The sequence below is a fragment of the Malaya genurostris genome, chromosome 3 (assembly GCF_030247185.1).
Source record: "Malaya genurostris strain Urasoe2022 chromosome 3, Malgen_1.1, whole genome shotgun sequence".
NCBI classification, from domain to species: domain Eukaryota; kingdom Metazoa; phylum Arthropoda; class Insecta; order Diptera; family Culicidae; genus Malaya; species Malaya genurostris.
This window is the reverse complement of record NC_080572.1, coordinates 72381615-72525793: the sequence shown is the minus strand read 5'-3', so window position 1 is coordinate 72525793 and position 144179 is coordinate 72381615. Positions and strand designations below refer to the sequence as shown.

Here is a 144179-nt window from a genome sequence, read left to right as displayed (position 1 = left end):
ACCATACGGAGAGTCTCTATCGAGACGTATAATGTTAAAATCATTAAAATTTAAAGCTATGTTTGAAGTAAGCCATGTTTCGCATAAAGCAAATACATCACATTTTTGACTATGCAATAAAATTTTAAATGAATCAAGTTTTGGCATGATGCTTCGACAATTCCACTGCAGGACAGTGATTGTATCATTTGCGGCGGGTGATAAATTATCCATCAAAAGATACAAAACCTGAGACAATTGGCCATTGAGCTGATAACTGCTTCAAAAAATTTCTAGCTATTGGAAGGAATGCCATTATGAGGGTCTTTAAGGGTTCAGATATATTGAATGCTGAGAAAATCCATTCAACAATTTCCGAAAACTTCAGTAATCCTGTTGGTGGCTGTGAAATGGAGCCCACAGGATTATTACCTTTTTCTGTGCTAGATCCTGGATTGGTTTGTGAATTTGACAAACCAGGAGGCACAGTCTTTGGTTTTGACTTTTTTTGTTTAACACGGGGATCTTTTTTTGAAGATGAAACTTTAGGTGTCTTTTTTGGTAATTTGGAAGAAGACTTCTTTCTCTTAACTGACCCTTGGGTAGTGATAAACGAATTACCTTCACTATTTTCGTCAGAGTCAGAGTCCTCTGTTTCCTCTAGATTTGAAAACCCGTTTTCGGTTTCCAAAGGGGGGACATCAATGACCGTTTTAAGCATTTCTGCATATGTGCGCTTAGACCGTGCTTTTAAAGAAAGCTTAATTTTGTCTTTGTGCACTTTAAATGCAGTGCATACTGAAATATCCTCATGAGGACTTTCCCCACAATAAATACATTTTTCAATTTCCTTGTTGCAATCATTATCTTTATGAGGTCCTTCACACTTAATACATTTTGGTTTATTGCTACAGTAAGTAGCTGTGTGTCCGAATTTTTTGCAGTTCGTACAATTCATTACATTTGGAACAAAAAGCCGAACAGGGAGGCGAATTTTATCGACATAGACATGGGACGGCAACGCAGACCCGGCAAATGTCACTCGAAACGAGTCTGATGGGCGATAAACTTTTTTTTCCTCTTCATGAACTACTGAGTACAGTTGTTTGCACTCCAGTATTTTCACACCCTCAAGCATAGAGTTCTTGAAACGACCAACACCATGCTTGAGTAAATCATCTACCGAAAGACTCGCTTCGGTAACAACACCGTCAATTTCGACATCTTTGGAGGGTATGTAAACTTTATACTCTTTAATGAAATGTTCCGAAGAGACAATATCATTCGCGTGTTTCAAATTATTTACCACAACACGAATTTTATCGTTATTTACTCTTATGATCTCTTTGATTGAAGAGTATCGTGATGTCAAACCTTTAGAAATTTGGTAAATGTTTAATGGCTTTGATATACGTCTAAAAAAGACTATCCAAGGCCCAGAAGAGCTCTCCTGATATTTTTTCGTTCGTGGGGGTATAGGATTCATGCTAGGATTTACGTCCATGGATTCATCCATCACATTAAAATTTTTAATCAAACTTTAAAATAAAAAATGAAACCAACACTACACAGTACTCAATCAAAAGGAAAAGAAAAAACTTCTACCTTGAAATTGTTGTCTATCTCCGTTGCACTGCCGTGTAGATCCTCGTTGCTCTAGATGTTCTTGTTGGATGCTGATTGTTGGATGTGATGCTACTGCTACCTGACATCCAGCACCACTCGATTTCCGATTTACTTTTGTCTTCGCCAGCTGCAACCAGCGCAGGTCACCGGTGTATACCTGCGTTTTGTATGGCAGTGGAAAGACCGAATTGTCTTGTCTCCTTCTTCCTTGTGCTCCGCACCGATATGCTTCTGCACCGAAGTGCCTTCGCACCGGTGTGCTTTTGCACTCTCCTGCTTCTGTGTGCCTTTGCACTCTTCTTCTTCAATGTGCCTTTGCACTCTCCTGCTCAGCACTTGTGGCTGTATATTGTGGCCTGGGTAGAGCTTGGGGAACGCCCTTTGTTGTTTCCTTCACCAGCTTGGCCCAGCACTAGGGCTCTCTTATGCAGCACGATTTTACGTTTTAACGGCTGCTGCCAACAGGTCTCTACCTGTAGTTCAACCGTTGTCGTATTTAACGCGTGTGAACTAACCAGCGTTATTAAACTGTACGCTTCTATACACAACCTTCTCGGTTGAACGGCTATTACTGAATGATTTTTTTTTTTTTTTTTTTTTTTTTTATTTTAACGTATTGTCCTATTAAAGTTAAAACTAATTAATAGATAGTTTTATTAAACTTTGCGAGCTTTGTTTGTTGCTTCGAAAGTTATTTTCAGTACCACTCGTTCAACTAGTATTTGTTCAGTACAAATTGAACACGAAACTACTCGTATAAACTAAATACACAATCATTAGTATTAATTATTCTTGTTTTTGGGAGCTCTTATAGTCTTAGAAAAGTTTATTCAATATTGTATAACTTTGAAATAATTAGATGCTTATCCTTCCGCATAATTTTGTTATTATTTAGTTATTGCGTGACATGAAAATTTAATGAAGTTACAATTGCTACTTGAATAATTCTTTTTTCTCAACACAAGGCTTAGAAAAAAACAGGAAAAGTTTCAAAAGCGCCAAGCTTTTGGTCTGCGTGGTTTATAAATGATCCCTATGGGGCTAGTTTGCCATTATCCTAATGTTCTATTAACTATTTCCACGAGTACAAATGATTTCTGAATCGGGTTTAAGCAGTGCTTATTTATACACAAATTCGAAATAAAAAAATGTAACAAATGAATGGTATTTTTAGTCATCATAAGCAGCATAACTCTTCCTACGAAACTATTCTACTAAAAGTTTTTTTTTTAAACAATCACCGGTTGGCTCACATCGATGATCTGTATTTCTCTTTCTTTTCTTTCTTATGTTTGTACTTTCAGATTTTGAACGAAAAGGTACGTTCTAGTCAGGGTCTCAGAGCATCATTTTGGTACATTTACTCTGAAACGCTGATCGATGACCGATGCATATGTGGGTTGTATTCTCTTTTCTCGCACGAGGAGCCTTCGTACTCTCCTCAGCAGAGCATTGCTTCGAGTGAAGTGCAAATGCTTATTTACTATTGATTTTTGTGTTGATCTTTTTTTTGTTTCAAACATAAAACATAGTTTGTCTGTTAAAATGGTCGATATTCGCGGTACCCAACGAACTAGTATAATTACGTTCTCCCTTTTATTGTATTCGTTTTTTCAAGCGACTCATTCTGAAATAACATGACGATTCCTTTCGAGCATGCCACCATGTCTGCCTATCAGCAAAATCATAGCTCACAAGTAAAACAAACTGCACAAATCGTCGACTGACAGCGTGGCCGCATCAAACCCAAGCTGTTTGGAGAACAAACCATCGTTTCAGATCAACCAGGATCAGGACACGAACGAATCCCGTTCGAAGGCGAATAATTTTCTTTTTTTTTTCTTTTCTTTTCCTTTTCCTAAACAATTTTTGAAATCACGATTCGTAAAGTGTGTTAACAACTCACCGAACTTGAAGTGTCCTCGGAAGAATCAGTACTGCAACTAGCAGATTATAGAAACCCACGAACGAAAACTGATTTGATAGAATTACTTGGTGTCAACTTCTTTCTTTTGTGTTTTTCATATTTTCAGCCAACTGTGAATCTTGTCAGTACCACTCTTATTCTAACGCGCGTGAAGAACAGAGAATTCCTGAGAGAGTGCGTTTTAACCAAGTCCAAACACACGAGGCCTCACTGTAATAACACTAACGAAAATGAATAGCAAGAAAAATCATCACCTTCTTCCCCAAGAAAATTTGGAAATCATCAAGTCTGGAAGAGACGGCCCGTTGCCAATCAGTCGTCGATTTTTTTTTATCTGTATTTCTATTTCTCTTTTCATCTCTGTGTCATGTTTTTAACTGTTTTTTCTCACCATACACATCTGATAATCATTCCCGCCATCCCGCCCAAAATGCATTTGTGAATGCTCACACGTAACCATATCTGCAGCCTACCGTTTCTCTCGTTTCCGTCTACAGTGATTGATCGATCGAATCTGAATCCCATTGCCCGGCACAGCTCGATCTACTAAGAGCAAGGTCTCTGTGTCTGTCTATCAACATTCATAGCAGTGCAATTAAAACAAATCAAGCGAATCACAAGTTCTCAATTAATACATATTATTTTCTATTTGTTTTTATTTATTTTCAGGATCTCTATTTCTCTCGCAAATTTTTCTATTTTTGTTTTCGTTCTTTTTTTTATCTCTTGAACCTCCCATCCCCGAATCAAAAGACACGAAACATTGACTGAGATCCCTCTGCCCTACTTCGAGACTATTCATGCTCGATATTAACCTCTGCTACAGTACCAAGTTGCGTTTCCAACAATTGCGAAGCGTGCGAAATGAACTCATATTCTGAAAAGGGGAACACATCGAAAAGGTTAGCTCTATATTTCTACTAAACCGATATAAGATTGATTTTTTGAACGGTTTTCATCCAGTCCTGTCTTGGTACAGTAAACGAACAACGATGTGTTAATAGATACAGTGTTATGTCAAACCGTGGTTCAACAAGGTTTCAGTTATGACGGTTGATGCGAAGCACTGGAATAGGATAGTAGATTATGGAACAGGTGATGCACCTGTTGATTAAGTGACGTAGTTGAAACATTTTAAATCTTGTTGGCCAGTAACCTTCTTTCTGGTTGATGTTTTTTGTGTGTATTAGATATTGAATAGTATAACAATTTCAGAAATGGGTAACAAATCATCACACTCTCATAAACCGATTTGTATGAAACTTTGCATTCGTTTTCGATATGGCAAACCATTTATTTGGCAACGAAGAAAAAACCAATTCGACTCAAGACAGATTTTTTTATAACGGGCGAATGTATATTGGCACGTGCACTTCCTTTGAATCGTTGTAACTACGAAACTGTCAATTGTACAAAATTATGTATTTTGTCGTGAATACGACTTACTTTACTATGAGACACTTTTTCAAAGTTATCCATATGGAAGAATGGGCACAACTTAATCGTGATCATCTCGACTTGTATTAATGGCAGCAACATTCTTTCACTATTTCATCAAAAATATGATCAGGAATTTAGGATAATAGTTTGAACAGTGTGAGATAACCACAAACAACTCAAAAATTAAGTTTTCTCAAAATTTGAAAACACGGCGGAAAAATCTTTGCTTTCGCTTGAGTTTTTCGCGCAAGGACGACGATTTCGAGGTAGTCAGGCACATATCTTCAACTGAACGTTATGAAAGGGGAACCGTGGTCGAAAATTCGATCATTTCTTGTGCGTTGGATGAAAGCAGACGACGGGCCGAGAAGACACACTCAAACAGTGGCATCGGAGAGCGCACTTTCTGCGTGGTTAAAAACCTCAAACGCTTAGGTCGTATTTCTCATTTGCCTTCCGGTAGCCAAGGCGAGAAGACGCATTAAACCAGTTTCGCATCATTTGGCACTGCGAGCGGATGTGTTGCGGTTTGTACGCAAAGCTAGTTTCAACTCAAACAAGAGCGATTGCATCATGGAACAGATTCTGGTCGTTTGCATTGGAGAGAAAGAAAACGAAAAGTGGACAACATTATATAAAATCAGCCGTTCTAATGGCTCTAAATGTTATCTAAAGAACTATGAGGATTACTTTTTTGCAAATCGAAGGTGAAAAATAATTAGTTTAGTGAAAATCCAAAACAATTTGATTTGCTACGTGCACTTTTCGCTGTGCGAATATCGTTCGAGAAAAATGTTCCGAACTGTGCTAAATATCGTAGAGAACTCCACAATTTGGTCCTTCTAAAAGAAAGAAATGAATCCTGTACAGTATTTTGATAGTGTCTTCCAATGGAATATGCTAATCCGAAATGAAATAATCGAAGTCAAAAGTTTCACAATTCACACAATCGATCAGCTATCAATTCGAATTCGAAATTATAAAGAAATCGTGTCAGTTTTATTTGTATTCACGACATCCAGTTATGTCTCTGACATAACACACCCGTACTTTTTTCTAAATGAAATTTTTAATTATGTGCACTCTCAAATTTTAATGCAAAACCTCGGCAAATAATTGTTCGATATTTTCCCTGAGAAGTGCTCGAGAATATGGAATTACTGAGTATTTTTACTGTTATTTTGCTAAATGTGACCACAATTCAATGATGGATTGCCGAATCATCAGGTTTTTGAGCACAAAAACGTTATTGCTTCTATATTGTATGAAATAATGGGCACGAATTCAATGATTGTGAGTTTTGTTTTAAACATCCTCCTTTCGTTTGAGAAAACTAACTAAACTAGTTTCATCAAACAAACACTTTTCACGAAACTGTTATTGGTTTTGAACTTAGCAACGGGGATTTGAACAAACCAGGTTTGAAACTGACTCGATTTTCAGTTCAACAATTTTGAAACTAGTCTCGAACCTAGCTTCAAATAAACGGTTTGACAGCAGTCAGAGTGGAAAATGAGCTAGGTTTGGCATCGAGCGAAAACGACATAATTCTTGAAAGCTAGTTCAGAGTTAAAAGCCCAATCCATTTCCTACAGCTTAACACTTTTTATGCAATTGAAACTTTCAAAATTACAATTAAGTGAAACATCCTGCCGAAAATACATTCGTTCCACAAAAAAAATTTTTTTGTGCCGATTTGGTCACATTATTCATAGATTATAAACGGCGTGTGCGAAGTTTCATCCAAATCCGAGCAAGTCGATTCAGATTTGCCACATTTTTTTATGTCAATTTCTGGAATTAGTAAGGAAGATATGTACATGCATTTTTAAAAATATCTTAATTTACATTACTGTGACAAATATACAAGTAGAAATTTAGAAAGTTTGACCACAAAGAAATTAAATTTTAGTGACCACGAAGAAATTAATTAAAATTATTTTTGATAGCGAACGTGATATTAATGCGGGACGCCTTTCAGTTACTGGATCCATTCCAATGAATCTCGGTTACCGGCAAAGCTCTGGAATGGCATCTCTTGATCGGCATCGAGGAGATGGACTCCGCCGGAATTTGAAATGGTTATCCTGTAGCTCATCTTGGAGGAAGAAATTTTATTTGCTGCAATAACAATAAGTGGGATAGTTGGAACTCGGGGCATCCGAGGTTTATTTATTCACTTTGTTGCTTGACCAGAGAGTTCGTTGCGTTACATTTTGATACTGGTCTTCAATGCAACTATATTGTTATGTTTTCGGTTTAAAAAATCATATTGGGATGGATTCCATTCCAACTCAAATTGAATAGCCACTAACAGAGCTTAAAATTGCTACGCATTCTTAATGAAAGAAACCATTCCAACAGTCTCATTTTCAATGTCTCATTCGTAAATGACCGACACCAGGACAAACAAAGAGAGACGAAGCATTTTCGTTTCTCATCGAAAAAATGAGAGAGTATAATTGCCAACGTTACTCTTTCCTCTATGACAAGAAGAAACCAAATTAACGTCTTTAGGGAGCATCAGCAGATTTTCAATTCTCATTCGTTCATCGATGTATTGAAAATCTGTAACGCTTGGCTATTATTTCGTTCTCATAGTTTGCAAGCGAAGCTGAGAGTGACAGTAATCTCTTGTCATTTTCGTCTAATTTTAGTCAAGAAAATGACTTTTATTAGCTTTGGTCACCAATACCGCCGCTTCCAACTCCATCGTTCATATGAAAGTATGAAAGATATGGAAAAGAGGAAATATTGGCGCCTCATCTACTTTACGAAAAGATGGCGATTTATTAAACTCTGATTGAGAATGGTGATTTGGACGGGTTCGAGGTCATGGATTCGTATCAAGCAAACGGTGCAACCATGGAATTATTAGTTCATTGTGTGTTAAAGCTTCGTGTGTACATGTACACGAACAAAAATGACAAATTCTGGTAATTTATATGCTACTACACAGATCCACTAGTTACTGAAACGTACAATATGATAATTGGAACGTCCCGATGAACAGAAATCAACACCGGATTAATTATCCAGTTTATCAATTTCTGTCTAAAATACTTGATACTATAGTTCCAAGCCAACACATGGACCCTAAGGTAGCGATAGAAATCCGTAAATTGAAGCAAATAAAATACATCCCGGACAATATTTTTGTGTGGTTTTCATCCCGATTCTGCTGCATGTTGATCGAATCGAAACATCTCGATCGACCATTTTTATTTCAATCATGTTCAGTAGGTTGCTTTCTTTTGAGATCTGTCTGTCGATCCGTCGTGGAATAGTTCTGAATTTTCTGTCGACGTTTGTTATTAGACGTTACGTTAGTAATCAAAGATAGGTTCGGAGAATAGATACTTTCCTTTTTCTTGTAGGTAAGCAGGGTGGCAAGTGACTGGAGAAAGTTGGGAATCTTTGTGCAAATCCGGGTTAAAAAATGTCTAGCCCTAATCTTATGGCGTTTTCGTTTTCAAATTACACTACACCGGTGTAGCTAAGGTTGCACTCAAATCGTTCGTTTTTGCCAATTGCACTACACCAGTGCTACACTTTCTCTGTATCGATACCACTGGTGTAGCACTCTTCAAAAGTGAGAAGTTTAGTACAAGTTTAGCAACATGTTATTTTGCCACACTGGTTCAATGGTGCATAAACAATTGGAAATGAGGCCAACACCCCATGTCTCGTTCAACGGTTATTGTATGGGTTTGACAGTAATTTTAAATCAATAATAAAAGCTTTCTTAGTTGTCATCAATAACAGCACAATGAATGCCCATAATGGAAAATAAGGATAATTTATATGCTTACACTAGATTTCTATTAAATTTCTGAACAAGTATGCATAATTCTGAAAGTAACATGTTTAATAAATTTAATCAGAGCTCTTAGAAGCTTTCATGTTTTTAACTGCCGGCCAATGATTCTCCTAATTTCATCAAAATTTGTCTCAGTAATGTCAAATTGTGAAAATACTTATAATGTTGTAATCTTGGAACCTTATCCACCGTTTGCAAGGAGTATTTGATTTCCTTCTTCGACAGCTGAAATTGAGTTTTCAAAATTCGTAAGAACCGTGGAAAGGTTTAGAAGATGGTTTGATTTGTTCAGTGAATCTATGTTTATTTTTTTTAAAGTTATCAGCTATGATGAGGATATTTATGTCGACGAAAAAGCAGTCGAAGATTGTCGATGATAGGAGAATCAAATTAAGTTCATCCCAGTCACTAGAGGCATAGATTGTTGTTGTTTTTCCAAAGTGACAAGCGTACATTCTAACCCCTAATTGCATTGAGTCCCAAATATGGAACACACATTTCGAAAAATTCTACAATGTAATGTATATTTTTCGAGAGAAGTTAGCGGCATCTACCGGGCACAAAACGAGAATTTCGTACACAGCTGATCTCTTGAAATAACTTTAAAATTTTTTGGTAGTTTTGTAATTTACCATACTAATAAAAAAAACTTGATTTTCGTGATTTTCACATAATTTAATGCACTATGTCCCATATATGGGACAGACTGTTTTTTCACCCCTGAAGGGGTAGTTTTGCCGCGGGATTTTTTGTAGTATTTTTCCCGTATTCTGGACCACTTAAACTATTGAAAAAAAATTTCCGGCTGTTTTTGAAAAAAAAAACATGCAATTAAGGGTTAAGAATTCTAAAAGGGATATTGTTCTGTCTCGCTACAATCCAACTTGGAAAGAATATCGTATATGTTATTAGAAGGAATCGGTATTACGATAGGAGAGTTGTTCCTTAGTTCATTCATGTTTAACCTTATACTTTTTTTCTAGACTATACTAGGCAAAAATAGTATTGGAATACACTAGAACTAGTTCTCCTCGAGGAGTGAGTGATCTGGAGTTCTTTATTGAAGAATGACAGTTCTATATTCTTCTCAATAGAAATGAAAGTAATCGAATTCTTTGAGTGTGTATACAAACAAGTAGCGTCTTTCTAATTTTCTAGATAGCTTTAAATTCAATTTTTCATTATTAGGTTTTAAAATGTCTGATGATATTTCTGGTAACCTACAAAACACCAACAATAATCGAATTTGAACAGAGCATTATTGAAAAAGCCATGAAGTCTGAATAAAATGTGTTGATTTTTCGAGAAAATTGCTTCACCTCCATCAACGTTGGCCAGACATGTTTCTTGTTTTAATCCTCGAAGTTACTGGTGAAATAACAGACAAAATAAAGATGGAATACATTAGGCTGGGTGGCACTGCCAGTTCAGAAGAAGAACGTTGGGACAAACTGTGGATGAGATGTTTAAACGTAGTTCCAAGGAGATACCCGAAAAATACTTCATTTCTCAACTCTCGATGTTCTTTTGGATATGGGATTTCTACTTAAAGCTTGAATGAGAGGAATATTTAAAAAAACTGAACATAAGCTAATTCACTTGCCACCCTGGGTAAGTCTTACTTCGAGATCGGTAAGCTTTGACAACAATAGTTTCATGCTTTATCAAATTTATTTGATAATCATTTTGTATAGATGTTTCTAGGGCAAGGATGCGTTCATCTTTTCTGTTTAATCCCGCCGGTCAGTAGGTGTATTTTGTGCCTAAATCTCTAACACCTTCTTAGACGCAGTGATTTACCGTAGAAGAAAGTTCCTCGATCTGTTGAGCTTTGCCAGATGCAGTGACAGATGCGAAAAGGATATGTAACTGAGCTTGTTCGAATAATTCCCAATGGATCAATGGATGGAAAGCAAATATCTTTGTTAAATTTTAGCTTCGACAATTAACGAATGTTTTGTTCCTGACGGTACACCGGACACTTTCGGCTGAGTAATATGATCGCAACGTTGGCAAAAGTTTTCGGTTTCACAGTGGGAGCTATCGTTGATCGAATTATCTAGTTCTTCATTGAATCCAACCGAAATCATCTATCCACCTATCTTATATAAAATGTGTTGTGGGGCATGTTTGATGATACGACGAAGGTCGCGTATCGCACGTATCGTTTCAGCTCTTCATCGGATATATCTAGATTTCTCTAGCAGAATTTTTTATCAGATTCGAAATCTAGGTGGTTTTATAATGGTATACTTCGCAAATTGTCGATCGACGTTGATGTACTCCGAAGCCAGCGAAAAAGACAAACCAAAGAATTACAATATAAGTATCTATCAGTACCAGAGAGGATGCCACAGGGGTATGACTAATAAAAGAACTGAGTGGTGTCCGAGCTCAGCTGAATATGTTCGATTCTTCTGTTCAATTCTGCTAATTCTACGTGTGTTTCACATGCAGGGTGGCTTAGTCGAATAGAAAAAATTACGGAATCGAAATTTTTCGCAAATCTTCATTCCTGCTATTCCTTTTGTCAGTCTTGCGCAATCTGTGTTTCTCGTTAGATACTGATGAAAATTGGAAGTGTAACTTTAATTTCTATTACGTAAGGAAGTTCAGAATGCAATCTCAAAATCAAACATGTTCAGATTCTTGAATGAATTTCACAAGCAGTAATAAGAACTTGTATGAAAAGGATGTTTCGGAACAATCTGTTTCACAATCGATTCTGTTTTATACCTCACCCGAGAATCGTAATTTTTGTAATTTTCAGAAATGGAGGTTGAACGAAGCATTTGTCACGTTTTTGTTGTAGTCGCAGAATTTGAAAATATTATTTGGTTTCGTTTCGTTTATTACTAAGAAAATGTTCAAAACACTTCTCAGCACTAGAATAAAAACAAGAACGAAGTCAGTTCCGTCTCGGAGTTTTTGACCACTATCTCCGGAACCGGAAAAAGGGTACCTGTATAACCGAAATAGGTTCGTTTGGGCAGCAACTGAGACCAACTCCGACATGAAATTCAATACCAATTTATTATGGATTGGATTGCACCAGAACAACGCTTCCAAATTGTGGAAATTTATTTCGAAAACAATAATTCAATTCGTGAAGGGCATGGAAAATTGAGTGATGTTTATGATGTTCATGGGCGGCCCACTAAAAAAAAGCTACGGCTCAATGGGTTTGTGAATGAACAAAATTGCCGTGAAATACTTTCCGATTTGTGCGAGAAAGTGGTCAAAAATTGAACCATACTTTCGCACAGAAGAACCGAGCTGGCCATGAATTGATGTTTCGAATAAAACCATAATTCATATATTTGTGCGTTTTTTTTTTTTTTTTCCATAAACACGTTTATTTCTTAAGGCAGTTTACATAAGTTTTTCTTCGCCGTAGCATCACTTTTACATAATATTCTTATCCTAATTTAATTCTAACATAGTCACAACGTTTTGAATTTATTAAAACATATTCTCTTATAGCTTAAATATCATCTTAGGTAACTAGTCATTAATTATGAAATCTACTCGGAAATATTATTTGAACCAAACGATTAACTTCTATAAATTATAAAATAAGCTGTTATTTTCAGACATTTTGTTGATAATTTCATAAACTGTTTCGAGTTTGTTTGTATCATTACATAATTTTTATTCTAATTTAGCTATTGGTTGAACTCATGGACGCAGCTGGGATCAGAACTAAGTCTTAAAAGGGGCCTTTATTAAATTGAAACTCCAATTTTCTTTACGAAATGATAAATAAATTTCATGTATGAAAGGTCACGACAAGCAAGAATGTCTCGAACTGGGATATTGGATAGTCTACCTTGGGTACGCAAAGAATTTATTAGTTGAGATCTGACATCACGATACTCCACGCATGTCCAAACGACATGATCAATATCCCGATAACCTTCTCCGCAAGCACAATGATTAGTCTCGGAGAGCCCAATTCGAAGGAGATGTGCATCTAACGTGTAGTGATTGGACATGAGTCTGGACATCACACGAATGAAATCCCTACTCACATCCAGTCCCCTGAACCATGCCTTTGTCGATATTTTCGGAATAATTGAGTGCATCCACCGACCCAGATCATCTCTATCCCAAGATGCTTGCCAGCTGGCAAGTGTTCTTTGGCGAGACGAGCTATAGAATTCGTTGAAAGCAATCGGTCGCTCATAAATTTCACCCTCAATAGCACCACGTTTGGCTAAAATATCGGCTCTTTCATTGCCAGGAATGGAGCAATGAGCCGGGACCCATATATTTGAGCGTTTTGTTCAAAATAAAAGTTGCGACAGTGTAAAAAACACCCTTTATAAGAATTATATGGCTAGTTCAAAGGAATTTATTTTGTTTAACGTCATCATGTATACTAAAATTCTCTTGAAGAAGAGTTTTTTACTCGTCACCCTGTAATTCCACAACCAGATCTAGATAAAATGCAACAGCGTTCTATGGTAAAACCTTTTATATGATTCTAAATTTTGTAAATGTCGGTTCAATCATCTCTTAGAAAATTGAGTGCATATTTTTAGTAATATTTTGCTCATACCATCCTGTAATTCCTGAACCGGACTTCGGTTCAAAAATCGAATTGCACAGTGATTGCATATCCTTCTCATATGAGAAAGGAAAAACATAAGATTTCAAAGAAAATTATAGATAAGATATCGGTCTTGGTTTTCCGTAAGTTTGAAAAGTAATGCGATAAATTACTAAAATGGGCGGGTGGGTAATTTCAGAGACATAACTGGATGCCATAGACAAATTAATTATTATATGAAAGGTAAACAAACCTAATAGAAATACATTTATCTCGAATCTTACCTAGAACATGGAATAATTGCATTTTCCATGACACTGTAGTAAAATGATTATGACGACCGGCGTATAACATGTAAAAAATCAAATGAAACCATATTCATATTTTTCCGGTTGAAAATGTCTAACAAAAGTTTTGATCAAACACGTAACCGAAAGTCTAAGAAAAAATATCTTTGTATTCTCGGTATATCAATCAATTCAAAGCGATGACATATACACTTTTCTATACCAATACACTTTTGGAATGTAAAAGATAGCAAAAAATACAGATTAGACTGAAGTAATACGATGGCAAAAGTTTTCAAAATTGAATGATTCAACCGAGAATTGAGTTCAAAATTTTGCTAATGTCATAACCAAACTTCAAATCCTAGCTTTGCAATATTCTTATTTGTCAAAAAAAGGTAGCATTTATCTCTGTATTCGTGTCGTTTTTCTAATTTTATTTTCATTTATATAAAACAAATCAAGGCTCATTCGTTACCTTTTGTAAACATTGTAATGGAATTCAATTATAATACAAACATTACAGGTCTTCTTCATAGAATGATAAATAATAATATTGTGAAATTCGAATAGCATATATTATAAAGGCTATAGCCGGTTAAGCGTGTGAAATTTGCCTTCAAAAGAGATTTTACCTGGACTGGAAACAATTTTCTCAAAATATCAACTCTTTAACTGTTAATGACAAATATAGGATGATTCAATTGATTTTTATTTTATTTAATTTTTGAAAATCAGGGATATTTTAGGCATTGCCGTGAAGTTCACAATTTTTTTCAATTTTTTTTGAAAATAGTATTTCTTTCATTAAAAGTACCTCTTGCATCAAAAGTATCGCAATATTTCCGCAATTCACTGCGATTAGCTTCAAATTGATGCAACATGGGTTACTTAACATCGATTAAATCTATAAAGTTTGTTAGGAGGGCCAAGATATATGAAGTGGCCAAAATACCTCTGTTACAATATATGGGACAATTATACGTAGAACGGCAGTACATCTCCAAAAAAATGGAAGAAAAATTTTAAGCCTTCCCGAAAATACCCAAATAACCCTGATTTTTATCATATTTTTCGGTGGAGCGCTTGCCTTAAAAACAAAATAAAAATCTATTTAACCACTCTAGCACCGCCAATATGGCAGTTAAAGGCTTGAAATTTAAAAAAAATTGTCTTCAGCTCAAGCTCTTTCGAATGTGGGATAACAACATGATTTTTTTGGGGAAATTTCACATGATTGTTATGCGTTTCGCATTCAGCTCATCCGGTGCATTAGCAGCTTATGTTGGACTGCTAATGCCACCTCGCGGATCGACATAATCCGCAAAGCAGACGTAAAGTATTTGTTATTTACAAATCACTTATTTGCACCTAAGTGCAATGTCTATCCTTACGTCTCAGGCGAAAAGCGAATTTACGACTATATGGCCGTAAACATGCTTACCCGGATATAAACTTTGTTTCTACTGCTGTGTTGAGAATCTGACATGTCACATTTTAAATTACAGATTTGTTGAAGCTTATTATCTTCCACTTATTTCAGGCGTCAATTGAAGATTCTCCTATATCGAAACTCATCCAAACTATAAGTAATATCGAAAATCAAATTTTCATACGCATTCTGATTTCTAATTTGATGAATTCGTAAAGTTTGACCCTAGGGTACATACTTTCAGCACTAGTTTTGTACAAAATGATGACCTTTTCAACTTCATTTTTTCTTTGTATGAACATCAGCGCCTAAACCTGTTGAACATACATCACAAAATGGCATACCATAATTATATTTGCGTTTATTTTTCACAATTCTCTTCTAGCCTACTCATAATAGATGATAACAGCACTGCGAACGGCTTAAGCTGTACTTTGCAAAGAGTGTAAACTATATTTATTTATATCGCCCATGAAAACTATATACATCTTAATTGCTGTACCTTTTAACATGGATCGTTTTTTCCTAGATACAAAAATACCACAATACATCACCCAGCCGGTTTATGATCTTCGCCAGTCGGGCGATGTAGCGTTCGGACCCGGGACCCGGTCGGCTTTGCTGGGCATCCTGGGCGGTGCTTTACCACGGCTCACCACCGAACAGCATGAATTGGTAACCCGTGCCAAAAAGTACGCCATGGAACAGAGCATTAAGATGGTACTGATGAAGCAAACGCTGGCCCATCAGCAGCAACAGTTGGCCAGTCAGCGTACCCAAGTTCAGCGGCAGCAGGCACTGGCCTTGATGTGCAGGTAATTTACGATAATATTCACATTTTTCATAACACTGACTTCTTCAAACGATGATGTAAAATGTCCATCTGGAAGGACAAAACCGTTGAGTCCTAGTCTCGAATTTACTAGACGAATTCCGTTTTTGAATGACGTTTCCTTAGCTGATAAGATCTGAGTTTATATGCTGGATATTTAATTAATTTTTCAATATTCTACATTAGTCACCAATTAACTAACTATGTATTTCAACAGAGTTTACGTGGGCAGTATTTCATTCGAGTTGAAAGAAGATACAATCCGCGCCGCGTTCCTACCGTTCGGGCCCATTAAATCGATCAATATGTCATGGGATCCCATCACACAGAAGCACAAAGGGTTCGCTTTCGTTGAGTATGAAATACCCGAGGGAGCACAACTTGCACTGGAACAAATGAACGGTGCTATGCTGGGAGGACGCAACATCAAAGTTGGGCGACCTAGCAACATGCCCCAGGCTCAACAAGTAATCGATGAAATCCAGGAAGAAGCTAAAAACTACAATCGTATCTACATTGCATCCATTCATCCAGACTTAACCGAAGAAGATATAAAGAGTGTCTTCGAAGCATTCGGACCGATTGTCATCTGTAAGATGTCTCAAGGTAGTGCCGCTCACACACATAAAGGGTATGCATTCATCGAATACCAAACAAACCAGTCGGCGATCGAAGCAATCGCTAGCATGAATCTTTTCGATTTAGGTGGACAGTTGCTAAGGTATGTTTATGCAATAGTCCGCCAATACCCTCAACTAATACCATGATTATTCGTCTCCACATTTCAGAGTTGGTCGTTCCATTACACCACCGAATGCGTTGATGGGTCCAGCTGCTAATTCGGCGATGCCAACGGCAGCGGCCGTCGCTGCAGCTGCTGCAACAGCTAAGATCCAAGCTATGGACGCCGTTGCAACCAATGCCGTGCTGGGTCTGTCGGCTGCAACGCCAACTTTGAAGGTTGGGCTTGGAACCATGCCAATCACGCAAACGATTACCACAGCCACGAATGCCACTTTAGTAGCACAAGCGGCGGTCGGTCAAGCAGCAGCTATCACCCAACCAGGATTGCTCGTTCCACCAGTGACAAATGTAACTAGTTTGACATCTTCATTACTAGGCAATCCTGTGCTGGCTAGTACAGCTGTACCACTGCAATCAGTATTGAGTGGAGCTAATCCGGCTGCCGTAGCTGCAGCAACTGCGGCCGCTGCGGTTGCAGCAGCAGCTGCTGCTGCCAATCCGAATGCTACAGCTGAAGAAGTGCTCAAGAAAGCTCAAGAAAAGCAGCAGGAGGAGTTACAAAAGAAACTACTAGAAGAGGGCGAGCCACAGACCCTGCAGCAACAAGAAACGATGTCGATTAAGGGACAAAGCGCACGTCATTTGGTTATGCAGCGATTAATGCGTCCGCGTGAGAGCAAAGTTGTAATTCTGCGTAATATGGTTGGCCCCGAGGACGTAGACGAAACGCTGCAGGAAGAGATTCAGGACGAGTGTGGTAAATATGGAATTGTGGAGCGGGTTATTATCTACAAGGAGCGCCAATCTGAAGGCGATTATGCCGAGGACGACAACACTGACGTAATTGTCAAAATTTTTGTCGAATTTTCACAGGCCACCGAAGCAGATAAAGCCTGCGAAGCACTCCACGGTCGCTATTTTGCTGGCCGGCTGGTCAAGGCAGAATCCTATGACCAGGCGCTCTTTGACCATGGCGACCTGTCTGGTTAAGCTGACGAAACAGACGAAGAGCGTGACCACACTCTGATCCATATTGAATCCCCAAATGCAAAGCGTTTCTTGTTTCTGAAAGTAAATCAGAAACTTTTTCAAAATCTACTACCCCAGCGCCAGTCAGGATTAAGAATAAAAGTGTATGATCTATTTTATTATTCACTATTACTTATGGCGAACACATGATAATGGACAAAAGCACACGCAAGATATAACGTAAGAAAACTCTTGTTATGACAATTCAACAGTGAAAAGGATTAATTTGCTAATAATTTAATTATAGACTACAATATTAATTGTATATATACAGGCACGCTTCTCTTCACGAGCGGATAAAATAAAGCTTCATTATTTTAAAAACTGACACTATCACAAAATTAAGTTTACTATTCATTATTTTTCCCTTTTACCTTTCCCGGGCATTACTTCGTAGTCTTCATACTCCGGGAAAGATCCCATGCCAGTAGTTCGCTTCTCTAACTCGTCAGCGTCTTTTTTCTTGCCATATTTTGCCTCCAGTTTTGCTGCGTTTTGTTCTTTCATCTTCATAATAGCCAAATTTCGTTTCAATTCTTCTTGCGTCGGAGGCTCCTTTCTGTAAAATTTTGAACATCACAACAGAAATAATGGAAACAGAAAATCAAATACTTCCTACATACCTTCTTCCGCGCAACCATGCTTCCCATTCTGCTGTAATTTCTTGACCGTATGCTTCCTTTTCAGTTGGTTCGAACCATCGTTGAACTCTTCGTTGACCAATTGCTGGGTTTGCCGGTATCTCGTAGTACTTGTTACCGAAATAGTCTTCCCCCATGAAATTGCCCTTCCATTGGCGAGGTTTTAAAGAATTTAGAAAATTACTGAATATCATTTTCATGACACCTCTTGACGGTGGTTTCGACATTGTATCAATAATATGAGCTTTCTATTGCTTACAATAATATTAAGCAATGCTTTTATCACGAAAATGATTGATTTACCCAGTTATATAAAAAAAAGCTGAAATCGAACAATATATTGATATTTTGAAATACAAATTTGACAGTCGAAGGGATGCCAGAAAATATGTTCAATGACGTGGATTACTTCTCTTTTTTTCGAAGGGCGGAATTCGAAAAAGTAGATAACAGCTGTTTTTCAAAAAATCTTATAAGAGTAAACAAATCGAGTTTCTCTCTCCTACCAATAAATGCTTCAAAATCCTTATTGACAACAGCATAACTTTCTCAATACCAAACATACCCATATTTCAATCTCATTTACCTCGCCTCAAGATTCGTTTTTGTATGTACATGCAGGATAGACGAATATCAAATGAAGTCGAATAAAAAAAGATGGAAGACAGGACACTTAAATTGGATTCTTTAACCCTTTTAATGGTAATTTTGAATGTTCATTTAGTTGGAACAGTACTCGCATATGTCATTTTGGCACCACGTTACCCTATCAAAAACACCCAGTCTGTCATATAGTGCTTTTTTTTGCTTTTGTCATACAGAAACGCTATACAATCAAATACAAAAAATAATACCCCTAAGTCCCATACAAACGAACCGCCAATGTTTTAATCACAACACGAACAAGTTAGCCTTGCGTTTCTGGCAACGCTTTATGCTAGTTGCTACGGTGCAAAACAAACTTGTTTGTTTATGTTTATCGTTGCTGTATTAAACTGCAACAATCAGTCTAAATATCGCCGGCACTAGCACAAAAGATGAAAAATGAACACAAACACCCACGAATCTACAAATATCAATACAATCGAATATACAATCCGCTAGTTCTATTAATCACGATATGAATTAAATTCACAGTACATTGGTGTAATTGGCAATAAACAGAAAACTAGTAGTGAACCATGTCTCGATTTTGCATATCATTATTTTACTACACTTTTAACTGTAGAAGTCGTTCACCTAGATGTGGGATCCGACGACACGACCTGCCACTCGTCTATCTAAACTGTATCGTAAATTTAACTACCCCTCAGTAACTGGTAATGTCAAAACGAAATTGATTGAAAAACTATTGAAACTGGCAACAAAAAACGAAAACTGTTGATTTTAAATAACAATTACCAGAACCATGGTTACATATGTTGTTTATTTGAAACATGCTATATAAATAATCTCAAAACAAAAACGAATTTTGAGGTTTCTGCGAGCCGAAAGAAATACGGACGGTTGGTTACATCACAGACTAACAGACAGGACACTCAAATTAGATTCTTCAATCATTTTAACGGTCATTTCGAATATTCCTTTATTTGGGACAGTACTCACATGTGTCATGATGGCGCCACGTTACCCTATCAAAAACATCATGTCTGTCATCTAGACTGTGTTTATTTTTTTCATTTACCAACAGAGTTGCCATTCATACAGAATTACCTGTAATGTATTGATTTGTATACGTCCATGCGAATTTCATGCAGGATACAGATTTGATACATATTCCCAAAACTATATACATAACTGTGCCTACTTACGTTGGAGGATACGCAATACAAAATCGAACCCGTTTTGTTACAATATTTACTTGCTTCTGGTCTGCCGCCACTTAATTTCGAGTGAAAACTACCAACACAATCAAAAATAGTCTGAAAGAACAACGTTGAGTCAAATAAATGTTTACATCGCTAAAAAAGTTAAATATATTATCAACGTGATCCAATAATTTATTGTGACAATTCATTTTCAAATATTTTGATAAAATCAGGCATCCCTGCAAGCAGCTGATCGGTGTTGACAAACGAGGGGAAACCAACTAGTAAAAAAACTTTTACGTAACACAAGGGGTGTACCGATAGTAAATAGTTCGCGCAGTACAATATAGGTGGAACTAGTGCATCACGAAAAATGATTTTTATATGGATTTACTCATACTGTCATGTCTGTTAGTCTGTGGTTACATTATCCCTAGGATCTGTTTGGCACTTGGTTTCGTTTAGCACCCCCAGCAGAAACTGTAGAGCATAGAGCAGCTGTTCGACAAGATGTTCATGGTGCAAGAACGGGGGGTAGAAAATGGCATGTTCGCAAGTACTAGCTTTGAATGAACGTGAAGATGATTTTACTCAACTCAATTTTACACTTCATTGTAGATCAAATTCTTCGGTATGAATCTCGTTTGCCGAGAAAAGCAAAAAAATGCGGAAATGCCTCACTCGAAATGCCGTGATCGATCACGAGTCATGCCAGCTGATTATCGGGTAGAACGGGCAAAAGAAACAAATTTTGTGCGTTAACGTAGTCAAACTGGGAACATTAGCTGAGGCTTTGCTCGTGAAGAAAACTCTTAAGTACGGCAAGTACTTAGTAGTCTAAATGATCGGGCATCCTACGTACGATGATACAAAACATGGAAATGGTTAAGTAATTGAAATAAAAGACAGCAAACAAAAGAAATTGTTACTTATTGTTAAGGCCATTTAATGAAAGGAATCAACAAGAATTAACAACAAATTGAGCTACTACCTACTTTTTCATTCTCTTGTTTGATTTTTGTAGCCGTATCCTACATCGTAATCGTCAGAACATTGAAATACTCACGATAAATGCATTATTTTTATTGCTGAAAATGAATTGTGTTTCTTACAAACCCATTTGCAACTCCCGTCTTTGAGACGCCTGAAACTAGAACATGTTGACTGATTAGCATTTGAATTGCATACAATGGAAAGTTACCCTTCATTAAATTTTCATGTAGAAGTCACTGATTCTATTCTTGAAATACACGCAGATATTTTATGCTATATTTTAACAAAATCTGTGAAAAATGCTTTCTCGTATCTTTTGCGTTTAAAATTGTTTGTTTATTTACTCTGGGGATCCTTGGTAACTAGATTCTGGAAAACTTAAACAGTGTTGCTCGAAAAGGTTATTTTCATCATTATCAAGGGGTCGCTATATTTGCGGTAACTGGCGGTGAATCGTTAACGGACAATTTCCTTGTCAGTTTTTCTTCGGAGTGCCTGGTCGTGTCGTCGTGGGATCTATTTATTCCGTGCGGCTCCTTCATATGAAATAAAGACGCATGGTATACAACAACAACAAAAAACGCCCGTTACAATGATTCATGATCAACCACGCGGCTCCTCCTATAACTAATGTGCGAACGCAGAGTGTTAAACATATTTACCAGTTCGTTTCAACCTAAAATATTCATGGTAGCTTAACCATTCTAGATTATTGTTTAACTTATGGCGTTTTCGTTTTTAATTTGAACTACACCGGTGCAGTGCTACACTGAGGCATGAATAAACGAACAAAAATGACGAATACATAAACAGTAACCATTGACTACAATTAACAATTCCATTGCAAAGAGCTACACCAAACTTTTGATGAGTGCTACACCAGAGGTATCGGTGCAGAAAAAGTGTAGCACTGGTGTAGTGCAATTGGTAAAAACGAACGGCTTAGGTGCAGCTTTCGCTACACCGGTGTAGTGCAATTTAAAAACGAAAACGACATTACATTTCGCTTGTAATCTTGATTATCAGATAGAAACTGTTTGTTTATTTATTTTTCACTATAATAAACAGTAACTATAGTGAACTTGTTCTTACCCTTCAGTGTTGCTAGTTTTATAGAAAATTCGTTAAAGTACATTGTCACTCTGACAGTGTATCATGACAGTGTACCGCACGATGCAAAATGTGTCCTTGAAAATTTGTCGAAGCATTCCGTATTATAATTTGTATTTGATACAATCACTGTGAAAACCGTCTTTTGAACCGAGACCCGAAGGGCCAAATGTCATATACCATTCGATTCAGCTCGACAAACTTAACAAATTCGTTTTTGTATGTACATGCAGGATAGACGAATATCAAAAGAAGTCGAATAAAAAAAGATGGAAGACAGGACACTTAAATTGGATTCTTTAACCCTTTTAATGGTAATTTTGAATGTTGATTTAGTTGGAACAGTACTCGCATATGTCATGTTGGCACCACGTTACCCTATCAAAAACACCCAGTCTGTCATATAGTGCTTTTTTTTGCCTTTGTCATACAGAAACGCTATACAATCAAATACAAAAAATAATACCCCTAAGTCCCATACAAACGAACCGCCAATGTTTTAATCGCAACACGAACAAGTTAGCCTTGCGTTTCTGGCAACGCTTTATGCTAGTTGCTACGGTGCAAAACAAACTTGTTTGTTTATGTTTATCGTTGCTGTATTAAACTGCAACAATCAGTCTAAATATCGCCGGCACTAGCACAGAAGATGAAAAATGAACACAAACACCCACGAATCTACAAATATCAATACAATCGAATATACAATCCGCTAGTTCTATTAATCACGATATGAATTACCTTCACAGTACATTGGTGTAACTGGCAATAAACAGAAAACTAGTAGTGAACCATGTCTCGATTTTGCATATCATTATTTTACTCCACTTTTAACTGTAGAAGTCGTTCACTTAGATGTGGGATCTATTTATTCCGTGCGGCTCCTTCATTTGAAATATGGAGACGCATGGTATACAACAACAACAAAAAACGCCCGTTACAATGATTCATGATCAACCACGCGGCTCCTCCTATAACTAATGTGCGAACGCAGAGTGTTAAACATATTTACCAGTTCGTTTCAACCTAAAATATTCATGGTAGCTTAACCATTCTAGATTATTGTTTAACTTATGGCGTTTTCGTTTTTAATTTGAACTACACCGGTGCAGTGCTACACTGAGGCATGAATAAACGAACGAAAATGACGAATACATAAACAGTAACCATTGACTACAATTAACAATTCCATTGCACAGAGCTACACCAAATTTTTGATGAGTGCTACACCAGAGGTATCGGTGCAGAAAAAGTGTAGCACTGGTGTAGTGCAATTGGTAAAAACGAACGGCTTAGGTGCAGCTTTCGCTACACCGGTGTAGTGCAATTTAAAAACGAAAACGACATTACATTTCGCTTGTAATCTTGATTATCAGATAAAAACTGTTTGTTTATTTATTTTTCACTATAATAAACAGTAACTATAGTGAACTTGTTCTTACCCTTCAGTGTTGCTAGTTTTATAGAAAATTCGTTAAAGTACATTGTCACTCTGACAGTGTATCATGACAGTGTACCGCACGATGCAAAATGTGTCCTTGAAAATTTGTCGAAGCATTCCGTATTATAATTTGTATTTGATACAATCACTGTGAAAACCGTCTTTTGAACCGAGACCCGAAGGGCCAAATGTCATATACCATTCGATTCAGCTCGACAAACTTAACAAATATCTGTGTGTGTGACAAATATTGTCATTCACACACACACTTATTCAAATGAAAAGTCTTATGGTACAAAGTTCCTGAAAGTTCCATTTAGATCTGACTTCCGATTCCAGAATTTCAATTTTTTTACCAAAAATGTGAAAAATAATGTCACTCACTTTTCTCGGATATGGCTGAACCGATTTTTACAAACTTAGATTCAAATGAAAGGTCTTAAGATATCATAAGCATATCTCAAATCCCAGTCTTCCATGCGGCAAGCAAGTTAACCGATGAAAAAAGCTTTCAAGTTTTAAGACAACGAAGGATAATCAATCAGTCTGGAAGATGATAAATTTTGCGAGTTAGATTCTGTTATACCAACAAACAGAACACAAGATTCGTCGGGAAGCATTTTTCCTTAGCGAAGCTTTTGAATGAAACACATCGCCCGAATTAAAAATATTATAGAAAAAACAATACGATTTGCTGTTACAAAACCTTCCACAATTTTGCTTTGACCATTGACAAATATTGAATAATTCGATTAATTGTGAACATGGTTTTACAATTGAATGTATAGGATGTTTAGTATCGTAACAATTCAAATCATAAAATTTTCTCATACATGTTTTCTTGGAAAACAATCAACTGTACAGTTTGCACGACGACACGACCAGGCACTCCGAAGAAAAATTGGCAATGAAACTGTCTGTTAATGATTCACCGCCAGTTACCGCAAATATAACGACCCCTTGATAATGATAAAAATAATCTTCTTGAGCAACACTGTTTATGTTGCTACGAATTAGTTACCAAGGAGCTCCAAAGTAAATAAACAAACAATTTTTAAAAAACGCAAAAGATACGCGAATGGTACACATTTTTACAGATTCTGTTCAATATTTCAGTAACTTCTACTGTGAAATCCAAAGAAGGTCATCTTTCCATTGTACGCAATGGAAATGATAACCAGTCAACATTTTCTAGCTGCATGCGGTGGTGGACTCGCAAAGACAGGAGTTGCAAATGGTTTCGTAAAAAGTCAAATTCGTGATCGAGAAATATAAACAATTTATCGATCGAGCGTTTTTTAATGTTCTAACGGTAATGATGTAGAATACGGATACAAAAAAAAAAATTTTCCCGACGGTCAGGATTGAATTCTCGAATGTGTCTAGGCCAGCCCGCGCCCTGATTCAAACATAGGTGCCGTAATTCTCGTTCGGTAGAATGGCGCTCCAATTTCCCGGTACGACGGTTATTTAGGGTAGAACGTGTACGATCGCTATCCTCCACAATACGGCCACTATGACCGGTACACGCTTGACAGTAGCTTCAATAGAGATAGACGCATCGATCGGCGTGATTCACGAAATCACGTTCCGTATCATCTTATATAGGAGGTCCAATCATTTCGACTATTTAGTCGTGATTAAGGGTTTCCTGCAGGATCAGAACCTCCGCTTGAGTTCCCGGTTTGAATACGTTAACGCACAAAATCTACTTCATTAGCTCGCGCGCTTCGATGATCAGCTGATGTGATTCGCGATCAGTCACGATAACAAGATGTTCCGAATAGGGATTTTCCGCATACGAATTTTCTTCGCTTTTCTCGGCGAGCGAAATAAGACCAACGGATTCATTTATACCGAAGTATTTCATCTACAATGGAGGTTAAAATAGAGTTAATGTCCTAGGTAAATTGATGATTCATAGCTAGTACGAGCGAATATGCCCTGCTAGCAACTTTTTTCTAATCAATCCGTGCCCCGAATTTCTACCGCCAGTTCACCCTGCGCTACGCACATCTAGTCAAATAGCTGCTATATGTTTGCCTTTTCGAGGTGTTTTGGGCGAAGGTCAATGCTAAGCTGGTCCTATTTTTTTTTTTGGTTCACAGAAATCCGCATTTCTTCTGGTTCACAGAAACAATTTGTTTTTGTTTTGAGATTGTTCATATAGTACGTTCCATTAAAAAGACATACGTAGCCATGGTTCTGGTAACTGTTATCTAAAATCAACAGTTTTCGAATTTTGTTGCCAGTTTTAATAGATTTTCAAGCAACTTCGTTTTGACACTACCAGTTACTGAGGGGTGGTTAAATTTTCGATACAGTTTAGATAGACGAGTGGCAGGTCGTGTCGTCGGTTTGCATATTGTTTGAAACACCATGTGTGCAATAAATTCTATTGTAGAATCGAAAAAACAATATAGAGAATCGTTTGAAATGAAAAAAATCTTGTCGAAATACAATAAAATGTATTATAACCCATATATCTAATTGTGAATCAATTGTTTATGCTGTAAAATCAATGGTTTGTTTTTTTACGAGATCTATAATGAGGTTATCTAAATACTTCACCTATTAATATAAGAAATTCGATTTTTTCCACACATAGACTGTTGTCGACGACACGACCAGACACTCCGAAGAAAAATCGGAATAAAAAGTGTTCGTGAGCGATTTACCACCAGTTACCATAAATATAGCGACCCCTTGAAAATGACAAAAACTAACTTTTCGAGCAACACTGTTTAGGTTGCTATGAACTAGTTACCAAGGAGCACCAGAATAAATAAACAAACAGTTTGAAATTGTTGTGGAATAATTCCACCGATTTTATTTTTGTGTCTTTTCCGGTTATTTAGTGAATTCCGGAGAGCAACTAAATAATTTTAATCATCATCGATGTAAATTATGATGAAGCTGAGTGCAGGTGAGTGCTTGAGTTTTATTATTAAATAAAAATTTTCTATTTGCAGTTAACATTCTTTCGCCGACTTCGAAAATGCTTCTGGACATGGGCAAACAAATAGAGCAGTTTAACAAGTCATTATCCTGCAGTTCCACGGTTACCAAACCAGCCAGAGTGAGGAAATGCGACATTTTGCACGGAAACTAAAGCGGTTTCAAGATGATTACTTCCACTGTTTTTGTTATTATATACAATTAATAATTACTATGTAGGTTTTGATCGTATATCGTAATTACCGTATCTATGTAGAAAATATATTTATATTTTCTAAATTATACAATGATCTTGTGATATTATACACAGAAGTCCGAATATTCATGATTCTTTTTGTAGCGTAATCTTCCAGTTTGTTGAATAGTTGCTATGTGATAGTTACCATGTTTTTACGGATCATTTCTTTCATTTTTAAATATGAATTTTGTTAGTCATAGAGAATTGCAGTGGCAGCATGCAATGATTAGTTTTGATAGGTCAGGAAAACATTTTCGATAATGGGAAGACATTGTTGCGTTGCTGGGTGTTTCAGTCGTGAAGAAGATCCAGTATCTTTCTATTCGTTTCCTACGAACAGTAATGTTAATTTAAGCCAGATATACATAATTTAGTTGATTGTTCACTTCATTTCTGAAAAACGATCGTAAGACATGTCCACGGAATACCAAACGAAATTAACAATAAATTGCAGTGAGAAACACTTTCGACTTCTCAAAAACGCTAGTGGTAATAAAAAAAATTAAGATATTCTTGAATTATTTTCAAAATATATGTATTTTTATTTCATGCTTTAATAACTTTTGCTTTTAAATAATTATTTTCATTTTGATTTTGTCAGAAAAAGACAACCGATTCTTTCAATATCATGTTACTTTTATTTTCGTTTGTATGTCCTTTTTCTACGAGTAAACTTTATTCAATTAAAAACATTATTTACGATAGTTGCATAAAACAATTTTTTTATGTTCCTAATTCGCATTATTTCGAGTTCCAAACACAGTTGCGCGCTGTAAATTTACCCATAGGCAAATCATTCACTACCACCCGACAATACAACTTTCTAGCTATGAATATGAAATGATAAAAGTCTTCCTCTCTGTGGCAGCGACGAAATTGTTCCAGTACATTAAAAAAAGATACAAATTAAAAAAAAAATAAGCCAAAATGACTCAAAAGTCTCTGAAATTAGGTTTTGCACGAACATGACATAACCTCACAAAAATGAACAGAATGAACTTTTTTTGACAGTCGACGTGTACTTGTTTACAGTTTAAAAGTTCATCAGAAGTTCGTCGTTCGAATGTAAAAATTGCAAGTCGCCTCACACTCAACAGATTTATACATATATCGCTCCTTGATGCTGGAATCACATACAGGGCAATCTTTTTAGTTATTTTCACTGTGGAATACGTTTTTAACAGGCACTTTTTCGTCATTTTTTCAATTTTTAACTTGCAGTCGCAAAACAAAACAAGTACACGGCAACTGTCAAAGATGAACTTGATTCATCGGCAGTTCATTTGTGTCGTCATCGTGCAAAACCTAATAATAAATTTAATACCTGCCAGCGGGCCAACTACACTCAGTGGTTTCGTTTTAAGTGAGAATCTCTTGTTTTTGTTTACATTCCTTATGTAGTTACCAAGGCTACTGGTAACTGTTATTCAAAATCAATAATTTACCAACTTGTGTTGCCAGTTCCAACATTTTTTCAAGCGATTTCGTTTTGACATTACCAGTTACTGAGGGGTAGTTAAATTTGCGATACAGTTTTAATAGTCGAGTGGCAGGTCGTGTCGTCGCTGTTGTGTTTGTCTATTTTATCTGGATGTTATTCTGATTTTTATAAACAACATATATCATATTCAATAATGTTCGTAGCAATAATCTTCAAACTGCTCCGCTTGCCAACCTTGAACAGAAATGCTTTAAATTCAATCCTGTATTTCGGTGACATCTGCAATGAATCACCACACTGAATGAAACAAAAATAACAATCAGCTCAAAAGCTATCCTGTATATCTGTTTTTTTTTTGTGGTTTTTCTTTAGTTCGCTGTATTTCAATTATTATATTGCTTGTAATCATTCAATTTTCAGTGCAAAATAAATTCAAATAACTTTCTTGTCAACTTTTGAAGTGGGTCATATTTATAGGTAAATTTTAGTACTCGATAAAAATACTTTTCTAAATGTCAAATTTTAATCAAAAGTTTAAAAAATTCGTGTTGGCCAGCTGCTTTCATATGAATGCCGTTTTCGCTTGAAGTAAAAACTAACCCAGTTTCAACCCTAATTACTTCCACATCCATACATTTGATAGCAGTTGGTAAAAACGCAGCAAGTAAAAACACCATAAGTTTCCGTAAGCAACTCCCTATTGGGTGAAAGTACAAAAAAGTGTTTTGTTGCGTGTTGAATCACACTGGAAGTCCATTAAACTTTTCTTGATAACAAAATATACTAAATTGTTTTCTTGCTGGAATGCGTTTTCGTTGAATATATTTTCTTATCTTGTTTGTCTTTTCGGCGGTCTCGCTCTTTCATACTGCTGAACAGTAAAAGCCGCATCAGTTGCTTTGATCGGTCGTTTGTTATGTCTCGTCGAATTTCGTTCAATTTTTCGCAATCGTCTTCTCTTTCACACATAGTCCTGTTTATTTGTGCTGATGTGTGCGTTTGCAGTTGCTTAGCACGAGTGAGAAAGCTAACCGATTTCCAAAATCCATCGGACCTCACTCGTCGAAAGAAGCCAGTCAGAGAAGAAGGTGGGCTACTGCCGATTGTGTGGTTATAGAAGAAACCAAATCTCAATGTTGAGAGTGAATTTTCCAAAAGTGAAAAACTGCTTGCGAATTCGCTGATTCGTGGCCGATTGATTCAGAAAACGATACACAGTGTTTTGTGGAGCAGTTGCACTACACGAATTTACTTACAGTGAGTGATAAGTACGAAAAATTGCTAATGAAAAATAAGATATTTTTCTCTACGTTTCCAATCTTGATTGCCTCGGGGTTCGGTTCATAGCGAAAAATTTAATGGCAGCGAAAAAGTGATGACTGCTTCGTTGGTCAAACAGTGTTGTCAGTTTCTTTGGATGAAAATTGGATTGGATCCTATCGATGTTTTATTTTTAATTTTCATTCATTTTTATCGAGTCGTCATATCCATCTTTCTTTTTTATGTTCGAATTGTCTATTGATTGTTCTGTCGGTATTTATCGAATTTTTTTTAAATGGATATGAATAAATCTGAATTCTTCCGATGTTTTTTTTCCAGCCAAACCGAAACATTGATATGAAATAATGAAATAAAATTTCTGAAGATTGTTTTCTGAACACATATTTTTGTATTAGTAATTCGTTAGTTTGATCTTTAAACCAGTAGCTTGAACTTGACAAACGGTGTAGGCAAATTGATTCGCTATTAATAAAATATAGTTTTCGAATCTATGTAACTAATGTAACGACTTTTTTTTTAAACTTGTCAGTGTGTTGACGTTTTGTATAAAAAAGTATCTAATGATAAGGTGAAATAATAAAATATAATAATTGTCTTAATGTTAGCTGGCAACGCTGACTGATGATCAAATCCGAGGCAAGGCTCATATACACGTAAACTAGACAGTGTAGCGATACTAATCCAATCTGTTTCACAGTACAGTAAAATTCAATGTAGTCAATAGTATGTCGCGATCTATTGAGTAAATTTTGTGAATGAATTCATAGTGGATCAAATTGTGCCATTTATTCCAGAGCAAATATTTTCGCACATTGCCGTTGATTCAAAGTGCGTTGTGTAATGTATATTCGATTGCCTGAAATATTATCGGAATGGATGGTAATTTGTCTAGAAGACGAGTGAGTGAAAAGCAATTGAATGTTCTTAATAAATTCGTCACTATTGGCAATAATTTATTCGAATAATTGATTTTTTAAAGGATTTGTGGTGTATTAGACATAAAGTAAAAAAAAGAACGGAACGCGCGAGTGTGAATGGTGTAATTTGGGATCAGAAAACAGACAAAAGTGATTGCCTGATCTCTGCAGTATCTGTGTGGTGTTGAAAAAGAAGAGGAAAAACAATACAGAAGAGGAGAAGAATCAGTAGATTGAAGTATATTGGTGGTTGGAAACCGCTCAGATATAGACGAAAACGGCGACGTAAACATTACATACATAATAATTGCGTTAAATTTGAGTTTCAACATAAAAAACTGAGTTCGCCATCTTTGACTGGCGCCAACTGAAACATCGTTTCAACATGCAATATTAACATGTTTGGTGCATATTCAACAATTTTACATTAAAGGTAAGTTTCCAACAGAGAATTTGTGTCTTATAGCTTCTAAGCACGTAGATACATTATACCGTTGAACGACCAAACATGACGAAAGTCTACTCCATATTGGATTCCTTCGAGTTTTGACGTCTCCTCTTTCTGCCTTCTCACAGGCTCACATGCTACAGAGTGACTCACAGAGTGTAGTGAACAAGTGAGCTCAGACTGGGCAAGTGGATTTTCGGTATGTTTTGTTTTACTCAATGTGGCCATCCTTTAAAACGATTGTGTTGGGTTTCGCGAGTTTAAAACCCGTTAATTGTACTTGTTTACTTTATTACTGCTCTCCATGTTTTAAATTCTTTGTGTGTTTATTAAAATCATGTTCAAAAAGTACATTGATGTCATACTTCCTGAAGGAATTTATTACTGAAACGGATAAAAATTATAAATTTTATTCAAGAAAAGTTTTTTTTTGGGTTTCGTGTTCCTCACCATTAAAAGCAACCAAAAATAATTCAATACGTTGTAGAGTTATGTCAACGATGCAATTAATACTTCGAAAATAGGATTAAAAAAATTTTAAAATTAGATTTTTATTAGATTTTATTTCACGGTATTATTCCAGCTAAAATTTACTCGCAAGACAAAATGCCTGTACAATTCGTACAAAATAAAAATACTACAGATGTGTTTTGCTACAATGAAATCATTGTTAAACAATTTTATCTTATCGCGACTAGTTTCCTCTGCTTTGAGGCTAAGTACTGCTGTTCAAGATAAGATCAGAGCACTCGAATTTACGCACGTATGCAAGCAACACCAATTTGTGCAAGCAGGTTTAGCTAGTGTTCCTATATAAACAAACACTTCTATCTGTGACAAACTACGCTATGTACATAAATTTGTCGATCCACGTTCCTAGAAGTCAACGATATGAACTTCACTGTTCCTGATTTCTACGTCGGTCGAAAACAACGAACACTTTGTGATTTCAAAAACCCCGACTCATTCAGAATGGAATTGCAACAATGCTTATTTTTCTGTAGAACAATTCGTTTTATTTACTGATGATAAGTAAAATCTCTCTCCGTCGGGTGCTGTAGCTGGGGAAAAAAGGTACCTCATGATGTTGATGAGACAGCTATAACAATCGGCGTGTCCGGATCTGGGTTACCAACACTCGATAGTGCTATTTTTTCTCGGTCTTTTTCCTTTCTTTGCTAATGGGTAATGGTAGCACCTAATGAGTCGCCGCTATCATCATCAGCAGTCAGGTGTGGAAACGAGAAAAACAATATAGCAAGGTGGTTGACTGCCAACGGAAGGCGAGAAAATGCATGGGCGAAAGGATGGAAAAATGCAAAGAAGCAATAACCGTAGTTGTAGTTGTAAATGCAGCCACAGATTGTGCCGATTGACGAGTGGCTGGTGCTTGATGTGTGCAGTCAACGATGACATCAGCAAACTGTCCGACTGCAATGAGCTTCTATTTACTATTTGAAGCCTTTCTAAATGAACAAAGCACGGCAAAGTCCTGTGCTGCTGCTGATAGTACTTATCCACAACACCGGCGAACATACCCGAGTCTGTCTAGTCCGTCTAGCGTACATTAAAGTGGCATTACTTTCACAAGTTGCACAAGCAGTGCAAAAAAAAGGCAGACACTTCTCTGCTAGCTAATTGTAAACTAGTCGGATTGTAAACTTGCAGAAATTTAATATTTCATGTTGAATCTTGTGCTAACAGGTGTTGATATCTAATTGAACAATTATTTGTTATACGTTAAATGGTATCAGATAATCGAAGAATGAAAATTAAAAAAAACATTATTTCAACTTTTTCTTTTGAACCGAGTGTGTGTGTGTGTGTGAAAAATACCAAAATTACCTTAGTACCAAAACGATATCCAACCCATTGAAGCGATCCAACGCAAATTTGTCCGATTCGCTCTCCGGCGTCTTCCATGGAGACATCCTTTAAACTTACCGAGTTGTCAGGAACGCGGCAAAGGGATTGGTCTCGATTTATTATTTGTCCGTCACGATGTTTGTAAGACTAGTTTTGTGGCAGACCTACTTCAGTCGCGAGTCGATTGCTCCGAGCTATTGCAATTGTTACAAGTAGACATTCGATTCTATTGCTTTCTTCGGATTCCCTATGTCAGAACTTTATGAATTATGAATCAACGAGCCTATTCCTAGCATATGCCGCATATTCAACAAATGTTTCAATTTGTTCGACTTTTATTTATCAAGAAGTCGTTCCTCATGTTATAGTCCGATTAGATTTAAATACTATAGAAGCACCAGATTAAAGGAAATGTATCATTTGGATGATTATAATCTGTGCAAACGGTTAGGAGGTTTTATGCCTGCTGGAGAGCAGGTTTAACAAAAATTAACTCCAGCTTTTCTCTGCTCCAATAAAAAGATAAAATATAAGGAGGAAAAGGAAGACATTCAAAATAAAATCTGACAACACGAGAAGGCACTGAACACAAACGCCAATCAGAAGGCGACAAATAATTAAAACTGAAATTGAAAAGAATAAATCCTCTACCTTAAAATTCTTCTTACCGAGAAGAAAAAGCTGAGCAAACATGTTGTATGCAAACTTATTTATTGTGTTTATATGACAAACTTATGCAGATTTTTACATTATATTTAAGAATATTTCAGTTTTCGACTTCGCTCGTTTCGATTTTAAAATTTTTCGTAGCAACCCTGTATCGGCATCTATCGAAAATGGTTGTGTATACGCTTGAGGAATGCGTAAAAATAGTGCAGTTTTAATTTGAAAATCATGGTAATGTTGCGGAATGTGTGCCAAAAATTATCTTCTCGGATGAGGCACATTTTCATCTCGGCGGGTATATTAATAAGTAAAATTGTCGCATCTGGGGGACGGAAAACCCGCACGTTATCATGGAGAAGCTGATGCATCCTCAGAGAGTGACGGTTTTATGCGGATTTTGGTCTGGCGGTATCATAGGGCCATTTTTCTTCGAAAATGAAGCAGGAGCCGCCGCCACGGTCAATGACGAGCGCTACCGCGCCATGATTACCGATTGGTTCTTGCCTTTACTTGAAGAGGAAGACTTGGACACCATTTGGTTCCAACAAGACGGCGCTCCGTGCCACACAGCCAACGCTACGATCGATCTTCTGGGTACAGTCTTCGAAGATCCAATTATCAGTCGAAATTCGGACTCCTTCGACTGGGAGTACCAGAAGGGCTGTACAAGATTCTGGACAGATACTTTCAGAACCGGGTATTGCTTTACAAGAGCGAGGAAGGCTTACGCAGCACTTCTATCACGGCCGGAGTAACACAGGGATCCATCCTAGGCCCGCTCCTGTGGATTAGAATGTACGATGGCGTACTGAGGTTGAGGCTCCCCACGGGCGTCAAGATAGTCGGGTTCGCGGACGACATCACGTTGGCAGTCTACGGAGAATCCATCGAAGAGGTTGATCTGAGCGCATCACACTCGATCAGTATGGTGGAAGACTGGTTGCGTAGCAGGAAACTGCAACTAGCGCATCATAAAACAGAGATGATGGTAGTAAACAACGAAAAATCAGAGCAATAGGCGTCGGCACATGCTGGTGATTGCATGATCCCCTCCAAGAGATCACTGAAGCGATTGGGTGTGATGCTTGACGACAAGCTCAATTTCGGCAAGCACGTGAAATATGGTAAACGTGCTTTAATGGCGATTGCGGCGCTCTCGCGAATGATGGCCAATAGCTCGCCGGTGCGTTCTAGCAAACGCAGGTTCCTGGCAGAAGTGGCAGTTTCGATCCTCATGTACGGCAGCCCGGTATGGGCGTCGGCACTCCGGGTGGAACGCAATGCGAAATTGCTGGAGAGCACGCACAGACTGATGTGTCTTTGCGTGATCAGTGCGTGCCGTACGATATCTGGAGACGCAGCCTGCCTATTAAAAATGATGCCTATTGGACTGCTCATCAAGGAGGACGCTGAGTTCTACGTTACGCGGGTGACAGGAACGCCCGTAGGACTGTCAACGCAGCCTGCCTACGCGAGTGGCAAAGGAAATGGGACAGCTCAACCAAGGGCAGGTGGACATATCGGCTTATTCCAAGAGTCTCCGGATGGATCGACAGACCCCACGGCGAAGTAAACTTTGGCCTGACGCAGTTTCTCACAGGTCACGGTTGTTTTAGGTGGTACCTCCATAGGTTCGGCCACGCGGCATCTCCTGCTTGCCCTGGCTGCCCAAATGAGCTTGACACGGCAGAACACGTCCTGTTTGCCTGTCCCCGATTTGCGACACAAAGGAATGGTCTACTGGATGTATGTGGCAGAGATACTACACCAGAGAACCTAGTCCAGAGGATGTGCCACAGCGAGGAGAACTGGAACGCAGTGTCGACCGCGACCTCCCAGATCGCGGGCATCTTGCAGCGGAATTGGAGCGCAGAACAACAGGCAGCCGCGACCGCCGGCCGCTAAAGAGGGATCAGCGAACAAGCGTCGATTCAGGAATTTTTTTCCGTCGGTGTAGTCCAAATCCTTCGCCGGGGATTATACGAGTAGATTGCGACGTAGCTCCGGTATGGATCTCTTCGGGGCGCCAGCGAACCGGAAGCCATCCTCCAACCGGAATCATTGGAGCGACTCAGGCATCCTGCCTATCGATCCGTTCACGGGTATCGGAAGCGACGGTTACGGGAGAACTTCCATCGCCGGGGAATTCTTCGCCGGTGTAGGCTAGATCCTTCGAGTCCGAAGTCGAGTCGTCGGGGCGCCAGTGAACCGGAAGCTATGCTTCAACCGAAATCACCGGATCGACCTCGGCACTCATTCGAGTGTCCCGGTGGCGTAACATGAATGGTCGGTGTCGGGAGAACTTCCTTCGCTGGGGAACTCTCTGTCGGTGTAGACTACATCCTTCGCCGAGGACATAATTATACAGTGGTAGTCCTGTGGGGGACGGGAATTATACAGTGGTAGTCCTGTGGAGAGTCCCACACTCTGTGCGTAAATGCATTTCACCTTGTAAAAAAAAACACCAGCTGCAGTTAACAACTTACCCTCCAACCAACCAGCAACTACAACCAATACACACCAAGGTGCACCTACAGAAACTCTCAACGAGCCCAAGACTACGATCAACAAGGAAAACGAGAAAAAAACGGAAATCACACACAACACCGACGATAAAGCAATGGATGATGAGATAAGCCACGAACAAATGGCCCTCGATCCTCGTTAGATGGAAATGGAAGCTCATCTTCCCCTAGAAAAAGGGTGACAACGAGATCCAATAGTAACAAAATGTAAGCCATTCGGCCACGTAAAGCTTGTACGCGAAAAGGTCTGAATAAAAATTTAAAAAAAGTACACTTATTGCCTTTCTCATATAGAAAGTTTGTACGATTCTATGACATTGCCACGAAAACCATTTCCCAGAAACCATTTCGTCGGAAAATTTCTTGCAGAATGAACCATTTCCCAGAAAAGCACTTCCCAGAGTGTACATTATTCCAGAATACTGTTTCCCAGAAAAGCATTCTCCAAAATATAAAAAGTCAAAGCTTTTTCCCCATAAACTTATTGTCCAGGACGTCCACGTTTGGCATAACGCCATTCGGTATAATGGTTATTTGACAACAGTTATTTGGCATAATGATCATTTGGAATAACAGTCATTTGGCATAACAGATCAACATGCTGCTTAATAGAATTTGTACTAAATTACTGTGATTTTGAAAGGTCTAGGCTACGCCTCATCGTTTTTAATGAGCTGCTGTCCGACCTCGCTGCCGCTCGTTCGGACTTAACTGAGGGATAACCCCTAGCTTTGGGTAATCCGGGCAAACGCCCGCAACTAGACCGCCTTCGGCCGTCTCGACCTGAATCATCTATGACGAACAGAATATTTGGCTAGCGCGAAATGAGATGCTTATGTAAAATGATAGTGTGATATTTACTACAGAATTTAAAAAAATAAAAAATAATGCTATTTCACCTAGTATCACCAACAAAATATTTGGACCGAATATGAAGTTCACACATTTTGTTCGAATTCGAGTGAATTATCGATAAGAATGATTTCAAACGAATTTCTAAACAATTAACTTTCGTTTTTTTTTATTTCAAAAAATTATGCTAACATCAAAATGTATAGCTTATACTATTACTATTTATTATTTAAAATTAATGCTAGAACCTGAATACGATCGAATAGCGCAATGTCTGTTTTACTTTCCGTAGCTTTTTTTAACAGATTTTCTTTTTTTATAAGTTGTTTAGTTCTACGGTTGGTTGGCAGATCACCTTGTACATAGATGCCGCAAAAACTTTGCCGTCGTAGACTTCTTGTTGAAAGCATTTGAGTAAAGCGTAGAACGATTAAAGCACATTACTCGATTTTTTAATCAAATTATTGAATTTATTGTGATAGCCTTCTATGGTATTGGATGTTCGAGATTCAAAGTAAGAAGACAAGTAACTGGAACAATGTATCCAAACAATCTATTGCTAGTACACGCACAATAGATCGAAGTAACGACGAAAAGTTAGCTTGCTACTCTGGACTATATGCGGAAACTAATACACAATTTAAAGAAGCTATATTTGAATTGAAATAAATGTAGCCAAATGATTTCATACCCGTTATCTTGTTTGATTATTTTTTATTAAACTCGTTATTCTCCGAAGCCTCTTTTCCAGACTAAAAAAAAAAATGCCTTGAAAATTCCAGTTAATGAGTATTCCCGAAATTAGTTCGTTCTGGAAAATTATTTCCGTGGGACTGGTTCATTCTAGTAGATGTTTTTCTGGTAAAAGATCTGTTCCGGTAAACGTTATTCTGGGGAATGTTATATCTGGGAAATTATTTCTAGGACATGATTTTCTGGGGAATAGTATACAACCGTTTGTACAATCAATTGAAAAATTGGCTAGTGGAAATTGACCCGAACGGTTAAGTGTTCTATATCATTCGACACAGTTAATCGAGCTGAGCAATGTATGTGCCTGTGTGTGTATGTGTGTGAGTATTTGTCAAATAATGTCACTCATAAAATAAAAAATCTCGTAATTCTATAGGTTGTTATTGAATTTCACACCGTCATATAGAGCGACGATGCAAAAAAGATTATTCTAGATTTGGCTTAAAACTGATTCAATTTGTAGGCTATATTAGTTACTTACGAAACGAACCGACTGCGGCTATACTGGTTCCAAGTTCCCGGTTCCAGAAGTACCAGAAGTGGTGGTCAAAAAGTTTAACACGATACGCACTCAATGTCCTCAGAGATGATTTGATCGATTTCCACAAACAGGCTCAAATAAAAGTTCCTACAGTCTCATAGGTCGCTGTTTAATGTGTGTTTAATCATTTAGTGCGACGATGCAAAACAAAGAAAAATTCTTATTAACTGGACATAACTGTTAAAAATTTGAAAAGGTTATGCTAGTTTATACCCAAAGAAAATTTCATATTTTATTCAAGATTTACACCACTAGGTGAATTAAAAAAGATTTTTATTATTATTTGATGAATTCAGTTTAAAATTTTGCTTTTTCGCTTAGTGTTCCAAATTCTATTGCAAGATCATTTTTTTGCGATCGTGCTCCGTAATGGTTTTCATCAGTTGATGAGCGGCTTGAATCCGGTTTAATTACTGGGTCTCAACCGTATCCGATATAAAGTTCTGTCTGACCCTGAACATGCTCGAGTTTCACACATCTATCACCGTAAACCATAGAGCACTGTGAGACCCATGAAAGTAACTAACCATTTTCATCATATCCGTCCGACACAATCCCGTTTGGCAGCAAACTGGCAGAACTCGTTCACTCGTGTACTGCGTAGCACCTCGTTGTGAACCCAAACGAAGCTTGTTGCGATTCTGGGCTCCTTTCCCTGGTGTTGCGTTGTGTGTCTACTACGGTAGTGAATAGACTATCCGGAGAACTAAGCCATTTAAGTTGAAGGCAACTCAGTGCGCAGTCGTTGGTCGCCATGCTTTAGCCAAATGAAAGCAGCCGTGCAAACACGAATCTCGCGGTTAGTGTATAGAAATGTGTCCGCAATGTCCGAATTCGACTAACTGGATTACCTGTTTTTTTTTCTTTTCATTTTGCTTGCTTTATGGCAGTGAGAAAGTTATTACTTAATTTGGACTGAAAGTTAGGCATCGATCAGATAGAAGGGGCGCTGGTTTCACAGCCGGAGAGAACATCGTTGGATGTTGTTGATGGTTGTGGATAGATATCGTGAAGTATTGCATCAAGAAGCAAGCGTTACACAATCCTGGGGCGGATCTGCAAACGGTATCCAATTAAGCGCCTGGCATCACTCGTTCCGCTCATCATTTACATGAGTGCGAGTTCAAAAATTCATAGTGAAAACCGATGTGATTGGATAAAGCAGTTTCCGTTTCATCGAGATTGCATCTAATTTCACGATCATCATCAGTGTTTGTATTACTCAAATGCACACTTTTTCGTAAGAAGTTTTACGATGCTTCATTGAATTTTCCGTATCGTCCCGACTTCTCGGATGCGGACATCAATTTGATGGTGAAATTTCGGATATGCTGCGCAATTTGTTATCTGCCGAAACGAACATATTCAGCAAATAATAACATAAAAGAGAAGCAATCAGCTGCAATAATAAGGCAAAACTTTTCCCAAGAGAAGCAAATAAACAAAACTTGGACTTGTTATGCCGCCGCCAGTGCCGCACTTGCCGCTTGGATTGTTGCATTTTTGCGAATATATTTAACAATGACGGCTGTCCGTCGGTGGAAGTCTTGCCAGCAGTACGATCACTGTATGTATTTTGGAGTGGCCTTCAGCCTTCGGTGTACCAACCGTCTCTGCTCAATATTAGTTTGTTGTTACAGTGTTTGTTGAAAAGTCAGCTGTATCGGACCAACAGTGAAATTAAGCTCTCCAGTGTTGTAAATCGTTCTACCATTGTACTAGTCAATAGGAGGTCCAATTGGCAAATCGGCTAGTTTCGGGTGCGCACGTTTTCGAAAACCTTCCGTGAACACTCACGACGCCGCTCACTGAAGGTCATTTGACAGTGGTATTAAGTACCTTCCGACAACCATTTCCATATGACTTTTCCTTCCACTTTCAACGGCCGCCAAGTGCACTCTCGCGGTCGATCGCAATCGATTTACGCGGATATAGAAAGCAATCATCATTAATGGTTCCATGGATGGAAGGTAGCAATGCGAGGCAGAATGGACAGCAGAGGTTCAGTGTGCCCTGCTGCTGCTGCTGCTGCTGTGCCTCCAATTCCAACGCGCACTCACCTACCACAGACCACAGATGGTGGTAGGTTTGCAGGAAGTGGTTTCGCACACGAATAAACGAAAAGTAAAACTTGAATGAATCAATATGAATGATTGCGAGCGATGAGAGATTCGACTGCTTGTTGGTTGGGTGTGTTATTTCTTTCTACTTTTGGTACAAGAGGAATGTTGCTAGACTACGAGTTAACTCGTTGTTTTTAAAGCTATTTATTAGTAATAGTAGAGCGATACCTTATGAGAGTTTTTTTAATAACTATTCATTGGAATATGAGTTAAAATTAAATTATTAAGATTTAAATTGGGTGTTCAGCCACAAGTGGTAACTTTTCAACCCTATTGAATACATGATTGGGTTATTACTATGAGGACATCATTTGCTTCCGCAATTCTGCGATTTTTGTGTAGGGAAAATTGTCAACCTACTTGTATTGTTAATGGGGAAACGGAACTTATATACTAACTTACTAACTAATACGGAGTACGAATCGATTCAATTGAAGATTGTATCGATTTTTGTCGGAATTTGCTTATAATATTATGTGACATTACATCTACTGGTTCTATATTTGTGAGTCTGTGTAACTCATTTGTACTAAACCAGGTAGGACGCTTCAAAATCATTTTCAGAATTTTATTCTTAATCCTTTGAAGCGTTTTCTTCCTGGTGGAACAACAACTTGACCAAATCGGTACTGCATAAAGCATGGCTGGTCTGAAAATTTGTTTATAAATTCACAATTTGTTTTTTAGACAGAGCTTAGAATTTCTGTTTATAAGAGGATATAAACATTTAATATATTTATTACACTTTGCCTGGATTCCTTCAATATGATCCTTGAAAGTGAGTTTTTTGTCATACGTTAAACCTAAGTATTTAGCTTGATCAGACCATGTCAATTCCAAGCCATTCAATTTGAGAATGTGATTATTGTTGGTTTAAGAAAAGAAGCTCTTGGCTTATGAGGAAAGATAATTAATTGATACACTTTCGGAAAAATAGTGACTTTGTGAGAGTGTAATGACGTGACATAGTGGAATTCAACGGTACAACAACAGTACTATTAGTGAGAATGTTCTACTAACAGCTCAAACAGAAATTTAGCATTTTGATCAAATAAATAGGAAACTGGAAATCAGTCATTTTTGCTATTAAACCTTTGTGCCAAACACTGTCGAATGCTTTTTCTATGTCTAGAAGAGCCACTCCAGTGGATAACCCAGAAGATTTATTTGTTTTTATCATGTTCGTTACTCTGACAAGTTGATGAGTAGTTGAATGTTCATGACGAAATCCAAACTGCTCTGTTAAAAAATATTGAATTCTCATTTATATGAGACATCATTTTCAACAAGATAATTTTTTCTAAAAGTTTACTGATAGAAGAAAGTAAGCTAATTGGTCGATAACTCGATGTTTCTGCTGGGTTTTTATCAGGTTTGAGGATAGGAATTACTTTAGCATTTTTCCATCTCTTTTGGGAAGTAAGCTAATGAAAAACACTGGTTGAAAATTTTAACCAAGAGTCTCAAGGCAACATCGAGAAGATTTTTAATAAGAATATTAAAGATTCCATCATTAGCAGGAGCCTTCATGTTTTTAAGTTTCCTAATAATTGATTTAATTTCATCAAAATTCGTCTCAATAATGTCATCTTGTGATAACACTTGGGTTGAAATATGATCATATTTCAGTGAGACTTTATTTTCAATAGGACTCACAACGTTCAAATTAAAATTGTGGACACTGTCGAACTGCTGAGCAAGTTTTTGAGCTTTTTCGCCATTTGTAAGAAGTATTTGATTTCCTTCCTTGAGTGCAGGAATTGGTTTCTGAGGTTTCTTAAGAACCTTGGAAAGTTTCCAGAAAGGTTTAGAATAATTTAATTTGTTCAACTTCTTTAGCGAAATTTTCAGTAAATCTATGTTTAATTTCTTTTTGTAAATCCTTAGCTATGTTTTTCATTGCATGATCACGATAACGTTGATATTGTCGTCGACGAACGTTCATCAACCAAATGAGCAGTTGAAGATTTTCATCGATGATAGGAGAAATTAATTTAGTTCGAGCTTTGGGAACTGAAAGATTTCTAGCTTCGATAATGTAATGATTCAAATTATCTATTGCTGTGTCGACGTTCGCAGAAATTTCTAAAATAATTTCATGATCCACATGATTTTCAATGTGAGATCTGTATTCAAATCAATATGATAGTTGAATATAGAACTAATTGGATTAATTATAGCTTCGTTGGAAAGTCTGAATGTTACTGGAAGATGATCTGAGTCAAAGTCAGCATGTGTAATCGGTTCACTACAAATGTGACTTTGATCTGTTAGAACCAGATCAATTGTAGACGGGTTTTTCACGGAAGAGAAACAACTCGGATTACTGGGATGAAGAACTGTGAAGTAACCAGCTGAGAGTTGGTCATGAAGTATTTCCCCATTACTGTTATTTTGCCTACAATGCCACTGGACATGCTTAGCATTTAAGTCCTCTATTACAAAAAATTTCGGTCGATATCTTGTGAGTTTTTGCAATTCGCCTTTAAAGAAATTTAATTGTTCGCCGGTGCATTGGAATGGCAAATATGCTCCAGCGATGAAATAAATTCCATGAATGGTTTCAACTTCCATTCCCAAGCTTTCAATAACTTTAGTATTGAAAGAAGGTAAAATTCGATGTTTAATTTGCCGTTGGACAAAAATGGCAACTCCACCACCCATTCCAGTAAACCTGTCAAATCGATGAACCACATAATGTGGATTACTTTTCAATTTGACATTTGGTTTAAGAAATGTTTCTGTCACAACGGCAATATGAATTTTGTGAACTTTGAGAAAATTATAAAATTCATCTTCACTCGATTTTAGAGATCGAGCATTCCAATTTAAAATATTCAAACAATTATTTAACATCGCTGTTAAATATTAAGTTCATTGTAATATTAATTGCAAATTGTTATCCGATTTGAAATGCTTCAAAAAGTAATGAAGTCTCATTCATTCGGATGATCATTTGAAAAAGTTGATCTTGTAGGTAGATCATTTTATTTTCAGTTATATCGCCTAAATCGACTTCATTCAAAGAAGCGAATGGTATTGAATGAATATTGGTAGGTAGACTGCCATTAGAAGAAGATGGTTTGGCCGATCTACCTACTAATAAATTGTTTTCGTCAGAAAATGAACTGCAAGGCGTTCCTGTGTTTTGATTATTTACATTAGAAGAATTAAGAGGTAGATTTCTACCTGTTATACTAGCGTAACTGACATTAGAAGAAGATGATGACGATGTCGATCTACCTGGCAATAAATTGTGTTCGTTAGAATATGAACTGGAAGGCGTACCTGGTTTTTGTTTTAAATTCGAAGAAATAAGTGCCTTAGAAGAATTAGGCGTGACATTTGCAACGGTTTTTTTTTTATATTCAGGTATGTTCTCTAAATTTAAGGTCGTTGATATGACTTGTTGTCTAAGTGAACGAGCGTTTAAAATTTTTTCCCTGACAGGACATTTCAAATGATTGGATTTATGATTTCCATCGCAAATTGAAAATGAAAATTTATCAGTGGTTTCATTCATTGGACAAACGTTGCCGAAGCCTTGGCAACGACGACATTGCGTTAAGTTTGCAATACGATTATGCCGTTTATAATGTTCCCAATGAATTTTAATATGGGAAATGAAACGTACTTTTTCTAAAGTTTTCAAATTGTTTACATCACTGAAGTGTATTAAGAGTTTATGGGAAATTCAGAACGTGGTTTAGAAGTACCATTCGCTCTTTTTTCATAAGTATTACTTGGGAAGGGGCAAAACCAAAGAATTCTTTTAGCTCATTTTTATTTTAATCAGTACTTTGATCATTTGATAAGCCTTTCAAGACAGCCTTGAAGGGTCTGTCTGATTTTATATCATATGAATAAAATTTATGAAGTAAACTGCATTTATCCCTGCATGTTAATTAATACTGACGCCGACCACGTCCGAATGCAGATCTACTTGGAAAGGAAGGATTGTTAGTTCAATGCATGTTGCTACTAGAAACCGAGGAATCCTCTGCATTTGTTTGTTAGTGCTCTGGGTAGCCGACTTACGAGAATACGTTGCAATTTTATCGCGTTTTGTATTAATATGTGCTTCCTACTGAACGACGATTTTTTTTAATAGACAGCCGTAATACTTTCAATAGACAGTCGTAATACTGGCAGGATATCACTCAATCATCATTAATCGAACAACAACGCCTTACGCGATACAAAGTAATGTCGATATCTACTCTCTAACCAAAATAATAAAATACCAAATGGATCCTCCTCGCAATCTAAACTATATTTATATACGTCCTAGTTAAGCTCGGTCGCAAGAAATATCTGCATCATTCGCCTTTTCGGGACAGAAAAACTTTCTGACCCTATGTGCGGGACTTGGGATCGAACCCAGGTGGGCTGCATGAAAGGCATCGACTATCCCATCATGCTATACCCGTCCCAAGGAGAAAGTTAATAAGATATTATAAATAAGAAAAATGTGAAATATCTTTAAGGAACGATCTCACCAGTACACTGAGGTCACTTTTTACGCGGGGGATACGTACCGCGAAAAAAACCGCGTTACTTCGGAAATCCGTGTAACTTCGGAAATTCGCGTAAAAAACCGCGTAACTTCGAAAATCCGTGTAAGAAACCCTTCAAACTAAAAAAAAAATTTTTTGATGCCGAATATCTTAGAAATGCATAAAACGTCCAGATCTGGTGTAATCTCAAAAATAATATTTTTTGTTAAAATCGACGTTAGCACATAGAACATTTTTTTTATGTCGAAAAAAAACCGCGTAACTTTGAAAATCTGCGTAAAAAAACCGCGTAACTTTGGAATTCCGCTTAAAAAAAAGTGAAACTTCGTAAATCCGCTTAAAAACCACGAAAAAAGAGACCCCAGTTTACTCTGCTTCTCGTATTCCCATTGCTGTGAACAACGCGAGATGGCACACCACTACTGAAAAACCTGTTTAATCCACCTAGAGGTGTAATGATGCCTTTCTCATATATAATATTGTGGTATTCTATTCAAAATGTTTCTCTTCAATTTTTGAAAGGAACCAAAAATTGTTTGTGCATTAACTAGTATAACATAAAGATTTTTTTATTTAAAAGATATTTTATTCAGGTCTATTTGCGTACAAGCTTTACGTGGCCGATTGAGCTGAGTTTTTAGATAATTTTTTTTGTATTGGATCTCGTTGTCACCCTTTTTCTAGGGGGAGAGGAGCTTCCATTTCCCTCTTGCGAGGATTGAGGGGCAGTTTGTTCGCGGTTCGTCTCGTCATCCATTGCCGCATCGGTGGTATTGTTGTTGATTATGTTGTTAGTTGCTGTAAATGCGCCATGTAGTACATTTTTGCAGTTGCTGATTGGTTGGATGGTAAGCTGTTAACTGCAGCTGGTGTACTTTGTTCTATAGGGGATACGTTGGGTGGTTTCGTTGAAGGGGATGCTGTTGTTGGTGACTGTCACAGGTGTACGGGGGTTGCTTGGGGTTGGTGTGAAGGAAGCACCGTTGTCCTTTGGTGTGGTTGTCTCCTTGTCCAGTTTATCACATGGCTTACCGTAGTGAACAGCTTTTTGGCAATATTGACATGTGGCCATCTGATTGTCATAGGTAACAAGTGATTTGCACGGTATTCTTGTATCCTGACCGAATGTCACAAAGGAAGGTGTAGGCCTCCTCAAGCGCATGCGTAACAAACGTACGCCATTTAGAATACCGGGGAAAACATTCTTCCACTTTTCTTTTTCGATAGAAAGAATCTCTCCGTATTGGGACATAGTTTTGCGAATATAAGGATCGATGACACTTGAGGGAAGATCATGCACACGCACTTCTATAGCACTATCTTCCATATATACTGGAATGTTGTACTTGATATTTTCATGCACATTATTATTATCTTTAGCGAATTGAATTGCATCCAACTCTTTATAGAACTGGATATAAACAACATTATTGGACTTATTGCATTGAAGTAAATGCACACGTTTAATGTCAAGATGCATTTGCTCCTTAAGCAAACCTTCAAGTTCTCGTATCGAAGGTCGAATTTTGCACTGTTTGAAGTCAACAATAATTGTGTTATTTCGTGTCGGCGGTAGCTTTTGTTCGTTTGGTTCACTCATTTTCGAGGTCTATTGTTCACTACACAATACTGTACTTGGTTTCTTCTGTCCCCAACGTAAGCGGTTCTGTTTTATCGACTGACTTGGATGAGATGTGAAAGCGAACTGTGAACATAGAGAATGAAACAGTGCTTTGCTCGTGTAGGTCATTCTTAAGAAAACGAAGTGGATCCACTATTATATGTACTTCCAGCACCGAAACCCGAGAACTGGTATAATCGAAGTCGGTTCGTACGGTCACCAACTAACATGACGTACAAACTCTACTAGTTTTAATTCAAATTTTGAAGATTTTCTACGATTTTACCATCGTACTCTAAACGACGATTTAAATTTTTGTTGTATCCAAATATTTGCAGTAATTTTTTGTAGTACCACAAATCTTTCATTTGACCTTAAGATTGGGAATAACGGTTTTGTGTCCAGTTTAGATTTTTTTTTGGGTTTTTTGGTTTCACCGGTTTAATTGACGGTGTACAATATTTAACATAATTCACCCTATAACTCCAGAACCGGAAATCGGATCCGGATGAAATTCCGGAATTCCGAATAGGACCATGAAGCCTTTCATTTGAATCTAAGTTTGTGAAACCAGTCAAACCATCGCTGAGCAAAGTGAGTGAAATCCATTTTGGAATATATGACCACTATTTCTGGTGCTTCCGGAACCGGAGACCGGGAACCAGGATAGCCGGAATCGGTTTGTTTAGTTGCCTACTGATAATGACTACCGATTTGTGTAGTTTTAAGACCAGTTTAGAACATTTTTTTTACGTTTTTTGTTTCACCGGTTTAAGTGACGATGTACAATATTGAACACACTTTACCCTATAACTCCGGAACCGGAAGTCGGATCCAGATGGAATTCAGGAATTTCGTATGGGACCGTGAAACCTTTCATTTGAATCTAAGTTTGTCAAAATCTGTTCAGCCATCTCCGAGAATACCTAGTGAGATTATTTGACACATACGCACACACAAACATACATACACACAGAGAGACATTGCTCAGCTCGATGAACTGAGCCGAATGGTATATATCACTAGGCCCTCCGGGCCAATTTTTACTAGTCGGATTTTCAAGTGATTGCATAACCTCTCTATATGAAAAAGGCAAAAAGAAAATAAGCACCCGCGGATGGGTTATCTGCGAACTTGTAAATTTTCACATTTCATTTCAACCCGATAACACCGACAATGATATGCAGACGGCGCTTCGATCGGTTGACAAATTTAGTTTAATTTTTGAGCAGTATCCGTCGCTTGAACGCAAATCAGCATTATTTAAAAAAACACTTTTCACCGACACACACTTGCAACAGATACATTATCACTCAAACGAACTGTATCGACCAATTATTTTTCTATAAGTTGTTTTATACACATTGAAATTAGACTTATTTAGCGAACAACACTTGGGGACCTCCCAGTGATGCCAACTCTCTCAATTGTTGGCTCTTTGTCTGCTTAAAAATCAGAAATTAGTTTGGATGTTTTTTTTTAAATTCTCCCAATCCAAAATTAAAATTATGTTACTTCCCTTCAGGATGTGTTTCGAGAATTCAACGTCGGTCGGTTGATGCGATGCGGTGTGTGATGTAATTCAATATTCTGATTGCCTTATTCACATGATGCCCGAACAGCAGTTTACTAGAATCAATCATTCCTAATTGGCAAACAAACCGATAGGGATATTAAATTGCCCGGTCCGCTGGTGCTTGTTTTAGTTTATGTAATACAACACCGGTCTCTGCTGGCTACCCGGTGCCTATGCAGACAAGTTACGATATGGGTTAGACACCAAGCTGGATTGCGGTACCAGTTTTAATGAGTTTAACGGACTAAACTAGTATGGAATATCAAAGCAACTGTGACGACTGGATATTTTTATGTGTCTTAGTTTTGCGTCATTATATATGGTTGAACAAATTTACGAAAATCAGCTTAAATCATGCACTGAACCATGTTGCAATATTGTATCAACTGACCGACAGTACTTCAAATAATTTGTTTCTCATTCAGTCTAGTGATGTATTCTTAGTGCGATATGCATTAGTTATACTGAACACGATAGCATCCTGGAAAAGACTTTGTTAATTTTCGCACATTCACAACCTTCCACATTTTAGAAGTCAAATCGTACTTATCAGTTAAGAATTTCAATGTCATGTCTAACTATTTTTGATTACCTGATAAATTTACGAAATAGTACACACGTGCTGATATACTAGTAGTGAATTATTTAATTCATCATCTAGTATGTTGAACCGTTTGGTGATTTATGATAGTATTTTATTTTCGTTTCCTCGATCTGTCTTCACCATCAAAGTACCACCAGCCTGGCTAAAACTATACATCCATTCGGTAGCTTACGCTTGGTTTCCACTTAAATTTACCTCAATTGGTGATTTAAATGCAAAATGTATCATCACATTTCAGCCCGTTGCCGCTTCGTTTGTTTGTTTGGCAACCCCCGTTTCGTCGGACCCTTTCTTCCATTGCAATACGATCGTCCGAATAAACTCACCAAATTTGTTTACGATGGAAAAATCTAGCTGAGATGAAGCCCTAACTGCCCGAATACATTAATTAGTATAAAACATACGTTCAAGGTGATATGAATTAGCAATTATTAAACAGGTGCAGACGCTAACTTTCTCGCCTATTCCTGTCTGGGCCAAAGTGACCACAGCCATACCGGTAACTTGGCCATCTTCCGGATCATGCAAGACGGATTCTGATACGACTAGTTCATTTCTGTTCAAATGAGGAAAGCACTCAGTCACTTAGGGATTAAATTAACCTTAGATGAGGGATTGGTTGGCCACTTGCACCCGACACAATTAATGATACGGCCATTCGGGTATTTTTATGCGCTGTTAGACCTCTGTAATGACACGGCACACGTGTCGTGCGGTAAATACAGAACCGAACGAATGGATTTGCTTAATCCGAGATTCGTGCTCCAAAAGTTTCATTCAGCGAACTGCCATTGTTATCCGCAACTCATTGACTATGCGTGCGGCCTAGAATCCGTTACATTCGATTTCAACTCATTGATTTTCCTACCGCCAGCACCTGCTGCGAAAATACTGAGTTCCGGCTGTCGTGCAACCCAATTTGGCCATCAGAGTGGCCGTATCTTGTCATCTTATCGCCGACAACGAATTGGACGAGACGTGCCAAATTTATATCGGTGTTGCCATTTGCGGCTGATTGCGATTGTGACTCGTTACACACATACGGGAAACTGTGCTAATGGAATCGCGCACTGACACAGTCAAGCGCACGGGCAATGAAATAGCAAACATAACAAACCCGACACAACAGAATACGCAAAACGATATTGTGGCGACAGCGAGAAACAGTAACGGCACTGCGCTGGTTCGGCTGGTCACTCGTTTGCAGTCAGCCGAATAAACTGCGAAACGACGGCCGGCCAATTGCTATTATGTCTGTCTCGGTACCGATTCGGGTTGTAACTTTGATTCTGCCACTGCAAGAGCGCCTCTGGTTTCGAGATTGAACTACTTTCGTTATGTTTCATGTGTTCGCTATCAGGCAAAGAGATAGTTTTGATTTTATTGATTAGTCGTAATTGCCGATTAATTTATCTAGCAGATTTTGTATGGTAACGTTTTTTTCTGATATTAATACCGTTTTCGTTTATTGATCAGAGCAGCCCGAAAGCTGACCCAGAGTCGCCCAAACAACGTTTGATATGTTTGTTTTAGAAACCTGAGGTCGCTCTAGAGCGGACTCCAATCGCGTAGTTTCGCTCTGAAAATTTTCTCGGGTCGCACCACGCATCCAGCCGAGTTTGTTTATTTTATCTTTTTTTCATGAGTTCTTGTTTAGGGTGCGTAAAACGTGTTCGTTTTACTCGGAGTCAGAGTAGCCCGCGTCTAGGTTCAAAAACGAAAACGGTATAAGATTGTATGCAAGGAATCGGATTTGTTATTTTTTGTTTATTTCAAGGTAATACAATTTTTTATGTTTCAAAATATTTCACTTAGTCAATCCAAGCGTTAGTTTATCAATAGTTATAGAACATTTATACAGCGATTGAAACTCATGCGAAATGTTCTTCTGCATATTTTAAATGGAAATTTTCAATATGTAAATTGTAGTCTTTGTACTTGAGTGATTTGATGGAAATCATTTTGAAGTAATTTGCTTCTTCTAGAAACTTAAAAGATAATTGAAATTGCTTTAAACTGTATTTATATAGTGCATAGTTACTTATCTATCAGCTTAGTGGTCGGTAACCTTTTGAGTCGAAAGAGCCAGAAAACGCTATTGGCAAAATTTCAAATTTTTAAAAGTGCCACGAAGTATTTTCTAAACAACAATAAATTGTACTTGAATAAACAAAGGTTTTTTTAATACAAAACTTATTAACTCCAAATGACTCAAAGTGGATGTTGTTACTATTAGTATTAACAGGATTTACTAAAGAAATTCAACTTATCAAATTTAGTCACTGATTTAATTTCGTTGTTCGGTAGTTTTTTGACGATTGAAAATCATTATGTTTTTCAGAAATTATGTGAGTTTTCATAGACCGATTAGATGATCACATATTGTTTGAAATTTTTTTCATAAAAATTCAAATAGTACGGTTAATTAAGATAATCACCGAGTACGGTAAAAATACACCATGAAGTGTATAATCAATTTACAATTATCGAACTTAGGTAAACAATGAAATGAAACTTATGTCACTACGCCAAGGATGTTTTTGAATGGTATAAAGCGAATGGAGTCCATGCTTTACCGAAAGAGACGAATTTTCCCAGCTGCTCGGAGTTTCGATCTATCGAGCAGTATTGGACTCTCGTGAAGAGAGAACTCTCAATATAAACAACAAGCTGCAACTATATCGACAAAATCAGCTAAATCGGTTGCAGAGAAGTCTACAGAGATCCTAATGGGTGGAGTAAACTCTAATTTAGAAGTTCATGCTGCCAAAGCAAAACCACAAATCAAATAATATTATTTCAAATTTTATTAGTTTTATTGCATATTTTATCCAGATTTTGTCCCAACCTCGAAACTAATAATAACAGCGGCTGTTTTTTAGGTTTGTTTTTTCAATAGGAACTACTCTATTGTCTGAAAGTTATTTTAACAGTGTAAAGTGACGTCTCTACTCAGTATTGTTCGGCAAATAATCATGGATAGGTTAACTCCAAAACAACGCTTCCAAATCGTGGAAATTTATTTTCAAAATCAGTGTTCAATTAAAACTGTTTGTAGCACAAAATGCTCTTCAGTGGTGAGACGCATTTTTTGTTGAATGGATACGTCAACAAGCAAAGTTGCTCTATTTGGAGCACAGATAATCCTCCGTTCAAGAACTACCGATGTGCATCTCGATAAATGTACTGTTTGGAGCGGTTTAGGGACTGGTGGAATCGGACGACGCGATACTGTCAATGGAAATCGATACAGAACCATGATCAATGATTTTCTGTTGCCAAATCTTCAAAATATGGATGGGTACGAAATGTGGTTTCAACAGGATGGTGCCACTTGTCATACTGCGGCCTAAACAATCGACTCATTGAAAGAACATTCCAACGACAATAGTGTAAGTGTGAGTGTGTACCTTTTTGAAGCGTGAAATGTAATGATTTTTGTTTAACTGTATTGATTTTGTCCTAAGTAGACTATGTTTCAGTTGACTCTTAACTGAGCTGAGCTGAAGTAGATCGTCCGTAGTTGCACTTCGTGATTGACCGAATGAGTGAAAATGTGCAATGAACCAAGAAAATGAAGCTTGGGAGAAGCAAATCATTTTCATTGTACATACCCACTCACTCCTAACTTTCCAGGAATGTTAGTCCGATACTCGTTGTTTCTAGATACTGCGGGTACCACTGTATCTCCACGAGCATCACGGGATGGGAGATGTGTTAGTAGGGAGGGAATGGGATCCGGATATGTTTTGGTAAACAATATGATCTAAACAAAAGCTGATTTTCGATACTCAGGAGCAACATAATAACACACCAAAAAAAAATGAACTTTACAGGTGACTTAATCCCTCATACGACGTAATTCATAAAGACCTAATTTGTCAAATGACGGAAAGTTTCATTTGTAATGATTCAATGTTAGATTAGCATGAATTTTACTGGTTTTGACTGTAATTTGCATCCGTCTAGCAGATGTGCCCTTATGAATTTAAATGTACCTTTTTCCAGACAATCAGGTGTGGGTTTCTGTGATTCAGTCGATTAACGGACGTATTTTGTGATCAAATGATTCTCGGTTCAAGTCGCGGCCGGACGCTATCAGTATTTTTTTTTTAATTCAATGAATTCCATGTCATGGAATTTTAGATACAATTTTGAATGTTCCTTTGCTAAGCATTTACTTGGTTTAAACAGAGTAGTTGTTTTTGTTATACGATAATTCTTTTGTATATTTTTAACTTTTTTGTGTGGTCTACAATCGAAGGATATTTTATCTGCCTCGACATCTCAAAAAATACTTGATGGTTGTGAACGAAGAATTAGGGTTTATAGCTCTATTCTTCCTCGCACTTGACATAAAACAGTATCTTTCTCGAGTATCTAGAATGTCAATGAATTTATTCAAAGTGATCTTCTAAGTGAGTGATAACAGAAATCAGCTCGCAGCCAGATACATGCAGGGTTGTTACGGGAGCGCGGATTTCGCGATTTTTGCGGATTTAGCGCGGTTTCTGCTAAGGTTTTGATGCTATGGCGCGGATTTCGCGCGAATTTCCAAAAACATCATTCCACATTTGTGCATTGTGTGTTCGAAAAAAAAAGAAAAAATTCTTGAAGCTTGAGACTTTTTTGAAACCCTAAAAAATTAAAGATGAGCGAACGTTTCATCAATTGGTTGAGCTGGCCGAATTAGTTAATGACAAAACCTTGATAAAACCGTAATTTACTACAAGGCGGTTCTAGCAAATGTTTTCTTCAGTGGACAAAATTTCGATTTTATGCTCTTCGATCTCAAGTGGTACAAATGGCTATTTCAACAGAGCTGTTACCAAGAGTTACAAAAACTTTTCGATATATGTGATTGCCTTTTCCCATTCTAATGCGGAAATCGAAGGAAGATTTTCGCACTCAAAGATATTGATGTCGGATGGAAGATGTCGTATCAACATGGTCGGATGGAAGATAACACATTCAATAATGCAAAGAACGTAATAAATGGAAAGCTATTCTTCAAAAAAAATGATCACAAATTGTGTGTATGATAAAAATCGCGTTCTCAAAGCAAAATTTGCACGACTGGCTTACGAAGCGAAGTTGGACAAGAAAGGAAACTAAGAAGTTCTGCGATTCCGTCCGTGGTGATAAGAAATTGTTCTAATTGTTTGTTAGGTTCACTATCTAACATTTTCAATTGTTTTTTGCGCTCTGAAATATGGTAAAAATCCTATGAAAACAAGGATATAGTATCCAACTATCGTGGAATTGCTGCTTTGTGCGCTGTATCGAAGCTGTTTGTAATCATAGTTCTTGATTTTATAACACATAGTTGCTCTGACTACATGTCTGAGACTCATCATAGCTCCATGCCAAAGCCTTCAACTTCAATTTAGTAACCTACACTTCCTTCATCATATGTTCTTTACAAGCACAACTACAAGTAGATTCTGTATACACCGATTTCGCTGCTGCGTTCGACAAAAACAATCATCACAAACGATTTCCATGTGAGGTATATTGAGATTAAACGGATCATTTTTTGAATTGGCTTCGATCATATCTAACTGGTCATTCCATGGAGATATTCTTTAAACTTACGGTACCGGCGTACTGCTGCTGCAAACTGATTGGTCTCGATTTATTATTTGTCAGTCGCGATGTTTGTAAGGCTAGTTTTGTGACAGACCTACTTCAGTCGCGGATCGATTGCTTCGAGCAATTGCAAATGTTACAATTTAACATTCGACGTCGGAATAATCGATCCTATTGCTATTTATGGATATAACGAGCATATGCCGCATATTTAACAAATGTCTCAATTCTTTCAACATTCATTTATTACGTAATGTTATCAAGAAATCGTTTCTTATGCTACTGTCTCATTTGATTTAGTTACTATAGAAGCAATAGATTAAAGGTAATGTATCATTTGGATGATTTTAATATATTGAGTCAAAAGATGAGGACGTTTTATGCCTGCTGGAGAACAAGTTTGACAGAAAAGAAAAGCATTCAGAGTAAAATCTGATAACAAGAGAACGGCGCTATCATAATTGAAACTGAAATTAAAAAGAGTAAATCAGATCATACTCATCCTGGTCTGCCTTAAAATTCTTCTTACCAAGAAGGAAATGCTTGCCGAGCAAGAAGATGTTGAAGCAAAAAATGTTCAATTGTAAGCATTTTTATTTTTACTGTAACATTTTCCGTACATCAGAGAAAAGTTTCTCAAAGTGGCGTTTTGTATGCGGATTTATTTATTGTATTCATATGACAAACTTATGCAGATTATGAAATTATGTTTAAGTGAATTTTCAAGTTCTGCGGAAAGTATAACCTGCATAAAATATCACGAATATCGCGCGTTTTAGTTTTCAACTTCGCGTGGATTTCGCGCTTTTTAGTTTTCGTCTTCGCGCGGATTTCGCGCGTTTTGATTTTGAAATTTTTCGTAACAATCCTGTACTTGAAAATACAACTTTAATTTATAGACTAGATGAATAATCGGTACAATGCCGGATGTTCTGATAAAAATCAACGTTTTATGATGTTTCCAACCATTCAACAAAAGCACATGCATAATTTTATTAAAGTAGAAATTCAGTACGGTCGTTAATTCAATCATAACTTCTATCGACCGAACATCGACATGCCAACTAACAACAGGTGAATCTTCACCGATCCCTTGTTCCACAAACGGGCTGGTTGTGTTAGTTTATTGCGGCGAATTTACCTTTAGCACATGACCTTGGGTCATCATCGGCTTCAGGCATTCTGGCTATCGTCTTCTTCCGTTGCCTCTTCCTTTCTTGCTCATCAGCAGCAATAAGCAGCACTAAAAGTGCGACACACGTGTTTCTATCGTGTTATTTACTCTTTTTACGTACCATTTCGCACGAATACCTGTTGTGACGGTCAGTAAGGTGGGCAGTCTGTGGTAGTTGTATATAGTAGGCGGTCGCTCTAATTTACGTAATAAATATATCATACAGACAGTATCCGGCTTTCTGCTTTCTGAGGTACATATTGCTTTGCTAGGGTGTCATATTTCACCACTGCCTTCCATCCGTTCTCGTTGTAAGGGAAGAAAAGCCCATCAATTGGAATGAAGTGTGCCTCAGAAACTATTTATTTTTCACTATAGGTACATAAAAAGATCAATGATGGTGAGCTTCATGATGATTTTTCCTTTATTTTCATTTGTGTGATTCGTTTGGGAAACATTTGCAAAGTCAGAAAAAATACGTGGAATACATGATTTAAAAATAGCATTTCCATGATTCTCCTAGGTGATGCTGCATCAACAGTAAGATCATCACCATTCATAATTCGACTCGCTGCATAACGCTGGTTTCAAACCTGCAGTCAGCACGCAGCAGCACGAGTCGCGCTCCTTTACAACCTATCAGCCGGTTCGATATACACAGGTGAAAATCTTTATTCATAAAATAAACACGAATGCTATGACACGAATACCACAGCGACTCGGAGTCTGAATCTCTCAGGGTTGGTCTACCGCTGATCACTGTAGAATGCTTCATCTCTTCAGGTGTGCAATAACAGCAGTGGATGATTGCAGCATTGCGACATTCACAGTTCTCATCACAACATTTGCGACCAACGCGAACAGGCTCATCACCGTCATGATGTTTTTGAATCGGTCAACGCCGCAGCACTCGAACCTCAGCAGGGATCGTCGTCATCGACGGGGAAGGTGATTTCATGGTTAATCATGGTGTACGCGTCGCAACGGTACCTCTAATGATGAAATCACATTCCAGGTGTTTTCTATTGCCCACGAGTGGATTTTTTTTTCACTGATATCAACATCAATCCATCGACGAATGTGGTGTCGTAATTCTTACTTGATCGCCTAGTTGTGATGCATAATTGTCCTGGATATGCTATCGCGTAGTCGTGCAAAGTGGAAACCAGGTCAAAATACATAATTCTTATTGATTTTTATTCTCTCTATTATACCTTAAGCATTGACCGTTGCATCGATAGTGCCAATGAGGACACTTCATGTCATGTTTTTTTTTCTGATTCTTGTTAATACATTTAGAATGGAACAATTCGTATTCAGTTTTAGAACAGATTGATTTTGTTCAGTTTAGTTATTTTAGTGCTTTTGGTAACGTTTGGTTTCGTATTTTCCTTCTTTTTTATAGTTAAACAATTCTTGGTTACCGACCACCATACCAATTGGGACAGACTAGAAACTATATCAAAGAAGTATGTAAAATGCCTAGGGAATGCGCATTGTTTTGTTTGTATGTGATATGTTATTAGGCCTAGCAACTAGTAATTTTCGAAGCCTGAATCTCATTGGATCAGTTCGATGAAGCTTTGTTATACTTATAATTTGATCTAGCTACTTGACTGAAGCTTTTAATCAAAAACATCTAGTTGGTTTAGTACTTCTTCAATCATTTTAGTTTCATTTTCTTTAATATATTTGTAGTATTTAATTAAAGCAAATGTTACATACATGTGATAGAGTGAGAGTGTAGAAGTCTCTCTATTAGATGAGATGAAAAGTAATCTCCTTGACCGTCGAAATGCATTCCAATCACAAAGCAGATTATGTTGATCCATTCATATTTAGGTAGACATTTGAAATTTAATCGTGATACAGCCATTTGTTTTGTTCTGACAGCCAATTCTTGCTTGCGTGTTTGGTACCATGTAGAGTATGAAAAAAAAAAGACAGATTGCGTTCGGCGATGCTGCAAAATTGTATTGAGTATTAAGCTGTCTGATGAAATGCAAATCAGTTAAGATAGTTCGAATTTTTCGGTTTATGTAAAAAATGGTTTTATTTTTCGAAATCCTTACGAGAGCTAAAGAGACCTAAAGGCGATGGAGTTCTAAATAAAGTTGGATAAATATTATGAAGCTAGCGCTCGATGTCGAAATAATGTCTAAAAAACCAAACCGTAAAGTGAAGGTGAGCAACCAGACAGAGATGAGTAACGAGCCATCACCCCCTTATTTTGGGCGAGATATAAGAAAAATCCTGGCGTGAGAAGCCACGTATAGTGACTCTGAACCAGAAACACGAACGCATGCACACTTCGGAAACATGTTAGGCTGGGGTAATGTGGAATCGGTTGTACTATTGGAGTCGATTGGTAATTGTTGATCAAATCTGCATTCACTGTTATACACCAGTTGACAGAATGAATCTCCGGCTATGGACTGAGACCGACACAAGTACTCCAAAGCTATTTATGGAGGTTAGAAGGAACGGCAATGACGTCGGTTTCCTGGGATTGTCATGACATGCTTTTCCTGGTGGACTATTTCGTAAAATGAAAAATAATCAACAGTGAGATTTACTGCATATTATTGGAGCAATTGAAGGCCAAAATAGTAGCAAAACAATGTGCCGGTTCACAAAACTATCGCAACTATGACTAAAATGTACGATTTGCAACATTATATGCTATTCGCCCGACTTTGATCCATTGCTCTATAGTCTATTCCCAAACTTATAAAAAACGCTCATTTTAAGAATAAATTTGCTTACGTGAGGAAATATTCTATGCAGTGGAGAACCCGGACCTCCCGAAAAGTCACTTCTTGGACGGGATTATAAAGTTAGAATAAGTGTATTGACCTAAACGAGGACTTCTTCATTTACTTTTCTGCTAAAGATTTTGAAAATTTGAATTGATTTCCTAGTACTAACTGCAAATTGGTGGTTTTCCAAAATTACTACTTATTAAGATTCAAATGCTGAAAAGTGGGTTATTAATTAAAAACTGAGGAAGTAACGAACAGATACTGTCATTTTCTGACGCAGCCGTTTGCCAAAGCCACCAAGAAATTATGTGAAGAAATCGAGAAATAATTATTTTTATCGATTTGTTGCAGATGTAATTAATTTCATTAATTAGAAAACTCACTGAAGAAATGTTCAGTTCTTATTGTTTGCAAACGCGATTCTCACTAAAGATCATATCACATGACAAAAAATTAGTTGTGAAAAGTTCACTAGCGAACATTCTTCTCGATAATATTTATTTGTGTTTGTAACAAAAATATACACTCACTTTTCTCTGAGATGGCTGAGATATGCGAAAATTTGAGAAAAAGTTTACACTCAATTATTTCTGGAACAACTCAACCGATTTTCGCAAGATTCAAATGAAAGGTCTAATAATATCCTAAAAATTTGTAGAACATTTTATCTCGATCCGACTTTCGGTTCCGGAACTAAAGCGTGATAAGTGGAAAATACCAATTTTATTAGTATTTTTCCACGAACGATGGTTAAAAACAGGTACAAATCCCATAAAACTGTCTGTCAATCATATCTTCTTGTATAATACTGTGGTATTCTATTCTAAATGTTTCTCTTCGATTCTTGAAAGAAACCAAAGAGATTATTTGTTAAATAATTAGTATACCCGATCAACAAGGGAGAACAAAATTGCATCTGGGGTTGTTTCGTTTTTTTCTATCTAATTAGCCTCGTTAATAGTTAAAATAAAAAATTATAACTCAATTTAACCTAGGTGATAACAAAATTGTTACAAACCATAATATGTAAATATCAATATTACATCTAAATTTGTTACAAATTTAGTACGACTTTTCAGCTGATATTACCCATTTTTGGGGGGAGAGGCTTTGCCATGCAAATCTAAAAATAGATTTCTCGAAGATGAAATTGCATACCTTTAGGCGATTTGATTTGCCATAAAAAAAGTCATGCACAAGTTAAGAGACTGGTTCCGAACCGGGAAGTTTTGAGTTGCCAACATACGCTCGGAGTATGGGAACCAACTGAGGTTGGAAGAATATATTGGCATCATACAATAACTAGTGTAAGTCCATATTGCTACAAAATAATCTATCCCTCTCCACCTCTTTCGTCGTTTCCTTGACAAAGGGGCTATTTTAGAACTATGAGCAAGCTTTTTTTGTGGTGCTGAAGAATAGTTGTAAATGAACGGAAATGACTAAATTCAGTGAAACAAAACTACCTTATAGAATCTGAGGAATGAATGATAGTTTTTCAGTTTTTTCTTCTTGAAGTAGTGAATTGTCTGTACGTGTATGTGTTTCGATTGGCGGGTATATTTGATTGAAATGTGCACTTAATTTTCTCGGAGATGGCTGAACCGATTTTCGTAAATTTAGATTAGAATAAAAATTCGTTTGAAAGATAGTGAAATTTCGGAAGAAGTGTATATAACATCGATTCGAGTAGCAAGTTTTAATAATTGATGATCAACCAATTGCCTATTAGCCACATTAGTTTGCGATATTCGCAGCCAGAAACCCCGCAAGTAATGTTCAAAAACCATCAAAATGGAACTTTTACTCCGGTTTGATTGTTCGATATCTACCTAGATTGGCTCACAGAAAAAATTATTCAAATGGAAAGTCTCATAATGCGGGTCGGTTGCTTTAAACTCTACATTGAAAATTTCGAATCCCAGCTCATGGTTTCGAATTGGAAGTAATCAAAATACTACGAAATGAGACTGTCATAAATTTTTCAGATATGGAAAGATTGAACTTTTCAAATCGAAGGTATTATGGTGCGATAAATCGTTTTTGTCTGATTCATGAATGTAAAAATGTTCATGCAATGATATACCTCATGATAAAAAAAGAACCGGAATTTTCATTTTAAAATTCCCGCGCTTGTCCAATCGGTAAACTTTTATTCTCTCAACGTTGGCAACACTTTTATACACATTCTGTCAAATTTTGACGCATATAGTACGATTAATTTTTGTTTGGCGTCTACACAAAGAAGTTGAAAAATTTTCGTGTGGCGATTTTTATAATGGATGATTTTCAATCTGCAACTAAAAGACCTGATTCGTTATTTTCAATCTGCCTATGACTAAAAGACCTATAAATCGAAAAAGTATTGAGCTGAGTTTAGATTTTGGTTTTGTTTTCACTTTGAATTTTGTTTTTCGTTTATTGCAGTGTCACTTTTGAAGACGTTTTGAAATTCTTAACACTTATCACTCTGTATTTTCGGAAACAAAAATCGGTCAATAATCAAATTTATGAATTCAAGCATTCATTTGACTCCAAGCTTGTATTAAAAATCATATCTGAGGAAACAGAATTCAATGAACTGAGTCGAATGCTATATCACTTTTTCCAATATTTATTAGTCGAGTTTTAAAGCTTTTGCCTTACCTTTCTTTGTTCGTAAGAGAAAAAGCGCAAAATCATCCTGAAAAATATTTATTTTCGATTTAAAATTAATATCTGAATAAAAACTTTACACGAATTACTTAGGAACGATCTCAAATCTAAAATTTAGGCCGTCATTTCAAAATCAAATATCAAATTATTCGCCCTTATTCTGAATAACGACGTATTGATTTTTCGATCGAATGTGGTTCGATCGAATCCTAGCTACCTTTGATTTTGTTAGCGTTATTAGGAATACAAATGAAATACGATCGTAAAATCGATACGACGTTATTCAGAATAAGGGCGATTGTTTTCAAAAGCATCTTCAGGCATGTGGAATTGGAAAATTTTTTTGTTAATGCTCTTTATTGAAGCATTGCATTTTTCGGGTTAAAAGTCAAAAACAAGATCGTTTGAACTCTTTTTTTTCTCAATTCTCTAGCATAGTTTTACCTTACCGGCCCTTAATATAATATCTGGACTTGCTATAATCTTAATAAAATCTGAATGTTTGCTTCTGATTTGGAATCATTATCATAACATAATGAGATATAAATATTAAGATCATATATAATTTTGATGGAATCCTGCTATGCTCTGTTGGTCAGGTAACCATAGAATGAAACAATTCTTTGATCGTTTAGATCATCCATAAGAAAACGAAGTCGAGTTCCACTATTGCAGGTACTTCCGGAACCGACACCCGAGAACCGGTATAATCGAAGTCGGCTCAATTAACATGACGTACGAACTCTACCAGTTTTTTTTTCAAATTTTGATGATTTTATACGGTTTTAACATTGTATGTTACTTTAAATGAAAGTGTTATTTTTTGATCCGAAGAATATGTTTAATTTTAGTGTAGGAGCATAAGGTTTTTCATTTGAACTTAACATTGGGAATATCGGTTCTGCCATCTCTAAGGAAAGTTACTGAGATCCTTTTTTGAGTGTATGACTATTATCTACAGTCATTTATCGAAAACCGGAAATCAGGATGGATAGTCGGTTTGCTTGGCTGCCTACTGATAATGGCTTCAGTAGTTCAGAAGCCAATTTAGAATACCGCTATAAGTGAGGGTACCAAATCTTTAGCACAGTTTACCTTATAATTCTTATAAATATTATAACCGGAAGTTGGTTCAGGATGAAATTTAAGAAATTTGTACCCCGAGACCTTTCATTTGAAGTCGGATCCGGATGAAATTTCAAGATTTGTATGGGACTATGATTTTATTTTAAAGCTTGTTTCATATAGAATTGGAACAAAGACAATTGCCTGTATTTTAGTAATTTATTATTGAATTCAAGATCTTTTTTTTACACAAATGTAGCGTTTTCTTCATACTTTTAAGAAAAAATACGGATAAAATTATTCGTCACGGTTTCGAAGGAATTCTCGAATTTTTCCTGTAACACGGCTCATTAGGTGGCGCACACCTTCTTCGTCCATCGTTTTAGCTATCTTATTCCACCAGGTCGTCATCTGATTGATGTCTTTGAAAACCTTTCCCTTTGCCTTGAGTCTCCTCTTCACGATTGCCCAGTATTTCTCAATAGGACGGAACTGTGGGCAGTTGGGTGGGTTAAGGTTTTTCGGAACAAAATGGACTCCTTTCTCTGCATACCATTCTTGAACGAATTTGCTGTAATGACAGCTTTCCCAATCTGGCCAAAACATTACGGGATGGTCGTGGGATCGAATGAACATCAAAATTCGTTTTTGGAGACACTGTTTTTGGTATAGTTCCGATGTCATTGTCATAATTGTAACAAAGACTTTAGTTTTTTTGTGCCACAGCTGCAAAAGCCCTGCCAAATCATAAATTTTCTGGCAAATTTGTCGGCAAAAACGAATTTAATTTAGGCTGGAACATCCCCCCGAGCCGTTGCCAAGTAAAATTTTTGACCTAGGATTTGCCCGAAGTCAGCCTAGATATAGGTTTCATCGTCCATCAGAAGACACTCGTCGAACTTGGTAAGCACCTGGTCATACAGTTTCCGAGCACGAATTTTAACCACACTATTCTGTTTGACGGTACGATTTGGCTGTTTGCTAGCTCGATACGACTTGATTTCTTCCCGCAGTCGAGTTCTCCTCACGGTATTATGGACAGCACCGAATTTTTTCTGGCCAAATCCCGGTCCGAGAGATTAGGATTCCTCTTAATCGTCTTCAAAATCTTACCACGCAGTTTCCGGTCGACAGTTCCACTCCGACGATTGACGTGAGGCTTCCGAATCGTCGTCAATGTTTCCTTATACCGTTTGATAACGCGCCATACGGTATTTCTGGGCAATTTCAGCTGTTTAGCTAGACTAGATGAAGACCACAATGGATTTTCTAAATAACTGTGCACAATTTTTTCTCTTCTTTCGGCTTCCATGTTGATTGTTTACAAAGTACAGTCGATTTGCGGAATGTCAAAAATCATACGTGAAGCTGACAAAATTCCCGACACGTGGGCGCCAAGAACTTCTAAATCCGTCCACCAGGAGCGCCACAATATGAGTAAAAGTTTGTTCCAATTCTAAATGAAGCAAGCTTTATATTAGAACCTAAATTTGTTAAAATTGATCTCGCCCTCTCTGAGAAAAGGGAGGAAATAATTTGAAACAGGATTTTTTACACTCTGTAATTCCGGAACCGGAAGTCGGATCGAAATAGAACTCATGAACTTTGTATGAGACAACTATACCTTTCATTTAAAACTATTAATTCTGAAAATCGGTTCAGCCATCTCCGAAAAAAGTAAGTGAAAAAAATGTTTCATTCATAAATACACACACACACACACATTTGGACACACATACAGACATTTTGCGTACTCGACGAACTGAGTGATTGCATAAACTTTTCTATATGAGAATGGCAAAAATGCTACATTCTTGACTATGACCAAATAATGCTCTGTTAATTAGTGAATAAATCGCACTTTAAATCATACAATCTCATAAAACTGATGCACTGATGAAGGAATGCGAACAACATTCCGAAATAAGTATCTGTATTATGATTATCTCTTAAACGATATTTTTGAGCTGATCGGGATTAGCTGAAATTGTACAGGGAATTTCTAGATGATTCGACCTGGGACTGGTAAATCATCCTTCAATGTACATCTTCTGGTAACCCCAGAATTCATTGATCAGTACCGGCGCCGGCCAGGCCCGAACGTAGATCGTCTAAGGAATGGGAAGAGATGTTAGTCCAACACTTGTTGTTACTAGAGGCCGTATATACTACTGCGCACTCCACAAGTGTCACGGGAGAAAGATATTTGTTAGTAAAAATTTCAGTATTGTTATTATTCGCGCTGGATTCAGTATGTTCCGGTTTCAAGATGCTCGGATGCACCACTAAACTCACTGACTTCCCGAGTGAACGTTTCAACAATATCCTATATTGAAGTCCCGGGAAGTATTAATTCACAGCTCTTATTCGATGAAACTGAAGAAAAATTTTGCAATACTATCGCGTAAAGCATAAAAACTTCCCTATTATTTATATAAATCAAACTATGTGATACAAAATAAACGAGTGAATAGGATTTAGACAAAATAGTTGATTCATTGCATTGACATAGTCTAAACAGTTGTTATAAAATCATTTTAAATCACCAAATAAAGGTCAACAGATTTCACTCGCGTCTTGATTATTTATTATTTCCACTTTATTATTTTAATTATTTATTAAAATTATCAATTGGTTATATTCGTCGATATATGTTATTTCTGTTATTAACTATGTAATATCAACGGATTTACGCAAAAGTTGATTTCTATCATTCAATTTATAATCTAGAAAGACAATCTATAACATGGAAGAAGAAAACGTTCCAAACAAAAATTTTCTCCGAAGCTAGACGGAAATTGATAGGTTGAATGAAGAGATAATTTAGTAAAATAGAGTAATCAGAAGTGAAACATTGAAAATGTCTGATAACTGAAAGGAAAAAGAAACTCCTGCAGGTGTCGCCTTTTACGACATGGAAGCAGGAACCCAGTGGATCTATTCTTGGTTCATATTTTTCCACCGGATTCCACACGGCATCTAGGCTGGTACTGTCCGAAGAGAGCTAATAGGTACTATCAATCTCCTAGTGGACCCCAGCCCCCTATCCCTTAAACGTTATTTTTGTGGGTAAAAATTCATTATCAAGTTTCGCTGACACAAAAAATCACTTGTGAACTTCAAGATTCATAGATTTGGGGATGCATGTTTCATGAATGTTAATGAACTAAACTTTTTCTGATTCCAATACTGGATGTTATTGATGTAATTTTTCATTGTCACTCACCCTGGTGTAATTAATAGAAGCGAAAGAAAGTACGATCTACACATGACATGACCAATATATCACCTGATCTAGAAAAATGCCATTATAGTGCATCTTGTATTTGGACCACACTCATATGGCTTCGGATCCTGTTATACCGAAGTCGAAAACACTGAAGTTTTATTTCGCCATAGAGACATTGCGATGGTTGGCGTTTTGCGGTTAACATCACTTCTTTCATCGTTGGGCGACACACTTACATTTCCATGGCAGATCAAATGTCAACGGACTCTGTCTGGCTTGTAAATGTCGGCATTTTGTTCGACCATTTAAGATGTTATCCATTTGAATAATTTTGATGTGAGTGAGAGCTATGGGATCGCCGGCGTTTCGTCACGCCTCACTTTATCGTTAACTTCAACAGGGGTGATATAAAAGGCAGAAGGTGTAAGTTTTCACCAAGGTCATTCGAACGGAAAAAATGGGGTAATTTACAATTGATACAGGACGCTTTTACAGCCAAGCATAAATTATGATGGCGTTTGTATGATTCAGATTGATTATGTCACCAACTTCACCCCTGTTCCCACCTGTTCACTTGGATCAGAATTGTTACTATACTCATCTGAATTTTCGAACTATTCTTGATACTAGCTTAGCAGTCGTTGTCACATCTCCGCTTGAGCCGGTTTTCTGTGAATGAAAAATTCAAAATTTGTCTGTATGTTTTGCCCTTCTTCTTCTGCCAGTCTGTCGTTTCGACAATGAAGCACTCTGGGCACAGAAATCTTTTCTGGCAGTCAACTCTTCGCTACTGCTGTTATGTGACACCCTTCCACTAATTTGTAAGGTAAACAACAGTTAACGTCATCATCTACGGCAACCGAGCTTTGCGTTTTCGAGAATATGGAAATCGGTGATGATGAGAGATGAGAGAGGTAATAATCACATTTTGGGTGCAGCTTCTTCTCTTGCCAGGCATCACAGTCGTGGCAAGCTGATCGGTGGTGAGACTCTGGCTAAGGATTTTATCGAATTGCTTTTACGGGTTTGATTTTCGATAAGATTATGCGATAGCATCTCCGCCTTGACTGATCGGCAGATCGGAGATACCGAGATTCATCGGTAATCGAATTTTAACACGATGCTGCGAAGGACGTTTCACATGAGAGCTCTAGAAAGCACCAGACCAGAAATGAACTCTAATTAAAGAGTGGAGAGAATTACAAAAGAATAAGTTTTGGCCACGAATTTTCGATTAGACTCTTGGTCCATTCATAACACAGAAAACCATAATAAGTTACTTACTGTTGAAATTATCAATCGATTATGTTTATTGGAATATTATTACTTAGTTGGATGCTTCGACAGTCAGAATATTTATTGAACGATTTAGTGCTTACGTAAAACTTTGTTTGCTACGTGATTGATGTTTCCTTCAGTTCTATTGTTTTCAAATCAATTATTCATCTATTAATAGTTCTGCTGAATATTAATGTGGCTTAGTGATGTGATTATGACAACTAAAGCCTCACGTATGGCAGCATAAATCTTGTATCATTTTCTACTTCAAACGTTGTAATTATAGTTCATTAATCTGTAGTGTAGTACGAGGAAACATATTTGATTTGTCACCGAATTAATAAAATGATCACGTAAATTCCGGTAGGACAGTCGCCACCATCAAAATAAAGTCAGCTTGTTGTATGTATGGCGGTCGTTTGATTAGTGATGCTTTCAGAAATACAGCCTTCGCTTCCCATTCGTTTGTCGAATTCATGAAAATGGCACGTTGTTGAGCACAGAAGATCAACTTATCAAGTGAGTGCTAATTATTCGGGCACTGTAAAAACAAAATAAATTGTAAGTAGTCATGATCTTGGCACAGTTTCGTTGCTACCGAAGTTACGCAAAGTTTACACCAGGCTTTCGATGGCTTTGATTCGAGTAAAATAAATAATTCGAAACGTTATCCTAATATGTGAAACACTATTAGCGCTTTATATAACATACGCTAAAAAAATAAACCACGGTGAGTTTCAACAAAACCTCAGAACGACGCCTGGTGGTATCTACTTTTCGGCACACAAAATAGAAACGGAAATAAACAGTAGCAACTCATCACGTAGTGGAAACATTTCTGGTCTGTTAACAAAATCGTACATCGAGTCTGCTTTTGCTGCTAATTGATTTTCTTTATTATTCACTTGCTCTTCCAACAATGTTTTACGGCTGCTGGTTTTCGGTAGTAAACTTTTCGTCCTTTGTTACCTACTCTAACACTGTAGTGGGAACTGGAATCAAGATTTCTGGAATTTCAATTAAAACATTGATAATTCTGGATTATGTTTAAGTTCCGCCTCCTTCTCAAAGAAACCATGTTTCTCATAAGCAATGCGTAGTGCTCGTACAGTTTTATTCTGACAAAAAAACAGTACATTTAGAAGTACGCATTCCATCTAACAATAGTGAATAAAAATCAAAAGTAAATTAGTATCAGGTGATTTATTGTCAAAATCTCAATAGTTTTTGCCTTATTTTATTTTATTGTGTGTGTGTGTATGAGTGTGTATGTGTGTGTTTTTTTTCATGGTGAAATGCATTTACGCACGGAGTGTGGGACTCTCCACAGGACTACCCAACTGTTGATTGGAACTACCCACTAAAACACCTTGGATCTCCAACCCTACCTCCCCGGCACCACCGCTAGGTATTACTTCGGGGTGGAAGGCTATTAGTGCTCACAGCACCCTCCCCAGATTTATGCAGAATGGGGATCAGTATCTTGCTCTCGAGGGATCGACCAGTTGGATGACGAGGTCGGTCCAGTGATGCCGGCTGGAGGGTAACTTCCGGTTCACTGGCGCCTCGACGACCCAAAACTGATGCTACGTCGCGGAACTACTCGACTAGTCTCCGCCAAAAGATCTAGTCTACACCGACAGAGGGTTTCCCGACGAGGGAAGTCCTCCCGAACCGACGCTTGCGGTACGCGTCTACGACCCGACCGAAAGGATGCCTGAGTCGATCCAATGATTCCGGTTGGAGCGTGACTTCCGGTTCACTGGCGCTCAGACGATCCTAGCGGTACCACGCGACAATCTACTCATCTAGTCCTCGACAAAGGATCTAGACTACTCCGACGGAGAGTTCCCCGGCGAAGGAGAATCTCCCGACACCGAGTCTCTTACACCACACGGGACACCCGATGGAGTGCCGAGGTCGGTTCCGCGATTCCGGTTGGAGCATGACTTCCGGTTCGCTGGCGCCTCGACGACTCGAATCGGTGTTGTGGCGACTGCTCGACTAGCCCCCGCCGAAGGATCCAGCCTACACCGACGGAGAGTTCCCCGACGAAGGAGGCCCTCCCGAAACCGACGCTTTCGATTCCCGTCAACGCCCGACCGAGAGGATGCCTGGGAAACATGCATTCCGGTTAAAAGATAGCTTCCGGTTCACTGGCGCCCTGATGATCCTAGCGGTATTACGCCACGATATACTCGTCTAGTCCCCGACGAAGGATCTAGACTACTCCGACGGAGAGTTCCCCGGCGAAGGAAGTTCTCCCGACACCGAGTCTCTGTTACACCACACGGGACACCCGAAGGAGTGCCGAGGTCGGTCCGTCGATTCTGGTTGGAGCATGGCTTCCGGTTCGCTGGCGCCTCGATGACTCGAATCGGTGTTGTGGCGACTGATCGACTAGCCCCCGCCAAAGGATCTAGCCTACACCGACGAAGAGCTCCCCGGCGAAGGAGGTTCTCCCGGACCGACGTTTATTCGCTGATCCCTCTTGAGCCTACTACGGTTGCACGCGGCTGCCTGTTGTTGTTCCGCAGTCCATTTCCGCTGCAATATGCCCGCAATTTGGGATGCCGCGATCGACACTGCGTTTCAGTTCTCTAGGCAGTGGCACATTCTCTGGATCAGGTTCTCCGGTGTGGTGTCAATGCCGCATGCGTCCAGTAGCTCACTCCTTTGAGCCGCGAAACGGGAACATGCGAACAAGACGTGTTCTGCCGTCTCGATCTCGTCTGGGCAGCCAGGACATACAGAGGATGTCGCGTGGCCGAACCTGTGGAGGTACCATTTGAAGCACCCGTGGCCTGTGAGAAATTGCGTCAGGCCGAAGTTCACTTTCCCGTGAGGTCTATCTAACCAACTCGAAACCCTAGGTATGAGCCGATGGGTCCACCTACCCTTGGTTGAGCTGTCCCACTCTTGTTGCCATCTGCGTAGAGAAGCGGCTTTGGAGGCCCTACGGGCGTTCTTGTCTCCTCGCATGCTGAAGCACTCCGCGTCTTCCTTCACTATCAGACCGATAGGCATCATACTTGCAACCACGCAGGCCGCATCCCTCGATACAGTGCGGTATGCACTGATCACGCGAAGACACATCAGTCTATGCGTATTCTCCAGCATCTGTGCGTTGCGTTCCACATTAAGTGCCGACGCCCATACCGGGCTGCCGTACATGAGGATCGAAACTGCCACTCCTGCCAGTAACCTATGTTTACTGGAGCGCACAGGCGAGCTGTTGGCCATCAATCGTGAGAGCGCCGCGATCGCTTTGAATGCGCGCTTGCAGGCGTATTCAACGTGCTTGCTGAAGCTGAGTTTGTCGTCAAGCATCACACCCAATTGCTTCAGTGATCTCTTGGAGGGGATCACGCAATCTCCGGCATGTACCAACGCCTCCTGTTCCGATTTGCGGTTGTTTACCACCATCACCTCTGTTTTGTGGTGCGCGAGTTGCAGTTTCCTGCTACGCAGCCAGTCCTCTACCAAGCAGATTGAGTGTGATGCACTCAGTTCGACCTCTTCGATGGATTCGCCGTTGACTGTCAGTGTGACGTTGTCCGCGAACCCGACTATCTTGACACCCGGAGGGAGCCTCAACCTCAGTACTCCATCGTACATTATATTCCACAGGATCGGGCCCAAGATAGATCCCTGTGGTACTCCAGCCGGGATTGGAGTGTTACGTGTGCCTTCGTCGGTCTCGTAGAGCAATACTCGGTTCTGGAAGTAGCTTTCCAGAATCTTGTACAGCACTTCCGGTACTCCCAGTCGAAGTAGGGATTCAGCAATGTCTGCCCAACAAGCACTATTGAACGCGTTCTTAACGTCTAGCGTTACTACCGCACAATTGCGGATTCCTCGTCGTTTGCGCTGGATAGCTACCTCCGCCGTGATTACCACCGATGTTATGGCGTCCGCTGTCGACCTGCCTCTGCGAAACCCGTACTGCTGGCTGGACAGTCCTCCTGCCTCCTCTATGAAGGGGGATAGCCTGTTGAGGATGATTGTCTCAAGGAGCTTTCCCTCAGTGTCTATCAGACAGATTGGTCTATACGCCGATGGGTCCCCTAGGGGTTTCCCAGGTTTCGGTAATAGTACCAACCTTTGCCTTTTCCAAATGTCTGGGAACATACGCTCATCCAGACATCTCTGCATGACCTCCCTGAACATGTCCGGTTTTGTCATTATAGCCGCCTTTAGAGCCACGTTCGGGATACCGTCTGGTCCCGGGGCTTTCTTTGTATCTAGCAATCTCGCCGCAGTGAGCAACTCCTCGTTCATTACCTTTTCAACTTCGTTCGCTGGTAGCGGGGCTGGCTGCCAGGAAAACGTGTCGTGGTGGGGAAAGAGAACCGTTATGATTTCCTTCAACCTCGCCGGACTACGTTCAGGGGGTGCTAGCGCCCCTCTCGTTCTGGCCATTACCATCCTGTAGGCATCGTCCCATTGGTTGGAGTTGGCTCCCTCACATAGCTGGTCGAAACAGGCTCTTTTGCTTGCGCTGATGGCCTTGTTTAGTGCTAACTTCGCCGTTTTGAATGCCGTGTGCCTCTCCATCCTCATCTCCGCTGATCGAGCTCTTTGCATCCTTCTTCTAGCCCTGAGGCAGGATGCGCGAAGGCGTGCAATTTGCTGTGTATGTGTGTGTATATGTGTATGTGTGTGTGTGTACGTGTGTGTATGGCTTCTCGGAGATGGCTGAACTGATTTTCACAGACTTAGATCCAAATGAAAAGTCTTACGGTCCCATACAAATTTCCTGAATTTCATTTGGATCCGACTTCCGGTTCCGAATTTACAGGGTAATATGCACCAAAAATGTGAAAATAGTGTCACTCACTTTTTTCGAAATAGCTAAACCAATTTTAACAAACTTAGATTCAAATGAAATGTCTTATGGTCCCATACAAAGTTTCTGAATTTCATTCAAATCCGAATTCTGATTCCGGAATAACAGGGTGATATGCACCAAAATGTGAAATTAATATCACTTAATTTCCTCGAAGATGGTTGAATCGACTTTCACAAAACTTAGACTCAAAGTAAAGGTCTCATGGTTCCAAACAAAGCTCCAAAATATCATATTTATCCAACTCCCGGTTCCGGAAATGTGAAAATAAGGCACCAAAAATGTGGAAATAATGTCACTCACTTTTCTCGGAGATGGAAGTTCTTAAGATGCCGTAAGAACATCCCAATTTTCATTCCGATCAAATAAACCATTGATAGTCCTATAAATGATTTGCTGAATTTTATCCACGTCCGACTATCGGTACATTTTTTTTCCAAAATTCAAATCGTCATGGAGAACCGTAAAAAATGTGTAGGTCATATTTGTGCATGGTTGAATAAATCGAATGTCACTATGCCGATATCCAGCTTTCGGTTCCGGAAGTACCGGCAATAATAATCAAATATGACAAAATGGAGCTAACTTAATTTTCTCACATATTATAGAATAAATTTTCACTAACTTAAATTCAAATGTAGTGTATCAATGTTTAAATTGTAGTATTTCGGAAAATTTCTGCTGTAATATACATGAAAATGTGAAAATGAGAAAGGCATCATTACACCACTAGGTGGATTAAAACAGGTTTTTTCAGTGGTGTTACTTCCCAGAGCAAAAATACCCTATTTGACTGAAAGTTGAGTAACCTTATAATTAACATGGCGACTTTACTAGTGAGATGACTTTCGGTACAATAGTCCTGGTTTATAAAAGTGTAGTATCTTTCATTTGACCGTTAGGTTCAATTGATTACTCTCCATCGATTTTTACTATGTTTACAGATTTTAAAATTTCAATAGTGTAATGCAGCTTTGTTTACAGCTCCAATTTTCCGCGAAGTATAAACGTTCCAGAATGTTTTATCTCATTCTCAACATAAATCACTTTCACTAATTCGTAAAAAATTTCGGAACAATATTAACTTTTGCATTTTCTTTTTCTCTACAGGCACAAGCATGAAAGGTTACAACTTGGATGGGTCAGGCGCCAGCAAATGTTGGTGGACATAACCTAATAAGTGAATCAACATAATATCGGCTCGTACATTTTTCATTGAGAGTAAGAAAATAAACATTTTCTCTCTGGTTCTGCAATCCGTACGAAACGCCAGACGCAGCCATACCGAAATAGGAAAAAGCACCCCACTAATACAAGGAAGAAGCAACTGACACTCTCGTGGCTTCCGGAATTAGACGGCCGGTTCCACCGGTTGCCTGTTTCCTATTCGTACCAATTAAGACTGAAAAATGGCACATTTCGAACCAGGTCGGGTCTGTATTGACACTGGTGCGAATCGTCACTCATCGTCATCGCAGCAAGTAACAGTAGCCAGCGGAACTAGCCAAGTGGACGAAAATCACCAGAACCAGGCGCGGCTGTTGTAGTCCATGTTGTAGTTAAATAAGTGTTAGGGAGAAATACACCGAATGTGGCTGTTTTTTTTGCTCAGTGTTCTGCTTGTGTTGAAGTAGGTTCCTTTTGAGTGATTTCTTTATGTCTCAATTGTGCTTGTTGTGGCACTCTTTGAAGTCAATTCGTAAAAATATAAGCTTCGTATATCAGTGCATGTGGAAGAATATAGTTAAGAAAGATGAAGTTAGCAAGTAAATATGAGTGAGCATGAATATGTATTGAAGGAAGTAGAATGTAAGCCAAAAGTGTAGTGTAAAAAAGAAGCGAAACAAAACAACAACAGCAAGAAAAAAAACGCAATTTAGCAAAGTGCATGTAGGAAGCAGAAAGAAAATTGTGCAAATAGTTCCCGCGAAGCGGAAAGGTGTCTGCTCTCGGAAGCAGACGAAGCTGACGGTCAAAAGTGAGTGAGTGATCAATTCGACGACGAGCCAGCAAATAGATTTTGCGAAAAATGTCTTTCCTCAACAACCTTAAAAAGGTCTTCCACCTTGGCGGTGGGGAGGCCAAGAAAAAGCGCATCTTCAATAACATCCGGATGGACACAGACCCGAATGATTTCTGGGATATGATTGGTGAGCTGGGGGATGGAGCATTCGGAAAAGTATACAAGGCCATCAATAAGGAAACCAAACAGCTGGCAGCAGCTAAAATGTGCACCCTCGAAGACGAAGAAAACCTGAGCGATCATATGGTCGAGATTGATATTCTGTCGGAAATCAAGCATCCGAATATCGTGGAGCTATACGAGGCCTTCTCGATCGATGATAAGTTGTGGGTGAGTTGTCGGTTTTGACTTAATTATGTTCTTCCATTTATGTTTTCATTAATCTCTCAGCGACATAATAATCTATAATTTATCGGGTAAACATCACTTGGCCTTGCCCTTTCCTAGTTGGATAGTAAGCAATACTCCGTGTACTGCGCTTTTCAAATCAACCTAAGCAAAAATAAATTTGTAGACAAAAGACATTATCCTAAAGACTTCATTTACTACAGTTTTCATCAATTCTATCCATAATTAGTTTTCTCCAAAACTCACTCGCTAGGAGTGTTATCTTAAACCTATACAGTTTAGGAAGTCTACATATCTGGAAAATGTGTGTTGTAACTTGCGGAAAACCTGTAAATACCTTCGACTATTCATTAGGATGAAACAATGATTGTTGATTGTGAAGGTAAGAAATTAACTTTACCTTCAATGAAATAAAATCATTCCGTAAATAAAACGAAGGTTTTTATAGCTACTTCAGAAAAAAAATATCTCGTTCCGTTTTGGTTTCGATGAAATTCCAAGCTTTTCTTGAAATCTCTCGAATTATCTTTAGAACACTGTTCGTCAACATCAGTAGTTATTTCATATTACTCAAGTTACTTTTACAGACTTGACTACAAGCCAAAGGTAGTCAACTTTTTACTGAGCCTTTGTGTGTTTTGTAGCTAAATCTTGATTTATTATCTAAAGCTGCTAATTGCATGCCAAGTCTGATTTTTTTTGCGAAATTGTAAATAAAGCGAATCTTTTCAATCCGTAACCTTCTGAGAACATCCGAGATCGTGTTTTTTTGCATTCAACTCCCATTAATTTAAAGTGTTCCGACTGTCCTTAATATCTCCTAATCGAAAGTTTCTTTCGATCCTTCTATCCGAACTGCTGTTATCTGCTTACGGAAACGCTAGAGGACACTGCCCATCGTAGATTCAACCAAATTCGACGATTTTGCAATATTGAAAATTAATAATCTCTCTATTCTTCTTTCGGCTTTCTGTGTTCCAACTTTTTGAAACCCTCGTGAATCGTAATGAGCTGTTCAAACTATCTATTGTCAAGAAGCCACCAGAATCGATTACGAGGAACACTTTATTAATCGAGCAACCGTGTTAGATAATCCAAATACAAACGCTTACCCGTTGCGAAGTCGTAGGTCATCGTAGGATTCAAGATCAGAACCGAACATTGTGTTATTTATTCAATGGATACCTCTCCATCCAACAGCGCTGCCGTTTTTTACTGTCTTATTCTTAAATTCCTCGTCGTCATTCTTGAAATTTCCGTTGGAAATCAATATTTGTTGTTTATTAAAAATGAAAATGAACGAATAGGAAAGTGAAAGGACAAAACTTCAATGTTGAAGCTAATGTCCCGCTGCGTTGTCGTCCGAACTAAAATTTTCTTTTCACAATATCCTAGAGTAGATCAGTAAGTAACTGTTTAGAAGACAAAAATGTTTCTTTATTCTATTCTTCGAGAGATCCCAAAATCTTACTTTCGGCAACATACTTCAAGACTCATCATATGAATCAACCTAATGCAACCCAAGTCTTCAAGGAATTGCGATTTCTCGGCGGAATACATTTGTCAGATATCAGTTTATGTCATAAACCATTGAAAGTTTGACTGATAGAAATATACTTTTGATCTCTCGTGAGACAGCTATAAATGATAAAAATATGTTTCATTCCTACTTGAAATATGCAAAATATATGAAAATACGTGCGCCAACTGTTCTCGGAGATGACTGAACCGTTTTTCACAAACTTAGATTCAAATGAACGGTCTTACGATCCTATAGAATATTCCTGAATTTCATCTCGATCCGATTTCTGTTTCCGAAATTATAGGATAAAGTGTGTTGAACATTTACAGTAGTTATACAGAGCAGTAATGCAAAAACGTGGAAAAATGGGATTTCTGGGGGCTCAAATCAGTTCCAATCGATAGGTCTTGTCAGTTGACGGCCAAATATATCCTATCCTCGGCTTCCGGTTCCGGAAGCACCGGAAATAGTGGTCACGAACTCTGGAATGTAACTCACTTTTCTCGCGATGTTATGGTGAATTACATCCGGATCTGACTTCCGGTTCCGGAATTACAAGGTGATGGGTGTCCAAAATTTCAAACCGTCTTATAAAGCGCATATACGGTACATACGTTCGGTGTTACGGAAGAAGTAAACACAACACCGTCTCTACGAACGAAGCACGCTGTGTGAGGTGTTCAATTTCGTACACGCGATAAAGAAAATGAAAACCAACACCGAAGCTCGATTTTGAAAACACAAGCGAATCCATCGGCTCCGAGCACACATCAGACCAGGTTTTCAACCGTTTTGAATAAAACAGAATCACGGCACGGGCACGATTGTCTGTAATTGGTGTGTGATTTTTGTTGAATACGGTGCTGAGGTAAAGACTGGATAATGAAGATAAAAATGTCCAACCTGCATATAGTTGACGACTCCAAAAAGTACGAAATTTTCGAAACAGATTGTAAAACTTTTCGAACCTGTTAGCCTTGCTTTTTAATATCTCTAAAAACTTACTGTAACTTCGACAGTCTCCTGATTCTGGCTCCGGAGACAGTTATTCAAAATGTCCAATATGAAACCGGTATCGATTTCTCGTAAAATGTTGATGAGAAAAGAACCATTATATCACTAGGAGAGAAAGAAACCATTATGCTTAAGCTCTAAGATACCGAGGGCATGCCAACCTCCTTGCTTTTACACCACAGTGGAACAAAAGGCTCAAAATCTCAATTTCACTCATTTATTCCATAGAAATCCAAGTAAATATTTTCAAAATAACCTATTGAATGTCGATAAAATCTATCAATTTAAACTGCCCAAGTATTCAAAATATCGTATGTTTGCTTGATAGGTGCATATAAAGCAAATGTAAGACAATGGTATATATGTCTGCCTTATATACGCATGTAAAACGAATATCAGATTTGGTGGTTACTTGGGTGACAATATAGTTCGCTATCAATGGTTATTAAATGGAAGACGGAATGTAGAGACGGTGTATGAACCGGATCAGGGTCATGTCGCCGAAAGCCATTTCACCGAAAGCCGGTTCGCCGAATGTCATTTCGCCGAAAGCCATTTCGCCGATTCCTGCAATTGTCTTAAAATCGTAATGGGAATTGATTTAAAATAAAGACAAATTAAAGATGATAATGTTAACGCCCGTTTTGTTTACCTACAATTGTACTTCTTGAATAAAGATTGATTCATGAACCTCAGAACGGAGTTCCCAAAGAAACTAGTTGACTATTACCCACTAATCATCAAAGCAAATCCATAGGTATCTACCAAGCAAAAGTATGTGGTATTTTCCGTTTACTAAATAAAAAAATATCTAATGCGGCTTCGCCACATCGATTTGATTGCTTTGAGTAGACCGGGCAAACGAGGCGGTTACAGGTTTGTATGCAAGAGGCCGCCGCCGGCGAAACGAGTTTCGGCGAAATGGCATTCGGCGAAACGACAGTGTATAATTTGTTGATAATTAGTTGCAAATTTGTTATGGTAATTTTGAATTTGTTGCTCAATTTCGTGTACTTCGCCTCCCTTCGTTAACTTTACATGAATTTAGCAAAGTACTAAAAAAAAGCAATAAATTCGAAGTTACCATAACTAATTTGCAACAAATTATGTACCTATTTGCGTTATCATCGGCGATTAAAATGTGTGTAAAATAAATCAACTTTAGGGGGTGGATTTAGACATACTTCGGGAAATTTAATCTACGGTTGCATCGATAGCAGCCGATTTTATCAGAACAATTTCATGGTTTGCATTACTTTCGGTATGAGATGTATCCTTGCCAATTTGTTCTAAACTGGTAGAATATAAAACTAATTTAATTAATCATTGCTTTATTTGAAATTCAGAATATTAATGGTAGATGATCTAAATCAAAGTCTGTTCGAATAATCATTTCTACAAATGTGACATTGTTCTTCTAGAACCAGATAATTTGTAAAGGTTTTCTCGAAGAAGATAAAATAATTGGGCTGTTAGGAAATAAAACTGGTTAGAAACCAGCGGAGAGTTCATTATGAAGAACTTATATTTTTTTATTATTGTCTGGTTACTTTACGAGAGACGCTTAGAATTTAGAACTCAAAATAAAATTCTTGCGCGTTTTTGCAAATCTCATTTCGAAGCATTAAAATTGTATACATGTCGCATTTTAAAAATTGGATGACGTGTCGTTTATTGACTAACAGGCAGTGTTGGTGATTGCCGAAAATTTGACAGAAGCTGCTATATTGCTATCTATATTGTATACAACATTTTCAATCCGGTAGAAGATGCTACAAGAACTCGATTCTCTCAATGCATGAACCTTGAGAGAATTTTGCTACATTTTTTCGCTCCACTTCATACTTTGAGTATTTCACGCCCTTAAAAAAAATTTACAGTCTGATAATGATCGTTGCTGTGTGGAATTTCCCAAGAGAGAATCGCAAGTTGACAATTATCGCAGAAAATAGAATCGATGATTCAACTTGATGATTCTCATACTAGGTTGCAATATTTCAAAACCCTTGTGTGGAGCATTCACAGACATTTTCATAGACACAACTTATACAAAGGTTATATGCACATAGTTAGAATAAGCGGCAATAGTAAAATAATTCTATCGCAATTGTCAACTGCCTGTATAGAATAGGATCGCGAAACGAGAATAAGCGACCGTTTGTTGCTTCAGAGAGGATCCCCACAGCAGCGTGCTAACCTTTGATTCTCAGAAATGTCATCGAGAGAAATTCGCTCTCGCACTGGTGTCGATTCTATGTTAAATGAGCCATGCCAGGTTTTTCTTGTTGTGATGATTTCCGTATCTCTTTGATGGCACTGATTCAATCGTTGAAGAGTTGCCAGTGAACGTTCTTTGATACGATAAAAGCTATCCTTGCTAACAGGTACATTTGAAAAATGTTGTTTTAGAAAATCCTCCAGGCGTGACAGCAGAACGGTTTTGAAAAATTTAAGGTATATGTATATCTAATGATTTTAAATTGGATTTTATTTGGCGACTAATTTTGTTTTAATTGTAGACAGATGGCAACACTTGATCAAAAATTCATTTTTCAATAATTAAAATTGTTTGTCTTACAGGACATTGTCAATAATTGGATTTACGGTTTCCATTGCAATTCAACGCAGGGTTTCGTTCATTAAGCAAACGTGTTTGTAAGAGAATTGCCACAATTTAAACAGCGTATGGCATTTATCATGGCTAACGCTTGTATATTTTATTTGACGAAAAACAAACAAAAAACAGTAGAATAAAAATCAATAAATATAGTAAATTGACTTGGAAAAACAGTACGTTTTGCGTTACGCATTTTATCTAGCAATAGTGAATAAAAATAATACGACGTAAACATTTGAAAGAGGCCTAAAAGCAATTGACAGATTCTCTTTGTTTACTTTCTCTTTCGACTGTATCTGTGTTATTATACAAATATTCGTTGAATATCTGGTACTGTTAGAAAAATGGAAATATTTTCTTTCCATTCTACACATATATTTTCTAAGTAAACGTGAAAACAAGGAGTTATGAGCAGAAGAGAAAGTGAACAAAGAGAAATTCTCATTGGTTTATGTAACCTTATAAATTCTCAAGTCGAATAATCAGATGATTTATTTTCATTATCTCAATAGTGTCTTTATTTCTCTTTTTAAGGCATTTTCTAGTTCAATAAAAGCATTATTTTTGAGAAATGGGCACTTTTAATGATGATTTTGTTTAGTGTAGTCTTTCTTATTAGTAGAGACATTTTTCTTTTTTAAAATCAACAAAATTTAGCCAAATCGTTGGGTCGCGCTCTGAACAAATATGAATAAGGAAAACACCATGATGGAAAACAAAGAAAGAGACAAATCGTTTTCATGTATTTATATTCGATAGCTGTTGTCACTGTTCTTTTTTAATGTTTTATATTGCGGTAAATCGAAACAAAAATTTAAAATTCTGTATTAAGTTTTTTATATGAACAATACAGAACATCTGAGAGTAAAACATAGTTCGCAATATTTGGGTCGAAAATACAGTACAATACTGTAAAATACAGTACGTATAAGAGCATTAATCGCAACGCTTTTATGCCGTTTATAATTTTCCCATCAAACTGAAATTTTCACTTTCCCTTCAGGAAGGAACGTAGAAAGATCAGTACGAAATGTTTTGAAATGGCAGCCAAACAAACAGAGAAACAAGCGTTCATTTTCGGAATTTGGGGGAAAAAATGTTCTGTATTGCTAAAATTCGATTGTTAAAGTATATCGCATATGTTTTTAGATGGAATGGGTTTTACCGGAGGATAGTTGTTTCTAATTGATTCATTTTCAGCCTATCTAGGTATACAAAAAAAATAATAGAAATAGTCATGTGCGCTGAGTAAATACAGTGAAAACGACCAGTATATCGTAAATTTTATTACGTTTGCGATAACATCAGTAAATACATTGTGCTTCGGTTTAAGTTTAAATGTCTCAAATAAGGATAACTTCATGTTTGCTTAGCGGTTTATGTTGAATTGGTAAGTGACCTGTCAGTTCAACATGAACTGGTAGGCACTGATGAGCTAAAGAGGAAATGTAAATGCAAAAGAAAATAATAAAATCAGTCATATGCTTTCAGTACAAACCGATTATTTGTTACCAAAACTACTAGATTACTAAAAAAGGCTGTTTGTTTTTCTTATATGCACTTGTAATAATGAATATTTCTTATTTATATGTTTATATACATAAAAAAACTTCGATCCTCAATTAGATTTGTTTGACATGAGATTTCAGTTTAAAGCTTGAATTGAAGGAAGTTTGAAAAAAAACTAAACAGAAGCTATTTCTACGTTTCGCCTTCGGTTCATTAGTGCGTCAGCAGTTTATGTTGAACTGCTTACGTCACCTAACGCACAGTGGTTCGATTCAATAAAAACGTGGACATGATTCAGTAGCTGCCAAACCGTTCTTTTAATGCATATAGTTGCTTTTAAGAAATTATTTTCAAGTATATACCGCGTAATTTGATTCTATCGCTAATTGTTCATGATCTACTTTGACAAAAAATATAACCATAACTTTTTTTATGAGGAACTTTTTTTATCAGATTTTTTTTCTTCTGCAAAGTTTTAGAACTATTGAAAATAATTTACTTTGTCAAATATACCAAAAATCTAGGTCGCACCGTTTCGGATATACAAAGCGTTTGTATGGCAACCCCCTCAAAATCAGTTTTTTTATTCATAACTTATTTCGAGTTATTTCGTTGTGCATACTTTGTTTGGAACAAATGTAGAAAATAAAAAAATCCCATATTTTTGTTGAAGGTAGTGCATAGGTTTGATCTTTCCTGGAAAAGTTATACAACATTTTTTTTACCTAAGATAAAACTTTGCACCGAAGCGAAATGTGCAACTTTATGCAGCTGATTTTGACAAAATTTTTAGGAAAAGATATGCCATATACTATAAAAAAATCTAAGTGGAACTCGATGGAATTTTTTTTAGTCCTTTTCAAAGTTAGTTTTAGTTATTGAATTATGACAACCCCCTTAAAACTAGTTTTTTTAATCATAACTTGTTTCGAGTTATTTTTTATGCATACTTTGTTAGGAATAATTGTAGAAAACATAAAATCCCATAATTTTGTAGAAGGTTTTATCTTTTCTGGATAAGTTATACATCATTTTACCTTTTTTTACCTAGGAAACCTTGTGCCGACGCAAAATATGCAACTTAATGCATCAAACTTTTACAATAATATAGGGAAATAAATTCCTAACCCAATTTATTTTCCAATGCGAATATGAGTACTACTCGTGTGACTCATTTTCTTTATGGCCATGCTGAAACCATGAATGGATAATAAACGGAGGGCGGCACACGTCTGCTATTTCTGTAACTCGCTTTTGCAGTGAGCGTCGCACGATCAACATCTCGTCTTAATAATCGTGTTGCTTCGTGATAACTCAATTTATTTACACGTTTAAACATGGAATCTCTTCGTAAAGGTTTGTACTTCTACAATACTTTATCGTATTTTGTTTAGAAAACTAACTTTGAAAAGGCCTAAAAAATTTCATCGAGTTCCACTTAGATTTTGTCTAATATTGTTAATTGTCAAAAAGTAAACAAAAAACAAAATCGCAACAATTTGCTTAAGTTGCGCGTGCAAGCATGAACTTGTTTATGCGTGTTTAGGGATGTCGTAATATCGATCGATTAATCGAGTAATCGATTAATAACCCACATAATCGAGTAATATTTAATCGAATAGCTTAAAACCAATATTCGATCATTGAACTAATCGAATAATTTAAAAGATCTCATAGTAATAATCGAATGAATAATCGAGTAATCGATTAATAACCCAGATTATCGAGTAAATTTCATTCGATTAGTTTCAAAATTATACTCGATTATTGAATAATCGAGTAATTCGAAATTTCCGACATCCCTATGCGTGTTTAGGCGCGTACATACTTGTAGTCGCTGATTTCACTCCTTCTCGGAAGTCGGATAGAAATATCATTCATATATTTGCATACATGCTTAGCATGTATAGTAATAATCTATATACATTATTATCTTGTTATACACTATATTAATTTGAAAGCTTGAAAGGAATTGTCACTGGAAGCAATTGATATGCTAGAACTTACAACAGAACAAGAAAATACAAGAAATTAGCGACACAGAAAACTCGGACGATCGCGTGACTGATACTGATTGATCGAATGCAATGCGACTAAGTGACATATTGTAATGATTTATTAGGTATCATTGATTAACTAATTGATAAATTAGGTTGTGAAAAGTATTGGGAAAAGTTACCTAATACTTTATAGTAAATACTTAGGTAATAGATTGATAAATTAGGTTGTGAAAAGTATTGGGAAAAGCTACCTAATACTTTATAGTAAATACTTAGGTAATAGAGGTAGATTCTACGTAGATAAATAAAAAAACTGTTTTTAAAACAAAGCGAATATAGCTCAGGAACCATTTTTTTACATTATTTATATCTTCAGCAAAAATACTTCAAATGCTTTTTTCTTCAAAACAAGATAGCAACAAAATTTTTTTTGTGAAAAAAAATATTTTTATTCGAAATCGGTACTACACCCTTTGCAAAAATTAAGGTGCTACTTTCAAATGAAGCGTTACATAATCTTGTAAAACTTCTTCGAAGACAGTTTGCTTTAAAAAATCAGTGAAAGTCAGTACAGACTTTTGACCGTCTTTTTCTAGTTTTGGACCACTGTGTGACGGATCAACATAAACCGCTGACCAGACGTAAAGTTATGTCTATTTGCATATACACTTGTTGTACCGAAATGCTGTCTTTACTAACGTGTCGAAAGAAACAATTGTAGTTATTTAGGGGTTTTGATACTGCATGGGTACCGGTTTTGTGCTGGGTATTTTCTATTTCTCGTTTTGGCTTCGGCTCATCAATGCGTCAGCAGTTTATGTTGAACTGCTAACGCCACCTAAGCAGAGCCTATTCTTAAAACCGGAAATTTTTATCTCGTAAACCGGAAAATGGAAATCGGGAATTTATGTCCATCAGAAGTTTGTACCAACGGTCATAAAGGCCCTATTTTTCCATTAATTGTATTCTTCGTTCAATACATTTAGGTAATGGTTCACTCTAAGATGTGAATTTGCTTTATTCTATGTGGACAAAAAGCATGCGGTATCTGATCGGAAACTGCATATTCTAAGGTGTCTTTTTACGCGAGGATACGTTCCGAGTAAGAAAAAACATGAAAAAACTTCGTAAAGCCGCGTAAAAAAAACTGCATAACTTCGGAAATTCGCGTAAAAAAACCGCGTAACTTTGCAAATCCGCATAAAAAAACCTCATAACTAAAGAAAAAAATTTTTTGGAAGTCAAATATCTTAGAACGTCCAGATTTGTTGTAATCTAAAAAAAAACATTTTTTGTAAAGATCGACTTTGGGATCGCGTAATTTCGGTTACGCGTTTGGAATCCGAAATGGAAAAAAAAATTTGTTGCTGAATGTCTTAGAAATGCATAAAACGTCCCGATCTGGTGTAATCTAAAAATTTTTTGATGAAAAATTGAATTTTCTAGGTGTCAACGGGTTGACTTTAAAAAATTCGGGATAACACCAGATCCCGACGTTTCATGCATTTCTAAGCCAAAACAAGAAAACCGCGTAATTTAGGAAATCCACGTTAAAAAAAAACACCGGAAATTCGTGTAACTTCGGAAATCCGCGTGAAAAGTCGCATAAAAAGAGACCTCATTGTACACACTTAGAAAATTTCACCGAATTTTCAGTTGCTGACCCTTCTGTAATCAGACCCATAATATAATTTTTGATCACCTGTCTAAAATTACCGAATACTTCGATTAATTCAACCATACAAACTAACAAATAATTCTGTGAACTAAGAATTTTTATTTGACCGATAGTTTAATGAATTTTCCAACAACAAATATTGAATGCTTTGATGCTTACTATATAATTAAGTTGACAAGTTCTCTTGGGAAGTCCGTTCTGAGGATCTTTCGGCGAAATGTCATTCGACAAATAAACTTTTCGGCGAAATGGGTTGAGGTTAGTGGCAAAATAGTAAAGATATTATAGTGGAATTGAATGGATTTTTTTTTATTTCCATGCGATATTCACATCGATTACAGGGGTAATCTGTTGATTGTGGGACCAGTATATCAATCGAACAGTCTTAATGAGATTAATGATTAAGGGCTGAGGCCAGTAGGTCGCGTAAAATCACGTGGCTCGCTGTGCGTATTACATTTCTTTCCATGCTCTCTCGCAAATGTGCAAAATGACTGTCGATGGGGCCGGGTGGCCAAGAAAGTTTTGATATTTTCGGTTACAAGTTTGACTACATCACATAAAATACAATAAAGCTACCGCTTGTTTGGCAGCCTTGTTGAGCCGATTTTATTTCTCTCTCATGTTTCGTTACGTTACCAGGATACAAGAGCAAAAAAAATTGTGCCCTCATAGAAATCGAGTTACCTTCACAAAAATAACATTCACTTCATTTTTATCGCGACAACATATATGTTTTTATGCACTAATCGCATTTAAATTACATTGTCAGGATAGATTTTTGATCCATGCTTTTGAAGGCGAGATATTCAATGAACAAGTTGAAAGACGGCGTTTTCAGCTATGCAATTCTTTCTTTAGAGAAAACTTTCCCGACCGCTATAGTCAATGAATCATTCTGAAATTTTCACAGAATAATCTAAACTAATTTTCTAAGAGATTGTCAGTTGTGGTTTTTGATATTCGTCACCGTTTCTGAGAAAATCAGATTTGAAGCGTGAAAATAGCCCTCTAAATCACCCTAAAACACACTGGCCTCAGCCCATAAATCTGATCGCAGATTCCATATCCTTCCTTCTATCCTTTGAGTCTGTAACCGTTTCTGTTTTTACATTCCAGATGCTGATCGAGTACTGTGATGGTGGTGCCTTAGATAGTATTATGGTGGAACTGGAGAAACCTTTGACTGAGCCCCAGATTGCCTACGTTTGCAAGCACATGGTTGCCGGGTTGTATCACTTACACAAAAACAAGGTGATACACCGCGATCTGAAAGCCGGCAACGTGCTACTAACGATGGACGGTGGCGTCAAGCTGGGTAAGTGTAGTAACTAACTAGTCGGAAGGTTAAAGTGTCATCTTCACATATAGTAATGACTGGAAGTGTAATATATACCGTTTTATATTTCTGGTTTTTCTAGCGGATTTTGGTGTTTCTGCGAAAAATAAGCACACACTGCAGAAACATGATACCTTTATCGGCACACCGTACTGGATGGCTCCGGAACTGGTGCTATGTGAAACGTTTCGCGACAATCCGTATGATTTCAAGGTGGACATTTGGTCACTCGGTATCACATTGATTGAGTTTGCCCAGATGGAACCACCCAACAGTGAGATGTCCCCAATGCGAGTTTTGCTCAAAATTCAGAAAAGTGATCCTCCGAAACTCGATCAACCCTCCAAATGGTCTAAAAGTTTCAACGAGTTTCTTGCCAAGGCACTGGTCAAGGTGAAAAATCCTACCGAGAAGAAGTTTGATGCTGTTACTAACAGGTTAATAATATTTTCAGGATCCTCAACAGAGGCCTTCTACGGATATTCTAATGGGTTTATCATTTATCAGTGGTAATCTGGATTCCAAACCAATTAAGGATCTATTACTGGAGTATAAAGCAGACGTTGTGGAAGAAGAATTGGTGGACGAAGAAGCGGAGGTAATTGTCAGTGTTCATACTAATAAAATCATAGTAGTAGTACAAGTAATCTTAACATTATCAAGGCGAATCTAATTCAACTACGTGTTTATTCTTTTCGCACGCTGCTAAATATTTTGAACGATTTAAATCAATTTACAAAACACATGGATAACATAAAATAGAAGGCAAAAAGACAGGCGAAGCGTAGATCGCTTTATCAGAGGGTTGGTAAGTTTGTCAGACTAGAGTGTTTGAAACCAAGAGACATATACATCATTATCACCAGCGGAGGTGCCTCTGCCTCGCAGTTGGTTGCGATTATTCCAAATTGATTGTTATTCGCTCGTGAGTGTTGAAGCCTTCTACTGCTGATTGGCATACAACGATACGAAACGTAAACACAGAATAGGAGAAATACACAATCTCTGTCTCTGGTGTGTTGTAAATACCAACTTACCATTCATTTGTTTGAATGACTGGCGTTCACATTCACTCACGTATTTTTTTACTTTTTCTCAGTTTTACAGTAGAATGAATGTGCATCTAGCGTGTAAACTTCTAGTCTGGCAATTGTTCAATAGTTTGTAGAAAACGTATGGTTCATTTTATAGTTTTCTTCGCCAAACCATTACTTTTACTGGTTTTGTATGTTTTATCAGTTAATTTCAAATCAGAATCAGTATAATTTCTGTTTTCTCAACCTATTCAGCTATTGTATCTATTTAATTAAAACTTTCGTGTACTGTTATCATCTGTTATCCAATTCGTTATTAAAAAAATTCAACATAGTTTTCATTTAGCCGTTTAGGTTAAGTACAGTTGGTTTTCAATTTTCCATTCAGGTGATTATCAAAGAAAACAGAAATTAATTAATTATTTTGCTCTTTGCTCTTTCGTTGATTTTCCACGTAACAGGAACCCCGCAGTTCTGCGCTCCCGCTCGACTTGGACGATGACTCATCATCGTTGCAAAGTCAAGAAACCTATAAACGTAAGTTTAGTTCAACTACTGTATCGAAATTTACTGGCGAGTTATGCTGCAACTATATTGCATTTATTTTTGTCAAGTTCCAGATACTCCCACATCCTTATCGAAATCATCCAGAGATTCTAAAGAGTCGACACCTGTTCCGGCTGAAGATGATAGTAATGCAAAACCAGCAACAGTTGGAACAACAGCAGCAGCTGCCACTACCACCACTTCGCCAGTGCAAACGCCACCGGCTGTTTCAAGCTCAGCTCCCAGTTCAAAACCAACACCATCAGTTGCAACGTCTCCTTCAGCCGCGACGAGTGACAGTAATAGTAATGTACAAAGCGATGCTAAGAAGTCACCAACTTCGGTTCCAGCGCCAGTATTACCACCAGCTAATGCACAACGTTTCTCGAAAGAGGATGCGGAACCTGCGGAAAGCACGACTAACACAAGTGGTGCTAGCAGCAGTAGCAGTAGCATAGAAGTTGAGAAAAAAGGTGTCATTAAGAAGGAAAAAGGGCCGGCTCCTCCGCCGCCTCAAACTCCATCATCGCCAAGTAGTCGAAGCGCTCCGACCAGTGTTGGGGTCAGCACGACAGTTCAAACTACTGTTCCTCCTACACCACCGGAGACTCCACAAACTCCGGCCAACAGAGGCGTTGACCGCCCTGATAATTTTGTGATTTCAAAAACACCATCTTCACCCGTGACAATAGATCGTCAGTTGAGTAGCGATGAATTAATCAAATCTCCCAAGAAAGAGCATGCACCTTCCCCTCCGAAGCCATTTTCGAAGGACAGCCCTGCTGCATCACCACAACCTCACGACGAATCGTTCAATCGACGATTCATGACCGAAGAATTGCATGGCGAAGAGTCTCCATCGCGGACTGAATCGCCTTATCCCAAAGAACAACAACCAGTAAACACAACCGTTGCCATTCCAAAACCAATGCTTCCTCCATTCGATGATGAACAATTGCAGTACCCTCCCCACATGATTCCTCCGCCGCTCTTGCCGGATGATGATATTCGAATAACATCAACACCGAACAGCAAGCAAACCAACACAAATAATACGTCGATGATCACAATCAACAACGATACCGTACTAGCGGATCCGTCCAACAGTCTTGCCACTAACGTTAGCCAAATCACCGTTGTCACTAGCCATCCGCCAGTGATAATCGACAATTCCGTCGTTCCTTCCGGTTCTTCGTCGTCCGCTTCTTCGACGAAATCATTTGGGTCCTCGCAGCGAAGATCACGTGTCATTTCGCCAAAGGGTAGCGACGAAGTTGTTATTGTTTCCAATGAGTTAAATAAAACCCATGTCAACGAATCGTCTACGGATGATGATTTCCAGTCGCTGGATAGCCTGGAGAACCTTTCGCCCAAATACAGAAAGCAACAGCAGCAACAATCGAGTGGTGGCCAAATTGCACGTAAACTGGACGAAAGTGAGGTGCTGATCGTTAGTCCGAGTTTTATCGGCGAAGGTCAGGAGGAACAGCAGGAGCAGGACGATTTTATCAACGATGAGCTGTTTATAGGTAAGGTGCTAGAAGGAGCTTTCTGCAGCAACAGACCATTGAAATGTTTTTATTTATATTTACAGGTAATAGTACTAATCATAGTAACAGTAAATTATTGGACACTAGTCATGTTTCGGTGGTCACCGTTGGAGAAGAGGAAATCAAGGTGAAGGACTCTTCGCACCACGCGCATCTAATAAACAGCGGTACCAGCCATCTTCACTTGCATCAGCAGCAGCAGCAGCAGTCGCATGTGTTGAACCATCATCACGATTCGATTAGTGACCTATCGAATGTCAGTTGTGGCCCTAGCGAATCCAGCGATGATGTTAAGGTAATGGATGTTATTTTAACCCATCAGGGGGCTGGAACTACCAGTACTAGTAGTGTAAGCACAGGCAGCACGGTAACAACCGCCGGTGGTTTTGCTCAACGGTCTCCATCGGGCTCATCGATTTCATCGCCACTGCGAAGTGGTTCTAGTAATAAGTTAAACGGAGACTTCAACCGGAGTCGGGAAGATGTCAGTATCATAGTGAATAAGCGTAAGATTATAGAAAAGCAAAGGATTTCGCCCGATAGCAGCGTCGGATCGATGGATGGTGGCGGTTCGGTACGATCGGCAAGTACCCCATTACAACACCATCAACAGCAACCGCAGCAGAATGCAACTGGTGCTAAACTGTTGGATCGAAGTGATGCTGAAAGCATAGCCACTACAACTAGTCACGACAGCCGAGAACAGTCTGTGGATGAAGAAGTACAGCTGCGTCGGAAACCACCAGTGGTCGATATGGAGGAGGACAAAGTTCCGCCTATTGTTAGCAATACTAGAACAAAACCTAGCCAACGAAACTTCAGTAAGGAAGAGATTCACATTCAAAACCTTAAGAAGAAAACGCGCAAACGAACACGAAAGTTCGAGATTGATGGAGTTCAGGTTACGACCACTACCAGCAAGGTCATTTACAGTGATGAAGATAGCAACAAGCTGTATGATGATCACTTGTTCCGCAAACAGGAACTGAGAGAACTGAAAATGCTTCAGAAACAAGAGAAAAAACAATTTTATGAACTTCAGCAAAAGGAATCGATTGCCAAAGAGCAGCAGGAGAAGAAGTTCGAACAGGAACGGTTACAACTGGAGCGTACATTTGAGGCTGATATGGATGTGCTGGCACGGCAGCATCGACAAACTGTGGAAAAGTACGAGCAACAACAAGAGACTGAACTTAGGAATACATCGAAAAAGATTCGAGCCGAGCAGGAACGTGATTTAAAACTGGTGAGTTGTGCTCAATCGTTGTTTGTTAGAAGTAAAATTGTTGATGTAAAAATTTCTTTGTTCGCAGTTTCGGGACAGCCTCAAGCAGGAAATTCGTCTGCTCAAACAAGAAGTGGATCTACTACCAAAGGAGAAACGAAAAGATGAATTCCGAAAACGAAAAACGGCGATGGAACTAGAGCACGAGGAACGTGAAAAGAGCTTCTTAGCCACTTTGTCGGAGAACCATGAACTGGCCTTGCGGAGGATCAGTGAAATATATCGAGAAAAACTGTCCGCTGCTGATAAGGGCTACCTACAGCAGAAACAGACGGTTAGTAAAAATGTGCCTCCGGAATGCTTTCTTGGACTCAATAACGAACAAAAAAAAATTTTTTACAGGCTATGCGAACCCGTGAGGCTATGCTCTGGGAACTGGAGGAAAAACACATTCACGATAAACATCAACTGGCGAAACGGCACGTGAAGGACATTTGCTTCATGCAGCGACATCAAATGATCATCCGTCACGAGAAAGAGTTAGATCAAATTAAAAGGTGCACTAATTGTTGGAACATCTATTGTGTAAAAATAATTCCTATGTTTATGTTTACAGAATGATTTCCCGGAAGGAGGAAGAACTGCTGAAACGGCAGACTATTGAAAAACGCGCTCTGCCAAAGCGGATTCGAGCCGAACGGAAAGCTCGAGACATGATGTTCCGCGAATCGTTACGTATATCAATGACGACTGATCCGGAGCTGGAGCGAGAAAAATTGAAAAAGGTAATTTTGTTTTTATGTGGTTTTGGAAATCAGTCAGCTAATTTTTATTTATTTTATTCTAGTTCCAAGAGCAGGAGAAGAAACGCTACAATCAAGAGCAGATACGTTTCGAAACCAAGCACAGCAAACAGTTGGAAGAATTGAGAGCTACCTCAGATGGTTCCATAAGGTACGGATATGGCAATTTAATTAGTTCTAGTTCAGTAGTAAAATATTCTAATAGTTCATACATTTTGGAAATTTTCTAATAAAATTGAAATTTTATTCTTATTGGAACAGAGAACTCGAACAGTTACAAAACGAAAAACGCAAGCAACTGCTGGAACATGAAACCGCCAAACTGCGCGAATGTGATGAGGCACTGCAGAAAGAGCTGCGAGAATGGAAATCTCAGCTTCTACCCAGGAAACAGGTAAATACTTTCATTCGCTGTTCTAACAAGTAGAGAAACAGTTTCCAGTAGATCTAATATGTATTATAGATATTACAATTTAAGAGACTGTTCAATGATTTGCTTGATATTATGTTTCGATTGCTTGTGTTTTCCCTTAAAGTTTCACGTTGCGGTAACTCTTACATGCTTAGTCGTGCTAAAAAGTACTACTTTCAGAACCAGCCGGAATTGGTAGGTTATAAATTAAAGATTGGATATTGAGTCGGTTACCTCGGTCGTAATACTATTTGTCATTTGGTAAAAATTGTTTATAGGTAATACTGGCGCCCATCTTTGATTCTGATTTGATGGTATGTTTAACTACTGTAGTCACTTTTCCGATTCAAGAGAAATAACTGAAAAATGTGCAACTAAACAATACGAGGTGACAGGCGTGATATCTAATCTTCGTATAGCATGCAAATAGCAATAGACACTAAACGGATTGTATCATAGAATAATACGATATCTTCTGTATAAATATTTTTACTAACCGCATTCTTTACAATAACATTTTACTCTTTCTTTGCGTGCTCTCTCTTGTTGGACTGGAATTACCCATCGTAACCATCCGTTACTCTGCAGACTGTGCAAGAAGACCTCGACTGGATGGTGACCGAATACGCGAAAAAATGGGGTCCTGTAGATCGGCGTGATTTCGATGGAGAATTTGTAGTTCCGCCTGAAATTCGGAATCGAACCAATTCTTTGAACACCCGTTCCCTGCGCTTGCATGGCGGCTTGCTAAATATTTCCCGTTCTCGCACCTTCCTTACACTACCGGTTGCCAACGGGCGAAACAGTATACACAGTTCGGTACCAGATTTGAGTCGCTCCGTTCCCAATACACCTAACACAGCACATAAACTCTCCATTGCTTCGTCTTACGATTCGGTACTGGAAGAGAATGAAAATGAAAATTTGCCTGTACACCATCGTCCCGTCCCCGGAGAAAATCAATCTGCTATAAAATATCTTTTCACTGATGACGGAGTACACATGCGAAGAAAATCGGAAGACTTGCTGTCCGGCAGAAGAACTAAAAACCCATATAAAAATGATGCTAGATATCATCAAGATCATGTTAGTAGAACCCGTCATATGCCCAGTATGCCACCACTTCAAAGCCATTATCGACAAAGTTCCGAGCCAAACAATCGCATCGTACCAATCCGTGTCAATCCGGTTAAAAAACCGGCAAGTATTTTGGAAGGGATAACTAATCGGTCCTCCATAAGTACCGCTCAGCATTCAGGTGCTACTTTGCCCCGTTCTGGAGCGGGATGGGGAAACAGTCGTCTAGGTACCACCACCACCTTTCCCTCGGATGCCAGCGTGAATAAGCTGACGACATTCAGTTCTGCTAAAGGTGGACTTCCTCTACAATCAGTAGCTCAGAATCAAAATTGCGAAAGTGCATTGTATCGTGATAGAAAGTCTTCTTCGGGTTTGAAACTTTCACCATCCACACCACTACTCTTGTCTCCGAGTGCGGACTCGGGTAGAAAAGATTCGGTTGCATAGACTATTGTATCAGATAGAATTCCCCGCTAGTGTTAGTTAGTCTAGTAAAAATTTTCTCTTAGTACAACTGATACATTCATGGAAGTTTCATTTCCAGCTGGACTTTATCTAGGTTCTGAAACTGTGTATACGTGTTTTCCGACTTTCAATGATCTTCCTTCTAGCAAAATATTGTTCAAATAATCGAAAGTTGCAAAACATAAATGAATAACACTAGAACTATCGCACATCTCTGCACTGTTTCCCATATACTACTCGTTCTACTGCGTTTAAACTAATATTTGCTACTCTAACACGAAAAGAGGAACAATGGTAATACATGCACATTAGCCGATCCAAAAATAATCGGATTATTCTGCGCCTATGGTACTAAGCACTAATCCAGATCACCTAACCGTATGACAGAACTACTAATACCTGGAGAAAACAGTTGCAGATTTTCTCTCAATGAAAGAGAAAATTTCAGAAGAGTTATTTGTTGACATTTATCGCAATTGTATCACCGATCAAGCTTTTTATACGGATTCGAAACGGAATTGAATGCTAGTAAATTAACGGAAGCAGAAACCGGGTGGGTGAAATCAACACTCGGTTGCCCATTCGATGGAAAAGAAACAAGGTTTGTGCATTGGTTGTGTCTCTGTTACTGCTAATTGTTACGTCTTTTTGTATGTCATGTCATCGTTTTCGTATAGTTGACTAAACTATTTCTCTGCATTCAATGTTGACGATTTTTATTTATCACAATACCTACAAGCTGATTTCATGTGCGGAAAGGGTACATTGCATTTCATTTGTCAAATACACTGCCTATGTTCAGTTATATCTGTTTATAATACAAATACGAGGGCCTAGGCCCTCCTAATTGACTTATAAATCATTTTTTTTTAACACGAAATCTTGTTTGTGTTTGTTTTTGCACCTTGCTTTTAAAAAGCACACGACGTTCCAATTTTCAAGTAGGTGAACCGCTACATCATAAAGGTTCACGTTCACGTAACTGTTTGAACTGTCATTTCGAAACCGGAAGTCGGATTATTTAAAAAAAAATAATTGAAGCTTTGAAAATCTTTCTCCGGAACTGGAATTCGGATTTGGTCAAAACTAAACATCTTCCTTACTCTACCGTTTGCTAACGGGCGAAACGTTAGCATGGCTCGGCGCCTGATTAGTGTCGCTCTGTTCCCAATACACTAGAACTAGGTTTGAAAACAATAAGACTTTACCGACAGGAAACTCGTTCCTATTTTCATCATAACTTTAAAAACACACTCTACATTGGCATTTTTTGACAACTCGTATCACCATACAAATCCGGAACCGAAAGTCAGATCCAGACGAAACTTAGGAATTTTCTATGGGACGGTAAGACATTTCGTTTGAAACTACTTTTGTGAAAATCGGTTTAGCCGTGGCAGAGGAAATTAAGTGAAATTATTTCTATTATTTTCACACATGTCACCCTGTAACTCCGGAGCCGGAATAAAACCGGATCAGTCATGTCTGTCAGAATATACCATCTATCTCGACGAACTGCGTCGAATGGTATATCAAACTCATTTTTTTTGTAAGATGTGCAGAGAAGAACAAATATCTGAAATATAGAAAAGGGTTTGAAAGTTTTTTTAATCAATAATTTTAAAAACCCTGTCTTTCTTGAATTATTTATCACATCACTCTGTCTTTCCGAAAACTGTGAAGCCATCTCCGTATAAACTGAGTGCAAAACAGTTCGGCTGAAAAGTTCGTATCGTTTAATAGAAACACACATTTTTTTGCCAAAATTCGTTTTTTTTATTCAACATAATTGCCATCAGAGGCGATACAGCGATTATAGCGATCTTTCAACTTTTCGATACCATTTTTGTAGTACGATTTGTCCTTTGCCTCAAAATAGGCCTCAGTTTCAGCGATTACCTCTTCATTGCTTCTAAATTTTTTACCAGCGAGCATTCTCTTGAGGTCTGAGAACAGGAAAAGTCACTGGGGGCCAAATCTGGAGAATACGGTGGATGAGGGAGCAATTCGAAGCCCAATTCGTTCAATTTCAGCATGGTTTTCATCGACTTGTGACACGGTGCATTGTCTTGATGAAACAAAACTTTTTTCTTCTTCAAATGAGGCCGTTTTTTTGAAATTTCGTCCTTCAAACGCTCTAATAACGCTATATAATAGTCACTGTTGATGGTTTTTCCCTTTTCAAGGTAGTCGATGAAAATTATACCATGCGAATCCCAAAATACAGATGCCATAACCTTACCGGCCGATTGTTGAGTCTTTTCACGCTTTGGGTTCGGTTCATCGCGTGCAGTCCACTCAGCTGACTGTCGATTGGACTCCGGAGTGAAGTGATGGAGTCATGTTTCGTCCATTGTTATATATCGACGAAAAAAATCGGTTTTATTTCGATATAACAGCTCCAAACACTGCTCAGAATCATCAATTCGTTGTTGTTTTTGATCGATTGTGAGCTCACGCGGCACCCATTTTGCACAAAGCTTTCTCATATCCAAATATTCGTGAATAATATGTCCAACACGTTCCTTTGATATTTTTTGATCGAGATAGCTGACGATCAACTTCACTTTACGGTCATTGAAAATCATTTTGTGGATTATTTTCACGTTTTCATCGGTAACAGCCTCTTTTGGATGTCCACTGCGTTCATCGTCTTCGGTGCTCATATGACCAGTACGAAATTTTGCAAACCACTTACGAATTGTTGCTTCGCCCGGTGCAGAGTCTGGATAACACTCATCAAGCCATTTTTTGGTATCGGCGGCACTTTTTTTCATAAAAAAGTAGTGTTTCATCAACACACGAAATTCCTTTTTTTCCATTTTTTTCACAATAACAAAAGTAGCTTCACTCAAAATGCAATATCTCACAAACTAATAATCAGACAGCTGTCAAATTTATACACGTATCTTTTGAAGGTTGGTACTAACTGAAAATGGTATGGATTCAATTCTAGTGGCGCCCTCTCATAGAAACGATACGAACTTTTCAGCCGATCTGTTATATGTCTTTTTTCACAGATCATATATGTAATTCAACAACTACACTGTAAAAATATCAAAATGTAACGGAATTTCTACGTTGACTTTAATAGTGACCGCGGTTATCTATATGAGCTATAATTTGCCATTGAAGGTAACATTAGTTTACGAATATTTATCCGATAAACCACACTTTTTACCATTGCTATATGAAAAATTTTCCGAGGTCCAGAGAACCAATCGATTTAGCTCGACGAACTGAGCAAATGTCAGTGTTTGTATGTATGTGTATTATTAACAAAGAGGTCGAGCTCTCAGAGATGATTGGGCCGATTTTGATCAAACTAGTCCCAAATGAAAGGTCTCGTTTTTGAGAATTGGATGTTTACTTTTCAAGTTAGTTAAGTTTTTGGACAATATACGTTACAATTGTCCTCGTAAACAAAATATGTTTTGAGATTTCACACGGTAATTGCTATCCAGCAGGGCTTAGATTGTTGAAATCCGTCCATTTCAATGTAAATATCTATATATATGTGTAAGCGGCTTTTTCCCTCTCGGCCTCGTTTCGATTTTAGCACGGTTCGTTTTTGGCAACATAATCGATCGAATATGATATGTAGAAGGATGGCAGTATTTTCAAATTCAAAACAAATTAAAATGTCATTAAATTGACAAGAAGATAAGTTTTTTTCTTCAGTTTGCAGAGAATAATGAAATTGATTATCAGTGAATATGATGTTATTAGATTTACTTACAATTCGAATGTGTCAAACAATGTTTCATAAATCATGATCTTAAAATGCACAATCGGGTGCCTTGAGCCATAGCACTATAGTAGCATTGGGATACTATTCAAGAACAGAGAAAAAAGAAAAAGAATCAGCAGCCGCCCTGAAAAGTATCGACTCGGACAAAAAACGTAAGAAGTCCTCAGAACATCAGTAAAGAAACGCGTCAAGTGTAGAAACCAATTTCGCTTTTAATAATTTTTTTTTTCATTTATACATGCATGATACTATACACCATAACTTTGATTAAAAATATGAATGTGTGAGCGAATACAATCATAATAATTTTTTATCTTTACAAGAAACTGCAGCGTTTTATCAATTGTAACAATTACGAATTTAATTATGTTAGTTGATGATAAGGAGGGTGCCTTAGGTCAAATATCAACACATTTTCAGTTTACATTTTTATGTATAAATCACAATGCAGTAAAAAGGCATACTAAAAAGTTAGAGTGTGTAATTTTTAAATACGTTTTTTACCATTATAAAAAAATGTCGAGTGAAAGGTGGCCGAATGTCTGCTATTTACGTCTGTTATCATTTCTATATATAGTTGACTTCGATTCTATCAGTCACACATTGGTCATTACTATTTTATCCCTCATTTTACGTAGCTTGACGCAACAGTCCGCTCAGATAGTCTAGAATCTAGACTCTAGATGTCAAGTTTATCTTCATCATAAATATAAAACATTTTACAATAAACCCGAAAAAAATATCCGAAATATCACGAATGAAAGACCTCAATCGTTAATCCAAAGAAGGCCAAAACGAATTCCATAAAACAAGAATTCAAACATAAACAAATACAAAATTGGTGAATTTTATCCGATTCCGACTTCCGATTATGGTATTACAGGGTGATCAGTTTTTAAAATACAATCTTCTATGACGGAAGATGGCAATACCACAAATTCTTCAAAGTTGGGCTCAAAACTATTCCAATTTATTCGTCATGTTAATTCATGGCCTTACGAACCGTTTTGGGTTACGCTGGTCCTTGAATACCGGTTCTGGAAGCACCGTAAATAATGACCAAAAACTTTAAAATAGACCATCAACATCTCAAAGAATGCTTAATCGATTATCACACTTTAGATTCAAAGGAATAAAATTGTTTCATTCAATTTCTCTATTCAAACCGATTTGCAGTTCCAAAGATTTTTTGAGTGATAGTGCAGGTGTAGCGAGAGTGCTATTTATTGAATAATATTGATTCGCGAAACTAAAGATTCTCAGCGGCGGAAACTGAAAATTTACCATACAAAAACTCAACGATGTTAACCTGATTGAAGCGCCGTCTGCATGTCATTGTCGGTGTTGTCGGATTTCTATGGAATATTTTAGAGTTTACAAGTCGATCGTGTCATTCAGACTGAAGGTCTAGGGTTGGTCTGCAGCAGACCCATTCGCGAGTGTTTTTGTTTTTCTCTATAGAAAGGTATTAGAATTACTGGAAAAACCGACTTTAGAACGGAGCCTCGGAGACCCATAGTGTTATATACCATTCGATGAGATCGGAAAATGTGTGTGTGTGTGTGTGTGTGTGTGTGTGTGTGTGTGTGTGTGTGTGTGTGTGTGTGTGTGTGTGTGTGTGTGTGTGTGTGTGTTAGTGCGCGCGTGTGTGTGTGCGCACTTTTCTCAGAGATGGCTGAACCGATTTTAACAAACTTGGGCTCGTTTGAAAGCTACTGTCGGGTCTTTGATCAAGTTCGAAGATAAAATGGCTGTGACTTTTGGTTCCGGAGATATGATTGTATAAGTGACGTAACAGACAAAAAGCGTTGTATTTTTACGCGCTCAATTTTTTCAGAGATGGCTGAACCGATTTAAACAAACTTGGGCTCGTTTGAAAGCTACTGTCGGGCCATTGATCAAGTTCCAAGATCAAATGGGTGTGACTTTTGGTTCCGGAGACATGATTGTATAAGTGACGTAACAGACAAAAAGCGTTGTTTTTTTACGCACTCAATTTTCTCAGAGATGGATAAACCGATTTTAACAAACTTGGACTCGTTTGAAAGCTACTGTCGGGCCATTGATCAAGTTCGAAAATCAAATGGTTGTGACTTTTAGTTCCAGATATATGATGGTATAGGTGACGTAACCGACAAAACACGTTGATTTTTACCGCTCTTACATATATAAGGGTGCCAATATTTTGGGATCACCTCTATTTTCGTTAAGCTCTAGTGCTCAAAAGTTTAAGCACCTCGAAAAAAGTCTTCATGCAAAATTTAAGCGAAATCGGACATGGGTAAGAGGTGCTGCTCGGCGGTTAAGGTTTGAAAATGTTCGATGTTGAAAAAGCACCATAGGGGGGAGTACATGAAATTTCCAAAATCGAAATTTTTTTTGATGCCGAAACTCTTAAAACTGCATAAAACATCAAAATTTAGTGTCATCTAAAAAAAATTTTTTTTTTTAAGAAATCATCTTTCAGGGACTTTTTTTCGAGATGACACTAAATCTCGACGTTTTATGCAATTCTAAGCCTTTTGGCATCAAAAATTTTTTTTCCATTTCGAAAATTTCCTGTACTCTCCCCTATGGTGATTTTTCAAGATATATGAAAATTCCACTAAGTGGACTAAGAAGGGTTTTTGCCTTTATCTATAGAAAGGTATTAGAATTGCTGGAAAAACCGACTTTCGAACGGAGCCTCGGAGTCCCATAGTGTACGTGTATTCGAATATAATTCGTACGAACGAAAAGTACCATTCTCGTTTACAGACGAATAGATGAAATGCCGTGGTTTGGATTCGTAAATTCAATGTTGCGAATCAACCGTTTGAATACATTAAAAACAGGTTCACCGTTTTCTAACAACTTTCTTTCCGAATGTGAAGGTGATTTGCAATTAAATGATACATATTTTTTTAATAAAACATTTAGAAAGCATAGCCAGGTATAGTAAAAGGCTTGATTTTTTCTGGCGAGCATTCGAATATATGCGCGGTTCCAAGTTTTTACGCACCAAATTTAATCATGTATATTAGCTACTTTATTGAAAAAAAAACACGATTGTTGAACATGTTTTATTTTAAATTAAATGCATAATTTTATCAATGTAATAATTTGAACTGTGCGAACTATTTACTATCGGTACACCCATTGTGTTATGTGAAAGTTTTTTTTGCTAGTTGGATCCCCCTCGTTTGTCAACACCGATCAGCTGCTGACAGGGATGACTGATTTCATCAAGCTATGTAAAATACTTGAAAATGAATTGTCGCAATAAATTATAGGATTACGTTGATAATATCTTCAACTTTTTAAGCGATGGTGGAAGATAACCATTCATTTTTCTCAACGTTGTTCATATGGACTATGTTTGATTGTGTTGGTAATTTTCACCCGAATTTAAGTGGCGGCCGACCAGAAGCAAGTACCTTATGATCAAAAAAGAACCGGAATTTTATTAAAAACGCAAAATTTCAATTTTTAATAAATTTCTTTGTTATCGTCTTCAAAGTACTCTCCTCCTGCGACAATACATGCATGCCAACGCTTGATCCAATTTTCCATACAAGTTTTATAGGCCGCCGAAGGTATGGCCTTTAGTTCACGCAGCGAATTCTCTTTTATGGTCTCTATGGACTCAAAACGCGTTCCCCGCAATGACAATTTGAGTCTGGGGAAGAGGAAAAAGTCACACGGGGCCATATCTGGAGAGTACGGTGCTTGGTTGATGATATTGGTTGAGTTTTTTGCCAAAAACTGCGACACGACCAACGCTGAAATTAAGCTTTTTTGGCACCAGCCGAGAAGCGACGCGTTTCGAACCCAAAACATCAGTTAAAATGTGTTCGGCTGATCCATAAGAGATGCCCAACAACACAGCAATCTCTCTAATCGGTACATAACGATTTTGCAACACGATTTGCTTCGCCGATTCAATGTTTTCTTCGGTAACAGATGTTGTTGGGCGGCCAGGGATCTTATCATGATCCAAGCTTGTACGACCACCTTTGAAGCGTTTATACCACTCGTATGCCTGTGTTTTTCCTAGACACGATTCACCAAAGGCCTTTTCTAACATTTTCAACGTTTCGGATCACTTAAAACCATTAGCAACACAAAATTTGATGCACGTACGTTCTAAATTTTCATCCATTATAAAAATCGCCACACGATAATTTTTCAACTTCTTTGTATAGACGCCAAACAAAAACCAATCGTACGATATGCGTCAAAATTTGACAGAATGTGTATAAAAGTGTTGCCAACGTTGAGAGAATAAAAGTTTACCGATTGGACAAGCGCGGGAATTTTAAAATGAAAATTCCGGTTCTTTTTTGATCATAAGGTAAATATCGTAATCAAACATGGGTTCGATTTTATATTGCGTTGGAGAATGAGAAGTGGGCACAACTATATAGATAATTTTGGAAATATGTATCAAATCTGTATCCTGCATGAAATTCGCATGGACGTATACAAATCAATACATTACAGATAATTCTGTATGAATGGCAACTCTGTTGGTAAATGAAAAAAAAATAAAACAATCTATATGACAGACTGGATGTTTTCGATAAGGTAACATATTACGTATTAGGAATATCCGAAATTAACGTTGAAAATATTAAAGAATCCAATTTGAGTGTCCTGTCTGTTAGTCTGTGGTGAAATTTCATTTTCTTTTTTGATTGACTCGAATAAAATTGATTTTGAGTACGATATTTATCTATTATGAAGCATGTGTAACTTTGATGCTTGGAATCTTTAGAGTAAACTACCTGCGGTGCCGGTGTTTCTTTTGTACATGAATCACGTTCGTACATATTCGAGTGAAAACAAGAATGGCTTGTTCGTATTCGTTCGAAAGTATGTGTTCGTCAAATGGTCGACACGGACGTAAACAATATTGATCAGGCCCGTGCGCAGGAATCATCCATGGGGGGGGGGTTGGTTTTTAAAGGGAGAGGTGGGTGTCCAAAAGGCGAAAAGGCGCCTCATCCACTATATTGACAATGTAAAACGAAGTCTGACAGGCTCGTGCGCAGAAATCATTAAAGGGGGAGGGGGTCATTCACAATATTGAAACTGTAAATAAATTCTGAAAACGTAGTATGAATTGTCAAGTTATTTGCACTTTAACATAATAAGTACTCCATTGTTCATGAAACTTAATTTAAAAAAAATTCTTCATGGGAGGGGGGTTAAAACCCCCCGAAACCCCCCCTGCGCACGGGGCTGATATTGATGATACAAAAATAGCGAAATACAAGCTAAATAACAAATGAGATCAAACATTTTTCATTACAACATAAGTCTGTACCAAATCTGATGGTTTAGAGTAAGATTGGCGCTGTTCTTATGTATGTACGATGTTATAGAAATTGCGATTGAATCGAACGTAATCACTAATACGAATTTGACATATTTTTGAACGTATCGCATACGGCCGTGAACAAGAATAAGGGTGAATATCAAAAATTTTCTAAGACCCAGAGTCGATGTCTATGATTTTTTTTAATAACACCGCATCTCGACGTTTCATACATTTCTAAGACGACTGGAATCAATAAATTTTCGGTATCGTTAAGTTGGAAATGTAAATTTGGTGACCAACGAATTCCACAAACCGGACCCGCGTGTAACATGACATGAAGTTTTCGTATATTAACGCAGATATAATTGAAAGAGAAAGTAAACAAATAGGTCCTTTGATTGAAAACACTTAAATCGAAGGCTCTAGATAACGGAATTTTTTTATGGGTAACCTTGCACTCAAATATGATTTCGTAAGACTGAGAGCGACTGCTCGAAGGTAAAAGATAAGCACTTGTTTTATTTGATACTTGTAAGTTGTAAAACAATCGAATGAAGTGAAACATGTCATTGGTATAGCTTTGTTAGCTAACTTTAGAGCAATACTGGTGATATTTAATAAACAAACGTACAAACATTATTGGTTTTGTTTATCTGTGGCTCGAATTAGTTTTGATTTTTTACACAAACTTTCCTCTTGTAATATGGTTCTGTTAACCCGGACATCATGGAAAAAATCAACTGGTGTCGTCACTTTTCTGACTGAACCTGCACCTATCACTTGTACCATCGAGCTGTGACTTACCTAGGCTAGTCTTGTAGCTCAATGACTAAAAGGTTTGATTTCTGAAAGCGATCACGTACGCCCATTAGTAACTTATGCAGGACAGAGGAAATATTGATCAGCGTTCTTTGAATGCATTTAGTTAAAAGGCGTGTTTACATTTAATTTCAATTTTTATTGCTCATCGGTACTATATCATTCAGTTTCTTTACTTGTCGCACGTTCTGGAACACGGAAACATGCGTATGGTTAGAGAGCTTAAAGGAGATATCGTAGAAAAGGGTAATCCTTTCTATTGAGTCTATCCACGACATAGACAGCGAAATTTTGCCCCAGTGCATCCATGTTTACATCGACTGCACCGCTTCCCTTGTCGATAAACTGGCCGATCGACGAGGTTACCTTCGGAATAGTTGCACACCAAATAGAAGTGGACAAAGGAAATGTTTTTCGTCCGCTTCAAAAAGCGAACTAGTGCACATCCGAGCTCGGTAGTATCGGCGTGGACCATCTGTGTGAAGTGTCCGATTTCGAACCTGGGAAAGTGACACGTATATGATCCTAGCATAGTCGACATTCTGTATAAGGTTGGACTTACGCGTGAGGACCAAACATGAATCGATCCAGGTCTCGCTGTTTGGCTAACTTGTGTTCCAAATACCAGTTTCGTAGAATGTCCCGAACAACTCGGGTTGTCGTATAGTTTAATCCGTGAAACCACTTCATTCCAATGCTTTGTCCGGTGTATCGGTATTTGATAGTATTGTGGCACTCATCATGTGCAAAATCGCAGCTTTTAGCATTATATTCCGCCAACAGAGCCAATTCATCGTTCCAGTGCTGAGAGGAAACTTTCAGATTTTGTGTCGAAACGAACATTATATTTTATTGTAAAACATACCAACTTCTGCATAGAACTTGCCGACCCATATCGTCGCATCGATCCGCATGCCAGATGGTTCCGTTTGGCATTATGATAGTTCAGAATGAGATTGACATATTTGGGCGACATTTTTATCAGCATCGGCCTTGTGCAGTTGCTTCCGAACCTGTGTCCATTGCATGCAACATGTCGTGTTCCGGATGTACACAGTCCCGCTTGACAATAATTGAACACTTTACCAGAATCTACAGTGCCGGAAAGAGAGCACAACAGAATATAAATACTGCCGAGATACCCCAACACTGCGTAGACATGATGACGATCTGATCGCGAAGACATTTCAGGACTGATTGTACGCGACTGCCAATCACGTTGCTCGGGTGCGTCTCGTGACACGAGAACGGTATCATTCAGGATGCAGCCAGCATTGGTGCGTGGTATATTGCCGGTTCGTTAGAATGATCAATCTGTGTTGAAGACTTCTAAGTTTTCCGTGTTCGATCAATTATATTATCCTTTCCTCCAATGTAATATATCCTGTTTATCCATGAGAAGCACTCTCGAGACAGAATTCGTGTGCAAAATGTGCAGTATTTGAAATTCGATGAAGTGGAAAGTAGAACAGTAAACAATATCCATTTCATCCTATCCTGTACCCACTAAAAATGTCTATTTCATTTTGATACAATTACATCAACACGTTAGTAGCTTTGTAGGTAAACCAGTGTTGTTGAAAATAAAAACCAAATGATGGCTCGAATAAAAAGTGTATCACACTACAACTCTTTTGTAACCAGCAATAGATAAACCACTTCACTAAGCCATTTGTCATCAACATCAATGCGACGGGTCGCTCTCCATTCGCCAGTTTAGCTCACTTTCCTGGTCTCCACACCCTACAACTTATTCATTCACTGCAGAGTGTTTATCGGGTTTTAATAAGAGCTGCTAGTAAGATTTACACTTTATACCCAACGGCGGCTTCGCGTTACTGCTTATGTGTTACAGGTTCTTTAAAATTCAAGTTCACTGATAATTCAAAGCTGATTTTATCAATATTGTCAAAGGCGTCGTACATGAGGCGACTGTAGATGCATTTTACGTTGTAACGTTCAATTGTTTTGCGTTCTACAAGGTTTATACAGATACTGTATTTTAATAAGGTTGTAGTGATCTATTGGTTCAGTTCGCCTTCAATCGTGAACACACCTATCGATAATGATCGATTTTTAAGCTTTCTATGATGTGTGTCACATATAAAAAACTTTATTGTTTCAGCATTCGTTGTTTTATTTTTACTCATTAAGAGTAACACACACCGGATAATCAAAACTATCCGGTAAAAATGTTGTAAATAAATGATCAACAAGTATTAGGAGAACTAACTTAACTATAATTGATTGCTATTGAAATGAATTGTTCTATTTTTTTGTTCGAAAAAACCGTTATTTGAACGTTCATGAAAATTTACTCAATCAGTTTTGAAATAATTAAAATTTCATCAGTTCTAAAATCTTTCTTCGTATAGGTTTTTGAACGTTCAACGATTGTGTAAGAAATGTGACTAGTTTGATAACTAAGTTGAAAATACTTGAAAGTTAACCATATATGTTATTGTCGGGATATCGATTTCTGGGAAAATCAATAAGTTTTAGTGAGTTTTTTACACGTCACTATACACAACAACACTTTGAAAATGTATAACAAACGTTACATCACAAATACTTATTTCGAATACTTTACGTATTCATCATCAGTGTATCAGGTTCTAAGTCTATTGAAAGAATGCTGCAATGCTGTTCCTGAAACGGTAGTAGGTAGAAGATTCCTATCAGCAAGCATAGGTTTTTTTTTTTTTTTTTAAATAACTATTCATTGGAATATGAGTTAAAATTAAATTATTAAGATTTAAATTGGGTGTTCAGCCACAAGTGGTGACTTTTCAGCCCTATTATATACATGATTTGGTTATTACCATAAGGACATTATTTGCTTCCGCAATTCTGAGATTTTTGTGTAGGGAAAATTCTAAACCTACTTGTATTGTGTAATGGGGAAAAGGAACTTATATACTAACTTACTAACTAATACAGAGAGCGAATCGATTCAATTGAAGATTGCATCGATTTTTGTCGGAATTTGCTTATAATATTATGTGACATTACATCTAATGGTTCTATATTTGTGAGTCTGTGTAACTCATTTGTGCTAAACCAGGGAGGACGCTTCAAAATCATTTTCAGAATTTTATTCTGAATCCTTTGAAGCGTTTTCTTCCTGGTGGAACAACAACTTGACCAAATTGGTACCGCATAAAGCATGGCTGGTCTGAAAATTTGTTTATAAATTAACAGTTTGTTTTTTAGACAGAGCTTAGAATTTCTGTTTATAAGAGGATATAAACATTTAATATATTTATTACACTTTGCCTGGATTCCTTCAATGTGATCCTTGAAAGTGAGTTTTTTGTCATACGTTAAACCTAAGTATTTAGCTTGATCAGACCATGTCAATTCCAAGCCATTCAATTTGAGAATGTGATTATTGGTTGGTTTAAGAAAAGAAGCTCTTGGCTTATGAGGAAAGATAATTAATTGCGTTTTTGCTGCATTTGGTTTAATTTTCCATTTTGACAGATAATCACTGAAAATATTTAAACTTCTTTGTAGGCGACTGCAGATCACTCTTAGATTTCTACCTGTGGCTAACAGACTTGTGTCGTCACAGAATAGCGATTTCTGACAACCAACGGGTAGATTTGGAAGATCAGAAGTGAAAATATTATACAAGATTGGAGCTACGCTCGAACCCTGCGGAACACCGGCTCGTACGGGTAGCAATTCAGATTTACAGTTCTGATAGCTAACCTGAAGAGTACGATCAGTTAAATAATTTTGAATCATTTTGATCAAATAAATAGGAAACTGGAAATCGGACATTTTTGCTATTAAACCTTTGTGCCAAACACTGTCGAATGCTTTTTCTATGTCTAGAAGAGCAACTCCAGTGGATAACCCAGAAGATTTATTTGATTTTAGCATGTTCGTTACTCTGACAAGTTGATGAGTAGTTGAATGTTCATGACGAAATCCAAACTGCTCTGGTAAAAAAATTGAATTCTCATTTATATGAGTCATCATTCTCAACAAGATAATTTTTTCAAAAAGTTTACTGATAGAAGAAAGTAAGCTAATTGGGCGATAACTTGATGTTTCTGCTGGGTTTTTATCAGGTTTTAGGATAGGAATTACTTTAGCGTTTTTCCATCTTTTTGGGAAGTAAGCTAATGAAAAACACTTGTTGAAAATTTTAACCAGGAGTCTCAAGGCAACATCGGGAAGATTTTTAATAAGAATATTAAAAATTTCATCATTACCAGGAGCCTTCATGTTTTTGAGTTTCCTAATAATTGATTTAATTTCATCAAAATTCGTCTCAATAATGTCATCGTGTGACAACACTTGGGTTGAAATATGATCATATTTCAGTGAGACTTCATTTTCAATAGGACTCACAACGTTTAAATTGAAATTGTGAACACTCTCGAACTGCTGAGCAAGTTTTTGAGCTTTTTCACCATTTGTAAGAAGTATTTGATTTCCTTCCTTGAGAGCAGGAATTGGTTTCTGAGGTTTCTTAAGAACCTTAGAAAGTTTCCAGAAAGGTTTAGAATATGGTTTAATTTGTTCAACTTCTTTAGCGAAATTTTCATTTCGCAAAAGAGTAAATCTATGTTTAATTTCTTTTTGTAAATCCTTAACTATGTTTTTCATAGCTGGATCACGAGAACGTTGATATTGTCGTCGACGAACATTCTTCAACCGAATGAGCAGTTGAAGATTGTCATCGATGATAGGAGAATTTAATTTAGTTTGAGCTTTGGGAACTGAAAGATTTCTAGCTTCGATAATATAGTGATTCAAATTGTCAATTGCTGTGTCGATGTCCGCAGAATTTTCTAAAATAGTTTCATGATCCACATGATTTTCAATGTGAGATCTGTAATCCAACCAATTAGCTCTATGATAGTTGAAAATAGAACTAATTGGATTAATTATAGCTTCGTTGGAAAGTCTGAATGTTACTGGAAGATGATCTGAGTCAAAGTCAGCATGAGTAATCGGTTCACTACAATCTGTTACTTTGATCTGTTAGAACCAGATCAATTGTAGACGGATTTTTCACGGAAGAGAAACAAGTAGGATTACTGGGATGAAGAACTGTGAAGTAACCAGCTGAGAGTTGATTATGAAGTATTTTACCATTACTGTTATTTTGCCTACAATTCCACTGGACATGCTTAGCATTTAAGTCCCCTATTACGAAAAATTTCGATCGATATCTTGTAAGTTTTTGCAAATCGCCTTTAAAGAAATTTAATTGTTCGCCGGTGCATTGGAATGGCAAATATGCTCCAGCGATGAAATAAATTCCATGAATGGTTTCAACTTCGATTCCCAAGCTTTCAATAACTTTAGTATTGAAAGAAGGTAAAATTCGATGTTTAATTTGCCGTTGGACAAAAATGGCAACTCCACCACCCATTCCAGTAAACCTGTCAAATCGATGAACCACATAATGTGGATTACTTTTCAATTTGACATTTGGTTTAAGAAAAGTTTCTGTCACAATGGCAATATGAATTTTGTGAACTTTGAGAAAATTATAAAATTCATCTTCACTCGATTTCAAAGATCGAGCATTCCAATTTAAAATATTCAAATAATTATTTAACATCACTGTTAAATTTTAAATTCATTATAATATTATTTGCAAATTTCCATCCGATTTGAAATGCTTCAAAAAGTGATGAAGTTGAATTCATTTGGATGATCATTTGAAAAAGTTGATCTTGTAGGTAGATCATTTTATTTTCAGTTATATCGCCTAAATCGACTTCATTTAAAGAAGCGAATGGCATTGAAGGAATATTTGTAGGTAGACTGCCATTAGAAGAAGATGATTTGGCCGGTCTACCTATTAATAAATTGTTTTCGTTAGAAGAAGAACTGCAAGGCGGTCCTGTGTTTTGATTATTTACATTAGAAGAAATAGGTGATAGATTTCTACCTAATATACCAGCATAACTGACATTAGAAGAAGATGATGACGAGGTCGATCTACCTGTCAATAAATTGTTTTCGTTAGAAGACGAATTGGCAGGCGTACCTGTTTTTTGTTTCGAAGAAATCAGTGCCGAATTAGGCGTGGCATTTGTAACGGTTTTTTGATTTTCAGGTATGTTCTGTAAATTTAAGGTCGTTGATTTGACTTGTTGTCGAAGCGAACGAGCGTTTAAAATTTTTTCCCTGACAGGACATTTCAAATAATTGGATTTATGATTTCCATTGCAATTTGAACATGAAAATTTATCAGTGGTTTCATTCGTTGGACAATCGTCTTTCGAATGCGATTTACCACAATTCAAACACCGTATATCCATATGACAATTTTTGGTTCCATGACCGAAGCCTTGGCAACGACGACATTGCGTTAAGTTTGCAATACGATTATGCCGTTTATAATGTTCCCAATGAATTTTAATGTGGGAAATGAAACGTACTTTTTCTAAAGTTTTCAAATTGTTTACATCACTTCGATTGAAGTGTATTAGGTAAAGTTCATGGGAAATTCCAGAGCGTGGTTTAGAAGTACCATTCGCTCTTTTTTTCATAAGTATTACTTGGGAAGGGGCAAAACCAAGCAATTATTTAGTTCATTTTTAATTTCATCAATACTTTGATCATTTGATAATCCTTTCAAGACAGCCTTGAAGGGTCTGTCTGATTTTATATCATATGAATAAAATTTATGAAGTTTCTCGGACAAATATCGAATAAGGCGTTCGTAATCTTCCAATCCATCAACCAAGACTCGACATTCTCCTCTTCGTCCGATTTGAAATGAGACTTTTACTTCCGGGAGAAAAGTAGAAAGCTCAGTACGGAATGCTTTGAAGTCGGAAATCATCACCGTCACTGGTGGCATAGATTGATGTTTCTTCCCAGAACGACAAGCGTCAATTTTGGGAATTTTTGAAGAATTTTCTTCTATGTCGCTACAATCGGATTCAGGAAGAATCTCGTAAATATTGTTAGACGGCATAGAATCAACGGAAGGGAAATCCGTCCGTTGTCTTTTATTTTTACATTCAGATTCTATAAGATCGTGAATGTTATTAGAAAAATGTTGAATAACGGATTGTGATTTATTCCGTATTGAATTATTTTTAGCCTTAGGCTTGTTGCCTTTCCGGTTGGACGCAGGCATTTTTGAAATTAATGAAATTTTAAATTAAATTAACTAGGCTTAATTAGTCTTCGATTAGACTCCTAGCTAGCCTTAAAAAAGGCTGATTAATTTCTTAGTCACTCTAATATCACTCTTTGTATCACTTAGTCACTTAGTTAGTGATTCAGGTAGCCTTGAAAAAGACTGAAGCCTTGAATCAATGAAACTCTAGGTAGCCAGAAAAAAATTCCAGGAGCCAAGAGCTATACGCGTGCGGTGCGAACGACTGTTCAACACCGACTGCAAGCATAGGTGTTTGTCCCCTGTGTGTGGGTAGTAACCTAAAAAGCCAGGACGACTTATTTCCTTGGTCTCGGTTTAGTAAAAAAGTGGAATTATTTTTAAAAATTCCCCAACTTTCGGTCGTATCCATGAGTTAGAAATTGGTCTTAAGATTTAAATGTCATTAAATGGTGCAATGGAAAAGTTCAATGATGTGGTAATCCTTTTTCCAATTCCTTGGATGCTTTCCCTATTTCTGCTATGTGTTCCAAACACCAGAACACGAAATTTTGTTTATCCCTGATTTTTTCATTTTTTCAATATGATCCTAGTAAAGTTTTCAATTGGTAATTAGTACTACTGAAAGGGCTGGGGTCCACTAGTAGATTGATAGTACCTATTATCTTTCTCCGGACAGCACCAGCCTAGATGCCGTGTGGAATCCGGCGGAAACAAATTTAACCAAGAATAGATCCACTTTGTTCCTGCCTCCATGTCATAAAAGGCGACAATTTCAGGAGTGTCTTTTTCTCTTCAATTATTATCTAAATTATCTCTTCATTAAACTAAACCGATCAGATTCTGAGAAAAGTTTTGTTTTGGTATTTTTGGTTATTGCTTGTCTTCCACGATTATAAATTGAATGATAAAACTATTGCAAAGATAACAATAACAACAGAGATAACATAGATACTTGTTAGTTTGATAAATTAATATTTATCGTGGTAAATAATAAAGTGGAAATAACAAACAATCAAGACGCGCGGTAAATCTGTTGATATTTGTTTGGTGATTTAAAATGATGTGATTTAATTTATAAAATATATCACTACAATGAATTAACTGTTTTGTATAAATCCGATTCACTCGTTAATTTTGTAGCAGGTAATTCCATTTAGAAAAACGTGTTTAATCCACCTAGCAGTGAGATGATACCTTTTTTTATCAATCCGCATGTGTTTTTTGCATGAATATTCTTCGGTGTTTCAGTTTTCATGTCATTATTCCAATGTCCGTCTAAAACGACAAGTGGTAATTTGAGATTTTAATCACTCATTACTGTAATGTCGAAACTGCAAATCGGATCAAATTTGAATCTAAAAGTGTAACAATCGATTAAACATTCCAGGATATGTCGAAGTAATTTCCACTTTAGAGTTTAGGGTAATTTAAGGTACTTCCAGAGCCGGTATTCAGGAACCAGCTTAACCCAAACCGATTCGTATGGCCATATGACGAATAAATTGCAATATTTTTGAGTTCAACTTTAAAGCTTTTCGGGATTGTCATCTTCTATATCGGTTTGAATTTTTTAAATTCATCATCCTGTAATTCCAGAATCGGAAGTCAGAATTGGATAAAATTGGATTTATTTTAATTTGAACTTTTGTTTCTGAAATTCGATTAGGCTTTTTTTGAGAAAACGATTGAGCTTTAAGAAACGATTCGATACTGGAACCGGAACTCGAAATTCGGTGTAGCCGAAGTCAGACAAATTCACCTGAGTAGCTGTATAGTACACATTTGTTTAAAAATGTTTAAAAATCAGTGTAGACATCTTTGAGGAATCGTAGTGCGAATTAAATTATTGGGTGCCTTTCGAAACGAAAACTGAATACAACCAAAAATGAAATAAGTTTATTTGGTTATCGATTATCCAAATCTGCTAACCCGATAAACCTGATTAATTTATGTGAAATAGACATTTTTAAATTAATCACCCTGTTTCCCAGAAACCGGAAGTTGGATCTGACTGAAAAACAAGATGTTTTATAGAATCTTAAAACTTTTCATTTGAATCTTAGATGATTCTTAGATTTCATTTGAATCTTAGATCGGTTCAGCCATCTACGAGAAAAATGAGTTACACAGTTTTAATTTCGTTTCACATATCATCCTTTAGTTCCGGAACCAGAGGTCGGAACCAAACATAATTCAGGAACCTTGTTTGGGAGTATACGACTTTTCATATGAATCTGAGTTTGTAGAAAACGGTTGAGTCATCTCCGAAAAAAATTGAGAGTCACACAGTCTTTTGGATACTTAGAAACAAATGTATGTAACAGTATAAAAAATGGTGTTTTATGTTGCTCCCAAGCATTTCTTTGCCAGACAGCGCTTAAAACTTCTACTGCTGGAATAGGGGAAAAAGTCGCTTACACGAAAATCTCGATATCTCCGTTAAAAATGGACGGATTTAAACAATCTATGGCTTGTTGGATAGGTATTACCGTGCGGAATCTAAGTCCAAAAATATACTCTGTTTTCAAGGTCAAGTGTGACAGATACTGTAAAAAAACTGAAAATTTTGACATAAAACTTCGTACAACTCAAAAAGTAAACATCCGATATTAAAACCATTCAATAGCGTTCAGGGTGACGGGGAGACCTTTCATTTTCGACTAGTTTGATCAAAATCGGTCCAGCCATCTCTGAGATCTTGACCTCTTAGTTGACAACACACATACGGACACACACACATACACACACACACACACACACGGACGTTTGCTCAGTTCGTCGAGCTGAATCGATTGGTATATGACATTCGGCCCTCCGGGCCTCGGAAATTTTTTCTAAAGTTTGACCGAAAAGGTAAAAACCTGTTTGATTCCACCTAGTGGTGTAATGATGCCTTTCTCATATTGATATTACTCATAACATCATAAATATTACTGTGGAATTCGCTAAAACAACTGTTCATTGAATAGAAATAGGAAAGTTTGTTCGGACCAAATCTAACAAACTCTACAAATCTTGTTTACCCTCTAGTTCCGGAACCGGAAGTAGTATCTACAACAAATTTAGGAATTCCGTATGAAATTGTAAGACTTTTCCTTTGAACCTATAAGTTTGTGAAAATCGATATGGCCATCTTGAATGAAAGCGAGTGAGACCCTTTTGCAATTTTAAAACACCATTTCCAATTTTTCCAAAACCGGATTCAGATGACCGGAATAGCAGGTAGTAGACTTGTTTTCCAGCAACAAATATGACCTTCAAATTGGAACAGACTAGAGCTCTATTTCGATTAAACCAATTAAACGAAATCTCACAAACGAAGCGAACCTGCGATTCTGTTACTTCTGCATATGTAAGTCAAGCTGAACAGCATGAATCAGTAGCATAAAACATGTAGTAGGATTATTACTTTTATTATTATTATTGACATCATTACACCACGGGACGGTATTACTGCACTATTTATTGGCTGTGAAAATTGCATATTTTTCCAAACAAATTTGAATTCAATGACATTCGTTTTTTCCTTCAATCGCACTTATCATAGAATAGCTAAAATTTTTATCAACCGCAGCACCGTCTTTTACCAATATCACACACCATTTGCAGACATCCGTAACCGTTTCGATTCCTTCATAGCGTGTACGAAATAAAACAAAGCACGCGTCGTTTGTTTTGTGTTTTCGTCTTCTTTCGGTGTTGTACATATTGTCAATCTATATGACGATTTGAAAACTTTGACACTAATCGCCCTGTAACTGCGGAAGCGGAAGTCGGATCCAGATGAAATTTCACATTATTTTTAAAGATAATATGAGCTTCAATTCAAATCATGATTTGTGAAAATCGGTTCAAGTATCGCAGAGAAATGGAAGTGAGTTCTATTTTGGGAGTTTTCCTTCACCACTTTCGATGCTTCCGGAACAGGAATTGGGGGGACCAGTAGTGCTATGAGACCTTTCATTTGAATCTTAGTTTGTAAAAATCGGTTGAGCCGTTTCAGAGAAAAATGAGTGCACACTTTTTCTCTAATTTTCACATATTACCATGTAACTCCGGAACCGGAAGTCAGATCGGGATGAAATTCAATAGCAGGCTATGGGACCATGAGACCTTCCATTTGAATCTTAGTTTGTGAAAATCGGCTCAGCCGTCTCCGAGAAAAGTGAGTTCATATTTTTGTTACATACATACACACATACACACACACAAACAGAGAGAGAGAGAGAGATAGAGACGAGCTGAGTCGAGTGGTATATGACATTCGGCGCTCCGGGCCTCGGTTAAAAAGTCGGTTTTCACAGTGATTGCGTAGCCTTTCTATATGAGAAAGGCAAAAAGGGAAGTTTTGATTCGTTGCGCGGTCCTTAAGTTTGATGATGCAAACTATATCATCAACGTGTCTCCACCAGAAATTAGGTTATAATCCCTGTTTTTTCAGAGATCTTCGGGGTTTGTCATGAATAACTCACATAAAAATGAGCGGATTACCAATTGGTGCCTCTTGTAATTGCTTGTAAAATACACCCCTGAATAATTATTCACATCCATACAAAGCCGAGTTAGGTTAAGTTAAGACTTTACTTTGTTTTTCCACAAACTACTACGTTTTTGTTGAAATAACCAATAATCCAACAGGTCGATAGAATCCTTCACTTATATACTTGGAAATAAGGCGGTTACATCAAGACATACCATTATTTCGTCATATTTAAGTTCACCTGAGTTCTGAAGTTGAGTAGTGAACTCTTGCGTATCTGATGGAACTGATCTTCTTTTTCGGCATATTTTTGAATTCTTTCACTAGACTTTTAGAGATTTGTTGACTGGCGGCTCCTACTGAAGAAATAAGCAATTCTTAGACGAATTTTGAGGCGGCTGAGTTTGATATCGAAGGAAGGATCCCAAGTAGCAAATGAAACTTATTGAAATTTCAAGAGGTTCTACAATTGTTTTAGTATTGTTTTTTATGTTAGATAAGTTCAGAAAGATTTTCAAATATATTGAAATCGGTTGTGTAACTTATCACTGTTAAGTTTTACAATACTACCCAAAAAATCACTATAGCACAATTTAAGGTACATCTGAAACAATTGTGCAGCAAATCACAAACTTGCCCACGTTGCACTAGCATTTATAGAAGCTCAGCAAAAATTTTCACATTGTCATGTGAAAACGAAGTAACTAAAACAATTATATCATAAAAGTTCCAGAAATACAGTATTACATATGCAATCAAAACAAAAAACAATGAGATAATTTGTATCCGGTTTTTATCTCGCGAAAAAATTAACAGACCTGACATCACTTTTTAAAGATATTGAAAGAAAAGTGAAGTTCATCATAGTTACTCTCTTAGTTATATATTATCGCTGGAGCAACTTGTTTTTGCAACTAAAGCACACCTACAGTTCGTATCACAAATGTCGGGTTCACTAAGATGAATGACTAAACTGTATTGTTGTTTAAGTCAACTAGTTTGATAAATATAAAAACAACTGTTTTGATAAAAATAAAAACAAAAATTTTTCTTTCTTAATATTTACACTTTTATATTTTTTTTAAATTTAGGTGAAATAAATCATTACGTTGGGTGAACCATTTTCTTTCCAACACACTGTTATCCTCGATGCCATGTTGAAAAATATTGAAGAAAAATTCGTTTCAAGATTTTTCAGATTAATTGAAACATCAATATGATTAAAATCGTCTGAAAAGGTGTATGAATGTTTGATAGCTTTCTTATACATATTTTGAACACTATTCCGATCATATTCATTGAAAAGAATATATTGTTATTTTCATAGAAATTGATGTGCAATCATCAAAACACGAACATTCAAAGGCGCTTGAAAATTTCAGGCGTACAAAGACATGTTTCACCATAAAAATGCAGTTCGTTGTCGATTTTCTATTTACTAAAACATGAAAAATCAATTCTACAATATGTAGTATTACCATTTATTTATGTGCAGAATATTTTTAAAGTTCCATGTTTGTGTTACGAGCAGTTGTTTTGAAAATCAAATTTGAAACTTATTCTTCAGAGATTATGTTTGCTATTTTTTTTTTGTAAACATCAATTCAATTCTTGTTTACATTACGTAGTAGTTTTCATGAGTTTCACAATCGTTTTTTCGCTGATTTAATTGCAGCATTTGTAATGAGATCGATACATGAGTTTTTGTATCAGTTGCACAATAATTCTGAATAAATGTTCGTAACAACGGAAGAACTTAAAGATATGTTGCACAACAAAGAAAAATTGCGCTTTTTCCATAACACAACAGTTACTAGAATAGTAATATAAACTAATTTGATAAATTGCACAATCAGTAGAAAAATACAGGACTGCAACTTAACGTGCTACTTGGGATTACATTCAAGGAGAGTTTTAGCTACTTTTATAATAATTTCTGGAAAGCGGTCGAATCTTTGTTTACTATGAGGGCCGAACGATTTACTAGGAAGTCCTCTGAAAACTGTACTGAAGGTTTTGGAGGTTGGACTATAAGGTTTTGGGAAAGTAAGTTTTCGAACTTCTTGTGAATTTCGTTTGCGTTCAGATTCACAATGCTCAGCGAATTCTACTTTGCTGATACGCAGTATATTTTCAGCAAAATCATAATTTCGGTGAATTTGTGAATATTACATAATTTGATTAAATGCTAATTCAATCGTTATTGTATTCGTAACCATTAGTATTTATAATTGACTAAAATAAGGTTATATGTATTTTAATTGACTAACATGATAACAATGTATATGCCTGAGTTTAGTAGCAAGCAAATATTCTCCCTCTAAAGAACGATTGAAAACATTCAAATATTTTCGGTATCTTTACCAGTACCAAACAGTAATTCACCGCATGAGAGAGCGTGGACGAATTCCATTATCGATTTAAAAAAAATGCGTTATGTTGAAATAAGAAACAAATGGACATTCACTAGACAACGAAAATGCTCCAAATAAATACATTGTCCGTGAATGTATATATTTTTGATTTTTCATTCAGTAGCTTGTCTAGGTATTTTTTAGTGTTGCTACAACCGGAAGTAATATTTATTGTATGATATCACACAACAAAGCAACATCAATGCATTGAGCTGAACAGAGTTTGACATTACTAGCATTATGAACGTCAGTTACCTTAGAAAATGAACGATTTCTTATAATACCCATTTCATTGTATTCAACTCGTTGTCATTTCAACACAAAACCCAATGTATAAATTCTTGTCATTTTTTATATAAAATTTTTGCTCACGATATAACGCCCCGAACCCACTGTGCATTTCTCACATCACCACCATACAAAACAGCAGTGCGCAAGTAATACAGAAAATGATGAAAAGTTTATGAAATTCACTTGAAACTTCTTCAAATTTCGGTTAATTCGCTTATGTTTTATAATTTTGAGTTGCCTTCTCAGATTCTTTGTGGAATTTTACTTCAAACACTATTTTTCAATTCTAAAATCATCCCCGTGGAACGGAACATTTCAGAATTCTAAGAATACGTAGTTGGGATAAATTCAATTGTGAAATCTTCAGTGATTTTAGTTTTTCGAAGTTCTGTCTAGTTTTTGAATAATTGATACGACACGCGCACTCCACTGCATTTCACCTTACGTGATGGTTTGAAAATTATAACACTCATTACCCTGTATTTCCGGAACCGGAAGTTGGACCCGGCTAAAATTCAATAGGAACCACTGCTATCGTAACATTTGTTAGTGATGGATATTTCTGGTTTACTCATTAGTACATGTGCATTCACAATGAAAAGATTATATAATCGTCGATAAGAATCCAAACTGATTTTGCAAACTTTTGATCGTACATCATCAACCAATGTTGTTAACTGATTTGTTTACTTAATCTCCTTTATTTTGAGCTTGTTTAGATTAGGGCAGTTGATTTTATATCTGAGCTTTTAATTTCGGTACATAATGTACCTCGTTTCCTCAATATACAGATGAAACGCCTTCATGGAAATGGCATAATGCAAAATCTTACTAAAACAGCAACGACAAATCGGGATACTACGAATAGCAACAGACGCTACTTTTAACAGTCTTTGAAATATATTATCTTATTAACGGCAGCGTTTGCAACAAAACTCGAATTTTATATCTACCACAACTGCTAATAGCCGACCATTTTGATTATTCATTTGTAAAATTCAATTTATTCGTGCAAATATATTTCTAAACTTTATTCCTTTAGGTGGTAGTATATAAACTCAAATCGTTACCTGCTAGAAATATTTTAAAATAATCGCGGTTCAATTTGCCGGCTCATGATTTAGCCGTTGTATTTTGATTGCCGTTACTATTAGACACAGCTGCTTCTCTTTGTCTTCAATTCTGGTCTATGTTTGAGGTTTGAACACTCTCGAGTTGTACAAGTAATATGTTCTCGAACAGGATTTAAACTGAAAACTAATCAGCAAATTCGAATATGTGACGCATACTTACTTTTCCTAAATTATTAGAAATTACATTCCTCTCAGTAACACTGACCGACACACTAAGAGAATTAATGTGAATGGAATATGATTGAAAATATGATGTATTCTTGTACTCCTTTTTAGATACTGAATCAAGTTTATATTGTTTATTTTTTCAACTGTCACACATCAGTGTTAAATCGAAAAATCTATTGTGAATCGGTGGCGTGGTTGTGGTCGTTATCAATCTACTTTCTGTTGTTTGTGCTAAGAACTTTTCACTTCGTCTTTCCTTATGTGCAGTTGTGATAAACACTGATTTGCACTTGGTGATGGTTTATTATGGTATATCACTACGAACTGACCAAAGGTGCATTGTTAAACTATATAATTCTGTTGAAACAGCATATTGCAGTATAAACCATTGAATTATTTCTAAAGTCATATCTATTCTTCTTTTTAAACAACAGCGTTTGGAGGAAACATTCGCACAGCAGCAGGAAGAAATGGAACATTTGTACGGCAACAGTCTGGTACCGATGCCGCCACATTCGCCACAAGCGCATGATTTGCTCCAGATCGGTTCGACCCGTAGCAGTATTTCATCCTACTCGGACGGTGTGGGTGCATGACAGTTGGAAAGCATCTGTGGCACCAGCAACAGAATGCGAAGGTAATTCTCCGTAGAGGAGATCAGAAGCACTGATTTCCAGTATGCGAAATACACAGCGGTCATACAGGCGAAGATGTAGATCAGGAAATATTTTGACAGCATTATTGGTCCGGCAATGATAGTAAGTAATAGCGGAGAAACACATTTTTGTGAATACGCGTAAAACGAAAAGTGCAATCGAGAATAGAATCGAAAACAAAACAGTTATGTTGCACTGTTTCAAATGTCATGTAGATTAGAACCGAACAAAAAAAAACTAACGTGTCAAAGTTAATCAAGTGCAGCTAAGTGAAGGTTGTTGTTTGATAATTATATAGTTTTGTTCGCATTGATTTATGTTAAGATATGGTAGGATCTACTTAACCAAAATCTAATTTATACGCTATACAATCCAACAGTAAACCGATTTTAGCTAATTCCTTGGCTAAAATATTTATCTATATCAGATAGCAGCAATAAGCTCATGGTACGCATTTTTCAATTCTTTGGTGTTTAAATTATTTATTTCAAAAAAACCTCAGTATCATCCGAATAACCCAAAAATGTCAGTCTCAAAACATACTTAACATGCGGCATTTAACAAACTGGTGAACCTTTTTTCGTTTTTTTTTAATTCTCCAAAATACTACATTTGTACATATGATTTCGGCTTCTTTTAAAATATATATTTTTACGAGGATAACGTTATTTTAAAAGTTGTCGTAGGTCGGTTTTAATTATTTCGGCTCCAATGCTTTTTAAAGATAAAACTAAGCTTCAAACTTCTGTAAGTATTTTGTAAATATTGTTTTCGAATGTATTCTTCAATCATGGACAAAGCGAACGTTTGTTCATGTTTCATGATACGAATTTGCCATCAATTCACGAAACTTCTTAGTTTTTTCCTATCTTAAGTGAGCATTTTTCCTTTCGATAAGATATTTTTCTTAACTTTAGCTCAAAAGACAGACTTAGTTCTATCTAGCTTCCAAACTTGTTCCCATATTTAGTTGATTACGTTTGTTTACGCACTGGCTAACTGTAAATAGATGTATGGATAGTGTTTCAGAATTCGTTACCAGATTAGCAAACACATCGGAACAATCTAACGAACATGCAACTGGTAGTGAGGAGGAAAGTTAAACAACAGTGGCAACACTAAGAGAGATAGACTCAATGATAGAATGAGACAGTATGTAGATGATGATCAAATTGATGCAACTGATTAAGTATATTAGAACGGAAACTGATATGAAGAATGCATATTAACAGTATATATATCTAGATAATAAAACAATCTATTTTTATTCAGTAATACCAATCTATTTGATATCCGAAATATCCAAGCCGATGTAATGTTTGAATGGTACCGAGTCATAACGATTCTAAAATTTTAGTTGAATTTACAATGTAACCTTCAATGATAGTGAGAAGCTCCACAAACCTGTCCACAAGCCTCACTATCTCGTAACGATTTACAGAAAAAAGATGTTTTCATGTGTTTTATTTATACATCCAAATAAATATATTCTAGGACTCAAAGAGCTATTTCGCACTTCGTTCGAATGTAAAAATTTGCATTTTGTAATTCGATCGATTGATGCTTTTGTATGGAAAACTCGAACTCGATCGAGATACCGAATGCAAAATTTCGTATTCGATCAAAATAATACGTTTCGAAAAAAATACGAAGTGGTTAACTCAATCGAATGCCGGTGACTGTTTCGTATACAAAGCAAATCATGTTCCGATCAGAGTTACCATATTCACAGACTTTTCTGTAAAACCACAGATTTTTTGCCTATTTTTCCACGCAGATTCTGTGTCACAGAACACAGATTTTATCAAAATTCACAGGTTTCTACAGATTTTTGTGAAAATTTCATAAAAATGACAGATTTTGGAAACGTTTTTCACAGATTATGATCGAAAATGTGCAACACAGATGGTACACAGATTTTTCAGATTGAAACACAGGTTTTAAAATGGCAACTCTGGTTCCGATGTCATCGTTCCATCTACCAGCCCCGCCTTAATGCAATGTTTGTATCAATTGGCTACAAACGTTACAAAGAGACATTAGATTTCTTGCAAATGGTAAGCAATCGACGCGTATATAGTTTATGTTGTTCAGTTTTGTAAACACAACTAACATTGCTCACCAATACTGCAGTTTGTATCCAATATCCTATTTCTTACCAATCGTATCCAAGCCTTCAAGCTTCGAAACCAGCCAACTACACCCTTGGGACAAGGGTATGATATTGCATACATCTGAATATTTTTCCTACAGACGCTCCAACACGGCCGCCTTGTCACGACGCCATCTTGATGAGATCTAAATCAGAACTTCAAAATCAGCTGATTGGAACGTAAATAAACAATCAGTAATGCAATCGTTTTATGTTTGTTTATTGCACGAAAATTAGAGATTTTTGGATCGATTCTCTCACAATAAGTCATTTACCTAAAATACAGCGGAGAGTGTTTTGCGACATCACGTGGAAATAATTTTCTCAATTTGTACCCCGTACCTAACAGTTATAGTCCAGGGGTGTCCTTTGCTGTATCACGCATACGTCTCCACATAACTCGGTCCATGGATGCCTGTCGCCAGCCACTCAAGGCAAGGATGCTTCTGAGATCGCCCTCCACTTGATCGATCCACCTTACTCGCTGCGCTCCTCTTCTTCTTGCACCAGTCGGATTAGATTCAAGAACCATTTTCACTGGGCTGTCGTCCGACATCCTTATGACTTGCCCAGCCCATCGTAGACGTCCGATTTTAGCTGTCCGTATGATGGGTGGGTTTCCTAGCAGCTGTTGCAATTCGTGATTCATACGCCGTCTCCACGTTCCGTCTTCCATCTGCACTTCGTCATAGATGGTCCTCAGTACCTTTCCTTCGAAAACACTGAGGGCGCGTTGGTCCTCTGCCAACATAGTTCAGGTCTCGTGGCCATAGAGAACATGAGCGTTTTGTAGATGGTCAATTTCTCTGCTGGTGTCACTATCGGCGGTCACCAGTGAGCCCAAATACACGAACTCGTCAACCACCTCGATATCGTCACCGTCTATCAATATTCGTGGTATGAGGCGTAGTGTTGCTGCTTAAGAGCCTCTTCCTCTCATGTATTTTGTTTTTGACGCATTTATGGCCAGTCCGATACGCCTAGCTTCAGCTTTCAGTCCGATGTAGGTTTCCGTCATCTATTCAAGGTTACGTGTCACAATATCAACATCGTCAGCGAAGCCAAAAAGTTGTACGAACTTTTGGAAGATCGTGCCACTCGTGTCGATTGTCGCTCTTCGAATCACACCGTCCAAGGCAATATTGAACAAGATCATCACCTTGCCAAAGCTCTCTCCGAGATTCGAAGGGACTCGAGAGCACCCCAGATGCTCGGACGTAGCACATCACTCTATCCATCGTTGCTTTGACCAATCGCGTCAGTTTATCCGGGAAACACTTCTGGAGAACTTGTCTTATCGCGAATATGTGATAGACGACGGCAAAGTATTTGGGAGAGTACCTTGTAGGCGGCGTTGAGCAATGTGATTGCGCGGTAATTGCAGCAATCTAGCTTATCGCCCTTTTTGTAAATGGGACATACCACTTCATCCATCCATTCCTGCGGTAGAATCTCCTCCATCCAAATCTTAGAAATCATCCAGTGCAGCGCTCTAGCTAGTGCCGCTCCTCCATGTTTGAGTAGCGTTCCTGGTAACTGGTCATTGGCTGCGGCTTTGTTGTTCCTCAGCTTGCCGATCTCCTCACTTATCTCCGTCAGATCAGGTGCTGGGAATCTGTCGTCAGCTGAACGTGCACCTAGATTGATTCCTGTGCCGTTCTCTGTATCTTGTGTTTCGCCATTTAAATGCTCGTCATAGTATTGCTTCCACCTGTTGTGTCACGATGAGTATCAAAACATTGCAGCGTTCGAGGCCCGAAATATGAGGGGCTCAACGTAATTGGTTTACTTTCAAATGGCTAGCGCTAACATACCGGTGTCAAATGGCTGCTCCAACATAATACACTAATAATAAAGAAAGAAAGATTACTTAAGCCCAAAAAGTTACATACTTTTACTCATGAGACGTGTTCTGTTTTGTACGAGTTCTTTAAATTCGAATAACATTTTGTATTTTTTTCGTGGAAAAATATATATTTTTTTTTTATATCATTTATTTTACCCCGGCTTTAACCATGGAAAAATATTGAGAAATAAGTCGGTGAAGAGGTAACTAAAGGTAATAAGAAAAACAAATCAATCACTAAGCATGTTATGCAGCTAGCTGATTAATTTACCTTATTTAGCTTGAATATCATACACAGAAGTAACAGGAGCGCAGAGTTTTGCTACGCCAACTAAAACGCGCCAAAAAAAAAAAACAAAGTATTTGGTCGCTGTAATCACTATATGGTGTGAAATATTTTGACACTGGCTTTTATTACCGTTCTCACTTCCACTTTCACAGTCACTTCACTTACATGTCTCTTCACTTGATTTTTTCTATTACCAGTATCAGGCACAGTGGAGTGATCACTGTAGTGAAAAAAATCATTGTTCTAACAAAATTTAGGTGATGTGATGTAATAAGGACCTACCAAGTGTAGCAATCGTGACTCTTATTATAGGTATCACTTCACGGTGGAAATCAAGTGAAGTGAACTTCCACCGTGAAGTGATACATATAATCAGGGTCACGATTGTTACACTTGGTTTTCATCGTGTAGTGATACCGATAATAAGGGCATTGCGAAAACGGGGTGCATCAAAAAACATTACGTAAACCGTGCTGTAACGTAACCGATATTTTTCCCAACTCTGGTGATAAGGAGTGTTCTCCAAAGATACAAAGCTGATAATTTTCCATGACTTTTAAAATCTCATTGGCCCTTATTACCGTTCTCACTTCCACTTTCACTTCACTTGATTTTACCTACTACCAGTATCACGAATAGTGAAGTGATCACGGCAGTGGAAAAAACTCATTTTTTTCAATAAAATGTTGGTGACGTGGTGTTCATAATGACATCAAGTTCATCCAAGTAATTACTTTTGTCTCCGAAGCGACTTCCGTAATAAGGACCTGAATTCACTTTACTCGATTTCCATTGTGAAGTGATACCGATAATAAGAATCACAATCACTTCACTTGGTTTTCACCGTGTAGTTATACCGGTAATAAGTGCCATTGACGTGTTATCCTTAGTTCTAAATTCCTTTAGGGTTACTGTTGTCACTAATTTTTACACCCCTCACCGGGGGATCAACGATTTTAGACGTAAATAATCGGCACTCCTATTTGCGATATCATTTATATCACCGTAATTTTCTAATTAACGTTGATTATATCGAAACTGTTAATTTCTTTTCGAGATATCCAGCTTTTATTTTCTATGCAATTCTATTAAAAAATTACTGCCCGTTTAGATTGGCAGTCTAACGCAAAACTAATTTTACCTGATGCGCCATCTAAGTTTCATTCTTCGAACCATTCTTAGGATGACGATTGAATTTTACACGGGTTCTTATGGGGAACTCATAGAATTTCAATTATATTGTAGAATTTTAGGATCTGTTACAAGAACAGTTCATTTGAAAATATAAGAAAATTAATTTTCTTTTATTTCGTGTAATCATTTGTGATTTTATAAGATGATATGTAGACAAATATCGAGATCCGGGATTTGTTTCGGTTCGGCTGAGGTTATTTTGAGCGCTAGAGGAATAAATCAAAAGGTGGTAAAACCAAATACAAATAATAATACCCCTTCCTATATAAACGGACCGACAATGTTTGGTTTACCGAATGAACAAGTTAGCCTGGCCTGTTCTTCTATTCGTCTTTGACGAGTTCAAATTACTGGAAATGTGACTAACTGGCTGCATTTGTATTTGGTAAAACACTAATTCATCTGTTTTTCAAAGAAGGGCGAATCTTACAAAAGTAAACAAATCGAGTTTCTCTCACCTACCAATAAATTCTCCAAAATCCTACAATTTTGCTTAAAAAATCGGATTCTACAAAAATCTCAATCTTAGTAATTTAAAGAACTATAAAGGGCGAAACTGTCATTCCATTTGTTTACGAAAGTTTCGCCCTCCGTGTTCCATGCAAACAAGCAGGGCGATACTTCAATTCCTAGTAAGGAAGGGCGAAACTATTTGTTTTCTTTATTTTTGATGGTTTCCGAACCTTTTACTACTGGAAATAATAAATGAGACGATAAAATTACCCGAATATTTATCTTAGTCACGAAAACCAACTAATTTCACAAAAAATGCCCAAGGGCGTAACTTCATCATTCACACAGGAAGCATAAAAGTAAACAAATCGAAAAAGGGCGAAACTCTTTTTATGTTGATTTATTCAGTAGATATAGAAGGAAAGTGGTAAAATTTGCATACTATTTAAAGATAAACGAACAGATCATCGACTAATCAAAAATTGATCTGAGAATATACGATGATTTCTAAATACGATTTGAAACCAAAATCGAAACATTCATCGATATTTTTCTCCATTTGCTGTCAATGTTAGATTCGCCGTTCTTTGAAAAACAGCTGAATTCTGGTCATAGTATCGCATATTTGGTTCGGTTCGGGCATCTGTCCGGTCCTTCTAGTAACAGTACATGATGTACGCGAAGAATAAAATCATTTGAAAATGATCAACAACATTTTCTCCCATGCTACAATTGGAACTGACAGAATCTTTGGTGCTGCAAAAATAACAGAGGTGGAAAATGATTTTTCTCACACTAAAATTAATTTTTCGCTTGAACAAATGACGTTGTAAATAAGTTATAAATGGAAATTGGATTTCCCTTGTATTTTGTCAGATAAACTTGCAATCATCATCCTCGTACACGTACGCCTCTAGCTGTGAAACACAACGTTAAATCAGGAATCGTTAAAAACATGCACTGATAATCAATATTACCTATTTTTGAGGAGAAATCACTCATTGTCAAGCTCTTCTGTAAGCTATCCAAAATTAGGTCGTTATCTACTCAAACTTTGATTTGATCGTAAAAAACGGGTAGCGTGCTTTGTTATGGCATAACACTTTCAGTAAACTTACATATACCCAAATTTTGAGGTCATCACTCATAACCGAAAAATGAGGAGATGCATTTCAGTTGATTTTGGGCAGGTTTTGACCCAAAATTAGGTTGAAATTTTTTTTCCGATTTGACAGCTCTTGCTGAAAGTATAATTACTAAACGAGCAGCGCCTCTACATTCCATTACAACGCCAATGTGCCAATTGGGAAGGATCAGTTCATTCTGTAGTATTAGGTTTTGCACGAACATGACATAACCTCACAAAAATGAACAGAATGAACTTTTTTTGACAGTCGACGTGTACTTGTTTACAGTTTAAAAGTTCATCAGAAGTTCATCGTTCGAATGTAAAAATTGCAAGTCGCCTCACACTCAACAGATTCATACATAAATCGCTCCTTGATGCTGGAAACACATACAGCGTAATCTTTTTAGTTATTTTCATTGTGGAATACGCTTTTAACAGGCACTTTTTCGTCATTTTTTCAATTTTTAACTTGCAGTCGCAAAACAAAACAAGTACACGGCAACTGTCAAAGATGAACTTGATTCATCGGCAGTTCATTTGTGTCGTCATCGTGCAAAACCTAATTAGGTAAATTTCAGAGGTATACTGATTTGTTTGCAGAAGCTTTCAATGGGTTTTCAAGTATTGGACGAAATTCGCAAACATTAAAATGAAAGCTAAACTTACAACGTTTATCACTTTCATTGAATCATTTCGTAAACGTGCACCTTTGGAAAAGGCTGCTTACATTTTCAAGTAAGACTTGGCATCACTGGCTAATTCACGCTATTTGTCAACTTGGTGTAGTCATTTTTGTACGATGCATGTGTTTTGTTGTGATTGGTGACTGCAACTTCGTTGGTCTGTTCGTAGATAACAGTTTTAGGCACTTATCAGAATAATACTCTTATCATCGTTCGGATATTTTGGTCAACACCTGTGTTGGGGCGCTATGAAAATCGCCAGCACGATAGATGGTGAGGGTGCAATAAAATGATCCTTCATGTAACAAGTTCAGCCAGGATAATAGTTTCGATTGGCCTAGTTCTGTTTGCTTTTTCGGTGCTGGTGGACAGCGGAGGTTTGTAGATTTATTTGAAACATTACGGATTTTTCAATGTGCTTCATACTCCGTGAATAGCAAATAATCTTCATGTGTATGATGGTGTTCGCACGCAGGACATCATAGCCGGTGACGTGTTTTTCGAAATTATTGATCCACCCGAACTAGAGTATACCTACCGGATACGACCAGCTAAAGATTTTGGTAGCTCTTTTGGATCATCGTTCAAGATAACTGAAGGCAAGTTGGTTCCAGCGATCCCTTCCGATGCATGCGAGCCTCGGTTCACCAATGAAAGAGATCTGAAAGGAAACATTGCTCTCGTGGAACGTGGGTAAGTTTTATAGCGTTAACGTTTTTTTTGTGCTAGACCGGAGTATTTACATATTAAGGCCACCGCAGCAGAAGTTGCTCCAATAAAGAGCAATCGGAAAAAAACAAAATAAGTGAAGTAAATCTTTCTCCAGACCAGCCCGTCCAAAGCCGCCAAGGTGATGTCGGCTGAGTCGTTTGCTGACCCTCTGTTGGGAGCGGTGGAATCTTGCAAGCATATTAGTAATCCACCCGTTTGTCCGGTCTATCGAAAACAGAAAGCTTGCCATTTAATTAAGTGCAAACCACCTTTGCGGCGAAGCCTCATTATTAATATCGAAAAATTGTTTTCAATTTTGAGGACAAGTCAACATTCTTGGCGGTGCAATAGTCGACCAAATTCCTTGAATACATACCTATAAACGTATTCTTGCAATGTCTCGTAACTCGAAAGCATGAGTTGAGCAGGAATCGTTATTATATGGAAACTATGGAAACTTCTTATTTTTTTTTCATAAATACGTTTATTTCTTAAGGCAATATACATTAGTTTTTCTTCGCCGAAGCATCCAAGAAACTTCGCAGATGTATCGCCGATAATAGAGATACGTTGGGGTTTTTTTTGTGTCTATTGATTACTATTATGATTATCGTTTATCTTATGCCATGACAATTTGAATAATAGACAATAAATTGTGAAACACTATTTAGGATTTAGTTAGAACCTGTAATTAATAATATATCATTGTCATGTATTTATAATAATATTCATAACAAAAGTTTTTTTTGTGAACTTCCACTTTTGTTCGTAAATCGAGATTTCTGTTCCACGACAAGCGCCACCGGAGTGCGTACACAGTACGATGAATTGTTACAAAATATGACTTCGTGGCTATTGATGATGAAGTAAATGGCAAAGCAGATTTCAAACATCTTGCTGGTCTTAAATTTTATACAGCATTACAAGGTCTACGATCATTTCAAAACCAAAACAATGACAAAGTTCTATGGAAAGTACATGGTTTGCCAGGCTGTTTGTAGTTGTAGTTTGCAGAGAAAAATCTTCGTAGCTACAGGTACGATAGACCAAAAAGTTTACAATGGGTGTCTGCATAAACAGTATAGATAGCACACGATTTTCGGGTTGGTTTTAATTTGTCGTCTTGCCATGTTGGTCAAGCGGTTCAGGAGAGATATGCAGGAAAAGAAATTGTTTAACATATTTTCGGAGGCGCCTAATAATTTGCTTTATGATATCTACCTATTCCGTTCTATCTTCCTTATTCACCTTCCCCACCCATCTGAACAGTAATGAGAATCCATAGTGGAGCATAAATCTTCAAAAAACCAGGAGAACAAGCTGAAAAAATTTGTTCTGAATCATGATAGCTTGAGAACATCTTCGTTTTCAGTGACGCTTAATTTATAGACTTTTCAAAAAGATTCACACAACGCAATGTTAATAAGTCAATCAACTAACCTAATTCTATCTTTCAGCGAATGTTCCTTTCTAGCAAAAGCAATAAACATCGAAAAGGTGGGAGGATTAGCGGTGATAATTACTGAGATCGACACAAATTCGGATGATTATGATTACTACATTGAGATGATTCACGATAAGACCGATCGCGACACGAACATTCCAGCCGCCTTTCTGTTGGGCAAAAACGGCCTTGTCATTCGTAGGACGTTAACCAAGCTCAACCGACGATATGCGCTCATCAATCTGCCAGTCAATCTGACCTTTGTGGCACCACATTTAATTAACCAACCACCATGGCTACAGTGGTGATTCGAAGGACTTGAACTAGCAGTAGTGAAACGTGTGGTATTATAATATACAGAAGAGACTAATGTTCTAGTCAACCTGTGAACAGATTCAAACTATATGAGAGAACGCATCCGTTAGTATCAATAAACTCAGTTCAATCTTCTCGCCAAAATGTGTGTTTTACTGGTTCTGTTGTTGATTGTGAACATTAGCAAAGCTGCACCGAATCACCACGTTAGTATAAATTTCGAACAAGTATTTCGTGACGGTAGACCACTATCGCGGTTTTGGACCAGCACCGGTTTGTGTCCGCCAGCACCACGGGAAAAAGCAGCCGAATTCTTATTAGCTGAAGATAGTTTACTTAATTTCGAAATAATCGGATCCCTGCCAAATTTGGGGCTTAATTATATTCGAATTCATTGGTTGTTGGAGATGATTGAGTTCTCGTAAGTATTCAGTCTTTATGAAACATATTCGATAACCGTGTTAATTGAGAGTTGTGTATTTTTGTTTATTTTTGCACACTAACTTCAGAAACATTATTCATTCTCAGGTATTGTGATATCAACAAGAACTTGTTCTATGATTTTTCTCAGTTGGATTTATTACTTGATAAACTCTATGAATTTGATTTACATCCGGGGTTTGAGCTTATGGGTGTTCCTGGTAATATCTCTGGAAAGGAAATAAAACGGCGATTCTCGTATTTTTGGGCTGATTTAACGATGCAGATTGCCCAACGATATTTGAGTAAGTTTAAATGACTGCATCGATTCACGAAAATATGATATTTCAAAACAAATTATAGATCGATTTGGAGTGGCATACGTAAGCAAATGGAGATTCGAAACTTGGAACGAGCCAGATTTGAAGAACTACAACATGTTGAACTTTACAACCAATGGTAATGTATGAGTATCTTTACATAGAAAGCATCAATGTTTCCACGTGTGATTCCAGAATACATCGACTACATTCAATCGGTTCGATTGGGTTTGGACGCTGCTGGTCGTTTACTGAACAACATTCATCTTCCTCTGAGAGGACCTGCGGGTTTGTTTCGAGTAGAACCGAATCATCCATTTTGCTGGAGCGCGTTGAAACTGTGCAATGATTTTCCTCATCGCTGTCCGTTTGATGTGATTTCCTTTCATCGAAAGGGCAGTGGCCAGAGAGCGGAGGATATAATAAACGGTGAAACTATATTACTGGATCAGATATCAAATAAATTTTCGAATTTAGTCAAATTCAAGTATTCAAATGAGTAAGCAGGTCTATTGACATCATTTTCACCACCTCGTGTAACATCGTTTTATTTCAGCGAGGCAGACCCAATCGCTGGTTGGTCAACACCCAGGGAATTTCAATCGAACTTGAAGTACGGTGTGATACTGGTATCGACGGTGCTTCAACACTGGGCTGCAAAGTATAACGGTTTATATTCGAATTTGGAATCAATCTCCCACGATAATGGATTTCTTAGTTATCATCCGTTTGAGTTCGACCAGCGCACATTGCTGGCGCGATTTCAGATGAACCAAACGAAGCCCAAACATGTTCAGTTTGTTGCGAAGCCTGTGTACTCGTCTCTCGGAATGTTGGCCAACCTTGGACCGGTTGCTACAGATGCTTTGGTTTTGGAGGGTAACCTTAGTTATACTGTTTCGTTCAAAAGAAATCCATTTTATTCCTGTATACTGTTATCAATATCAAATGACACTTCTGATCTATCTATCAAACGGAATAATATTACCCTGACATCTATCTTTGCGGAGGAAACCATGAAGTATAACACTAGTTATATAATTGAAGGACAACAGGACAGTTTGAATGATCCGAAATCGGCTTGGATTCATTACGGAAAGCCATCCTATCCTACAACAGCTCAATTCAAGAGCATGAGGCTACTGCAGTTTCCCAGTATTTTGCGAGGGCCGGAAATAATTCCAGCAAATTCAAAATCTATTACACTGAAACTGAATCTCCGAGCTCCGTGGATTGTTACGGTTCGCTTGTGCAGTGAAATGGTTCCAGAACCACACCAAGTAACGAATATTCGCATACGAAAAATTTACAGAAATGAAGTGATGATATTTTGGAGTGAGAAACCTTCGAAAACCAGGTGCATTGTTGGCTACGAAGTGTGGTTTTACACAGACCTGACCAGATGGGTACAGATAAATTTGGGGCTTCATACACCGTTTCTTTGGTTTCAATTTGTGTCCAATCGAACTCTCGGATTGACAGGTAAGTGTAAAATCAAATATGTTATATACCGACGGATTTTATTCAAAAACTGATTTTAATGTCCCAAAGGCCTATATGAAACAAATAAACTTTTCCATTGCTTTATTCGCTAGGTTATAGAAAGCATAGTTATTAAGTTTTGAAGTCCTATTCCAAATAGTTTCAGACATACAGATCTTCGAATTTCCTCGCGCTCAATTATTACTTTGAAGCGGTTAAACTTGCCAGGCCGTTTTCTCAAAGTCCGTTTTCGTGTATTTAAAAAAATAGACCCAATAGCTCCTCACCATGTTCTATAGGGGACACTGATGGTTTTGTTGAGGGGGATGCTTCATTGTTGTTGGTGGCTGTCGCAGGTGTACTGAGGTTGCTTGGGGTTGGTGTAAAGGAAGCACCGTTGTCCTTTGGTGTAGTTGTCTCCTTGTCCAGTTTATCACAGTTAGTTACATATAGCGTGAAACGCTCAGGTCGTGCTCTCATTTGGACTTCGGCTGTCAGGAGGAGTAGTCGTCGGCAATGAAAGCAGACCTTTTGCGTGGTACAAAACCTCAAACGCTCAGGTCATGCTACTATGTAAATCTATCATTCCGGTTGGTCCAGGTCCAGAGCCCAGTTCCAGTATCAATAATTCAGTTAACTATTAAATCAATTACGGGACGTTCGCAGAACCAGTTTCCCTTCAAAGCAGATCAATTGCGTCATCCTGCTGCTGGTCGTTTACATTGAAGCAAAATACAAGGAAAAGTGGACAACAATGGGAAAAATTATGCAAAATCTTTCCTTCTAATGGCTCTAAATGTCGTCTAAAGAACCATAAAGATTGCTTCGTAGCAAATTGCTTGTCTGTGAACAAATCAAGTAGCTCGTCCAGCCAGGGAATGACTAGATTGTAAAGTGTATGGGGCATTCCCAGCAAAATCAGCGACCCAAATTTTTTTTTCATCTAACTATTTTTTTCGATAAAGAATTCGACACGTGTTTTTTTATTTCAATATGGTACGTGAAATTTTCGAGATATGATTTTTTGAAGTTTCGCGTTTACGAAAAAGAGCCTTTTTTCAACAAAATCTAATAGAGATACAAAAATTCGTTCAAGACATGAAATGTGCATCTTTTCCTTAGCTTTCAAATAAGCGATTCATAAAAAACAACCTTCAAAGTTAGTTTCATGAAAAAAGTTAAAAACTATTTTAAAAAAGATCAAGCTTGAGCCTATTTTTTTTCTTTTTTTAATTGAAAAAAGAACTTAACTCAATCTTGGCAAAGTTTCAGAGTGGAAAGATTAATACTTTCGGAGCAGTGAATTTTTCAATCACGACCCGCATGCGCGGAGCGTACCGCAGCGCAACACGCTCGGATAAGGGCTTAACTTGTCGACCCATGCCGTGCCACTGAACGAATCCTAACTTTGACAGTTTATTGTTAGTGACGTTTCAGTTAAGATCGCGATGTAAAAATGAATTCAAAAATCGAAATCGTTGCGCGTGCGGGTTGTGATTGTCGCCTTTCGAATAGAAAAAAATCATTTGTGAATCGGTTCACGTAACCAGAGATCACTTGCTACATACAATTTATATAGATTATTCTTTACATCAAATTTCGAGGTACGATTGGTGATTCGATTGATTTCAAATTGATTGACTAAGAATCCTGAGAATTTGAACTATACCTAACGCATGTCACTTCCAAATGGAAATATTACATCATCAAAATAATTAAATCAATTGGTTTTTTATCAATCACGGGGAACACATGAACGGTCAGCTGAGCTAAGCTAAGTAGTTCGAACAACATTTCTCGCTAATTATTGCAATCCATTCGATTATGTTATTCAAGCGGTTATATACAAAATAGCGGACCAAAAATCGAAATTTTAATTAATGCGTATTCGGAAAGTACTTACATACTTTCCAAAGTAGCGGTGAAAAGTTTCATCCAGAGCTAACAAGATTTTGAATGACAGCAGTTAGTAACACGTTGGTTCCATCTATAGGCATATGGCGAGCGAAAGTTTAACTGCGATTATATTTTTTTAAATACCGTTGCGGTGAACGTGATATCTCAAAAACTTTTCCACACGGAAAGACCGAAATCAGCATTTTGGCGAAAAAATTAGTTGATTTTCTGATTTTAGTTAGGTATTTTTTGAGACAACTAAAAAAATCTTACTTTTGCTAATTTAGATTGTTTTAATTCTAATTCCCCTAATAATAATAAAATATTTGTTGAAATGGCCATTTTTACCTTATATATAAATATATATATAAAAACGAGATTAATCCACCTAGCAGTGAGATACCTTTTTTTATCAATCCGCATGTGTTTTTTTGCATGGATATTCTTAGGTGTTTTAGTTCGAAACTGCAAATCGTATCGAATTTCAATCTTAACGTGTGACAATCGATTGAACATTCCATGAGATGTCGAAGTAAGTTCCACTTTAGAGTTTTTCGTCATTATTTATGGTACTTCCAGAGCCGGTATTCAGGAACTAGTATAACCCAAAATGATTCGAATGGCCATAAATTAATACGCCAAACAATTTACATCTTCTATATCGGTATGAATTTTAAAAACTCATCATCTGTAATTCCAGAATCGGATAAAATTCAACAATTTTGTATGGGACCTTAAGTCCTTTAATTTGAATTTTTGTTTTTGAAGTTCGATTTGGCCTTTTAGAAAAAATGATAGAGCTTTGAGAAACGATTCGATACTGGAACCGGAGTTCTAAAATCGGTGTAGCCGAAATCAGTTAAATTCACCTGAGGAGTGTGTAGATATCTTTAAGAAATTGTAGTGCGAATTAAAATTTGGGGGTACATTCCGAATGGAAAACTAAATACCGCTTAAACTGAAATAAATTTATTTCGTAAGCGACTATCCAAATCAGCAATCCTGATAAACCTGATTAATTTATGTGAAATGGACATTTTTATACTAATCACCCTGTATCTCCTAAACCAGAAATCGGATCTGACTAAATTTTATAGGATTTTAAGACCTCTCATTTGAATCATAGATGATTCTTAGATTTCATTTGAATCTTAGATCGGTTCAGCCATCTACGAGAAAAATGAGTTGCATTATTTTAATTTCGTTTCACATATCATCCTGTGGTTCCGCAATCAGAAGTCTGATCCAAACGTAATTCAGGAACCTTGTTTGGGAGTATACTACTTTTCATATGAATCTGAGTTTGTAGAAAACGGTTTAGCCATCTCCGAGAAAATTTAGTGAAATTATTTGTCACACACGCATTTGCTGATCTCGACGAACTGAGTCGTATGGTATATGAAAGTTATGTTTTTTCAGTATTTATTGCTGTAAGTAGTTTAAATCAATATAATTATGGAATTACTTTCAACTCGAAAATGCTGATATTATCTGGTTTACATAAGCCATATTCGAAAGATTATGTTGCCAAAAACGAACCGTGTTAAAATCGGTCCAAGGCAAATTGCCATGAAAAAGGATGCTGTACACAGTATTTTTGGTACTTAGAAACAATTGTATGTCACAGTATAAAAAATCGTGTTTTCCGTTGCTCCCAAGCATTTCTTTGTCATACAGCGCTCAAAACTTCTACTGCTGGAATAATGGGAAAAGTCGTTTACACAAAAATTTCGATATCTCCGTTAAAAATGGACGGATTTTAACAATCTATGGCTTGTTGGATAGCTATTATCATGCGGAATCTAAGTCTGAAAACATATTCTGTTTTCAAGGTCAATTGTGACAGATACTGTCAAAAAACTGTAAATTTTGACATAAAACTTCGTTAAACTCAAAAAGTAAACATCCTATCTCAAAACCATTTAATAGCGTTTTGGGTGACGGGGAGACCTTTCATTTGCGACTAGTTTGATCAAAATCGGTCCAACCATCTCAGAGATCTCGACCTCTTAGTTGACAACACACATGAGCGCTATAGGACAATGCAATGCTTGGGAGCAACGTGAACCACGCTTTTTATACTGTAACACGCAATTGTTTCTAAGTACCAAAAAGACTGTGTACAGCATCCTTTTTCATGGCAATTTGCCTTGGACCGATTTTAACACGGTTCGTTTTTGGCAACATAATCTTTCAAATATGACATACGTTAACCAGATGATGGCAGTATTTTCGAATTGAAAGTAATTCTACAATTATATTGATTTAAGCTACTTACAGCAATAAATGCTAGAAGAACATAACACCTATATACCATTCGAATCAGTTCGTCGAGATCAGCAAATGCGTGTGTGACAAATAATTTCACTTAATTTTCTCGGAGATGGTTCAACCGTTTTCTACAAACTCAGATTCATATAAAAAGTCGTATACTCCCAAACAAGGTTCCTAATTTACATTTGGACCCGACTTTCGGTTCCGGAGCTACAGGATGATATGCGAAACGAAATTGTAATTCATTTTTCTCACAGATGGCTGAACATTCCGGAACTACAGGATGATATGCGAAACGAAATTGTAATTCATTTTTCTCACAGATGGCTGAACATATCAAAGATTCAAATGAAAGGTCTTAAGATCCTATAAAACATCCTGCGTTTTAGTCATATCCGACTTCCGGTTCCGGAGATACAGGGTGATTAGTATAAGAATGTCTATTTCACATAAAATAATCAGGTTTATCGGGTTTGACCAACATAAATGGTTGAATTGGTTTCTGCCATTTGCAGCTATATGGCGCTCTGTCACCGAAAAAACGTTAACACCGTAATGACTACTAGCCACTAGATGGCGCATGACTACCGAAAAAAAAATCAGTCACGATTATCTTTTCTATATTGGCAGGTATAAATACGATGTTGTATTGGAGAAAAGGACATAAGCGAAACAAAAACTTCTTTTTGAAAATTTTTCTTCTCAATTGCTGTTTTGTTCATTCGACTTCGCGAAATTGACTATCTCACTGAAAACTTTGAGCACTCGGAAACAAAAACCGAATACAAGTAGTACACCGGACAGCGTAGCCGAGAAGGTTGGAAGATACAAAAAACATCATTTGACATATACAATTAGAGTGCAATATTCGAAACTCACTTCACTGTTCCCCGTAAAAACATTATTACGCACAATCGCTTTAAATGCGCACAAATTCTGAATAAATACACTTTCCACTAACAGTTTACGTCATTTTTACATATTCGTTTAGAAATTTATTTATGGATATATCGTAACACGTGCGAAAAACATCTAAACAATTTGCAAGCAGTTTCAACAAGACTGTCCCTTTTTAGCCTTTTAATGGATTGTTTTGCTTTGACACTTCTCATGAGTTTTTAGCTAATAAACTTGTTAATAAAACCAATTTCATATTTGTTTTCTTTGTCCTGTCCTTCAGTAATGATGGTGATAGATGAATAGAAACAAATTTTCTGATTTTAATAACAAAATTTGTTGTCAATGATAATTTCGTACTGGATTGAAATATTGCTGGTTTGTGTCCAGAATATTCGCCAACTAAACACATTCTCTAAAAATAAGAGTTTTTTTCAGCAAAGTAAATTCTCAATTTTAACTAATTTTATAGTTATTTTGGATATTTTGTTATTAAAATCAACTAATTCAAAAACAGTAATACGAATTAGGCGCAGAGCTAATTTCGGTCGTTTCGTGCACCAATTTACATAAGATTTTTTATATATTCCTGTCTCAAGTAAACTTTTCTTTAAAATTTAGCTTAGAATATTTTTCGAAATTTTCAAAATGATTCATTGAGTTTACCGCTTGAGTTGTATTTATTTCTGACTGGAGAACTGCTGAAAACTGCAACACTTGGAAAAGCATGTCTCTACTTGTTCATGGAATATCTCGACTTTTATGGCTTATATCATAAATCTATCGGGATCAAGTCTAGACCTTAACTGTTGTAAAAAAGAGTATTTATGAAATGAATTTTTCTTGCCTCACAGAATTACATTGAGGGTTTGGAGAGCTAATAAACTATGTATTTGAGTTATGTTCATAACATAGTTAACATATTTCTTTCTTTTAATTATACACAGGAATTTACCGAGTACGTGCCGTCGATGTTTTCGGACGCTTTGGACCATTTTCGGAGTTAAAACACTACCATGGTTGATGTTTCATACGTCGAGGTATCCGTTAACCATAGCAGACTAAATGAGATCTGTGTTTACATAAAACATTTGTTTGTCAATAACATTATGATCTTAGAAATTCATTGATAGATACTAATATACACAAAAATGCTCATGTACAATTTCAACAATGATTTTGATAATATTATGTAAACGAAACTGCTATATCTTCCAACTATCAAAAATACAACAAGAACATCGTGGTATAAAGTCCTGTCTTCGAGTCTTTTATTTTCGATCTCCCCTTCATCTGGATGACATCAAACGACAATCTTTTATACAAAATGATCAAATTAGTTCAATACTTGGCATGGAAATCGTACTTCGCATCTTGATAACCACACACTCTGGCAATATAAATTTGCATGCAAACCAGGAAAAATAAGTTTCGATATGATGTTGCCATCATTAGCGTGTACAACTCGTGCATTTTTCCCCTTCAAATTGCAGCGGGTTAGAGCGGTTCAGTATGGCATCTGTGTGTTCTAGAACTGATTCAACATTGTACGTGCGAGATGATGCCGCATGAACATCGAAACACATTGCAGCGAGTTTCAGCGGAACCGGTAAGGATAGGTTAACGGAATATATAGATTCTCCATACGACGATAACGAGCACTGTCTAGTAGGTAAGGCAGTGTGTGCCGATAAATGTTTATTCCTTTGCGAAACATCCCCAAGTATCTGGCATTAAATAAATCGCATAGTCGGTCATTGATAGTGATCTAGAGAAAGAAATCCTAACAAGAAGGTGGGAATCAATTTGGTGCGGGAAATTTATGGCTGCAGCGATAGTATCGAGTGAGCTTTGCAAGAGTTGTAAAGATACCGGAAAGTAACTAGCTACCTTTTACTCGAAGGAAATGTGGTATAAATTAAGCTTAATCAGTACAGACTACTCGCCTTAGGAATAGTACTAGGACTTCAGAGGTTGGTTTTTGCTTTCGAAAAGCATTGTTAATGGATAGGAGATTATGTTCATTACTCGTTGGTTGAGGAATACAATTGATCAAGTCTATACAGCAATGATGGATTTATATGAAATACGAATTTATGCAAATACCAATTGATACAAATTCGAATATTGGGTAATATTGATTTAGAAAAATGAGTAACTTTGACTCAGTTTCCAAATCGACAAGTTTTACTCACAGAGGTTTGAAAAAGTTGTGTAAAACTTTACGCTCACTGAACTTTTCCCTTTGTCGAAGGCGGAACTTTTCCCTTTGTCGGAAGCGGTACCAGATTATAAGGGCACATTAACAAAATGCTGCTATTCGCGCAGGTTGAAGACGATAAGTAAGGGTTCAGTCAATTAGCATGTATTTTATTTAATATTTCTATATAAGAATACATCAGAGCATTTCTACCAATGCTGTACAAAATGCCAGTACGTGGGCAACGTAGGAAGGCAGACGGATCCTTTCCAATGGCCGATAAACAGGTAGCGGCTTCCTTCATTCGTTGGATAGAAGTAAGTCAGTATTTGTTTAACGTAAAGAATTCCCTATTCGAATCTCTTATTCAATTCGAATGATATTGAGTCATATTTACTCACTCGAGCATGTTACTCAGAATTTGACAAATTCCATATTTACTCAAAAGTGAGTAAACAGGCTTTACTCACTATAGAGTAGTTCCACTTTTAACGAAACTGAGTGAAATTGTACTCACTTTAGAGTAACATTGAACGAGCATATACCCAGTAAATCCGAACATCGGACGCATCGTGCAAGAAAGCTTTTGATTGCTTTTCGAGCTTACATAGTGTATCGGTAGAACAATAGAGTGAAGAATTACCAAAGCAGAGAGCGGATGTCTGATACTCAGGGGGTGGGATATATCGGGGTTGGATTTCCGACTCCGAACATAGGGCCAGAGTTTTTCTGGCCCTAAGAGTCGAATGACCTTAAGGTTAAAGCCTCTATGATCGAAACAAAAGAATATATTTCACACCTTATCCGGGAGACGTCGGCTCGAAAATGCCTTGTTTGATGTTCCTTCGCTCTGTTCCTATAGCGATACATAATGTAAACATAAAACTTTTTTAGGTCGACGCGGTTGATGCAAATGGTGCAAAATTGTCCGATGGCGGGTCGATCGAAGCGCTACGATCGGCCCCATATCGTGCTCAATCGGTCCGATAATCGGGCCGATGATCGGACTTATACAGGTCGACAAATTTCACTGGGTACATATAGCAGCCCTTACACGTGACAATATTATTGTCAATCCAAAGTATTGTCAATACCGTCAATCCAATTGGCTTGGTAACTTGAGTCCGTGTTTTTCGAAAAAATCAAGTGTTTGTAGCTTTAAATATTGCAACTGAATATTGTAACATTGAGAGAAACGGTCATTGTACATATTTAACTGTTTCCTCTCTGGAGAGAAAGTATTGTAGGATTGATGAGCAGGTTTGATTTTTTGACAATATTTTCGTCAATCCAATGAAGTTTCCATTACACGATCAAAAGTATTGTCAATACTCCTTGTATTGACAATAATATTGTCTCGTGTAAGGGCAGCTTATAAGCAGCCCTTACACGTGACAATATTATTGTCAATCCAAAGTATTGTCAATACCGTCAATCCAATTGACTTGATAACTTGAGTCCGCATTTTTCGAGAAAATCAAGCGTTTGGAGCTTCAAATATTGCAAATGAATATTAAAATATTGAGAGAAGAGGTCATTGCACATATTTAACAGTTTCTCTCTGGAGAGAAAGTATTGTCGGATTGATGGGCAGTTTTGATTTTTTGACAATATTTTCGTCAATCCAATCTGGTCGTCAAATGGTGAGATAACTAAGTCCTCACAAGTCCCTATCTCATGCCTCCCCGAGCGTCTATGATGACATTTGGTCAATAGAACGGCGTCGACTGGGTGCTATCGCCTTCTGCGTTAGTAGCAGAATGAGAGGGTGCGAAATGGCTTGTAGGTTGAAGCCCATCCTAAAGTACAGTGTTTATCATAGTATATTACAACATATAATTATGTTGTTTATTATATTATTATTATTATTATTATTATTATTATTATTATTATTATTATTATTATTATTTTATTATTATTTTTATTATTATTAGAGCGTAACTTACACTGCGACATTAACTGTTATATTGTATCATAGCATATTATTTCACATATTATCGTCTTACACTATTTTATGTTATTATATACTATGTTGTATGATATTATACTGCATTGCATTATATCATATTATATTGTATTATATTATATTATATTATATTTTATTATATTATATTGTGTTCTATTATATTATGTTATATTTTATTCATTATGTTGTATTATATTATATTATATTATATTATAGGCTTTATTATGAGTAGTACTACGTACCTCTGCGCAAAATATAAATTTGTTTTCCTTATAAGTTATCATTTTTAAAGTAAATTTTAACTAAATATCAAGGTCGTCACAAGGTGAGCTTGGTCCTCACTGGTTCCTGTTTCATGCCTACACGTGTATCTGTGGTGACAATTGGTCGATGGAATGCGTTGATGGTAGAATGAGAGGATGAGAAATGACATATAAATTCAAATAATATAATATCATAGCATATCGCAACATATCATTTTATTCATTCTATTATTTATTATATAATTCATTGTACTATATTATGTTGTTTTTAATTATTATTTTCATTATTATATTTATTGTTATTATCATTAATTTGTCATCAATAATAATAACATATATTATTTTTATAGATGTGGATATTATTATTGTTATTAGAAGAGAAATATTCTACTTCCTGCAGTGTTGCGAAGATAGAAGAGCATAACTGACACTCTACATTAACTGTTATTTTATATATTGATTTATAATATATTATATTGTATGACATTGTATTATATTATATTAAATTAAAATATATTATGTTATATAAATAATTTTGTAGTATTTAAGTATTATTATTATTATTATTATTTGTATTTCTATTGTTTCTATTAGTATTATTTTGATGATTATTATTATTATTATTATTACTATCGTTTCCATTATTATAATCTTTATCATTATCAGCTACATTTTCATTTCCATACTACACATATATTATTAAATTGTATCATATTATATTACGTCATATTTTGTGGTATTATATTATATTACATTGTACTATATTATACTATATTATGGTACAATGTTTGGTATTGTTTTATATAGTATTGTAATGCATTTATTTTAATACACAATTATAAGTGTATTATATTGCATTGTGATGTATTACATTTTCATATTTTATGCATAATAATATTTTATTATATTCAGTGTCGTATAGTGACCAAACTATATTATAATATATTATGGTATATTTTACTATATTATGTCACATAACATTATGATACTATTATATTCATCATAAAATATTATAGTACTATAATACACTATAATACACTGTACCATACGATTTTGCACCGTTTCATACAATATTGTGTTTTATTGTATTATACTGCCGGAAATTATATTAAAGTGTATTATGTTACATTATATAATACTATGCTCAAGTACATTGTAAGGGAAGAGGGATGGGAGTGCATCAGGGTATCTTACAAGTGAATGACTGGATGAAGGAGTGAAATGTCAACCCGATTCACAGGGGAAAGCTGTGTGTTTTCCCCAGAAGGTCTGAAATGAGTAAGATGCACCCTTCTAACAAACAAACCATCAGGCAGGTTTAAGCTGGTACAGCGAATTCTTTTATTATATGGCCGGATGTTATTGCTGGAAGGAGCCGGGTCCTCAAAGCCCATTTTGACCTTCTTAACAGCAGTAATATGAAAGTTATCTGATAATCAAATTCGGATCTACTGTAAGTCTACCTGCATCCACTGGTAATGCCTTGAACTGATGGTGGCTTTACACATACATACATACATACATACATACATACATATTTTCGTCAATCCAATGAAGTTTCCATTACACGATCAAAAGTATTGTCAATACTCCTTGTATTGACAATAATATTGTCTCGTGTAAGGGCTGCTATAGATTTTTGCGCCGAATGCAGATTTTTGGATAAATGACCTGGCAACGCTGTGTTAATGTACAGCCAGTGATGCCACTTTTCGTTGAAGTCAAATCCGTAGACTTGGTTTCAAGTGTACTTATACTAGTACATTTACACAAACTTAACAGCTTTAAGCTATAATCCACAAAGGCAGGCTTCTAATAATGACAGATCGATGGCTAATAGATGCATAATTACAATTTTAATCGGATAAGTAGAAAAAATATGTGGACGATGTAACAATATTTAATTATTTTTCTCTTATATCAAGAGATGTAATGATAGATCAGGAGATTTCTGGTAAAATAATGCTAAATCCGCAGATTTTATATGATTCATCCGTAGATCTGTAGAAAATACAGAAATCCGTAGATCTACGGATAAATCCGTAGGGTTGACATCACTGAGTACAGCTTCTAAATCAGAGATGCCAGATATTTTCATAGGAAATCTGTATTACTCACTATAAAAAATCTGTACTTATCTGTATTCACTAACAAAATAAATTTTAAACAATGCAATGATGTTAAAAGATGTTATTTAAGCACATTATGGCTGTAGAATGGTAAAATCAATCAGACCAAAACTTTGCTTCTTGTCACTGCCATCAAATACTAATAGATTACTCATACGAAGAAGTTTTTATTTTACTTCTTGGGCAATTCGTATTAAATCTGTATTCTGTATGCGTATGTAAAAATCTGTATAATATTGATAAATCTGTATAAATGGCATCTCTGACCTAAATATTCACGGGCAGAGATGTCAGATCTACGGAAATCTCCGTAGATTTACGGATTCGAAGATATTCTACGGACCTACGAATCCGTAGACAAAGTCTACGGAAAATGGATTTTGCCTACAGAAATCTACAGTAATTTGAATTCATCAACGGAGAACAACGGGAGCTAGTCCTGTCTGGCGAGCAAAGAAAAAAACAAAAAGCTTTCCACCGGGACAGTTTCCGAGAAAAAGCAATCTATGGAAATGGCTCTACTAACTTCTGGCATCGCTGTTCACAGGTAGTCTTTTCATTAGCCTTTCGCTCTAAGCATCGCTAGCACAACAAGGTTGACTGAGATCCAGTGCTATCGTTCAATTCTGTGAGGGTATCGCTTCTCGGCCTAAAGGCTAAGATCAAAGTGTAGTATCTGTTCTTATCAGCTTAACATCTGATAGATCTCCCATAGGGAGACAACAAATGTTAAACTGATTTTTGTAAACGGGTAGAACGGTTAGGGGCTTGCTCCACTTCTACCACGGGTTGGCCCGGTATTGCAGTACCGCCGGGATCGGCCCACATAAATAAGGCAAATAAAAAATTCTTTTGAGCTTGTCGTAATATTTAATGTATTTTGAGTATGTTTCTGCTAAATCACTATGAATGGTTTAAAAGTTGTTTAAAAAACGCGTTAAAATGTTTTGGATTTTCACGCGCTTTCACTAATGATCCTTGCTGTATTGATTGATGGACGCAACTAACTAAGCGATTCGTGAAAATAGATGAGTTATGAAAAAATTAACACATCAAACTGATGGTACCTGCCAGACATTTCATAAAAATATTTTTTTTCATCGAAAAATAAGTTTTCAATCCAATACTGCCATCCTGAATAAAATAAAACCATAAAAGTAGAGATGTGTAATGTCAGAGACATAACTGGATGTCGTGAATACGAATAAAACTGACACTGTTACTTTATACTTTAGAATATAAATTAGTTGATCGATAGTTTGAATTGTGCAAGTTTTGCCCTTTTACACTACTAGAATTTGAAACGATGCACCTAAACTACAGTACAGATTAATTACATTGAACATTCTGACACACAAATATTATGGAATAACCAGTATAGTTCCTTATGATAAAATAATGGTGGTTCTGAAAAGAACCTTTTATGAAGGCGTTCGTGATAGAGAGTGACGAGTTTAGTTCAAATTCCGAAGGATACCATTGACTTCCAATGGATACTGCTGACTTCCGTCTTCTATTTCCAGGATGACCTGCTGTTCGTGAATGCGAAACTGATATGTTCTGTTGGAGTCTCCTGCTTCTTCCGCTTGCGGTAACAAGCTTTGTATTTCGTTTGGAGATTATTCGATCGCATCATAATGAACACG

The 144179-nt window shown here is 37.1% G+C and overlaps 7 protein-coding genes and 1 non-coding gene across 20 annotated transcripts in view; 6 read left to right on the top strand and 2 right to left on the bottom strand.

Annotated features, from left to right (window-relative positions):
* The window catches only part of LOC131438966 (poly(U)-binding-splicing factor half pint), a 24976-nt gene extending 6963 nt beyond the window's left edge, over positions 1-18013 (top strand). The window contains exons 3-6 of one of the 2 annotated variants that reach the window (XR_009231030.1): positions 15593-15878; positions 16113-16616; positions 16684-17848; positions 17916-18013. Coding sequence is in view for 1 of the 2 variants with exons in the window: in XM_058609405.1 (XP_058465388.1) it covers positions 15593-15878; positions 16113-16616; positions 16684-17629 (1736 nt within the window). In the remaining variant the exon portion in view is untranslated. Of the gene's footprint in view, positions 1-15592; positions 15879-16112; positions 16617-16683 lie in introns of both variants that reach the window. The other variant, XM_058609405.1, reaches the window with a different exon arrangement.
* On the bottom strand, positions 17929-18662 carry LOC131438968 (NADH dehydrogenase [ubiquinone] 1 alpha subcomplex assembly factor 2). The gene is made up of 2 exons (XM_058609406.1): positions 18292-18662; positions 17929-18227 (listed from the first exon to the last, which is right to left on the bottom strand). The coding sequence occupies exons 1-2, from the start codon at positions 18534-18536 to the stop codon at positions 18026-18028; spliced, it is 447 nt and encodes a 148-aa protein (XP_058465389.1). The 5' UTR covers positions 18537-18662; the 3' UTR covers positions 17929-18025.
* A 10653-nt stretch (positions 18663-29315) lies between these two features.
* Positions 29316-119745, top strand: LOC131438963 (serine/threonine-protein kinase 10). 12 transcript variants are annotated; one of them, XR_009231025.1, is made up of 18 exons: positions 29344-29555; positions 30559-30929; positions 56757-56820; positions 72300-73542; positions 85020-85218; positions 85322-85632; positions 85694-85837; positions 86002-86043; positions 86735-86810; positions 86888-88348; positions 88414-89615; positions 89683-89928; positions 89997-90151; positions 90211-90379; positions 90442-90548; positions 90659-90791; positions 91398-92955; positions 118249-118384. XR_009231025.1 is itself a non-coding variant. In XM_058609401.1 (16 exons), exons 3-16 carry the CDS (start codon positions 73219-73221, stop codon positions 118408-118410), a joined length of 4731 nt encoding a protein of 1576 aa, XP_058465384.1. In that variant the 5' UTR covers positions 29344-29555; positions 30559-30929; positions 72300-73218; the 3' UTR covers positions 118411-119745. The 12 variants fall into 12 exon arrangements, 2 of the variants coding, with proteins under 2 accessions (XP_058465384.1, XP_058465385.1); XR_009231026.1 differs by lacking the exon at positions 56757-56820 and adding an exon at positions 31073-31143; XR_009231022.1 differs by lacking the exon at positions 56757-56820 and adding an exon at positions 30277-30302 and having other exon boundaries at positions 29344-29566.
* Positions 34558-35381, top strand: LOC131433838 (uncharacterized). Its single transcript, XM_058600443.1, has 3 exons — positions 34558-34679; positions 34722-35045; positions 35108-35381. The coding sequence occupies exons 1-3, from the start codon at positions 34558-34560 to the stop codon at positions 35379-35381; spliced, it is 720 nt and encodes a 239-aa protein (XP_058456426.1).
* On the bottom strand, positions 102351-103942 carry LOC131438964 (antigen 5 like allergen Cul n 1-like). The gene is made up of 3 exons (XM_058609403.1): positions 103092-103942; positions 102789-103030; positions 102351-102726 (listed from the first exon to the last, which is right to left on the bottom strand). The coding sequence occupies exons 1-3, from the start codon at positions 103410-103412 to the stop codon at positions 102492-102494; spliced, it is 798 nt and encodes a 265-aa protein (XP_058465386.1). The 5' UTR covers positions 103413-103942; the 3' UTR covers positions 102351-102491.
* A 6579-nt stretch (positions 119746-126324) lies between the features above and the next one.
* On the top strand, positions 126325-128830 carry LOC131436978 (PRADC1-like protein). The gene is made up of 3 exons (XM_058605994.1): positions 126325-126593; positions 126654-126909; positions 128385-128830. Exons 1-3 carry the CDS (start codon positions 126506-126508, stop codon positions 128677-128679), a joined length of 639 nt encoding a protein of 212 aa, XP_058461977.1. The 5' UTR covers positions 126325-126505; the 3' UTR covers positions 128680-128830.
* LOC131436977 (alpha-L-iduronidase) lies at positions 128828-137236 on the top strand. Its single transcript, XM_058605993.1, has 6 exons — positions 128828-129107; positions 129215-129411; positions 129470-129565; positions 129622-129925; positions 129983-130908; positions 136923-137236. The coding sequence occupies exons 1-6, from the start codon at positions 128830-128832 to the stop codon at positions 136997-136999; spliced, it is 1878 nt and encodes a 625-aa protein (XP_058461976.1). The 5' UTR covers positions 128828-128829; the 3' UTR covers positions 137000-137236.
* A 5933-nt stretch (positions 137237-143169) lies between these two features.
* On the top strand, positions 143170-143364 carry LOC131439683 (U2 spliceosomal RNA). The gene has a single exon (XR_009231166.1). It is a non-coding gene; the product is annotated as a U2 spliceosomal RNA (small nuclear RNA).
* The last annotated feature ends 815 nt before the right edge of the window (positions 143365-144179 follow it).

What these genes read in the sequence shown, in the direction of transcription:
- LOC131438968 (XM_058609406.1), bottom strand. Translation starts at nt 18,536, where the DNA reads ATGTCGAAACCACCGTCAAGAGGTGTCATGAAAATGATATTCAGTAAT. An exon ending in GCATGGTTGCGCGGAAGAAG is followed by an intron (nt 18,228 to 18,291) that starts GTATGTAGGAAG and finishes AAAATTTTACAG; the next exon opens with AAAGGAGCCTCCGACGCAAG.
- LOC131433838 (XM_058600443.1), top strand. Translation starts at nt 34,558, where the DNA reads ATGCTTGACGACAAGCTCAATTTCGGCAAGCACGTGAAATATGGTAAA. An exon ending in GTGCGTTCTAGCAAACGCAG is followed by an intron (nt 34,680 to 34,721) that starts GTTCCTGGCAGA and finishes CATGTACGGCAG; the next exon opens with CCCGGTATGGGCGTCGGCAC. An exon ending in TCGACAGACCCCACGGCGAA is followed by an intron (nt 35,046 to 35,107) that starts GTAAACTTTGGC and finishes GTACCTCCATAG; the next exon opens with GTTCGGCCACGCGGCATCTC.
- LOC131438963 (XM_058609401.1), top strand. Translation starts at nt 73,219, where the DNA reads ATGTCTTTCCTCAACAACCTTAAAAAGGTCTTCCACCTTGGCGGTGGG. An exon ending in CGATCGATGATAAGTTGTGG is followed by an intron (nt 73,543 to 85,019) that starts GTGAGTTGTCGG and finishes TTTACATTCCAG; the next exon opens with ATGCTGATCGAGTACTGTGA. An exon ending in GAGTTAGATCAAATTAAAAG is followed by an intron (nt 90,152 to 90,210) that starts GTGCACTAATTG and finishes TTATGTTTACAG; the next exon opens with AATGATTTCCCGGAAGGAGG.
- LOC131438964 (XM_058609403.1), bottom strand. Translation starts at nt 103,412, where the DNA reads ATGTCTTCGCGATCAGATCGTCATCATGTCTACGCAGTGTTGGGGTAT. An exon ending in CAAGTTCTATGCAGAAGTTG is followed by an intron (nt 103,031 to 103,091) that starts GTATGTTTTACA and finishes GTTTCCTCTCAG; the next exon opens with CACTGGAACGATGAATTGGC. An exon ending in TTCATGTTTGGTCCTCACGC is followed by an intron (nt 102,727 to 102,788) that starts GTAAGTCCAACC and finishes TCACTTTCCCAG; the next exon opens with GTTCGAAATCGGACACTTCA.
- LOC131436978 (XM_058605994.1), top strand. Translation starts at nt 126,506, where the DNA reads ATGATCCTTCATGTAACAAGTTCAGCCAGGATAATAGTTTCGATTGGC. An exon ending in GGTGCTGGTGGACAGCGGAG is followed by an intron (nt 126,594 to 126,653) that starts GTTTGTAGATTT and finishes CTCCGTGAATAG; the next exon opens with CAAATAATCTTCATGTGTAT. An exon ending in ATTGCTCTCGTGGAACGTGG is followed by an intron (nt 126,910 to 128,384) that starts GTAAGTTTTATA and finishes TCTATCTTTCAG; the next exon opens with CGAATGTTCCTTTCTAGCAA.
- LOC131436977 (XM_058605993.1), top strand. Translation starts at nt 128,830, where the DNA reads ATGTGTGTTTTACTGGTTCTGTTGTTGATTGTGAACATTAGCAAAGCT. An exon ending in GATTGCCCAACGATATTTGA is followed by an intron (nt 129,412 to 129,469) that starts GTAAGTTTAAAT and finishes AACAAATTATAG; the next exon opens with ATCGATTTGGAGTGGCATAC. An exon ending in TCGAACTCTCGGATTGACAG is followed by an intron (nt 130,909 to 136,922) that starts GTAAGTGTAAAA and finishes AATTATACACAG; the next exon opens with GAATTTACCGAGTACGTGCC.